The 115,528-nt window shown below is 48.1% G+C and overlaps 2 protein-coding genes, 4 long non-coding RNA genes, 1 other non-coding gene and 1 pseudogene across 13 annotated transcripts; 5 read left to right on the forward strand and 3 right to left on the reverse strand.

Annotated features, from left to right (window-relative positions):
• The first annotated feature begins 24,581 nt into the window (after positions 1-24,581).
• TRNAQ-UUG lies at positions 24,582-24,653 on the forward strand. Its single transcript has one exon. It is a non-coding gene; the product is annotated as a tRNA-Gln (tRNA).
• Positions 24,654-32,390: 7,737 nt separating this feature from the next.
• On the forward strand, positions 32,391-44,597 carry LOC113884979. Its single transcript, XR_003509080.1, has 4 exons — positions 32,391-32,650; positions 41,245-41,337; positions 42,139-42,258; positions 42,902-44,597. It is a non-coding gene; the product is annotated as an uncharacterized LOC113884979 (long non-coding RNA).
• Positions 37,259-52,209, reverse strand: LOC113884981. 2 transcript variants are annotated; one of them, XR_003509082.1, is made up of 3 exons: positions 51,728-52,209; positions 43,724-43,967; positions 37,259-38,676 (listed from the first exon to the last, which is right to left on the reverse strand). It is a non-coding gene; the product is annotated as an uncharacterized LOC113884981 (long non-coding RNA). The 2 variants fall into 2 exon arrangements; XR_003509081.1 differs by lacking the exon at positions 51,728-52,209 and adding an exon at positions 45,638-45,754.
• A 184-nt stretch (positions 52,210-52,393) lies between these two features.
• On the forward strand, positions 52,394-56,709 carry ZNF703 (zinc finger protein 703). The gene is made up of 2 exons (XM_027529992.1): positions 52,394-52,853; positions 53,849-56,709. The coding sequence occupies exons 1-2, from the start codon at positions 52,620-52,622 to the stop codon at positions 55,376-55,378; spliced, it is 1,764 nt and encodes a 587-aa protein (XP_027385793.1). The 5' UTR covers positions 52,394-52,619; the 3' UTR covers positions 55,379-56,709.
• A 109-nt stretch (positions 56,710-56,818) lies between these two features.
• On the reverse strand, positions 56,819-62,882 carry LOC113884900. The gene is made up of 2 exons (XR_003509042.1): positions 61,376-62,882; positions 56,819-58,074 (listed from the first exon to the last, which is right to left on the reverse strand). It is a non-coding gene; the product is annotated as an uncharacterized LOC113884900 (long non-coding RNA).
• Positions 62,883-74,120: 11,238 nt separating this feature from the next.
• LOC113884946 lies at positions 74,121-81,038 on the forward strand (annotated as a pseudogene).
• Positions 81,039-82,096: 1,058 nt separating this feature from the next.
• On the reverse strand, positions 82,097-84,078 carry LOC113885051. The gene is made up of 2 exons (XR_003509117.1): positions 84,037-84,078; positions 82,097-82,273 (listed from the first exon to the last, which is right to left on the reverse strand). It is a non-coding gene; the product is annotated as an uncharacterized LOC113885051 (long non-coding RNA).
• A 6,458-nt stretch (positions 84,079-90,536) lies between these two features.
• Positions 90,537-108,436, forward strand: ERLIN2 (ER lipid raft associated 2). Of its 6 annotated transcripts, none has more exons than XM_027530254.1 (12): positions 90,537-90,650; positions 92,067-92,188; positions 93,887-93,968; positions 95,071-95,117; positions 96,772-96,833; positions 97,024-97,149; positions 100,533-100,606; positions 100,774-100,832; positions 101,479-101,570; positions 102,414-102,503; positions 104,161-104,240; positions 105,023-108,436. In XM_027530254.1, the coding sequence occupies exons 2-12, from the start codon at positions 92,082-92,084 to the stop codon at positions 105,218-105,220; spliced, it is 1,017 nt and encodes a 338-aa protein (XP_027386055.1). In that variant the 5' UTR covers positions 90,537-90,650; positions 92,067-92,081; the 3' UTR covers positions 105,221-108,436. The 6 variants fall into 6 exon arrangements, 4 of the variants coding, with proteins under 4 accessions (XP_027386055.1, XP_027386054.1, XP_027386057.1 ...); XM_027530253.1 differs by having other exon boundaries at positions 90,574-91,184; XM_027530256.1 differs by having other exon boundaries at positions 90,574-90,690.
• The last annotated feature ends 7,092 nt before the right edge of the window (positions 108,437-115,528 follow it).

A 115,528-nucleotide genomic window follows, 5' to 3' on the forward strand; every position in this document is an offset into this window, starting at 1 on the left:
TGCAGAAACCACTGCACTGTTAGCAACTAAATAACCTTTTATAAGGTTTTAAATGTGTTGCTACAGTCTCAATGCACTTGCTGTATTGATCCAGAAGATCTTGGGGAGGGGGGAGAAAAAGGGAGTGGGAGGAATGGAGGAAGATGATCTATAACCAGATCGATAAAGGCATATAGATTGTTGAAAGATGCGTCTAATGATTTTTGCCAGCCATCATCTTTCAGCACGCCACGCCCTATCTCTTAGGCTTTGGTCTTGGCTAGAATTGATTGACCTTGCTTTTTCCTCCCTCCCTCACTCCAGCTGAGCAACCAGACAAGGGAGAAGCAGAATGCATTGGCCACCACAGGCTATTTGCAGGAGAGCTCTGAGAATCGCAGGGCTGGAAGGGGGTCATCAAGGCTATCTCAGGGCCCAAATGAGGAAACTGAGGCCAGCCAAGCAGCCGTGACGCGCACAAGCTCACATGGTGATGGAGGAGCAGAGCTTTGAGGTGGATTCCTGGTTTTCTGTGCACCTTTACTAACCAAACCTTCCATCCGCTGGCGGTCTCCTGTTTGCCCCCGAGGAAGAGGTTGTGCCTAGAACAGGTGAACGCATTTCTGTTGAGCTCTGCAGAGCCAATAAATCTGCCTGACAGTGAGGTGGAGTGCAAAGACTACGAGCTTGGGAATCAGACAGAACCGAGCTGAATCCGGACCCCGACTCTCACTCCCATGGGCAGCCACCAGCCTATCTAGGTCGCTGCTACGCCTGCTGCAAGATGGCAACATAATCCACCTAAAGGTGGTGGGAAAGATTGGATCTGATGTCTGGACAACACTGAGCTGAAAGCCTGTAAGTGACAAGGGAATGGTGAAAGTGACTGATTCCCTGTCCTGCCCTGTTCAGCCCTCCTCCCATCACCAGGATTTTCGTGGTTCTCCTCCCGCCTTCTTTGCCCCACCTTATTCTCCAGGACAACGGCAATGGAAACCCTCCTGATAGAGCCAGCTAAAAGAGAAAGTTGGATGCCCTTTTCAACTGCAAAATCTGTGGTGTAGAGGCATTACCTTAATTGTCAACGATGAAAGCAGCGGAGGTGAAAATGATTACTTTCCCCTCCTGAATACAAGTGGAGCCAGGCTCCTAGAGCTCTGAGACCACGCCTGGTCAGTTCCCTCTAGAGTGACCAGCAGGAGGCCATTGGTAATAGAGCTTTTCACACTATATTCTTGGTAGGGAACATTTGCTGGGGAAAAAAAAGTCCTTGTGAAGCAATCAGACTGTGGTGCAGTAGATGTATCTCAGGGGACCCTCTTTCCAGACAGCCCTGCATTCTCAAAAGCAATGCTTACAGCTCCAGGAACACACTGCTTGGGAGCAGAAGTGGACAAATGACCTGCAGGACAAATCCGGCCACAGCCTGTGTCTGTAAATAAATTCCATTAGAACACAGCCACACCCATGCGATTATGTGTTGTCAAAGGCTGCCGTCAGCTACAACTGCAGACATGAGTACAATGGTCCCTCAGGGTCCAACGGGCGTTGGCTCCAGGGTCCCCACTCAGGTCCCTTATATAAAATGATGTAGCATTTGCATGGAACCTACACACATCCTCTCATAGACTTTAAATCATCTCTGCTGCTGCTGCTGCTGCTAAGTCGCTTTAGTCGTGTCCGACTCTGTGAGACCCCATAGATGGCAGCCCACCAGGCTCCCCCATCCCTGGGATTCTCCAGGCAAGAACACTGGAGTGGGTTGCCATTTCCTTCTCCAATGCATGAAAGTGAAAAGTGAAAGTGAAGTCACTCAGTCATGTCTGCCCCTCAGCAACCCCACGGACTGCAGCCCACCAGGCTCCTCTGTCCATGAGATTTTCCAGGCGAGAGTACTGGAGTGGGGTGCCACTGCCTTCTCCAAATCATCTCTAGATTACTTATAATACTTGATGTGATGTAAATGCTATGTAAATAGATGCCTGTGTGTGGCAAATTCAAGTTTTGCTTTTTAGAACTCTCTGGAACATTTTTTCCCCAAGTATTTTCCATCTCCAAAGATGCTGAACCCAATGGATAAGGAGGGTCAACTGTAGTTTCTACAGAAACCAGAAGACCCGCCAAGTCTAAGACAGTTACCAGGGGAACTTGCCTGGTGGTTCAGCAGTTAAGCCTCCAGGCTTCCACTGCAAGGGATGTGGGTTCCATCCCTGGTCAGGGAACTAGGATCCCGCAAACCTCGTGGCAAGGCCAAAAAAAGAAAGAACTTTTACAAAATAAAACAGCTGCTAGCTCTTTTCCCCAAAAAATTTGCAAACCCCTGCTCTGAAGTTCTCCCAGCTGTGCCACAAGCCAGAGGGGCGTCCCAGCAGCAGGCGGTCTATAAGTATGTGTGTGGTGATTTATAGTTTACAAAGTGCTCTCAGGAACGTGATTTTAAGTGAACCTCCCAGCAAGGAGATGGAGATGCTGATTATTCCTGTGTTACAGAGACCTGCACTGAGACCCAGAGTCCAAGCACTTGCACCCCCCACCCCGATAGTCCAAGGCGGAGCTAAGTGCTGAATGCAGGCAGAGTGTCCTGAGAGGCCCAGCCTCCCCACCACCCCATCCAAAGCAGGAAACCTCATACCCTTTGTGTGCCCCTCCCACACCCCTCTGGTGCCCCAGCCAACCAGCTGGCGACCTGGGATGTCACTTGGCTGCTCTGGCTCTTAGTTTCCTTGCATCCAAAATGAAGCCACGAAAACACTCTCTTTGAAGAATGCTTTTCCCCTGGAGAAGGAAATGGCAACCCACTGCAGTATTCTTGCCTGGAGAATCCCATGGACAGAGGAGCCTGGTGGGCTACATTCCATGGGGTCGCAAAGAGTCAGACATGACTGAAGTGACTTAGCACAAAGGGCTCTTCCATGATGCAAGTACCTTACGAAGCATTTCCTGGAGGAGGGGGGATTGACCTCCTTGGCCCAGTCTGAACCACCCGTGGACAGGCCATAGGAGAAGCTAGTGAGGCAGACCCGAGGATGGGAAGGAGGGGAAGAAGCCTCCCTCTGTGGACTGGCCACCCTAAAACCCATGTGGGCCCCTGGACCCCACAGGCCATGTCAGAGGCTGGAGACAGTACGAGTGGGCCCAGAGAGGCTGCCCAAACACACAGGACTCCACCCTGGCTCTGGACAGAGCTCATCCCCAAGGCTGGAAAAGCCCAGGCTGCCCTTCTGTGGAGGAAGGGTGAGTCAGGGTGGGGAATAACAGGGATAAGAGAGGTCACCCCTTTGTCACAGGCCCTGCCGTCCCTCTGTGGCCAAGTCTCTCTCTCTCTCTTCCTGCTTTCTCCCAGAGCACCTCCCCCAAATCATTATTAACATTGTAAATAAAAAGCGAGAGGCAAGTTATTAAATGTAAAATACGCGGAGTTCCTCCCAGAACTCTCCGGGCAGTTCATAAACGTGACGGCTTAATTTTGCTGCCGATCCAGGCAGCTGATGAAGCATCGCCGGCTTCTGGGCTAATTGAAGCTGTTAACGAAGCGGAGGAGAGATGATCGCCGGCAACCCCGTCCTGCCCGCGGGGAGCAGCGGGGCGGCCCGGGGCCGAATCCGCATCTCCACCCTGTCTCAGCGGCCACTGCGCCGGGCCCCCACCCCCAGAATCCCCCTGAGCAAACTCGCTCCCTGTATCCACAGCTCTGCAGCTCAGCCGAGCTCCCGGAACCTGCATCTGGAGTCACTTTAAAAGCCACAAGAGGTCCCCAAGTCTCCCCACGGAGAAAAGTGGTTTCAAACACAGATTGGGGTAGAGTCTGCACAGGGTTAGTCTTCCCATAATCTGAAGAATTCTGGCCCTCAGAGCCCCTGGCCCTCAAACCTCAGGCGGAGTGGAAGCAACCCAGATGTCCATCAACGGAAGAACGGACAAACGAGCGCTGGCATGTTTATACAAAGGAATATCATTCGGGCACAGAAAACAAAATAAAGCACTGACACCTGCCACAGCGGGGATAATCCTTGAACATATTATGCAGAGTGAAATAAGCCAGGCACACAGGTCACTTATGGTATGACCATTTCTATGACATATCCAGAATAGGTAAATTCAGAGAGACAGAAAGTAGATGAGTGAGCAGGGCCTGGGGAAGGGGAAGATGGGAAGTGGCTGCTTATTGGGGCAGGTTTTATTTGGGGTGATAGAAACGTTTGGGAGTAGATAGGAGTGGTAGTCACACAACACTATCAATTATTAAATGCTACAGAATCGTTCACTTTATATGTATGTGTGTGTGCCTGCTCAGTCATGTCCGACTCTTTGCAACCCCATAGGCTGTAGCCTACCAGGCTCCTCTGTCCATGGGATTCTCCAGGCAAGAAGACTGGAGTGGATTGCCATTTCCTTCTCCAGGGGCTCTTCCCAACCTAGGGATTGAACTTGCATTTCCCGCACTGGCAGGCAGCTTCTTTACCCCTGACCCACCTGGGAATCCCTGTGTTTATCTGTATTTTACCTCAGCGAGGCCGATTTTAACTTCACACTCATCCAACTGGCTCCTCTTCAAGGGCTTTTGACTCTTTGATCTGGGCACTTGGTCAAGCCCTAACTCCATGTTCCTGGCTCCTGTATGACAAGGGGTGACCATAGGCCTCCAGCCTCGTCTTCAACCAACGCAAGTATCAAAAACAACTGCTCACCTTTTGCCCCTGTTGAGGTTTGTGGGCCAGAACAAGAGAGCCTGTGGTAGGGACAGCTCGGTATAGCAGAGATAACTAAGCCTTTGAAGTTAGGAGAACTTTATTGCAGTCCTGATTCCGCCATGGTATAGCTGTGAGATCTTGGATGGACTCCCTTAAATTCTCAGATCCTCAGTTTCCTCATCTGTCACACAGGGATGGCCACATCAGCCTTGCCTTCTTTACAGATTTGTTATAAGCCTCAAAGGAGACACTTTGTATTATTATTGTTATTATTATTATTGGTACCTGTTTAAAAACTCACTGACTCGATGAACATGAGTTTGAGTGAGCTCTGGGAGTTGATGATGGACAGGGAAGCCTGGCGTGCTGCAGTCCATGGGGTTGCAAAGAGTAGGACACAACTGAGTGACTGAACTGATCTGAACTTTAAAAACTAGTGTATTGCACTCAACATCACTAGTCAACAGAAATGCAAGTCAAAACCACAATGAAATATCACTTCACACCTGTCAGAATGGCTATCATTAAAAAGAATACAAATAACAATTGTTGGTAAGGATCTCAAGAAAAAGAAACCTTTGTACCCTGATGTTGGGAATGTAAATTGGTGCAGTCACTATGGAAAACAGTATGGAGGTTCCTCAAAAAATGAGAATTAGAACTACCAAATGATCCAGCAATCCCACTTCTGGATATATATTTGAAGAAAAGAAAATTCCCATTTGAAAAGATACATGCTCCCAGTGTTCGTAGCAGCATTATTTACAGTAGTCACAATATGGAAGCAACTTGTGTCCACCAATGAATGAACGATAAAGAAGCTATGGTATTGGGAACTCCCTGGATATCCAGTGGTTAGGATTCAGTGCTTTCACTTCTGGGGCCCAGCATTGATCCTTGGTCAGGAAACTAAGATCCTGCAAGCCGTGAGGCCAAAAAAAAAAAAAAGATATAGTGTGTGTGTATACACATACAATGGAATATTACTCAGCCATAAAAATGAATGAGATTTTGCATCTGCAATGTAGATGGACCTAGAATGTACTGCTTAGTGAAATAAGCCAGACAGAGAAAGACAAATACTGTATGTTATCACATACATGCGAAATCTAAAAAAATAAATGAATGAATATAACAAAACAGAAACAGATTCACGGATACAAAGAACAAACTAGTGGTTACCAGTGGAGAGAAGAATGAGGGGAGGGGCATGGTAAGGGTATGAGATTAAGAGGTAAAAACCACTATGTATAAAATAAATAAGCTACAAGGATACACTGTAACAGCATAGGAAAATATAGCCAATATTTTATAATAACTTTACTTCGGGTATAATCTATAAATATTGAATCACTATGGCATACACTTGAAACTAATACAATATTGTAAATCAGCTATATCTCAATAAAAAAATAAAGTGTATTAACCAACAAGTATTTATTAAGCAACTGCTCCATTCCTAACCGTGTGCTAAGCTGTGCGCAGGAAGCGGGGGAAGGGAATCAGATGGAGACCAGACATAAGAGACCATCCCTGCCCTCCAGGTTAGAAAGGCCAAACCAATACAAAGGAAGCCACTGGACAGCAAAGAGCAGCTCTGTGCAGTCAGTACTGATGTGTTGCTGGAGGAAACACTGTGAGTTCCTGACACCGAGAGCCCAGGGTCCCCGGTTCTAGGCATGAGCGGTGGCCAAGTCAGTGAGCCATTTGAAAGGCACATAAAAATTTTATTTTTAATATTTTGACTTTAGTTTTCTTGCTTTCCTTTTCTTGGTCGCACGACTCAGCTTATGGGATCTTATTTCCCCAACCAGGGATGAAACCCACATCCCCAGCAGTGGAAGCCCAGAGTCTTAACCACTGAACTGCCAGGGAGGTCCCTAGTTCTCTGACTTAAGTTCCTCAGAGGTCCTTCCTGGGTTTAAAAATCTGATACTAAGCAAAATTAAAACACAAACCAGGAAAATTATTTGTCGTAGATATGTCAGAAGATGGATATTCTTAACATGTAAAGGGGCTTTGAAAATTCAATAGGAAAAAGATGAATATCCCAAAGGGAAAAAAGTAGGTAAATAACACAGGTTTTTGTACAAAAACTTCACTACTAATTATAATAAAGAAAAATTGGAAATATTCTAAATCCAAAGCAAAGTAGAATATTTTTTATTTTCACCATGGCACAACCATATTATATAGTCATTGATAATCCATTTTTCATAATACTCAATGACAAAGTTTTTGTAATAAAAGAGGAAAAAAGAATGAAAACTTTCAGAATTCCTGTTTTATGTCTTGTTTGTCCAGAAAAAAAGACACTATATGCATTCAAAAGTTAACACTAGTTATCTCTGAGTATAGGTTAATAATTTTATTTCTCTTTTATTCTTTTATGTTTTTCTGAATTTCTATAATGAGCACATTATTTTCTAATTTAGAAAAAATATGTATAATCTATGATGCAACAGAACAGCAAATTCAGGGTTTTACATTCAGCTCCATTAAAATTTCATTCTAGCACCAAAGTGATAAAACCTTCACTAAAATAAATTTTCAAACGTTATTAAAAATGGCCTTTATTATTTTGCAACTGTTTCTCTACAACAGCATCTGTCTCACTCAGTGGTTGATTAGCCTACCTAAATTCTCAACTATTCATAAAATGTCTTGAGGACAGGAATCTAGTCAAATTTATTCCTGGCACCAAATACCATAATAGGTGTTCAGTAGATGTTGGTTGAAACAAAGGCAAGAATTGAGAGCTCATCGTTCTGAAAGAAATTGACCAAGGGGCAATAGAAGGTGAGATGGAGGGCCTTGAAGGATGGGTTGTTGTTGTCAGTTGCTAAGTCGTTTCTGACTCATGACTCCATGGACTGTAGGCCTCCAGGTTCCTCTGTTCATGGGATTTCCCAGGCAAGAATACCAGAGTGGACTGCCTTTGGCCATGAACTATCTTTAATTTCATTCATCTGCACAGTGAATGTGCCAGGTCCAGAGGGCTGTGCTGACACTGAAGATTCTGAGTTAGATGGGATCCAGAGCCTTACAGCTTAGGGATGGAGGAAGACATGCCAAAAGCTGGTGAGGACAGAATAATAGAGCTGAAACAAGAGCACAAAGGAAGAAGCTGTTCATCCTTCTGATGCTGGAGGGCAGGAAGAGAAGCCGGGAGAAGGTGCAGGACCAAGAGGACAGTCTTAGAGGGACGCAGAGAGGGAAGGCAGTGATCGGAACCAAGGCTGGGATTCAGGGGAGAGAGGTGGGCTTGGAAAACAACACTCTCAAGGACATCAAGGGACTCCGCATCCTCCCCCATCACCCACATGCACACAAAGCTCACACGTGGGGAGCCAGGGTACTTGGAATAGGCCCGCCTTCTCAGCAGGGCTCATCCTACACCTAGACCTGGGTGGGTGTCCCAGCAACTGAGCCATTGCCCTCTCCCTGTGACCAAGGTCTCGAGCCTCAACATCCAGCTCTGCAGGAATCCTGTTTCCCCATAAGTCAGCTCGGGTACCTGCCCAGCTCTATGCTGTTGTTCAGGTGCTCAGTCGTGTCTGACTCTTTGCCACCCCACATTGCAGCACGCCAAGCTTCCCTGTCCTTCACCATCTCCCAGTGCTTGCTCAAACTCATGTCCATTGAGTCCGTGACGCCTTCCAACCATCTTGTCCTCTGTCGCCTTCTTCTCCTCCTGCCTTCAATCCTTCCCAGCACCGGGGTCTTTTCCAATGGACTGTCTCTTCACATCAGGTGGCCAAAGTATTGGAGCTTCAGCTTCAGCATGAGTCCTTCCAGTGAATATTCAGGGTTGATTTCCTTTAGGATGGACTGGTTTGATCTCCTTGCAGTCCAAGGGACTCTCAAGAGTCTTCTATAGTACCACAGTTTGAAAGCATCAGTTCTTCGGCACTCAGTCTTCTTTATGGCCCAACTCTCACATCCATACATGACTACTGGAAAAACCATAGCTTTTTTACTATACAGCTCTATGTGGGATATTATTTTAACCTTGAGAAGAGGCAGTTTTGAAACTGGGGAGCCCATAACCATGCCATCTGCATCACAATTCCATCACCTCTTGGTGATAAAGTACAAGTCTCTTTTCCTGCATGACTGCCCGGAGTTTAATGGGATGACCCTCCCCAATAAGCTGGTGAACGTTTCCCAAGGAATGCCCAGAAAACACACACAGTCTACCGCATACAGGGAAGGGTTTGTTGTTTTTTATTTCCATCCAGGAAATGCCAGGATTTCCCTCGGGGTCGTCGTTGCCTGCTCTGATCTGGAATGCATTATTTGAACGCGGGCAAATGTAAATTAACGTCATCTTCAAGTTGAGTTTCTCAGCAAGGTAACAAAACGTTGACATCAGTCTGAAAGTCAAATTAGGCTCTGCGTGATGTGGTGTGACCTGAGGTGTTGACACCCTGGCCGGGTGCCTTTCGAGTTTCGGGAAAGCTCGTGATTGGGAACAGAGCTCATGACTTCAGCTGGTTCCCAGAACGCCCCTGGACAGCGAAGAACCCTTGGTGAGCAAATCCGTGATGTTGCTTCAGCCTTTTCCAGGAAATGTGCATGATGTATTCATCCTTCACACCATTACTGGGTCCCTACGACGCATCTGACGCTGTGATGGGTACTTGGGGGCAGCGGGTGACCTCCAGCAGATGTAGATCCAGCCAACAAAATCTTCTCTGGACCACCGCCTCTAGTTCCCACCCCAGAGCTCTCCTCCCTCTCCTGTCAGGTTGGTTTTACCTCGTGCTTTCCTTTCCTCACCTTCCAATTACCCCTCCGTCCACTGCAGGCCACCTCTGGCCCCACCGCTCCGTGGAAACCTCTTCTACTGAGGACACTAGAAGTTTCCTCACTATCCACCCAAGGATGGGGCTCATTCCTCCCATGCATGCGTGCAAGTGTGCTAACTCACTTCAGTCATGTCTGACTCTTTGCAACCCTATGGATGGTCTATGACCTTATCTGCCCATGGGATTCTCCAGGCAGGAATACTGGAGTGGATTGCATGCTCTGCTCCAAGGGATCTTCCCAACCCAGGGATTGAAGCCACATCTCTTAGGAATTGAACCCCATCCTGCATTTCAGGCAGGTTCTTTACCACGAGTGGCACCTGGGAAGCCACCTTTGTCCCAGCTTCCTTCCAATGTTCACACACAAGGTTGATGCATCACTTCTTTCTGAAATTCTCCTCCCTCTTGAATGTCACTATTTCCTTATGGGTACCAACATTTCTGACAGATAATTCTCCTTAGAGCCCTCAAAAATAGATAACTGATGAGGACCCACAGTACAGCACAGGGAACGCTACTCAGTTCTCTGTGGTGACCTTAGCAGAAAGGAAATCCAAAAAGAGGGGATATATGTGTACATATAGCTGTACACTTTGCTGTACAGCAGAAACTAGCAGAACATTGTAAAGCAACTGTGCTCTAATAAAAACTAAAAAAAAAAAAAAATCATGTCATCTGGAAAAAAGTGCTCCCAGCCCTCCCTATTTCCTACAACTATAGAATCCAAGCTTCTTGGCATGAAAGGTGTCTTGGGATTTAGGCCCTGACAGCCTCTCCAGATTCATCTCCCCACCACTCACTGCCTCTCCCCACACCTAATGCCACAGCAACTCAAAACCATGTGTGAGATCCCTTCAAGACCATGCTACCTCCCACGTGTGCTGTGTGAATGCTCCTCCCCGGAATACCTTTCTCCAGCCCACCTGGTCATCCACCTGGCGAACCTGGACGCTTCTTCAGAACCTGGCCTGGTCAGTTGTCACTCTCTTGGTGAGGTCTTCTCTGATCAGCTCATCCCTACTTATTCCAAAAAGAGCCATCTACCCCTCCTCTGGACTACCTTCACTATCTACCCTCAGCCCCACTGTCACACGGACCACACTGTCTTCTCAGGGTGCCCTAGGGCACAGTTCAGACCTTGGCAGAGCATCCCTTCTGAGCTGCTGGCAGCCATCTGGGAGGAGCTGGTCCACTTGCATCACTTTGCCCTGTTTTCAACTCAGGAATATCACAACCAGGAAAGAGATCTGATCGCTGGGCACTCAGGTGGCCTTTCCAGGCTCTGCATGGAGGCTGAATTAAGGACAGAGCAGAGGGCTGCACCAGAGCTCATCTAGAGGGGGCTCAGGGTCCTCTCAGTCCAGCCCCAGCCTCTTTGAGTAGCACAAAGAGGGGACCACAAGGTCCAGGAAAAAGACAAGAATGCCCAGGAAGTGAGTGAGTGAGTTGGCGTGGAGTAAGCCCCGGCCCTGCAATATCTGAGAGAGAGTGGTGAGTGTGGGTCACAAATTTCTCTGATGGGATGTCACCGGCCTGTCCATAAGACAGAAGGCTGAACCTCCTGTTGGTTGAGTTATATCGGAGGGCCTGTGGTTTTTGTCTTAGTGACGATTTTGGTTTTTTGTTTTGTTTTGTTTCACGCTGCCATGAGATAAAGAGAACAACTTGTTTCACAGTTTCACGGTAATATCATGTGCATTTGAGAGTCAGGCATGTGTCCTGCTGCTGTAATTTTTTTCCCATCTGGAAATATGGAGGGGCGGGTGTTCACTCTCCCTGCGACCGTGGCCTTCCCAATGTTGTGGTTTGGCCGCTTGCTCTCTCACGCACCTCCCAGCCCACTGAGGGCAATAAATCATTCCCTTGGGGTGGGTACCATTAAAAACAAAAAGCAGCTGTGCTCAAGGGCCCCTGGGTACAGAAGAATAGAGCCCCTTGCCTTGGCCCTGCTAACACATCTTCTTCCAAACCTCCTTGAGAAGGCAAAACCCTGAGTTCTGAGAAGAGGCTTGGCTGACTCAAGACACGAAGAAGGGCTTTCTGAAAATGTCACGAGAAGTGGGGATGGGTGGAAGAGAAACGCAGGAGTCCAGTGCATAATGGTGTGTTTTAAACCACATGCCTTTTACCAGACTGGGTTATTAAATTAATTCAGAACTTATGCTCACACTTAAAAGATTTCTGTCATATTTTATGAACACGATGATCTCAGAGTAATTTGCACTGGAAATGTGTCATATTAAATCAGGGACACTAATAAACTTTATGACTTAAACTCCACATGGATCAGACGTGGCAGATAAACCATCCTACTTTTGCACTCACGTTCATGGCATTGAAATATGGCTCCTCCTATGGGAAGCCATAAATAAACTTGATAACATTCCTTCTGCCCCACCGTAAACGTACCCATCGGTTGGAGGCATCACCTGTCTGTCCTGCTCCTCCACTCCAAAGCGTGTGATGCCAGTGGGACGGGTTGACCAGGCAGAGATATTTCTTTGGGATTTTAAAGCAATTTGACTCCCATGGCCTTATGACCTTCCATTCACACTGGCATGGCCTTTGTGCTGGACTGTGTATAACTGCTCAGGAGTGTTTTTCAGGTACAAGTGTTGTATAAAAAATCCTGGATGGTAAGTTATGATATCTGAGCACTTCTGGTTCTGCTTCTGGCTGGCTCTGTGATCTGAACACAAATCAGACAGGATGGTGTAACAGAAAGGGTCCAGGCATGTGAATCAAAGGTTTATTTCCACTTAACAGGTGTTTTGTTTTGTTTTGTTTTTTTGAAAACTTCATGTGATCCAGGCCCTGTGCAAGTCACTAGAAATAGAAGAGTGAATAAGATTCTATTAGAACCCCAACAAAATTATTTGGGAAGCTAAATTAAATTATTCGGGCTTCCCTGGTGGCTCAGAGTTAAAGAATCAGCCTGCCAATAGAGGAGATGTAAGAGATGCAGATGCCATGCCTGGGTCAGGAAGATCCCCTGGAGAAGGAAACGGCAACCCACTCCCATATTCTTGCCTGAGAAATCCCATGGACAGAGGAGCCTGGTGGGCTGCAGTCCATGGGGTGGCAAGAGTTAGACATGACATGACTTAGCAACTAAACAACAACAACAAATTATTATAGAATACATAAAGATCTGAACAAGTTTATAGAAATACTTTGCAATTTTGTTTTAAATTTTATTGAAATACAGTTAATAGTTCTAGGTGTACAGCAAAACAATTTGGTTATACATAATATATTCTTTTTTTAGATTCTTTTTCATGAGTTTTTAAACTCATATAAATAAGTGTCTGAGACTAGCCAAGAAAATTCAGAAGAGTGAGGAGGGACTCATCTCACTAGATATTTAAATACAAAATCAATATATTCAAAGTGGTGTGGTATTGCCAAGCTTTCACACAAACTTCCAGCCAACAAACCTGAGGATGTGGGAGTCAGGGTGAAAAGAAGGGAAATGACTGAAAGTCTGTATTGGGAACACATGGACTTCCCCGGACTCCTCACCAATGTGAATAGCCAAGCATCTGCCTTCCCTACTATTCAAGGAAGCTAGAAGTCTTTCTCTGAAAAAAATTAAGCCAAGGAGATTACAAATTCAGGGAGATAGATTCATCAAAGGACAAGAGCTAGACAAATGGTGAAAATAAGAGAATTCCATGAAAGTCTACTCTTTATATATGAAGGACTGTCTACCCATTCCTGCTCTATTTCAAAAGTGCAAGCAGCCAAGTACAACCTCACACACATCAACAGAATTCTGAGGCAGGAGACTGGATGGTACTTCTCTGGTAGGGAAAAAAAAAAGACTTCCACATACTTACAATAAAAGAATGCTGTAGAAAAGGTCACTTGGCAACCCAATCCTCCTCCCCCTCATCACAAACAACTCCAGTTAAACAGGGACAGAGAGCTAAGGATCATCAGACCCCTAAGGAAATCCTTTCAGCAAAGATACAACAGAAAGGAAAAGAATTTGGAAGGAAAATAGACAAGGCAATAATATTCTCAGAAAGAAAAGGTTATTTTTCATCCACAAAGCAGAAGCAAGATGTTATTAAAAAGGTATTAGTGCTGCTAATGCACAACTCAAAAGTAGGAAAGAGCTCTTAAAATTAAAACTGATCATCAAAATAACATTATTCAAAAGGATTAAAATTATAAGGGAAAGAAGTCGCCCATAAATTATAACTAAATGGCAATAAAGTAGAAAATAAAAGCAGAAAAGATACAAATACTTGTAAATCCAAAGAATAAGAATCCAAATAATAAGAATTTCATAGACTAGAAGGGAAAATTCACGGGAAAGAAATTATGAATGGAAAAATTAAATAAAATTTCCTAGAACTGGAGAACATGAGAATTCTCCAAGTGACTAGCATAGTGAATGAAAACAAATTCACATCTAAGAACACCACTGTGAAATTTCAAACATTAACGATAAAGAGATAATCCATAAAAAGTCCATTGGTCAAGGTGGGGTTGGATGGAGCAGGTGTATATAAAGAAATGGGAATCAGAATGGGTTGAATTTCTCAAAAGAAATCCTAGATGTCAAATGATAGTGGATCAATGTCTTAAAAGTTACGAAGGGAATACAAAAATCCATTGCATTAACATACACTATCAATAAACAATCTAAAAAAGAAATGAAAACAATTCCATTTACAATAACATTAAAAATAATAAAATACTTAGGAATAAGCTTAACCAGAAGGCAAAGTGCTTGTACACTAAACACTACAAAACATTACTAAAAACAATTAAAGAAGACACAGAATTGGGCAGATATGTCTCTTTGTGGATTAGAAGACAATATTGGTAAGACGTCAATACTACTCAGAGCCATCTACAGATTTAGGACAGTCTATTGAAATCCCAACAATGTTTCTGCAGAAATGGAAAACTTTATCTTATAGTCATGTAGAATCTTAGGGGAACTTGAAAAGCCAGAACAATCTTGTAAAAGAATAACAAAGCTGGAGGAGGTCTCACACATCCTGATTTCAAAACATACTACAAAGCTATGATAATGAAAACAGTGTGGCACTAACGTAAAGATAGACAAATAGACCAGTGGAATAGAACAGAGAGTGCAGAAATAAACCCTAGCATATGGGAAAATGATTTTCAACCAAGATGCCAAGACCACTCAACAGTTTTCAGCAAATATTGCTGGGAACATAGCCACGTGCAAGAGAATGAAGTTGGACCCTTACGTTACACCATAAAGCAAAATTAACTCAAATAGATGAAAGATCTACATGAAAGAACTAAAAATATAAAACTCTTAGAAGAAAACACAGAGGGAAAACTTCATGACACTGGATTTGGCAATGATTTCTTGGCTATGACATCAGAAACACAGCCAACAAAAGAAAAAATTGAGAAGTTGGATTTTATCAAAATTAAATTTTTGTGAATCAAAGAACACTATCAACAGAGTGAAAAGAAAACCTATGGAAATATTTGCAAGTCATACATCTGATAAAGGATTGATATTTAGAGTATATGAAGAATTTCTACAAGTCAACAAAAAAGAAACCAACACTCCAATTAAAAAGTTGGCAAAGGACTTGAATAGACACTTCTCCAAAGAAGATATACAAATGGCCAATAAGCATTTGAAAAGATGTTCAATATCATTAGAGAAATGCAAATCAAAACCACAATGAGAAACCACTTCACACTCATTAGGATGGCCTGTATAAAATAAATTTTGAAAAAGAAGAAAATAAAAAAGTGTTGGCAAGGACGTAGAGAAATTGGAGCCTTTGTGCATTGCTGATGGGAATGTAAAATGGTGCAGCTGCTATAAAAAAATTTTTTTTTAAAGGTGGCAATTTGGCAATTCCTCAAACAATTCAGTAGAATTACAATGTGATATAGTAATTCCACTTCTAGAGATACACTCCGATGGAGGAGCCTGGTGGGCCGCAGTCCATGGGGTCGCTAAGAGTCGGACACGACTAAGTGATTTCACTTTCACTTTTCACTTTCATGCATTGGAGAAGGAAATGGCAACCCACTCCAGGGTTCTTGCCTGGAGAATCCCAGGGATGGGGGAGCCTGTTGGGCTGCTGTCTGTGGGGTCGCACAGAGTCGGACACGACTGAAGAGACTTAGCAGTTAGCAGCAGAGATACACTCAAAAGAAGTGAAGGCAGGGACCCAAAGAGATACTTGTGCACCCATGTTCACAACAGCATTACTCGCTACAGCTAAAAGGTGGGAATGACCCAACTGTCTATCAACAGATGCACAGATAAACAAAATGTGGTATAGCCATAGAATAAAATCCTATCAATAAATTCTGCAATAAAAAGGAATGAAGTATTGTTACCTGCAACAATATGGATGAATCTCAAAAAAAATATGTTAAAGACCCCACAGAAAAGAATAAATATTATAAATTTTTAAGATAGTTCTAAAGAGGGTAAATCTCTGGAAACAGAAGGTAGTTGAGTGGTTGCCTGGGACTAAGGCCGGGAGTGGAGATGGGCTTTAAATGAGTGCCGAGAGACTCTGGGGTGTGTCACACAGTGTGATGCTGGGGTGACAGAAATGTTCTATAAATGGAGTGTAGTGAAGGCTGCATTATAAATTTACTAAACTCACCAAATAGTACACTTAACAATCGGTGAATTTTATGGTAGGTAAATTATACCTCAATAAATCTATTTTATATATTTATAAAAAAGAAAAACTGGTGTCATTACTCCTCCCCACACTTACTGTATTACCCAAAGAGCTTTGTTCTGAAATCCTGAAAGTGAACAGGTGACACCAGCAAAATGAAAATGATGAAACTGTCCACTGAAGTACTTTCTGACACCGGGAGAAAGACTTGCAGTCTTTACAAGCTGCTTGGTCACAGCCTAAGGAGACGGAGAGCCTGGGTGGGACCAGAGGTCCTCTTCCTGCAAAGAGAAAATCACAGGCAGCAATGCCCTGTGAAACTGACAGGCAGTGTGTCCCAACGTCCCACTGGAGCATCAGAACCCTGGAAAGAGGGACTGTGTTCTCTCCCCAATCTCCCAACGTGGAGAAGGAGGGAAGAGTTATTACCATCAGGTGTTTGGAGGAAAGGAGCAAGGCTGGATCACAGTTAAAGCCCTACACAGAAACAGACTCATTGTACATACAACATAAAATACAAAGTTTCATCATCAGAATCATATCACAATTATATTACACACTTTTGATTATAGGGAAATGATAAGAAGGCAGTACACTCAAATGCTACTCTTGGTTGGTTGCCCATTTTTAAGTAGGAAATGAAAAAGCTTTAAAAAAAAAATCTCTTTTTACACAGGTTGGTCCTCATACAAATTGGCAGGCAGAATTTGCAAAAAGAAAGTCTCTTTATCTGGAAAGGTAAATGTTTAATTCAAGCTTCTGTGTAGTGAAATTACTTCTAAACAAGATTTTAAAGGATAAAAGCAGTCTAGAGAGTTCTGTGGGGGTCTTTTGGCCACACCTTGCACAGCATGTGGGGGCTTAGTTCCCTGGCCAGGGAATGAACTCATGGCCCCTGTAATGGAAGCTTGGAGTCCTAACCACTGGACTACTGGGGAATTCCCAGATAAAATCAGTCTACAATGTTAATTTCAAAATGCACACTGCTCTTGAAAGAATGGACTAGAAAACAAGGAAACAAAAACAGTTGCACTGGGTTCAAACGAAAACCTTTGCTAGCTTCATTAGGTTGGGAGACAATGTCCTTTATCATCACCAGAGCCAGCCATATGGTCGTTACTGCCATTGTCACGGTCTCCAGTGTGTGAGAAGGTGAGGAAGACCACGAAGGCAGAAGGTAACTCTGGACAGAGGGAAAAAAACCTAAATAACACAGATATCCACAGATCATTCTTTTGCTTGAATTTCCAGAGTGGCTGGTTCTGCAATCAGATCAGCCAAACATTTATAGAATTTCTACTTTCCCATTAGCTTTATAGACATAACAAACAATGTGATTCCTTTGTGTGGAGAAGTTCATTGATGTCAAAGGTAGGAACTGCATTTGACTCTGCCACTTACAAGCTGTCCACTTATATGTGTGCCAGCTTACACATGTTTAAGGATCCTTACTATCCTCAGGATTGTCTTGAGAATTGAATGATGCAATGGCTGGTAAAGCAGTAGCCATCAAGAGCTCACCCAATCAGTGGTGGATCTTTTTCCATCCCATTCACAACCCTGCCCATGCACACACACACACACACACACACACACACAAAACAAGTTTACTCTGAGAAGCCTTGTTGACATTTCCCATGGAAAAATACAAAAGAAAACCATTTTCAAGAAGAAAAACTCAAACAGCACACAAGATGAAGATTGTAAAGGAATTCCTGCTCCCACGGAAGAAGGACTTGTGCCTGGAAACAGCAAAGAGATACCTACCCCTGCCTTCTCCTATACCTGACAGGAATAGGGCAAGAGGACTCCAGAGCACCCAAACCTGGCTAGGAATGCTCCGGGTGAAAGGCAGAGTGCGGTGGACCCGGCGGATTATGAGCTCAAGGCTGCATGTGCAAGCCCGGTAAGGAGATTGACCCTGGCAGCCATCTTCTTTTTGACCCTGACCTCACGGCGCTCGCGGCGCCCTCACCACAACTCAGGAACATGGAACAAGGCACCAGACAACTCATTGTCGAGTCCGACCGGCAGCTTCCTCTCAGAGCTCAGAAACAGAACTTCCTCACTCCAGATGTGGTGTTCCCACCACTGTGGCCAGCCCAGCGTGATTTGGAAGAAGAGGGGCCACCCGCTCCCACAGGGCGGCTACATGGGAGGATCTGCCTGCTCTTGAACGTCGTGAACTGCCCAGTCCTCTACCACAAATCTGACTAATCCCAGGATACATTTCACCCCACACTGGGCTCCTTTATTTTATAACCCGCATGGATTTCAAATCTGTTATTTCCTAAAGCATTCGTTTCAACACATAAGGTCTGTAGGACCCATTTCTTAGGCTGACCAACTCATCCTAGTTGGCCCGGGACCTCTGTGGCTTGGACACTGACACCCCTGTATCCCACAAAACCTCTCAATTTGGGGCAAACCAGGACAGTTGGTCAATGTTTAATGATAAGGTTCATCATCCTCTGCTGACATTTACGTGGTTAGACCAACATGAAAAGCACGGAAAAGAATGCCTAAGTAGCAATGGTAATTCTGGAAAGTTCTAGCAGGGTCCAAAGCCATACTGGGTAAGATGGACATAGGCATTGAATGTGACCAAACCAAGTCCCCCTGGCTTTCATGGCAACCTCAGTGTGGAAAGGGGTGGCTGTAAGTCAGCCCCCTCTTTCCTGAGCTCTTTGGAATAGTCTCTCCCATAAATATTTCAAATGATTTGCCAAAGGAGAAAACAGATTCAGGCAGTGGTTCTCAAATCACAGTGCACTTAAGAATAACGTGAAGGGACTTCTCTGGTGGTCCAGTGGTTAAGACTCCACACTTTCACTGCAGGGGACATGGGTTTGATCCCTGGTTGGGGAACTGCCACATAGTGGGGCCAAAATTTTAAAAAATAATACTAATAACAACCTGAAGAACACATTAAAAATATGCCTTTCTGGCTAGTAAAAAGAGTGAAAAAAAATCCATACATCAAAGAATGAGAGCTCAGACTGTTTTAATATGAAAATGAGAAAGAAAAATGATCCATGTTATATACCAAGTTTAAAAATCGCACATAATGTGAAGGAATAGTAGAAGACAGAGATATTCAAGTTAGTAAGCCTGAAAAAAAACTAGAAATAGGATACTGACTGCTTGAAGTTGGACAATTTGAAGGATGCCATTTTAGGGTGGATTACCTCACATTCTGTGACATTCAGTTCTTTTCAGTCCTGCTATGAAACAAGAAACACAGATTCTGGTTCCAGCTGGATTATGCTGCTTCAGAGAATTGTAAAGCAGCAAGAAAAGACTTTCTTCTATATTCTGTAATCTGCTGGGAGTCTTTGCTACCCTCTTCTAATGAAAGTAAAAGTTACTTAATAACAATCAAAAAATACTCCTTTGTCAGTCCTATTCCCTAGGCCCCTACCTAGAAAGTTTAGCTTGGGGGTGTCCAAAAATCAGTCTTTTTTAACAAGAACCCCAAGGGATTCTGATGCATGTAGAGTGTGGAGTACACTTTTCAAGGGTCTGGAGCAGAAGGGAAGCTGTGAGAATTACTTGCCCTCTCTTTATAAGTAAGGCCAAACCATGCAACAAGGATCTCTTGGCATCAGGACTGCTGTTATCCAAAAAGTGCTTTCTTATAAATCTTGAGGTTGTCAGAGTATCTAAAGCAAAGTACATCTGAGTCAACCCAGATAACTATGGTCTATGCACACACACGGTCATGTATGGACCCATATAGCTCTAATGTATATATAGTTAACACCATAAATCAGATCACAGCTGTTAAAGTGACACTAAGAAACAGGCACTCAATAAGCCTTTATTCCTGGGATGTTTTAATGTTGTTGTTGTTCAGTCGCCAGGTCGTGTTTGACTCTTTGAGACCCCATGAACTGCAGCATGCCAGCCTTCCCTCTCCCTCACCATCTCCTGGAGTTTGCCCAAGTTCATGTCCATTTCAGTGATGCCATCCAACCAGCTCATCCTCTTTTGCCCTCTTCTCCTTCTGTATTAACATGTATTAACACATTAGGATTCCAGTTCTGAACTCATTAAACCTGAGATGGCCATGACAGTGAAAGTGAAAGTCGCTCAGTTGTGTCCACCTCTTTTCGAACCCATAGACTATATCGTCCATGGAATTCTCCAGGCCAGAATACTGGAGTGGGTAGCCAGTTCCCTTCTCCAGGGGATCTTCCCAACCCAGGGATCGAACCCAGGTCTTCCGCATTGCACGCAGATTGTTTACCAGCTGAGCCACCAGGGAAGCCTGACAACCAAATAGAGGTGATAATGGGCAACTGAATACAAGCGCCCACCATTCTGGGATTTGGTCAGAAGTCAGATTGGGGGTAGAGATACAGATAATGGGCAGTGAGCCACCTAAAGCCTCCAGGTCTTCAGGAAAACACAAGCTACACAAGCTACAGAGGCTGAGGCTCAAATGCCAAGTCAAGGTCAGAAAGCCCACAGGCAGGAGCCAGGCTCCCTACCTGAAACTAGGAACTGGTAGAACCTGGGCTATCTATCCACCAACAGAAGCCAGACGGTCCATTCTTCAGCTCAGGCTACAGCTCAAAGGCCAAGTGTGGAAGTCCTTTGCCTCTTGAGGGTAAAAACTCTAATTAATTAGGGTATACAAACACATGGAGGAAAGCATAGGATTGTACCATGGGCGCTCCACAACCCAAGACACCAACAAGAAAAAAGATTCCCACAGACAACATTCCCAAGGGAAGACACACTGAGGCCAAAATCACAGGCTATACGAGGAAGGCTGAAAATAGCCAGGCAATTGACATTACCCCCATCCCTCCAACCCTCATCCAAGGAGAAGGAATAAATTATACCTGCAGAGCTAGAGATAATAAGACAATCTGAAAACGACTTTGAAATTGGTTCAGTGGGAAACAGAAAATCATTTCAGGGTTTTAAGAAAAAGCTGGGCTTGCTGAAGAGGGTATTTTAGAATGATTAGGGTGGCCATGGCAAACAGAATTAAATGGAGAAGGGTGAGATTGGAGGCAACAAGAACAGACCTCACGCTATCTACCTACAGGTGATGTCCTCTGTTTCTTCTGAACATTTCTAAAATTTAACCTGCACATTTTTAATAATTTCATTATAATTTCATTAATTTATTTTTCTTTATTTATGGCTGTGCTGGGTCTTCACTGCTGCACAGGCCTTTCTCTAGCTGCAGCTAGCAGGGGCTAACTCTCCAGCTGCTGTGTGCAGGCTTCTCACTGCAGTGGCTTCTCTTGTTGTGGAGAATGGGCTTTAGTGCAGTGGGCTCAGTAGCTGCAGTTCCCAGGTTCTAGAGTACAGGCTTAATAGTTGTAATACATAGGCTTAGCTGCTCCGTGGCATGTGAGATCTTCCAAGACCAAGGATCGAACCTGTGTCCCTACATTAGCAGGTGGATTCTTTATCACTGGGCCACCTGGAAAAGCTCATCTGTACTTCTTTTAGGACCTTATGACCTCATCACTGTATTCCATGTTTTATAGCTACTTTCCCATATATAAGCCATAGAAAGGAATTTGCCAAACTCAAGGCTCACTCTACATATATACACATATATATATTTCTGTATTCCCCACAGCACCTAACAGTGTGCTGGCCACATGGGAGAAGTTTCATAAAAATGCTTCATGAATAAATGATCCAACATGTGAAGAAGCATGACGTTAGAAAATGATTGATCAGAACCTTGCTCCGTGGACCCCTGCCATGAACCAGAGCAGAAAACCAAATTGAATTGGCACATCATTAGTTCATCTCCCTAGTACCAGGTAGGTTCCCTAAACTGGTTCTCTTCTTAGTCTATGTGGATATCAGCTGTCAATGTATTTAAAAACCAGCTGGATTCAGTGACAGGCTTAAGCCCAATCGCATGAAAATCTTCCGCCATGTGTGGATTTCCCCTGTACGAATGGTGGCATGACCTCTCTTCCTCTTCAACTTGATTGTCAGTTTGTAGACATTTGACTCTGTTATAGAAGGCTTTGGCCTAAATCTGATTTTCCCCATTCCTAATCAGTTAGAGCTCTTCTCCTTCCCTCTTTGTAAGGGACCAAGCCTTGGGAAAGAGTGGTGACTTAAGAAATTGCCCAGGACCACAAACTTACCAAATCGAATAGCAGGGCAGCGAAGATTGCCTGCCCCCTGAGAGGTCTTAGAACCTTGCTCAGGGCCAAAGCTTTCCTGCATAATAATGGTGACAGTAAGGATGAGTGACTGCAATGACACAGAGCTACCTTATTCAGTTCAGTTCAGTTCAGTCGCTCAGTCATGTCCGACTCTTTGCGACCCCATATACTGAACACCTAATATTGCCAGGCATGGGACTTCTCTGGTGGTCCAGTGGCTAAGACTTCATGTTCCCAATGAAGGGGGCCCAGGTTCAATCCTTGGTCAGAGAACTAGATCCCACTTGCTGAAACTAAGAGCTTGCATGCCACAGCTAAAGTGGTGCAATGAAGATGGAGGATCCCACATGCCACACCTAAGACCCAGCACAGCCAATAAGTAAATAAATATTTTTTAAAATTATTTCCAGGCATTACGCCGGTCATCTTTAATACGCGTGTGTGCTAAGTTGCTTCAGTTGTGTCTTTTTGAGCCCACGGATTGTACCCCACCAGGCTCCTCTGTCCATGGAATTGTCCAGGCAAGAATACTGGACTGGTTTGCCATTCCCTTCTCCAGGGGATCTTCCCAAACCAGGGATCAAACCCAAGTCTCCTGCAATGACAGGTGGCCTCTTTACCACTAGTACCACTTAGGAAATCCCTATCTTTAACATAATTTGGCATAAGATTCTCACAAGAATCCAGTTTAAAAGGTACCAGCATGCCCATTTTAGAGATGAGAGACTCAAAGAAGGAAGCTAAGTAAGTTATCGCTGTAAGCATCTGCTGCTGCTGCTGGTGCTGCTAAGTCGCTTTAGTCGTGTCCGACTCTGTGCGACCCCATAGAGGGCAGCCCACCAGGCTCCCCCGTCCCTGGGATTCTCCAGGCAAGAACACTGGAGTGGGTTGCCATTTCCTTCTCCAATGCATGAAAGTGAAAAGTGAAAGTGAAGTCACTCAGTTGTGTCCAACTCTTAGCGACCCCACGGACTGCAGCCCACCAGGCTCCTCCGTCCATGGGATTTTCCAAGCAAGAGTACTGGAGTGGGGTGCCATTGCCTTCTCCACTGTAAGCATCTAGTAGGGTTCAAACCCGGATCAGCCTGAAAATGCTCTGTGTTCTTTCCATCCCCCTCCCCGGCCTCCACACGGCCAGGTTCCAACAAAACACCCAGCGTCTCCCTCAGACACTTTGAAAAACTGTCTCGAGGACTTTAGATGATGTACATGAACTTTGGGGCTGGAATTGCTTCCCAGGAGACTAGAAGCATGCTCAGACACCAGCCTCCTGAGTTTTTATTCCAGTTTCGTTCATGGCCTCTTGAAGAGACTGACTAAATAAACCTGGTTCCATCAAGCGGCCTCCATCTCACCCCGCAGAGAATGAGCTGATCCTGCCCAGCTCCTGATTTCCGCGCCCTCAATGTGAAGCCAACTACCCGCCCACGTGGCCAATGCAACTGCAAATAAACAGTTCTGAAGTTTTACTGCGCTTATTTGGGGATACAGAGTAAGACCATAATGGAGAAATAGTATTCATAGCACATTCTGGTACTTACATCACTGAAAGGGTCCATGGCCAGCGTGGTCAAAACACACTGCACGCGCTGGCTCTCTAGCTCAAAATAACTGCAGAATTAATTATTTTAAAAGGCTTCAAGAAACTTAAAGTGAATGATTTTTTTAATGATTCTACAAACCAAATGACCTTCAATGAAACAGAAGAAACAAACTGTGATCCAGTCACACTGTGAACTATTAGAAATTAGTAAAGACAGATGAATTATATTACAGCTACTTGCAACAACACAGATGAATCTTAGAAACATAATAACCAGGCAAGACATAGGATCAAATGACTCAAAACCAAGAGGAAAAATAAATACATAAATAAATAGATAAACAGAAAAAACAATGGTGCAGATATTAGTTATCTAATGGGAAAATTGAAATAGTTATTATTTATGCATTCCACCAAAAAAAAAAAAAAAAGGAAGAGAAAGGATAGAGAATATTACCCAAGAACTGGAATCTGTTTAGAAAAGAGTCAAATGGAAACACATTTGAAATGAAAACAGGAAAATTACTGAAATTAAGAACTGAAAAGGGACTTCCCTGGCGGTCCAGTGGTTAAAACTTTGCCTTTCATTGCAGGGAGCACAGGTTCAACCCCTGGTTGAGGAGCTAAGATCTCACACGCCTCATGGCCAAAAAATAGACAGAGAGAGAAAATAACAAAACATAAAACAGAAGCGATATTGTAACAAATTGGGCCAAAAAATAAACAAGAAAGAAGAGTTGAATAGAGGGAATTCCCTGGTGGTCTAGTGGTTAGGACTCAGCACTTTGAGTGCCGGGACCCTGGTTCAATCCCTGGTCAGGGAACTAAGATCCCACATGCCTTGAGCTTTCCAGGTGGTGGTACTGAGAATGAACTCGCCTGCCAATGCAGGAGACGCAAGTGAAAGTGAAAATGAAGTCGCCCAGTCGTGTCCAGCTCTTTGCGACCTCATGGGCTGTAGCCTACCAGGCTCCTTGGTCCATGGGATTCTCCAGGCATGAATACTGGAGTGGGTTGCCATTTCCTTCTTCAGGGGATCTTCCCGACCCAGGGATCGAACCCAGGTCTCCCGCAAAGACGTAAGAAACGCTTTCAATCCCTGGGTCAGGAAGATCCCCTAGAGGCCACGGCAAAATCCACCCCAGTATTCTTGCCTGGAGAATCCCATGGACAGAGGAGCCTGGCTGGCTACAGTCCATAGGGTCGCACAGAGTCAGACATGACTGAAGCGACTTAGCACAAAGAGGGTATTATGCTAACTGAAGTATTGATAAGTCAGACTGAAAAAGACAGGTGCAGTGTGATTCCACTCGAATACTAAACTAACAAAATTATTAACATGAACAAATCAAGTATAAACACATATAAACAGAGAACAGAGTAGCGGTGACCAGAGGGGCAGGGGGAGGGAAGGGGAAATGAGTAAAGTGGATCACCTGAACGGTGACAGATGGAAACTGAATTTTTGGTGGTGAGCACACTGTTGCATATACAGAATTAGACATATAACACTGCGCACGTGAGACTTCTATAATATTATAAACCAATGCTACCTCAATTTTTAAAATTTAATTTAAAAATGCCCTGTTAATCAGCTATATCCCAATATAAAATAATAAAAAGTTTTTAATGTTTTAATCTGAAAAAAAAAAGGAAAAAAAGATTTTCTACAAACTCCAAGCAAGATAAATACAGAGACTGTTCCTAGATAATCACAGGAAAATTACTGAAAACCAAAGACAAAGAGAAAGATCTTAAAAGTAGCCAGAGGGAGGGGAAAATCCACATTTTTTTTTCTAAAGAGCAACAACAAAGCTGACAGCTAAAAGCAATAGAAAAAAACAGGAAGTAGAAGACAGTTAAAGGAAATTTTTAAAGTGGTCAAAGAAAGTAATTGCTAACCTAAAATTCTATGCTCAGTGAAAATAATCTTCAGAAGACATACTACAGATATATTCAAGCAATGAAAATCCGAGAGAATTTATTAGTAGTATATAGAACACTAAAAGGATTTTTCAGGCAGAAAGTAAATACTTCTAGATGGAAATGTAATAATGCACAAACGAATAAACAACACCAAAAATGTAAAATGGATGAGCAAATCTAAATTTATATTTATTTACCATATAAGACAATAATACTAGTGTTTTGGAGGGTTCAAAATATATAAACAGAATTAAATATATGTTAACAATAGAACAAAAGACAGAAAGAAGGTAATGGAGTTAAAGTGTTGTAAGATTCTTTTATTGTCCAGGATGTGAAACAAATACTCATTTAAGGTAGGTTATAATAAAATAATGGTACATGTTGCAATCTCTAGGGTAATCATTAGAGAATGATAAAAATAATGTACCAATAATAAGCTAATGGAACAGGGAAATTGAATAATTTTTTAATGCATGATTAATCCAAAGGAGGAAAGAAAGGAGAACAAGTTTAATAAAATACACATGCAGCAAATAGGAAGTAAACAGTAAGATCAGTTTAAACCTTAGTATCAATATTTACTTTAAATATACATGGACCAAAGTCTCCAATTAGAAAACAAAAATCGTGAGACTGGATAAAAATAAATAAAATCCAGCCATATGCAACACACAAGTAACACATCTTAAAATGTAGAAATACAGGAAGAAAAGTTGTGTGACAGTTTTAGAACCTAGTCACAAATCCTTTTGCACTCCTCTCATTAAGAAGTGGGGGTTTAACTCCCCTGCCTCGTCTGGACAGGCTTGTGACTCCTTCAATCAATAAATAATGGCAGCAATAACACTGTGATTTTTTCAAGGCTAGGTAATAAAAGTCTATGCAAATTTGGCTTTATTCAGTGAAATGCTCACTCTCGGAGCTCTGAGCCACTATATAAGCAGGCTGACGGCCCAGAGGCTTCCAGGATAGCCCAAGTTACATATAAAGTCCTCACTGAGCCCAGTCTCCAGTTATCCTGGTCTGAGTACCAGCCAGTAAGTGAAAAAGTCATCAGATAACTCCAGCCCACAATCATTCAGGTGTTCCCAGCCACAACTCCAGACATCGTAGAACAGATATGAGACATCCCTGCTATGCTCGATCCAAACTCCTGACCCAAAAACCTATGACAGAGACAAAAGAGGTGTTGGTTTGTCCACCAGGTTTTGAGGTGCTTTGTTAACAGAGCACTAGATAACTGGAAAATATTGAAACCAAAAGGATGGATGGAGAAAGATACTCACAGCAGAGATCAACTAAAGAAAGGTGGTGTATCCAGACAAGTATCAGACGAAGCAGAGTTTAAGGCAAGGAGTTTTACTGAATAATATTTCCTAATGAAAAAGGGGTTGATAAAACAGAAAAATATAGGAATTACAAATTTGTACACACATAATAAGATAGCTTCAAAATATATAAAGCAAGAACTGACAGAATCAAGGGAGAAAATACAATCCACAATTTAGAGATTTTTTCTTATACTTCTATGTGTGTACTTTAAAGGGTAAATGTCATTCAGATACACTCTCTGATGACAGTTAAACTGAGCAAGAGACTCAAAACAGAAACTTAAACAGGAAACCCCCAGATGTCCAGAAATTAAGAAATATACTTTTCTAAATAACCCATTGATCAAAGTAAAAAAAAAAAAAAAAGGTGCATTAAAATATCGTGTCTAACAAACAACAAAAACTACATCAATAAAAAGAAAAGGCAAACACAGATTGGGAGATATGTGCCATACATATGGAAATTAGAAAATATTTTGAACTGAACAGCAGTGAAGCACCAAAATTAATAGATACAACTGAAATACAGATTAAGAAAAACAGCCTACTCCACTCACCAAAATGACTAAAAAATTCTTGCTTAAATAACAATACCAAGTACTATCAAGGATGTACAGCAACTAGAAGTCAAACGGTGCCGGTGGTATGGCACATAAACTCTACAACCACTTGGGAAAGTTGTTTGGAAGTATCTATTATAATGTGTTCATACTTTATGACACAGTAATTACACTCCTCTTACACCTAACAGAAATGAGTACAGACGTGTGCCAGAAGACATATGCAGGAAAGTTCACGGCAGCCTTATTTATAACCACCAAAAAATGGACACAACACAAATGTCTATTAACAGTAGAAAGAATGAATAAACTGAGTGGTTTATTCACAAATGGAATATCACTCAACCTGTGAAGAAGAATGAACAACTAATACGTACGGATAGATGAACGTGGATGAATCTCGCAAATACAATGCTGACTGAAAGGAGGTAGACAGAAGGATAAAGTAAGTGGAAGTGTCTGTGGCTCAGTCATGGCCAGCTCTTTGCCACCCCATGGACTGTAGCCCGCCAGGCTCCTCTGTCCATGGGATTCTCCAGGCAGGAATACTGGAGTGGGTTACCATTCCCTTCTCCAGGGGATTTTCCCGACCCAGGGATCAAATCTGGGTCTCCCGCACTGCAGGCAGATTCTTTATTGTCTGAGCCACAAGGGAAACCCAGACATAAGGATATATACGTAATAATTCCAAAATTAATTTCCGGTGACATGATTCAGAACAGTGGTTACCTTATGGTGAAAGAGGGTGAGAAGGGATGTCAGAGAAGCTGTTAGAGTGTCAGTAATAGGTCATATCTTGATCTAGGTGTAGTTATATAAGTGCATACTTTCTAAAAAAAATAATAATTAGGCTATACACTGAAAGTTTGTGGGGTTTACTGTGATGTATGTTATACTTTGATTTTTTTTTTAGGTTTTTTTTTTTAAAGCAAAGGGGTAATAAACATGAGATTCAGGATAGTGGTCACTTCTGGAGGACAGACCAGAAAATCAGATAGGAAAGCACACAGATGCTTTAAATTTACATACCAGATGCAAACCTATACCCTTTTGTATGTATCATACATTACATTAAATGTGAACAAAAATCATTTTAGTTAAAAAAAAAAAAAACCTACTCAAATATTTAGAATGCATGTGCTGCACTCAGGAAGAATTTGTAAATTAAGTTCATATAAATGACCTTCAGAGATATTTAAATACAGGAAGACAGTTGCATTAATTGAATAAGTGCCCTCCGAGCATCACGCTGATTGTCCCTTCAAGAATCCACTTTGTATGAAGCTGAGCAATAATAATGACAGGCATTATTGAGTATACACGACTCTGTCTGTCGAGCATTGTTGTGAATGCTTTACATGCATTTAATTGTCGTATAACCCTATGAGGCCGGTACTGTGATCACCCCAATTTAACAGATGGGGAAACACACACAGGGAGTTCAAGTGATTTGCCCGTGGCCTCACAGCAGGCAAGCATGAGAGCCAGCCTCGGAAGGCAGGTTTTGAATTGCAGTCTGGTTTCAGAGCGCACTCACTTAACCTCTGCAGCACTCTGCCTCCTGCGAGAGGCACATCTCCAATTTCTGGGCGTTCTCAACCATACCCAACTTCCAACAAGGCCTGAAATGGAATTCCAGTGTTTTAACACCTGCCTCCTAGAGAAGGGTGTAATGATGTATCCTCAGTAACAATGACAATCAACCATGTTGTCATTACCTTCAATAACATCAGCAATAAATAATAAATAAAGCCCACACTGTACCATATTACAGAGAGGATTTGAAAGTTGCCATGATGGGACAGTTAACATGTGCCTGCATCCCAGACCCTCATTAAGAAAGGAGGAACCTAGATAAAATATCTTTTCTCTCTGAACTTTTTCCTGTCCTTTCTTGGCTTATAGCATCTAACACCTTAAACTATACACTCAATTTATTTGTGAGGTGTATCTTACCTCTCCTCTGGGAGGACAGAATTAGTTTCTGATTCTTCCTTGCCTTCCTGTGGTCCACATCACATAGACATAGTAGATGCTCAGCAAATACCTATGTGATGAGGGCATCAGTCAGTTCAGTCACTCAGTCATGTCCAACTCTTTGCAATCCCATGGACTGTAGCACATCGGGCTTCCCTGTCCATCAGCAGCTCCTGCAGCTTGCTCAGACTCATGTCCATCGAGGCAGTGATGCCATCCAACCATCTCACCCTCTTCCAGCCCCATGTCCTCCTGCCTTCAATCTTTCCCAGTGTCAGCATCTTTTCTAATGAGTCAGTTCTTTGCATCAGGTAGACAATATAAATAAAGATGAGTTCAAACACTCCAGTTCTTTAAAAAAGCATGCACATATCCCTTGACCTTGCCCATCAAATTCACTGCTATATTCCTGGGACTTAGAAAAGGACCTGTAAATTGGTAAATACATTTTGGTTGATTGAATGAAAATATGAAGGACAGACAATTCTCCCACACTGTAAAGTATCTATATCCAATTTCTCAACTGTGCAAATGGTCTGACTGACACTTACAATGGGTCAACATGTCTGTCAACTCAAAGGAATAAGGAATTTGCAGCTGTACTGCTGGGTCTTGATGACAGAAGGAAGAGTTTACGGTAGAGTGATGGGCAGCTGGCTTGAGAGAAACCCTGCCCACTGGCCCAAGCCTGTGGCTGCAGTGGTGGTGGCCTGCCTTTGGGGTATGCAGTGAGCACTTCCTGTCATGCAGTCTGGGGGAGGATGGGGTTGACTGTAAATGTCTTGAGTATCTTCAAGAATTTTCTTTTCCCCCGATCCAGCTTTATTGAGATGTAACTGACGTATGCGTGCTAAGTCATTTCAATCGTGTCTGACTCTTTGTGACCGTATGGACTGTAGCCTGGCTCCTCTGTCCATGGGGATTCTCCAGGCAAGAATACTGGAGTGAGTTGCCATGCCCTCCTCCAGGGGATCTTCCCCACTCAGGGATTGAACCCCCATCTCCTGCAGTTTCTTCATGGGAGGTGGATTCTTTACCACTGAGCCACTGGGTAAGCCCATATATCTTCTATATATTCCTATATATCTTATAGCTAATATACCTATATATTTTACAGATATAAATATATAGATATAGATATTGTATCTGCTTTATCCATTCATCCAGTAATGGACCCTTAGGTTGCTTCCCTGTCTCAACTATGGAGAAAAAGGCTGCAGCGAACATGGGAGTTCAGGTATCTGCTGAAGATCCTGTTTTCATTTCCTTTGAATATACACCCAGAAGTAGAATTGCTGGATCACATGGTAGTTCTATTTTTAACTTTTGAGGAACTTCCATGCTGTTTCCATTGTAGCTGCACCAACTGAATTCCGTGTGAGCATGCACAAGGGTTCTCTTTTCTCCACATCCTTGCCAGCATTTACCTCTTGTCTTTTTGATGACAGCCACTCTAAAAGATGACTTTTCCTTGTGGTTCTGGTTTATACTTCTCTGATGATTAGTGATACCGAGCACCTTTTCATGTACCTGTTGAATATTTGTTTTCTTTGGGAAAATGTCTACTCGATTTTGCTGCCCATTTTTTTTTAATAAGATTGTTTGAGCTTTTGCTATTGAGTTGTATGAATTCTTTTATGCTTTGGATATTAACTCCTTATCAGATATATGATTTGCAAGTCTTTTCTCCCATTCTGTGGGTTGTCTTTTCATTTTGTTGATGGTTGCCTTTGCGGTGCAGAAGCTTTTTAGTTTGTAGTTCCCAATTGCTTAGTTTTGCCTTTTTTGCCTTTGCCTTCCATGTCAAACCCAGAAAATCATCACCGAGACTGATGTCAAGGAGTTAACCACCTAGGATTTTTCTAGGAGTTTTTACAGCTTCAGGCCTTAAGTTTAAATTTTTTTTTAATTATTGAAGTATAGTTGACTTGCAAATTATGTTAGTTTCAGGTGAACAATGTAGTTATTCAATATTTTTATAGCTTACACTCCATTTAAAGTTATTATAAAATATTGCCTATATTCTCTGTGCTGTACAATATCTCCTTGCAGCTTATTTATTTTATACCTAGTAGTTTGTACCATGTTCAAATCCTTAGTCCAGTTTGAGTTGATTTTTGTGTAGGGGGTAAGACAGAGGTCCAGTTTCCTTCTTCAGGATTTTCTTTTTTTGTCCTGTAAGAAGTCATCACCATAAAGCAATTATCCTCCAATTAAAAGTAGATTAAAAAAAATTTTTTAAAGAAGTAACCAGCAACATCCAGCTTTGTGGTGGGGAGAGGGAAGGAAGTTCCCCTCCTCAGTCTCCCCTGCTCCACGCCCATCTCCCGTTTTCCTTGGGGCATTATTCCTCTAGCAGTGGGGAGGCACATGCTGGCCCTTTTCAGATAGGCAACATCACGAGGAAGGGTGAGGGACGCCTCGAGGCACCTTCTGGAACAGACGTCTGGGGAAAGACTGTTCTTGCCGTCCCTTACATAGCAGGCCTTGTTCCTCCACCCAGGACACTAACCCCCTTCCTCTCTCCTCCCCAGTCCTTCGCCTCCTACCCCGCGGCTCCTTCAAGCTCAAAACATAGCTGTCCTGTCCTCTCTTCCTCCCCGCCTCCTCCTTCGGGTCTGCCCCGGGGAAAGCCAGAGCCTGGTCTCAGGAGCAGAGAGAGTCTACAACACAGCCCACGGAGCCTGGAAGAAATGCCCTGGAACGACACTGGTTCTTGGGGGCCTGGCTCACCAGAGCATCAGAACTCGACACTCAGCCCAGCTTGTCTGTTCAGATCCTTTCATTGCACAAAGTCCACTTCTGGTCACTGTATATTGAGATGTCCCCTACAGGGCATCCATCCGTCAGCAAAGCACCCCGCTTCCCTTGGCTGAGCCACATTCGAGGGGGGCTGCCCTGGGGATGGGAGGAGCCTAATCCTGATCGCTCTCTGACACTGAGGCTCAGAACCCAGTGACTGAGAAGTTTCCTCTAGACGCCTCCTTGTCTTCTAGAAGCATCTATTCATTCTTAACGCTCTGGGTGAGTTTTTATGGCACCTATTTCAACCCCTCTGGGTGTCTTCCAGTGATGTCTGCCTGGGTCCGTTCTCTCGGGCGCTATCTCCATGTCTGTTTTTGGCTCCTTCTATTTCTTTTTGCCTCTCTCTGTTTGTCTCCCTCTGTCCGGCTCCAGGCCTCTGCACGTTGCCCCGTGTCCCTGCCTCCTTTTCTGTCCCTGGGTTCTCCTCTCTCCTCCATCCTCCAGGAGACCCTGGGAACGAAGCTCGTGGCGCCAGCGCTTTCATCCCGATCCAGGTGGCTACAATCCAGGACAGGATTTACGGTGCCCTGACCCTGAGCCGTCAAGAAGGAACAGCCAGATTAATGGGGTGGGCGGGCTGTGGTAATAATCGTTTGTTTGATGTGACAAGCCTGATAGGCGTTGATTTACTTACAGACTGATGGGCTTTTAATTGAGCACCTCCATCCCAGGCACTTCAAAGGCGGGGGAAGTTGACAAGGGGCCCCTTTCACGGAGGGCTCCCGGTGATTGACAAACCCCCTTCTGCCCGCGCTCCCCTCGCCCGAGGATTGGGCCCGGCAGCCCTGACCCGGCCCCGCTGGCAGAGTAACACGTCTTTCTGTGCAACTCAGAAATGGCCTTTTGTCTGCTGCCAAGGAAGGCAGGCCCTGCTCGGAAGGGCCGGCCGGTCTCCCAGGAGGATGAGGCGTGGAGGGGAGTCTGAGATGCTGAGAACCCGTCCACAGGACTAAGGCGGGGGCAGCGGGGCCTGCGAACCGGAACCGCTTCTTTGTTCTTCCGATTGTTGCTGGGCCCGCTGGCTTCCGCTCACCTCTTCCTCCTGTCCTCACTTCCTCTCTCTGTTTCAACTCTCCTTTGCTTGACTCCCCAGCTCATGGCCTCTGCCTTCTCCTCCACTTTCCCCTCGCACTTCTTCCTTCTGCGGGGAAAGGCCCCACGAGGTGGAGTTGGCATTTGCTGTCCCCCGGCCTGACCTGTTGACACCACCCCGCTCCCCCGGGACGGCCGCCCTTCCCTTCTCAGGCTGCAGGCGGCGAGACCTCAGCTGGGAGCACCCTGGGACCCCTCCTCGCTGCACTGGTGTAGATGGCCATACAGTGACCAGGGCCACAGAGGCCTAAGGGCAGGGACTCAGGTCCAGTGGGGTTTCCATCCCATTTCTGTTTGGGCTAGAAGAAGCTTTAATCATAGAGGTTTTATTGTGTTCAAGATTTTGAGTATTGAAGGCTAGGACTTCATCCCCACCCATGGGGAGAGCCCCTAGACTCCCGTAGGGTTTCCTCAGGCTTCCTCACTAAGTCAGGGGTCAGTGAGACACCCCCGCCCCCTCAGCCAGCTTCAAGTTCTAAGTCAAGCTTCTTTAGTGACTGTGGGAAGCTATGTTCCCTGTGTTTCTCTTCTTCCTCTGTAGTAACTGAACCAAGATCATTGGGCCAGGAAGTGAAAGAGTAGATACCTGGCTAGAAAGGCATCATAATAACTCACATTTGCATAGCATTGCAGAGTTTGGAAAGTAATTTCACATATATTATCTTAATTGGTCCTTTAACCACCATGTGAGGTAGTAAGTGGGATGTTGTTATGGCCATTAGAAGGTGTTAAAATTGAGACTCAAAGGATACCATGTTCCCAAGAGGCAGAATTGGCTCTCAAACTCAGGTATTTCCCTCCAAGTCTGCTCCTTCCTTTGCCACCCCCACTGTAGCTGGAGACTATTGAACTGTTCCTTTGTTGTTCTTTTAATTATTGTTAAATAATTAAAGGTCTTAGTTTTGGCACTCCGGATCTTTGACCTTTGTTGTGGTATACAGGGTCTTTAGTGGTGGTGTGCAAACTCCTGGTTGTGGCATGCGGCATCTGGTTCCCTGACTAGGGATCGAACCCCAGCCTCCTGCACTGGGGTTGGGAAGTCTTAGCCACTGGACCACCAGGGGAGTCCCTGTCCCGTTCCTTTGGAGGCTGCATTTTCTTATGCCAAGCAGATGGTTCCTTCCTATTTTTATTTTTTTGTTTTCCCCCTTTCCAGGCCCTGTCCCAGCTCCCCACCTTCCTGGTCTGGGTGTCCAGTGACACAGCCTCTGGTCCTAGCACCGAGGGGCCGAACCTCTGCCTCTGTCTCTGCCCCCAGAGTCTTGCCTGCTTCCGAACCTCGCCTGAGAATGTGGTGTTCCCTTAAGAGCTGCTGCATTTGGTTCTCTGGTATCGAAGCTTGTCACCTATCATTTGACGATCCACCCCACAGACTCCTCTCAGAGGCCAGAAAACACATGTCCCTTTCTGACCTGCTGCAGGGGCAGCTTCTTCTACAGAGCCAAGCCCCAGGGCAGAGGCTTTCAAGCAACTAACCATCTCTCCCTTTTCTGCCTCTCTGCTTTGGATGTGTTTCCTGGTTGTGCTTAGCGTCCCACATTATAGTGATCTGTTTCTATGTTGGTCTCCTCACTGGAGTCCATGGGCAAGTACACGTCTTTGCATCTTATAGTTCCAGTGTACAAAGTGAAATTTTAAAATATTTATTTATTTGGCTGCACCAGGTCTTCGTTGTGGCAGGCAGGATTTTCCATCTTAGTTGCAGCATGTGGGATCTAGTTCCCTGACCAGGGATCGAACCCAAGCCTCCTGCATTGGGAGCATAGAGTCTTAGCCCTTGGACCACCAGGGAAGTCCCTGAAAATAATGTTTTACCATCGCTGATTCATAATATTATACTACTTTCAGATGTTAAACATAGTGATTCAATATTTTTATAATTATATTCCACTTAGTTATTATAAAGTATTAGCTATAGTCCTCCTCCTGCTGTACAATATATCCTTGTAGCTTGTATATTTTATACACAGTAGTTTGTACCTGTGGTCCCTACCCCTGTCTTGCCCCTCCTCCCTTCCCTCTCCCCACTGGTAACCATTAGTTTGTTCACTATATATGTGAGTCTGTTGCTGTTTTGTTATATACATTCATTTTATTTTTTTAGATTTCACATATACATGACAATATACAGTATTTATCTTTGTCTGATTTACTTCACTAAGGATAATACCCTCTAGGTCCATCCATGTTGTTACAAATGGAAACATTTCATTCTTTTTTATGTCTGAATAATAGTCCACTGTGTATATGTATCACATATCATCCTTTATCCATTCATCTGTTGATGAATACTTAGGTTGCTTCCATATCTTGACTGCTGTGAATGATGCTTCAAGAAGCATTGGGTTGCATGTATATTTTCAAGTAAGTGCTTTCATTTCCATCAGATATACATCCAGGAATGGAATTACTGGATCATACTGTAATTCCATGGTTTTTCCAGTAGTCATGTATGGATGTGAGAGTTGGACTGTGAAGAAAGCTGAGTTCCGAAGAATTGATGCTTTTGAACTGTGGTGCTGGAGAAGACTCTTGAGAGTCCCTTGGACTGCAAGGAGATCCAACCAGTCCATTCTAAAGGAGATCAGCCCTGGGATTTCTTTGGAAGGAATGATGCTTAAAGCTGAAACTCCAGTACTTTGGCCACCTCATGCGAAGAGTTGACTCATTGGAAAAGACTCTGATGCTGGGAGGGATTGGGGGCAGGAGGAGAAGGGGATGAGAGAGGATGAGATGGCTGGATGGCATCACCAACTTGATGGACATGAGTGTGAGTGAACTCCAGGAGTTGGTGATGGACAGGGAGGCCTGGCGTGCTGCAGTTCATGCGGTTGCAAAGAGTCAGACACAACTGAGCGACTGAACCGAACCGAACTGAACTGTAATCCTATTAACAGTAAAAAAAATATTTTCACGAATGAATCATTTTACTCTATGATTGCAGAGTGGAGATCTTTCTAAAGCATAAAAATCAGAGCCCAGAAGTCATAAGAGAAATGATGGATAAATTTGTCTACATAATTTATCTTTACATATTTTACAAGCAAAGTCAGATGACAATAAACAGGTGTGTAAGAAACATTTGTACAAATAAATGTGTAAGAATAGTATCAGCATTACTTCATATAATAATAGAACATTCAGAAAACACAGCCATTAAGAGGGACCAGGTAAGTACATTCTGGTACATAACGGTGAAATTTTTGTTGAAATGATTCTTGCTGAACTATTTGATGAAAGGCCACAGTATGTTGTGGCAGTAGAGTCAAACAGCCTAGGATATATTCCTAGTTGCACTGCTTGCCCTCGGACAAATCATTTAAATCTTACATTGCCTCAGCTTCCTCATCTGTAAAATGGGACAAAAACACCACCTACCTCATAAAGTTATTATAAGGACTGAATGAGTTAACAACACATTTCATCTAATCATCTACATTACACCCTTATTTCACGTCCAACAACGAAAGAAAAATGCTGCAAAATAATCTGTGATACAATGCTCTTTTTAAGAAATCAATGTCAGAGACATTAAAATGCAAAAAAAAAAAAAAAAACTTAGAATTGATTAAATTTTTCTGTGCAAAACACTTAGAAGAGAGGCTGCACAGTCCACGCTAAGGGAGCTACTGTCCTCATCACTGAATTGCATTCTCTCAAGACTTCTGTCTGAAGAAGGCAATGGCACCCCACTCCAGTACTCTTGCCTGGATAATCCCATGGATGGAGGGGCCTGGCAGGCCACAGTCCATGGAGTCACAAAGAGTCGGACACGACTGAAGTGACTTCACTTTCCTTTCCTTTAAGACCCCTATCATGGGCAAGTGAATCTTCATTTTATAGGTGAGGAAGCAGAGACTTCAAGAGATGCAATAGCTTGACCAGTTCACAGAGCACTGAGCCCCCAGCAGGCATTTCAACCTGCCCTTAGGGTGCACTCATCCAGTGATTACAAGAGCTGACCACTGCCCACCAAGGTGCCAGGGAGTTGGGAGCTGAGTGTTGTTCTCTATTGCATTTGCTTTCCTAAATTGAAGCTTTCCCTCTCTGGTGCTATTACTCTGCTTCTTCCTCCTCCTTCCTCCTTTGTCCTTGACCCTGATCTTGTTACTTTGTTTATGGCTTTGGGTCATACTGTATCTGTGTTTTGGATAGTAAGGGACCTCAAATCTTTTATGGAGGCAAGAGAGGTACAAATAAGTATAAAGGTAAAACTTAGCTTTTAAGGATGACATGTAGCAAGAAAAAAGGAGAGAGAAACATGTCCACGATCACGCACAAGGATACGTAGGCTCAGCACCAACACATCAAGAAAGTGCTTACAGACCACCCTCCAATCCTACCACCGAGGGATTGTGATGCCAGATGTCCTCAGAGCTCAGCTCACCCCCTCAAGCTAGGTTGTCTGCCACAACAGGCTCTTTTTTCCCATGACTCAGTGAGACACTAGGAGGTTGAGGGAGTAGAGGGGAATTTTGAGAGGGAATGGGAGGGCAGCTAACTTTAAGATCTTCTCTGGCTCTGCTTGGCACACCCCCTCCCCGCCTCAAAAAAAGGAACATACACCTGGAAGAGTGTGAGTTTATAGGTAACTATTGCATTGAGTCTGAGGCAACCAGAGCATCCCATGAGCTCCAAAGGGAACCAATGTCTGTCGGTGTTTTCAAGGAGGCCTATCAGTGTTTTTAAGATCAGAAAGAGAGACTTCAGGACCCATTTCCTCTGGAGTTTTGCAGGGCCTCCCCACAGCCCTAGTGGCAGCTCAGGACCCATGAATCTTAAGATCACAGACAGATGCCATTTGCCACATCTGCGTCATCATCCCAAGTGAGGAATCCCAATATTCTACCTCTTCTACTAAGCTTGTAATGTTCATGTTAAAAGATAATGAACAGGGACTTATGGTGATCCAGTGGTAAAGAATCTGCCTGCCAAGGCAGGGGACATGAGTTTGATCCCTGGTCCAGGAAAATTCCACATGCCACAGAGCAACTAGCCTCTTTGCCACAACCATTAAGCCTGAGCTCTAGAGCCCATGAGCCATGACTACTGAAGCCCTCTCACCTTACAGCCAGTGCTCCACAACAAGAGAAGCCATCCCACTGAGGAGCTCACACACAACCAGGAAAAGTCCATGCACAGCAACAAAGACCCTGCACAGGCATAAATAAAACAAAAAATTTTAAATGATGATGAATACCCAGGTTCCCAAGGACTGACATAATCAAACTGAATGTAACTCAGTTTAATGTTGAAATTGTTAACCACCTTGAGCTACTAGTTAGTGTGATATCCAAGAAGTGTATTTCCTTTAAATTTTAGAGTATCTGGTGGAGCTCCTGTGAGTTCTGGGCACCTTGGTGCAAGGGAAGCTAACTGGTATCTCAAGATGGTTAACAGATAAAGAAAAAAAGAAAATGAATAAAACAGGGCATAGGATTGCACTGGGCTCTTCGCTCCCACGTAGAGAAGCCACCAGTTGATTAGGGCATTTCATTCTTGAATTTTCTTGGGGTTTTCAGGATGGAGAGGGTTTTTCTAGAACTTCTGTTCACTGTCCCACATGCCCTGAGATCCACAGAACACTGAGTAAAGAGTGGAGGTGAAAGAAAGCTGGGTGAAGTAGTGAGATTAACAAGGTTAATTGCATTAGGGAGCTTCGCCATTCTCCAGGTTAGATAAAAAAAAAATGTACTCTAGGCTCCGATCCACCAGAGAAAGAAAGGTATATCAGCAAAGGAGGGGAAAGAGGAAGATGGGTGTTTGGCTATTTATTCAAATACATGCAGTTCATCTCTGTTTAGGGGCCTCCCTGGTGACTCAGATGGTTAAGAATCTGCCTGCAGTGCAGGAGACAGGTTCAATCCCTGGATCAGGAAGATCCCTTGGAAAAGGGCATGGCAACCCACACCAGTATTCTTGCCTGGAGAATTCCATGGACAGAGGAGCCTGGAGGGCTACAGTCCATGGGGTCACTTCTCAAAAAGCAGGTTTGCACCAAATCCCTTCCGATGTCATCTGTATCCAAGCCTCCTGTGAGATAATCCTCTTAATGGAATATTTAAGAAATCAGATATAAATCACCAACCTTTTATCTCACCAGAAGACTCATGTGCCATAGGACGTCTGGTGTATACATCTATCTACACGCAGATGGTTGCAGGTGTCTTTCTGAGCAGATGTCACCGTATTTTTAGGCTCTATATGTTTTCCAATATCTAAATCTATTTTTTTTCTGGGTGCAAAAATTTTAGCAATTTTAGAAATCAGAGCCCAGAAAATAGAGGCACCTGGAGACATTTCCAAATTAAAACACACATCCCTCAGAGAAACCTTTTGTGTCATTTGCAACCAACAAAAGTGCCTATTGTTATGACGTGCTCATAAATAACTTGATTTTGGCATACACTTTGGTACCAAACAGAAGATGAATAAATTAAATGTGATTTACAACCTTTTTCATTTTTATTAGCACTGCTCTGAAGAGTTTATGTAAGGGACGTGCCAGAGCAGTTATGCCAAATGTTTTAAGGCGTTGGTATTGATATTATATAAATTAAGGTGTTTTAATTTGCATTCTTTAATTAACTAAATACTGGCAGAAAAATAAAGCACAAGGGCAGCCCTGACTTATTGCCTCTATTAAACTGCTGACGTCTCCGAAAAGATGCTTTAAGTAATCCAATTCATTCGGAGAAGGGGAGGGAGGCGTATTAACACTCTCTTATTTGGCAAAATATATTGGGGTTTAAGAAACCAATGTTCAGCATTGTTTGCAGGGTGGTTTAGGGGGTGGTGTTTTAAGAAGGTCTGAATTTATGTCCCTAAAGAAGGAGCTGACCCGATGCTTTAACCATCCATCCTATGCAAGTCTGAGCTAAAGAAGTGGAGGCAGCCCGGCCCCACCACTGGGCACGGGCAGGCTCCTGGATGTAGGGCCCTGCAGACCTGGATTGCCTGCCTTTGTTGCCCAGAGCTGTATCACTGCCAGTCTCAGAAAGAAAAGCTGGTTGAGTTAACCCAGTGGTCCGATGGATCCCATATCAACACTGTTGTTGTTCAGTCGCTGTAAGTCATGTCTGACTCTGCAACCCTATGGACTGCAGCACGCCAGACTTCCCTGTCCTTCACTGTCTCCCAGAGTTTGCCCAAACTCATGTCCATATCATGTCCATATCAACTTAATCATGTCCAGAAATCAAGGAGAGAAATAGCTAACAATCCTTCAGTGGAATTAGCTGCTTCTGGTCAACCCTTCCCTTCCCACACAGAACCCCCCAACCACACACACATACACACACACACACACATACATTCTAATAAGATATGCCAGGAGTACTCTAATTCCTTTCCATAAGCCCTGGATCTGATCACTATCTCCAGTGACTTTGTGTTTTCTTTTCCATTATGGTTTATTACAAGACACTGACTATTGTTTCCTGTGCTATACAGTAGGATCTTGTTGTTTACTTATATCACAAGAGTAGTTTGTATCTGCTAATCCCAACCTCCTAATTTGCTCCTCCCCCATCCTCTTTCCCCTTTGGTAGCCATAAAACTGTTTTCTATGGGAGACTTTTTTAAAAGTTACTCTTACTGTGGAGTCATTAACTTCTTTCTCATCCAAGTTCTTCCTTTCTCTTCACTTTCTAGATCATTCTTGATTTTTGCTGTTTCTCCTCTCCTGGTCAGGCTTCATCTTTTATCATTTTCCCCTCCAGACTTTTAGGGGGGAACAGTTCTAAACAGCTCTAAGGAAAAGATTACAACTCCCAGTGGTTGGCCAGAGGAAAGAGCCAGCTCCTCAAACACAGGTGAGAGCATTGTATTTCCCTTCCCTAAACCCGAGGGGAAAGGAGCCATCTGTACAAACTTCCCTGTTCTCCCGCGATTCCCAGGGCCTCTGGCTTCACTTCTCTGCCTGGACTGGGAGTCAGCACGTCAAGGGCAGACCTCTAGGGGCTCATGGATGCTTGTTGAGCTGACCGGAGACATCACCCAGGGAGAGGTGGGCTGGAGAGCGGAATTCACCTTTCTCCTCTGTCCACACTCTCTCTGCACCTTCATACACATGGTCCCTTCTGACACCGCCCAATCAGAGGCAGTTCAAAGGCCACCCAAGTCCCCTCGTCCAGACCTCAGAGGACTGTTGTTATGTCACGGCCCCACCCCAGCGTTCTTCCTGGACGCCTTTCCTCACTTGCTCCACAGGATGGATTCCAGCTTTTTAATCAAGAAAATGCCATTCTCCTTCACCAGCCTCCTGCCCGCCTCCCCCAGCCCCACCCGCCCACCCCCCCCAATCGCACTTTCTTGTCGTTCCCCATCTCGCAGCTCTGTCAGTTGTTTTAAAACAAAAACATGTCTCCTGTCATAAATGAGATTGTCATTATGCATGTCGACTGCAGTGGGGGAAAGATTCACCCGGGGCCTGATGTGGAGCAGGCATAAACATCATAAGGAAAAGGACACGGTCTCCTCAGCGTTTGCAGCTACTGTACTATTCTGGTTTGGATTATTTGGGTTGTGTGTGTGTGTGTGTGTGTGTGTGTGTGTGTGTTTTGGTTGTTGCTGTTGTTTTTATCATTTGTGCATTGATTTATTATTTATTTCAGGAAATGAATGAGAAAAACAAAGACACCTGGCAGAAAGCAGTTGTGTTCGATGTATCAAGATGGACGTTGGGAAATGTGGAAGGGGTACCTTCAGGATGCCTGAGAAAGGTCTTCAAGATGGTACAATTCTTTTTTTATATCTAAGTATTTATTTTGGCTGTGCCACACATGGGCTCTTTAGTCTCAGCATGTGGGATCTAGTTCCCTGACTGGGGACTGAGTCCGGTCCCCTGCAATGGGAGCATGGAGTCTTAGCCACTGGACCACCAGGGATACCCCTAGAATTCTACTTTAGACGGTCTGGAATGAACGTTTATCCTGATTCTATGGCCCATCAATACTCCATGCAGTCCTGATTCCTCCCAGTGTCACAGGGTCAAGGTCACTCACAAAAAGTGAGCTTGGACTCAGCGGACCAAGGAGGCCCAGCCCTGGGCCTGAACTAGAGGAGACAGAGGCTTTCCTGTGCATCTTTGCAGCAAGAAACTAAGGTGTCCAAACACCTGCAGAACAGCATCATCTGCTGCTCTTTTTTTAGTTTTTTTTTTTTTTTCTTGGCAAATGGTCGATAAAGCAGAAAACTCTTATCATCTCAATCCTTGTTGAGAAGTTACATACCCGTGCCCTTGGTACCTTTGAATTCTGCAGGCAATACCTATCCAAAAATACAATATTCAAATAAGAACAAAGTGAAGACTGCTCAGCCGCTTTGGCAAGCACTCTGCTAATAGTAATTACTGATGTCATGATTTGATGTCTTCAGACACATCACAAGCCTCATGCTGGAAATTCACAGTGAGAACCAGATACAAACCTCCATGGATACAATAGCAGTTTACGGATTATCTTTGGCACGAACTTCTGCCTTCTTGTGAGCGTGAACGAAAAAAGGTGCAGACAATCCAGCGTTTCTGTTGGGGTTCACTGATTGGAAAGTTGGCAATATTAAAATGTGTATTTATCAAAATCATGGATTCCTTGAGGCTGGACGTAATTTTTCCTCTCCTCTTCCTTCTGCTAAATGAGGGAGAAGGTGGGACGAGAAGGAAGAGGAAAGCTAGAGAAGCATGCACATTCTCTTAAATCCAGAGATGGAAATGGAACCCTTCTTCCTGACCCTTCTCCAGATGAACGGCCCAGAAGTTCCTGGAGGCGTTGCCCTGGCTTTCTTCCCTGAGTCCCTCGGCTGAACTTCTCACTCCAAGGGTGTGTTGGGTCCTACCTACTTTCTTGAAAGGGGCTTGTTTTGAACGCATATAGCTTTCAGCCCTGCAATTCTATTCCTAGGAACTTACCCTAGAGTTTTATTAGCACACATGGAGAATGATATATATTATGTATATGGTAAGACCCCTACATACGAACAAGTTCTGTTCCAAGAGCGCTTTTGTAAGTCCAACTTGTTCATAAGTCCAACAAAGTTAGTCTAGGTACCCAGCTAACACAATCAGATATATAGGTTTATAATACTGTAACAGTATTAATACTGTTAATACTGTACTATAATAGGTTTATAGTAGTTTTCACACAAGAGATACATATGAAACAAACACACAAAGAGATTTTTAACCTTATAGTACAGTACCTTGAAAAGTACAGTAAGACAGTACAATGATGGGCATCCAGGGGTGGCATCGAGTGAAGAGGGGAGAAGAGTCACTGGAGGAGAGAGAGGAGGTGGGAGATGGCAGAGCTGAAGGATCGCCACCAGCAATAGGAGACGGAGGGCAAGCTGCGATTTCACTCACGCCTGATGTTGATGGAACGGATGTTTGCATCTTTGAAAGTTCCAAACTTGATGGTTCATTTGTAGGGTACTTACTGTATGTCTAAATACACATATAAACATATGTATGGTTATTCACCGCGGGAACAAACACTGGAAACCATCTAAATGTCCACCCGCAGTGGAATGGCCAAGTAAACTCATCACACATCCATGTAACAGTGCAGTGAAACTAAAAAAGTAAATAAATAAAATGCAGAAGCCCATGATGCAATCTCCAAACTATATTAGCTTTTAAAAAAAGCAAGTGCAGAACATTGTGTGCAGTGTGTTGCCCTTCGTGTATAAAAAGGAGGAAGAATACATATGTATTTGCTAATGTATGTACAGAATACCTCTGAAGGATGGACAATACACTCACAGCACTGATGCATGGGGGAGAAGAACTGGATGGAGGGAGGTCTTTTTCAATGCTCATTCTCATCGTTTGGGAATTTGGCGCCATGGGAATGCACTTAATCATAAATAAATAAGTGCATGTTTCCAAAAAAAGTAATCGCTTAAATCATTTTTAAAGGGGGCTTATTATGTAAATCTCCACTCTGAATGGACTACTATATACTTGGATACTTGCAGCCAGCGGCTTGGTTGGGACCCCGCCTCTTGGATTTCCATCTCCCAGCAGAGGCTGGCAGAGGGCCATGGAAATAAACACTCCTCGAAATTGTTCTGACATCTTGGAATTTGGTTTTATCAAATACAAGCAGCGGTAATTGAGCCACTGCCTGAGCAGCTCTTCCCTTTTCTCTAATCGTGTTTGTTGAAATGAATTTGAAGCTGCACATCCCTGCTAATTGGGAGGCCAGCCTAGCAAAGGGCCTGCTTTGGGCAAGTTGAGAGGCTTATCCACCAGAAGGGGGGGTGGGCATCAGAGAACTATCATCACCTTCATGGCTGAAGCCCACGGGTGTCAGAAGCAGGTGTGACATCTGCCCTGTGCAACTGAAATAGTTGGTTTGCTACCAGGATCTCTGGGGCCCCAGTGGTTCCGGCTGGGAGGGTGTGCTTAGAGCACGGGGGCAGGACATCTGAGGAACCCTGGTCCCTGCTTCCCTTCCTGGGGCCTCCACCCTGCTCTTGGACTCCCCTTATACACAAATGAGAGATGATGCATGAACACACCTGAAATGATGCATACTAGCACCCAGAGGTGCTCAGTAAATGTGGTAGAATCTGAACTGAACATGAAGCAAATGCTTTTTAGAACAGTGGGCAACTGGAATCAACTCCTATGTCTAAAATACATTAGCCACAAGGATATACGGTACAGCACAGGCAATACAACCAACGTTTTATCACAGCTTTGAATAGAGTATAATCTATAAAAAATTGTGAATCACTGCTGTACACCTGAAACTAATATAATCTTGTAAGTCAACTGTACCTCAATTTAAAAAACAATATATAAATAAATTTAAAAAAAAAAAGAATAATGGGCAACTAAAGTACAAGGTAATGAGCACGATTTCAGTTAAAGCCTCCTGACTTTTTCTTTTAATCTACAAAAGAAGCCCACAGGTGCCCAAAGGAGAAGATTTCCCTGCCTTTTAGGAGCCAGAAATGTGCATGTCTTGGAGGTGACCAGGACTGGCCGGCCTGCCGTGGTCCTTATCTCCCCTGGGATCACCTCAGGCCTGCACCTACCAAGTAGCCAATAAACAGTACTTGAATGAATTCATTCAATCCAGTTCAATTAATGAAATGAAAGTTCACCTTATTCCCTTCTCTGTGTCAGCTTCCTTTCTACCATATTCTCAGTCCTGGTGCGAGTGCTCAGCCGCTTCAGTCATGTCTGACTCTTTGTGACCCCATGGACCATAGCCCGCCAGGCTCCTCTGTCCATGGGATTCTCCAGGCAAGAATACTGGAGTGGGTTGCCATGCCCTCCTCCAGGGGATCTTCCCAATCCGGGGGTCAAACCTGTGTCTCTTAGTCTCCAGCACTGGGAGGTGGGTTCTTTACCACTAGCTGGAAATAAAAATAAAAACCTGGTTGTGAAGAGCAGTATTCTGGAAGATGGTTGAAGTCATTTGCTATTTTTTAGACAGCATTTTAAAAACCTTTGCCAACAAAGGTCCATCTAGTCAAGGCGATGGTTTTTCCAGTAGTCATGTATGGATGTGAGAGTTGGACTATAAACAAAGCTGAGTGCCAAAGAATTGATGCCTTTGAACTGTAGTGTTGGAGAAGACTCTTAAAAGTCCCTTGGACTGCAAGGAGATCCAACCAGTCCATTCTAAAGGAAATCAGTCCTGAATATTCATTGGAAGGACTGAGGCTAAACTGAAGCTCCAATACTTTGGCCACCTGATGCGAAGAACTGACTAATTGGAAAAGACCCTGATGCTGGGAAAGATTGAAGGCAGAAGGAGAAGGGGATGACAGAGGATGAGATGGTTGGATGGCATCACTGTCTCAATGGACATGAGCTTCAGTAAACTCTGGGAGTTGGTGATGGACAGGGAGGCCTGGCATGCTGCAGTCCATGGGGTCGCAAAGAGTCGGACACAACTGAACGACTGAACTGATATTGATAATGAGACTGTGCCATGCAGCAGGTGGGATCTTAGTCCCCCATGCAGGGTTCAAACCCACGCCCCTGCGCAGGGAGCACTGAGTCAACCACTGGACCTTCAGCGAAGTCCCTGAAGTCTTTAGCTTTCCTGCTGCTCTCTCAGGCCTGCATTCAGATTAGCTCAGAAACAGATATTGCATTTGAATCCTGGTTCTACCACTTTTGAGCTGTGTAATTTGGGTGAGTTACTTAACCTCTCTGAGCCTCAGGGGATCACCTATAAAAACAAGCACACTCCCTACCTCATCGGTTTGTAGTGAAAGGTGAATGAGTTCTTACAGGTAAGGAGCTCAGACAGGCCGGCATACCGTAAGGCTCCATAAATGTTATTACTACCCAGGGTCAAACACTCTCTGCTAATCACAGCCAAGGTGTTGGCAGATTACTAAAGGATGATTCCTCCCAGCAGTATCTGCAACTTAAAAGGGGAATCTGGAAGAAACCTGAAGGCCCAAAGGAACAAAGTCGTCAAGGGTGACTGCCCAGGGCTAAGGTTGATGCATGGGGTGGGGCTGGTGCAGGGAGGGAACTTCAAAAGCACACCTCCTGGCACCCCCCTCCTTCGCTGCCCCCATCCCCACCCCCTAGCCACCCTGCCTATCTCCCTGAGGGCTGATAGGAGATAAACGAAACCACTTCTTCAAAGCACCCAGCTCAAGGACCATGATCAAACACGGGGCTGGAAGATAAGCTTCAGTCTACATTTCCTTTGTCCGCTCCTTCCCACCACTTCTCCAAAGGAAACTCAAGGTGGGGGAGGGAAAGGAGGTAATTCCTCCTTCTTTCATCAAAGGGAGTCACCTCCCCATCCCCGTGGTGGTGGGGCTGTGAGAGGAGATCCAGGAGGCCCTGTTCTGCCAGGACTACCACGTGACTTCAGGCTCCCCCAGAAGCTCTGGAGGCCCCGACTTTATCTGTCAAAGCAGGGGGGAAAAAACACCTGCCCAAAATAACTCAGAAAATTGCTGCGAGATGATGAATGCAAACAGGTATTTGGGGAAAGATCCTTTAATGGGCTCATACAGTTGACATTTTGAAAAATACTAAGTCATCCACCTTTTTGTTTACACGGAGAGGGGAGACAGAGCTAAATAACCCTCCTCCGTAAAGTTCTTATTCATTCATCAACAAACTAGCACTGGACATGGATGGCATTCAGACTGCGTGGATTCAAGCCCCCATCCCCTACCAGCTCAAATTGGCGGCGGGGGTACTTAACCTCTCTGTGCCTCCACATCCTCCTGGGTGAAATGGGGTAACCACACGACCTACCTCCTAGGGCTCCAGTGGGGACTAAAGAAGAGAAATCGTGCAAAGCACTTACACATGCTTGGCTCTCGTGTTAGCTGCAGTGACCACAATGGTTAGACATCCCTCTAGGCAACAGAATACAAAGAGGATGAGAGCTATACAGAAGCATCTGCGGTCCAGCGGGAGGATGGATCAATAAATACTGGCAGGTGCCAGGTGATGAGTGTAATAACAGAACAGAATCGGAGCTGTGAGAACAGAGAAGAAAGGGCAACCAGAGTGGGCTCCCCAGTAAGGCCGGTCCTTCTAGCTTTGCCCGCTTGCTCTCACAGTGCCCCAGGCTCTTCTGGCCTCCCGGTGCCCGGGGCTGTGTCTGAAGCTAGGCAGACGCAGGTAGTGCTGAATCAGGGCTCCTGGCCAAGGCAGTAATTGCCAGCCGCTGAAAGATATTAAGTGCCAGGGAGGAAAACCAAGTCCTCTGTGAGGCAGACTTTTCAGAGTTCTTACAGCTTGTAAAAAAAAAAAAAATGTAAATAGTTACCCAGTGAGATATTATTTCCTGTTGTTGCCATTAGGGCTTGAGTGTCATGTAGAGAGAACCCATCATTCAGGCAATTCAGCCTCCTTGACGATGGAAAACTCCGCATTAACACTACACAACGCACCTCCCACCGCTCCTCCCAGCCTGACTCAGGCGGGTTTCTTTACGTAAATTGAAATTTTGAAAAAAAAAAAAAAATCTATAAATATTCAGAATTTCCTAAAGGATTTTCGTGATGGCTTCTTAGAGGTTATGTTTTTTTTTTTTCCAAAGACTTGTTTGAGTGGAGACCGGGGAATGGGGTATTCTCACTTGGGTAGGGGGCTGGGCTGGAGCCTCGGATCCTCCAGGCCTGGGGGCTACTGCTCTGAGCAATCGCCCCACAGATGCTGAGGACACCACTGGTCACAGCTATCACTGGCCTTCCTTTGTGCCGAGAACTAGAAGTGTGACATGCATTGTCTGGTTTGGCCTGCCGACCCTGAGGCGGTCACTGCTAGGTTTTTGTTTTTGTTTTTGTTTTTTTTTGCTTAGTTTTAAATATTTATTTCTATGTCTTTATTTGGCTGCATCCAGTCTCAGTTGTGGCACGTGGGATGTTTAGCGGCGTAATGGGTGATCTTTTTTTATTAAGTTGTGGCATGCAGGTTCTAGTTCCCTGACCCGGGATTGAACTTGGGTCCCCTACCCTTAGAAGCATGGAGTCTCAGCCACTGTACCACCAGGAAAGTCCCACACTCTTAGGTTTTATAACTGAGGAAATCAAAGCTCAGCGGGGTTTCCTTGTCCAGGATCACTGCAGGATTGTGACACAGAGGCCTAGTTCCCAGAGACCTACCTCCATGAGAGGACTTTGTCACCCACTGCTCACAGACCTTTGGGTGAGTGACTAACCTCTCCATGCTATGCATGGGAATGACAAAGGTACCTGAAGCGTATCGAGAGCCTGAAGCACAGAATGTGACTCTTCCCCACGTGGGCAGGGGTACGCTCAAGCAGCCCCACCCTGCCCTACTGTCATGGTGCCCTCCCTCGAAGGGCAGTCTGGGAAGGGCCTCTTAGCTACGCAAGAGCCACTTTTCTGCAAGGGAAGCACTTGGGCCCTGAACAACACAGTGTCTCACATGGCCTTTTCAGCCACACCCCATCAACCCCAGGAAACACAGCCCAGCTTCTTTTAACCTTATTCTCTCCCAGGTGACAAGTCATTCCTTTGAAAATGGCCTTGCAATAGGCTACTAGGACCCCATTTAGGACTCTGTAGAAGTTAGCATTTCAGCTAAATGAGTATCAATTACCGATTGTAATAATCCTCTAGCATCCAGTGGCAAAGAATCCACCTGCAATGCAGGAGATGCGAGTTCAATCCTTGGGTTGGGAAGATCCCCTGGAGACGGGCATGGCAGCCCACTCAAGAATTCTTGCCTGGAGAATTCCATGGGCAGAGGACCCTGGTGGGCAACAGTCCACGGGGTGGCAAAGAGTCAGACACGACTTAGTAACTAAACAACAATCTTTTCATTAGGCCTCTGGCCTGGCTGAGTATGATTTTCCATTTTCCCAACTAAGGTGATTAGATGGATCCAGCCAAAGGGGCCCCACTTTGCTCATCAGCATCCCAAAGGGAAGCATGGCCCTATTCCCTTGCTAGCATTTTCCAGGAGAGGGGAAACAGGGTTGGTCTCCACCGAAGTGCTGTCTGGCACCCCCAGTTCCTAGTGATGAGCTGTGAACTAAGGGAGCAGGGTTTTTTTAAGACAATATGTGATTCCCTAGGCAAACTCCCCACCCTTCACCCCAAGACTGGTCACCTTGTCCTCACCTCCTCCTCTCCCCTCACCACTTTCATTCATTCCTTACCTTCTTCTTCGCCTTCCCTCCCCAAATAGACAGTAAATATCTTATCATCCTGCATTCTTCTCCCCTCTTTCTGTTGCCTCCTGCCCCTCTATTCCTTCCAAATTCCTACATGCCTTTGTCTCTCTCTCCCCTCCCCTTTGCTCCTAACTAATTCCCCATTAATCATCCAGAACACACATCTGCCCGGTCAGAGCAGGAGTCCTTGGCTGGTGTTCACAGCTGGGCTGGTTGTGATCATCAAGAAGGGGTCTTTCATCTTTTCCTGTCTCCTAGGGCTCCCCTCTTCCCAGATCCTCCTCCTCCAAAGTGGCCTACCAAGGCCCACCGTCTTCATTCTGGAAGGTTCTGCTCGCTCTCTCTGCAGAGAAGTCTCCCAAAGGCCAAATCATCTGGTAGATTGAAGCAGCCTTGCAGTGGTCATTTAAACTTGACACTGGCAGTGGCAAGGATGTCAGAGTGCTCAGAGGCTGGCAGGAGGAGGAGGAGTGGGCAGGGGATAGGGAGCACCACAACAAAATAAATGGGGTCTCCCCCCTCCTTCTTGTACCCTCCTTCCTGCGGTATGGAATACATCACCCAGTCAGGACATCCCTTGGCATTCATTGTAACCTAATTTTATCAGGATTAAAATCGGGGTAGGGAACGCCTGTGTAATTTCTTAGAGGTCTAGATATCCTGTCCAAAAACCAGACCGATCCAAGGAGTACATTCAGTTTAGTGTTTGATTGACGTGGCCTGGGAGTGGTGCCTGGTGCCTTCTCTACTGAGCATCGTAAAGACTGCCATTTGTTATTTCTGTGATACTCGTTTCTGTTGGAAGAACGCCTTTGAAATCGTCTCTGCCCTTCTGGGGATCTCAGGGCGTTGATCAACAAGCAGCAGAGTCAGGGACCGGCAGTCCGGGAACAATATGCCCCGAGTGACAGGCCCGACAATCCGAGTGACAGATGCGGGCTGGAAAAGGGGTGCTCAGAGCGGGGCAGTGACACCAGCGCGCCTCCACTGGCCGCCTAGAGAACCGGGAAAGGGGTCTCCCCAAAGGCCTGCGTACAAAGGGCCAACTTCACCCTCCGATCGGCGGACGGGGGACTCCAACGTCAGGACAGGGACTATGTGAAATCTCTGTCGGGTGCGAAGCTCGCAATGCATACTTTATCCCAAAGGCACGGGAGGAAGGAGACAGGGTGGAGGGGGGGTACTGTTATTTTCATTTAAAAGTTTTTAATTCCGAAATTCCCCTGGGAAAACCTAGGGCATCTTCCCCCTCGAGAAGAAAAGTGGGGCGGGGCGTGGAGGAGCCGCTTCTTTGGCGCTTGCATCGACGTGCAGCGTTTACAGAGACCCCGCCTCTTGTAGGATGCAAACCCCTCCACGTCCCTTCCCACCCGCTACCCCTGAAACAGCAGTCAGGCGCGGTGCCGTGAGAGAATTGTGTGCCCCTAAGCAGCACGCTGTAAGAAACCCGGGACACACCCAAGCATCGAACCTATAAATCGGTGCGCAGGCACCGCGCGCCAGGCGCGTCCCGGCGGCGCGCACCACAAGCGGGGATCGCGCCTTATCGAGACCATCTCACCCCGGAAGGGGAGTCCTCAAACTTGCAGGCTGCGGACAGGGCTGGCTCAAAGTTGCTGGAGCGGTTTTCGCCGCGTCGCGAGAACTGTGGCTGCCTCCGAGGTTCGGGCGCTTCCTAGTGAGCACACCCGGGAGGAAGCCAAGTCAGGGGGGAAAGAGCTGAAAACCCGAGCAGGACCCGAGCCGAGCTGGGGTTCTGGAGGCGCGGCCCGCCCCCAGGCGGCCTCCGGGAGCGGCTGGGACTTGGCAGTCCCGGAGCCGGCCGCCAGGGGCTCCTACCCCATCCCCCAGCCCACCCAGTTCACCCCACCCCAGAGACACACGGACTGCGGGTGACCTGTCCCCCTTCCCCGGCCAGCACCACCCCACCCAACCCCAGCCGTGCGAAGGGAGAAAGCGCAGAGCGACAGGAAAGGGCAGGGCGCAGAGCGACAGGGTCCCCGGAGAAGCCCTGATCTCGCCGGGACCCCGGGGCCCGGGGCGGCCCGGTTGGGGGCAGGGGAGGAGGCCGGCGGTGGGGCCAGGCCGCGGCGCCGCGGCTCGCGGGCGCGGCCCCTTTAAGGCTCTCCCCGCCCACCGGCGGCGCCGGGCGCTCTCCCCGCCCCGGGGTCCCGGCGAGATCGGCGATTGGGCGGGCGCGGCGATCCCTTTGAAGTGTGGCTGCCGATCGCGGCTATTTGACGTGCGGCTCGCGGAAGGCGAAGGTTTTTGTGTTGCTCGCCCGGGCCAGCGGTGGCGGCGGCGGCGGCAGCGAAGGAGGAGGAGGAGGGGTGGAGACGCGGCGACCGCTGCACCGCGCTCAGAGCTACGGAGCGAGCCCACCCGCCCCGGGAGCTCGCCTCCCCGGTGCGCCCCCGCCCTCCCCGCCCCCCCAGCGGCACTGCCTCCTCCAAATGAGCGATTCGCCCGCTGGATCTAACCCAAGGACACCCGAGAGCAGCGGTAGCGGCAGCGGCGGCGGCGGGAAGAGGCCGGCGGCGGTGTCCCTCTTGCCCCCGGCGGACCCCCTGCGCCAGGCGAACCGGCTCCCCATCCGGGTACTGAAGATGCTGAGCGCTCACACCGGCCACCTCCTGCACCCGGAGTACCTGCAGCCGCTGTCCTCCACGCCCGTGAGCCCCATCGAGGTCAGTCCCCTGGTCGCTGCCCGCCGAGCGCCCGCCCCATTCCGCCCACCACTGCCCGGCTCCCTGCGCCCCGCGGCTCGGTGCGACCCTCGGGTCCGGCCCCACTGGCCGACGGAGTGAGAGGAGGGACGGAGATACAGAGGGATCGGAGCCCACTGGGTTCTCCCCCCCCCGGGCTTCTCCCCGGGGGAGAAGGTTCCCCTTCCACGCTCGCCCTTCGGAGCTTCGCGTTTCCTTTCTCGGATTGGATTTGCTTTTGGAGTGTCCACTGGGCCCTTTACTTTTCCTCGGCACCCAGTCCCCAGGCCAGAGAGTCTATCTCCTGGGCTTTTTTCGGCCCCCCACCCCCACCTCTCCACCCGGGTTTGTTCTCTTTGAAGCCCGATCGCCACCTCCCTCCCCCGTCCCACTCCGCTTCTGCCCCATCCGGTTGGAGCGCACGACGCCCCGGCACTCCCGACCCCGGCTCCTTCTTCCTCCCGCTCCCCTGGGGGCCCTCCCCAGGAGGGAAGGGGGCTCCGAAGAAAGCGCCCGCGGCGGCCCAGGCTCAAGATCCAGCTTCTTCCCTGCTCCTACCCCGCGGCGTCACTGCCAGAAACCCGTCCTAAGCGAAGTTCCCCAAACTGAAGGCATAAGTTTTTAACCCGGGCCTAGAGAGGACGAGATGAGAGAGTAGGGGGGAGTCACGGCCCCTCCCCCAGCCCCGACTCCAGAGAAGTCACCTTCCACCGGGGTGGCCTTCGGTGGACGCCTTCCTCGGCCCGTTCCCCAGGGCCTGCGGCGCCCTCCGGGACCCGGGGCAGCGAGGGATCCCACCACTACCGATGCGCAGTGTAAGCGCAGTTGCGCTCAGCCCCCGCGCTCGCAGCCGGTCTCCCCGAGGCCCTCCTTTCCCATCTCACCCACCCTGCCCCCCAGGTAACGCCCCCCCCCGGCCGCTCCGTGGGTCCCTGGTCTCACCCCCTTCTCCCTCCCCTTGCCGCTGTCTCCCACAGCTGGACGCCAAGAAGAGTCCTTTGGCGTTGCTGGCCCAGACTTGCTCGCAGATCGGCAAGCCGGACCCGCCGCCCTCATCCAAGCTCAACTCGGTAGCGGCGGCCAACGGGCTGGGAGCGGAGAAGGACCCCGGCCGCTCGGCCTCGGGCGCCGCCTCGGCCTCTGCGGCGCTCAAGCAGCTGGGGGACTCCCCGGCCGAGGACAAGTCCAGCTTCAAGCCCTACTCCAAGGGTTCCGGGGGCGGCGACTCCCGCAAGGACAGCGGCTCCTCCTCCGTGTCCTCCAGCTCCTCCAGCTCCTCCTCCTTGTCCCCGGGAGACAAGGCGGGCTTCAGGGTGCCCAGCGCCGCCTGCACGCCCTTCCCCCCGCATGGAGCGCCGGTCTCCGCTTCGTCGTCCTCGTCCTCCCCTGGCGGTTCCCGGGGCGGCTCCCCACACCACTCTGACTGCAAGACCGGGGCCAGCGGGGAGCTGGATAAGAAAGACCAGGAGTCCAAGCCCAGCCCGGAGCCGGCGGCCGTGAGCCGCAGCAGCAGCGGGGACCCCGGCCCTCACGGCGGTGGCGGCGGCGGCGAGCCCGGGGCCTCTGGGCGCAAGTCGGAGCCGCCCTCCGCGCTGGTGGGGGCCGGCCACGTGGCGCCGGTGTCGCCCTACAAGCCGGGTCACTCGGTGTTCCCTCTGCCTCCCTCCAGCATCGGCTACCACGGCTCCATCGTGGGCGCCTACGCCGGCTACCCGTCTCAGTTCGTGCCTGGCCTGGATCCCAGCAAGTCTGGCCTCGTGGGAGGCCAGCTGTCGGGGGGCCTGGGCCTGCCGCCGGGCAAGCCCCCCAGCTCCAGCCCGCTCACCGGGGCCTCCCCACCGTCCTTCCTGCAGGGATTATGCCGAGACCCCTACTGCCTGGGAGGTTACCACGGCGCCTCGCACCTCGGCGGCTCGGGCTGCTCCACGTGCAGCGCGCACGACCCGGCCGGGCCCGGCCTGAAGGCGGGGGGCTACCCGCTGGTGTACCCGGGGCACCCGCTGCAGCCGGCTGCGCTCTCGTCCAGCGCCGCCCAGGCGGCGCTCCCGGGCCACCCGCTCTACACCTACGGCTTCATGCTGCAGAACGAACCGCTGCCGCACAGCTGCAACTGGGTGGCGGCCAGCGGGCCGTGCGACAAGCGCTTCGCCACCTCGGAGGAGCTGCTCAGCCACCTGCGGACTCACACAGCCCTGCCCGGCGCCGAGAAACTTCTGGCCACCTACCCGGGGGCCTCAGGCCTGGGCAGCGCCGCCGCGGCCGCTGCGGCCGCCGCCTCCTGCCACCTGCACCTGCCCCCGCCCGCCGCCCCCGGCAGCCCGGGGTCGCTGTCCTTGAGGAGTCCACACACTTTGGGGCTAAACCGGTACCACCCGTACGGCAAGAGCCACTTGTCCACAGCCGGGGGCCTGGCCGTGCCGTCGCTGCCCACAGCCGGACCCTACTACTCACCGTACGCGCTGTACGGACAGAGACTGGCCTCCGCCTCGGCACTCGGGTACCAGTAACCACAGCCCTGCCTCCTCCCGCGCCCTCCCGCCCCACCCGCCGCCGCTGCAGCCCCCCGCCGCCTGCCCCCGCCTCCGGAACCCCCCCCCCACCTCCCAGATCCCTCCCCTCCCCACCGGACTGTGTATTTATTTACTATAATGTTAGCTTACAAGCTGGGAATATAAGTGCATTAACGACCCACACGAGTCAATGGTATGCAAAGAGTCTGTTCGCCCCTCCCCTCCCCGAATAATAATATTAATCACAGCAGTAACTACATGCCCCCCCCCCCGCCCCCCTGCCTTTCTTTTCTGTTTTATTTTTCTTAGATGTAAGTTTGCCACTTTTTTTTTTTTTTTGGATTGGTTTGGTTTTACCTGGAGGAGGGGGCAGCGTGGGAGCTTCTTTTTGTTTTCTCTCGGGGGGACTTGCTTGCATGCTTCCTAACGTTCAAACTACGTTTCCTCCTCCCTGCCCCGCCCCTCTGCCCTTCATTCCTTCTTGTTTCCGTCCATTCGAGGTTCTGGTTTGTTGTTGGATTTTTTTTTTTCTTTGTACAAGTAACAGAGAGGAGGTATTTTTTTGTAACGCGTTCGGGGGTGTTGGGAGCGACCTTGGGGGCTGGAGGTCTTGAGCTCTGTGGCCCCGGGACTCTGCCCTGTGACCACTCCCCTGCCACTCTCTTCCCCTCTGGGCTCCTTGGTCTGCTCCCTGGTCCCCCAAATTAGAGCCTTTCTCCCCTATCTTGCTCTGAACAGGAGTCAGTGGCTGGAGAGTCTTCCAATAGCCTTTCCCCTTTCCAGACTCTGAAAGGCCCCAAACACCCCGGGGTGGTCCCACCGCCTGCTGGTGAGGGGGCCGGCAGGGCTCATCTCATTCAAGTAAAAATCCTAGAAGGCCCTGCTGGCATGAAACTTTGCTCTTTATAGTTTGCGAAGTGCATTAATAGTCATTGTTTTTTTCTGATAATTGCGGCAGGGGTCCCTGTCCTGGCGATGGGGGCTGGGTCGGTGATTCTTGCTAGATCCTTCCAAAGCAGACCAGTGGCAGTATCAGCTGGCAATACAACCCTTTTAGCACCTTTGGGGGTGTGGGAGGGGAGTCAGGGAGCACACGGATCACAGCAGAGCCCGTCACCCCTTCCCAGGCCTGACCCAAGAGTCCCCAGAGTTGGCCGTGGGCTCCCTCAGTTACTGGGATCGAAGACTCGGCCCAGGGTCTTCTCCCGATCCCCTCCCTCCCACCCTCTGGGCCTGATGCAGGGGGCTGCGGGGCCCGTTTGAGATGAATAGAGCTCTCCCTTGGTAAGACTTATTTTGTTAATAAATGGAGTACTTGGCTATATTCACACCGTGGTGTGTTTCTGTCTTGCCTCACCCACCGGCCCACTTCCAGACACCTAAGCAGATGCCCTTCTTTTATTCTCATTGAAAACACCTTATGGTTTCCTTCTCGGGTTTCCGTTCAAGGACGAGTTTAATGGGTTTTCTCAAGAAAGTGGGGGAGGAAGGGGAATGCGGGAGGTGAGGGAGAAAATCAAACTGCCAGCGCACTACAAATAATAAAATGCCCCCCCCCGCCCATTTTTTTTTCCAACTCGGTTATTTAGCTCCCAAGCTCACTTCAAAGGCCTTGACATCACCTGGGGACGGGGCGGAGAGAGTGTGTGCAAGAGGACTTTTCCTCTAGATAAGGGCCTAGATTCGAGACTCAAGGGGCGGAGAAGGGACCCAAGATCCGGGGCTCAGAGACTCCGCAGCACCGTCCCTGGGCCCCGCGGGCCGGCGAAGACGACGTGCCTCTGGCGCCACCTGGTGGCAGAGAGGCGAGCGACTGGCGCCCGCCGCAAACTCGCCTTTCCGCGCTTCGCACTCAAAAAATGAGGATTTCCTCTCCCTGGCAGTGCCTTTCATGCACCTTGAAGTCCAAGGACGGGTACACGCACCTGCCGCGAAGGGCGCTGCTCACAGCTTGGGGACTCCCTAAGCCTAGCGCTGGATTGTGGGCCCCAGCCGTCTGCGCCCCCAGTTTGGGATTTGCGGAGAAGGCGCGGCAATGACTCGGCATGTAGAAGCCACCCTCGGTTTCCCCGTTTTCTTGAGCTGGCACGATAGATACTGGCTTCTGTATCCTTGAGCAGGCGACAGCGAGGGTGCTGTTTTTCAGGATGATAAGGAAAGGGCCGGAGCACCCCTCTACTGCGCTGGGAGTCTCCGGGGTCCGGAGGAGGGGACCAAGGGGCCTCGGGGCCTGCGCGTCTTCCCTGGTGCTTTCTCGTTCCCACCCCACCCTCCCCGGGGCAGGGGGCGCCCCTTGAGGCTGGCCCCTCGCAAGTTCCCGATGCAGGACGCCTGGCGCCCAGCTCTCGGGGTGCAGCGGGCCACGGGGCTTGGATGCTCGGCCTTATGCGCCTGAGGCGTGGAGCCACCTGTTGGGCGCGCTGAAAAATGCCCCCCTTGTCCCCTCCGAGCCGCGCTCCTCTGCGTCAGGCGCCTCGCAGCTTTAGGAGCTGCTGTTGTTGCCATTCGTGTTGTTTTGCTTGACGTTCTCGGTGAAGAATGCGGCTTTAGGGCAATTCCTGCTCCACAAACTGTGTGCTTGAGAAATGTCCGGAGACCCAGAGGTCACGGGGGTCTCTGCTTGCGCTGATTCATCCCACAAATGGCCCCAAACTCCTCACAGGGTGGGTCTTGGATTCATCGGGCGTCATTCCCTAGGGATTTGACAGAACTTCAGCGTAAGATGTTTTGTGGGGTTTGGGACTTGAGGGGTTGCCCCTATAGCTTTGTTTCTGGGCAAAATTCCTTCCCTAGTCAAGAGAACCTCAGTCATCTTCTGCAGAAAATAGTACTCCTGGAGTAAGATCCTGTATGTGTCCCCAGGGAAGGAAGCTGGTCTGCTGGCATCCTTGCCCACAGTGATAAACAGGGTAAGGGAGAGGCTGGAGGCCCTGAAGAAGTCGCCCCTGAGGGGAGCTCAGAGTCTTCCTGAGGGATCATCCTTACCGGACTTCTCAGAGTTCAAACTGGCCCCAAGCTTCAAAAGAACTGAACTGTAGCTACTTGCTTTATTTTTTTCTTTATCTCTGTTATTTTGTTTGCTCTTGGTTAATCTTCCCTTCCTCTCAAATCTCCCTCTTTCTTTCAGGTACCTTTGTTTGTTTCTAATGCCTGCTAAAACTGCTGGAAATTGCTCCTTCCGCAGGGGGAGTTAAACTTTTCTCTTAAACTATGGTCAGGGGCTTCCCTGGTGGCTCAGACAGTAAAGCATCTGCCTACAATTCAAGAGACCTGGGTTCGATCACTGGGTGGCGAAGATTCCCCTGGAGAAGGAAATGGCAACCCACTCCAGTGTTCTTGCCTGGAGAAGTCCATGGACAGAGGAGCCTGATGGGCTATAGTCCATGGGGTCGCAAAGAGTCGGACACAACTGAGCGACTAACACTATGGTCTTCAGACCTTCCTAAGGACCACAGGCTCCCCTTGTTGGGACAGGAGAAAGGAAGAGACTTGGTATCTCCCCATATAATGAAAGAAAGTTGTCTCCAGGTACTTGGCTTCAGGAAAGGTGTGAGAATGCACATTAGAAACTCCTCAGAGGAGGAGGTTTCCCCCAGAAAATGTATCATTGGCTTTTGCAGACCAGGAAGGATGCCTTTGGCCTGATTGGAAAGGCTGGTTCCAGCTCCCGCTGTGACTCAAAGGGCAGGCAGGCACTGTAGCCTGGAGTGGCCCAGGTTTCACCCTCCGCCGCCAGCTCTCCCCACCATAAAAGGGTGAGGGTCCCAAGACATGTGGCTGTTTTCATTCACTGGGGCTGGGGGTGGGGGGGTGGGGGGCAGTGTGTTACTTGCAGGGGCTACAGAAACAAAGTTGCTGTTTTCAGAGCCATAATGCTGCCCACCAGCTGCTCATTTGCATAAATAATTCATCCAGCAACTCTGTGCTCCAGCATCACCTCCACCTTCCATGGCTCCACCTCCTCCTCCTTTCTCTAGCCCTCCTCCCGCCCCTCCTCCTAATCTCTTCCAGGCGCCAGAACCGGGGGCCTGTGTTCCCCAGGCACTGGGAAGGGTGACAGCCACACAGCTGGACCTTTAGACACTGGACGTTCCTGGCTCGGGGTCATAATTTCACACCTCCTGCCTGGTTATTTTTGTGGCCTCATGGACAGCAGGGAGAGGAAGAGAAGGGTGGGGAGGCCTCACTCACCCTCAGATATTGCTCAACAGAATTGCAGGGGGTTGTTTTTAACTTCCCAGTCACCCTTCAAACCCATCCTCAGAGAATCTGCAGCCCACGGGGGAGGTGTGGGGTGCAGGGGCCTCCATCCTTTGCAGCCCTAGCTGCCCTAGCCTCTCCAGCATCTTGGGATGTGTCTCTCAGCATATGAACTAACCCCTTCCTGATGGATGTCTGGGTTTCCGTGGAATCCGTCTTCCAATAATGCTGTGACTCTGTCCTATATTAATCATTCTGCAGGGGAAGCTGCACTCCAGTTTTCTGTTTGACTTGATTTCATTCATCCTGTCTTTTTGCAAAATAGATGGTTGAGTGCATCCGATAATGTATGGTTTAATTTGGAGCACTATGGGTTTGAATTACCATTTTCATAATGCGCTGTGCATTAATGTGTTACATCATTTATAAAGAGGAATGTCCCGGGTTTCAAACTTTCCTCCTGAAAGCCAAAGTCACCTCACGGAAACAAAGCCAGATCACATGGGCCCAGCTCCTCGCCTGGCTGCCTCCTCCCCAAGCCAGGTGAAACCTGCCAACCCCTCCCCGCCAAAACCCCACCCTGAGGCTTTTGTGTCCACAGAATGCAGGTGGGTGTCAAAGTTTGGGGAGGAACTTGCACATGGCTGCCCAGGAGCCATCAATGACAGCACAAAAGCTCCCCCTCATTATCGCATGGCAGCCCGGCCCCTACGAGGAGACCTCCAGTGGTCGGCTCCCCCTCGACCCTAAACCCCACACCCCCTCCCTGATGGCCCGTAATAACACCAGCTGTCTGTTACTCAAACTCTGACTGAGGAGGAAAAAGCACTGATTATCCAAATACAGTCATTAAAGGGGAAATGTGTTTTTAGGACTGTCAGAGTGATTAATGAGAGCTAGCCGTCTTTGCAAATGCACTTGTTTAGTCTAACTGGCAGCTTCTATTTTCCTATTGATTTATTGCAGCCGTTGCCGGGCCTCGGTGTATGCAGTCAGGGCACTTCACAACTGTGCCCTGTTTAAACAGGAAAAGCATGCACCGTTTTTTTGTCCGGGAGGGAGGGAGCAGCCGAAAGTCTCTCCCCTCAGCGCAGTCTCCAGGGCCCCAAACCAACAAAGAAGACATTAAAAACCTGCAGGCCAGAGAGAGCAGGAAACTGCCTCCCCTCGGTCGTCCCGGTTCCAAGGTCAGCGGAGGCGCACCCTGGCCCCTGGACAAAGCCCCCCCTACTGTCACACTCAGCATGCCCTCATCCTCTCCTCCGGTCCCCCCAAACCAGCTGTCAGCCCCTGAGTCCAAGGACGGGAAAGGCACCCAGCAGAGCGGGGAGGTCGGGGAGGGGTCGATGGGCTCGGCCAAGCTAAAAACAGAATCGAAGCCACCCTGCCACACAGGGGTGGGAACAAGGTCGGGGGGTTGCGGGAAATTGATGGAGCCCCATGGTTCATTTGGGGGCTTCCCTGGTGGCTCGGTAAAGAATCCACCTGCCAATGCAGGAGACTCAGGTTCAACCCCTGGGACGGGAAGATCCCACGGAGAAGGAAATGGCAACACATTCCAGAATTCCTACCTGGGAAATCCCATGGACAGAGGAGCCTGGCAGGCTACATCCAGGGGGTCACAAAAGAGTCGGACACGACTGAGCAACCAAACCACAACATGGTTGATTTCAACTTTTAAAAAGTGGGCGGCGGACACAAGAGTGCTATTGACTTCGTTCCACTTGCACAGTTTGTTTTGACAAATGGTGTACCTAATGACCAGCACGGAAATGGCTGCTTGAAAATACAGACCTGGTGTTGGAGAGTCAGACTTCCAGGAGGTGGATCACCAAGGCAGAAGTTACAGGATTCCTGTTATGTGACCAGCGCAACACCGGATGCCAGGAAACACAGAAGAAAACTCAGACCAGATTCCTGCCCAATTTAGTTGGGGGAGACAAGACACACCCATGAGATGGAGAATGAGAGAGTATTCTCTACCACTGCATTTATGCAGATCTAGTAAGCATTCAGTTGTGCAGTGCAGACAGTGGGGAACTTGACCAATTATAATAAGGGGCTAATTGTGCAGATCAGTGGTTGGGCTGCAGCAGCTGGAGGGAGAGCTCGCTGGGGCTACCTTCCCACGGGAGCCCTGATCTGTTGGGAGGCTCCCCAGTTCCCCTCAGGCCCGTCTTCTTCTGAAAGCTGGAAGATGGATGAGACCTTCATTCCATGGTGATGAGCAGGCTGAGCCAGAGCTCCAAGCCAGCAGATCAAAGAACAGGCTCCCCAGAGTTCCCTGGGGGCCTAGTGGTTAGGATTTGGTGCTTTCCCTGCAGAGGCCTGGGTTCAATCCCTGGTCCGGGAACCACCCCTTGGAATACAAGAACAGGCTTCTCTTAACCCATTTGTACCTTCCAGACCTGGAAATGGTTTATGCTTCTTCCTAGATGAAGTGCCTTTACAAGTTTTTCCCAGGGGCAGTGGCCTATCGCCAGCTTTATTAATACTTCCCAAGACAGGAAAAGCTGTCGGTGGGTTTGGATCACAGAGGTGCTGGGAAACTTCTTAAGAGAAAAGAAACGGAAACTGCCGGCTGAGTGGAAATGAAGTGACTGTATGATTCAACACGGAGACCCAGGGTGTGAGTGTCCTTTGGTGGCTTGAGGGAGCAGCCGAAAGTCTCTCCCCTCAGCGCAGTCTCCAGGGCCCCAAACAAACAAAGAAGACATTAAAAACCTGCAGCCCAGAGAGAGAAGGAAACTGCCTCCCCTCGGTCGTCCCCAGATCCAAGGTCAGTGGAGGCGCACCCTGGCCCCTGATAAGTCCAGAAAGTTGTAGTCATCATACGTAGAGTTAGAAAGAGCACTGAAGCAGGGGCCAGAAAAACCTGGATTTTTCTCTGGTTCTGAAGATTATTGCTGTGCGACCTTGGAGAAGTCACTTAATCTCTCTGAGTCTCTTTTTTCCCATTTCTGAAGTGCAACTGTTAGTCCTTATCATCTTTAAGCATTTTTTTATCATGAAGTATTTTATTTATTTGTAGTTGAAGTATAGTTGATTTATAATATTATATTAGTTTTGGGTATACAACATAGCGATTCAATGTTTTTATAGATTGTGCTCCATTTAAAGTTATTGTAAAATAATAGCTATATTTCCCTGGGCCGTAAAATATATCCTCATACCTTATCTGTTTTATACATAGCAGTTTGTACCTCCTACTCCATTACCCCTCTCTTGCCCTTCCTTCTCTCTCCCCACTAATTTGTTCTCTGCGTGTCTGTTTTGTTACACATTCATTCATTTTTTTAGACTCCACATATAAGTGATAATAGACAGCATTTGTCTTTCTCTGGCTTCTTTCATTAAGCATAATACTCTCCAGGTCCATTCACATTGTTGCAAGTGGCAGGATTTTGTTCTTTTTCATGGCTGAGTAGTATTCCACCGTGTGTGTGTGTGTGTGTGTGTGTGTGTACACGCACCACATCTTTATCCACTCTTCATCTGTTGATGGACACTTAGGTTGTTCCCATATCTTGACTATAGTAAATAGAGCTGCTACAAACATTGGGATGCATGTATCTTTTTGAATTTGTGTTTTCATTTTCTTTGGATATATACCCAGGCGTGGAATTGCTGGATCATACGGTAGTTCTATTTTTAGGTTTTTGAGGAACGACCATAATCTTTTGCATGGTGGCTGCACCCATTTAATTCCCACTAAGGGTGCACAAGAGTTCCCTTTCCTCCACATTTAAGCCCTTTCTAATCGAAATAGTCTATGAGTTTTTAAATGTTTCAAGGGTGATGCACTATGCTGGTTGGAGTTGGCTCTGACAGTGGTCCTCAGTCTAATGCAATTCTGAAGTTCCCATCAGGACAGTAAATGTGGAAGATCCAGAAAAAGATTCCTTGTGACTTCACCTCCGTGATGCAGGGCGGGCGGAGGGTCCACGAGAATACGGTAATGTGAACTTTCCATCCAGGGAAAGAAGGAGCATGAAAATACTTGGTTCATTCGACAAAATGCTGAGGGTACGGTGATGCCCGTGTTTTGGAGGCTGCTTGGATGCTTAAGTGGGTCAAGCATTATTATTTTAAATAGTGTTGAGAATCCTGGGAGGTTAAACCAAGGTCTACATAAAGAATCTTATTTTTCACAGCCTACAGCCAATTGCTTTTGGAAAATGGAACTGGCGAGGGAAGAAATGAAAGGCAGAGGAAAATCAAACCACAGTGGGGGACCGTTGCTCTGAGTGGGCAGTGGGGATCTCCATCGATCTTTGGAACAGAAAATAAAATGATCCTCCTGGAGTTTAAATCGGAGGCCAGATTTTAGAATGGAAACAGTCATTTGGAAGATGTCCCTGCACGTTCCCTGTGTCCTGTTTGTTCTCCTGGGTAGGTGGAGGTGTGAATTTGTGTGTGTGTGTGTGTGGTGAGTTATATACGGGCTTGCACCCAGTCCATAAAGGGAATAGTATGACTACACAGTCACACTTATCCTTCTCACTTTTGACAACTTCAAATACAGGCAGCACCAAACAAATACACAATAAGCCAGGCACACCCTAGAGCAGGGGTCCCCAACCTCCGGGATCCAATGCCTGATGATCTGAGGCAGAGCTGATGTCATAGTAATAGAAATAGTGCACAATAAGTGTAACGCACTTGAATCATCCTGAAACCATCCCCCCGACTTGGTCCATGGAAAAATTGTTTTCCATGAAAATGGTCCCTACTGCCAAAAAGGTTGGGGACCGCTGCCTTATGGCATCTCTGTAAGCATCATTTTGTGTATGCCATGGCACAGTTAAATATTTAATATTTACAACAAACCTGCAGTTCACTCTCATGAAAAAACGATTTGGAGAGGTTAAGGAAATTGCTCACGATTTCACAGTGAAAGAGCTGTGGAATCAGGATACAAATGCAGTCCTGACTATAAAACTCTGCACTGAGCCAGTAGCTTCAGACTTTGTACCCAGGTGGGTTTAGATGCTGCGGATGGATAGAATAAGGGGAACTATCCCATCAGAATGTCTTGGCCAGTGTGTCTACATGTGCTGGGACCCTGCTGGACACTGTGCAATTGAAAGTACATGGGTCCTTCCAAGAGCTGAGACACTGCTGAGTGCAGGAGTTTGACTCACTTGTTAAACATTACAGAGTGCCCACTGCGTATGAGGTACTATGGTCTCCTCTGGGCACTAAAAAGATGAGACACACCCTGGCCCTAGCCTCAAGGAGCTTCAGTTTAGTAGGAGATAGATAAATAAGCTAATTAAGATATGATGGACTCAGGATTTATTAATGCTATTGCAAAAGTCGGTTTAGGCTAGATACTGCAATGGCACCCTACTCTAGTACTCTGGCCTGGAAAATCCCATGGATGGAGGAGCCTGGAAGGCTGCAGTCCATGGGGTCACTGAGGGTCAGACATGACTGAGCAACTTCACTTGCACTTTACACTTTCATGCATTGGAGAAGGAAATGGCAACCCACTCCAGTGTTCTTGCCTGGAGAATCCCAGGGACGGGGGAGCCTGGTGGGCTGCGGTCTATGGGGTCACACACAGTCGGACACGACTGAAGTGACTTAGCAGTAGCAGCATGCTGCAGTAACAAATTAACACAGAAATCTTGGGGGCTTAACACAACAAAAGCTTATTTTTCAGCTATACTACATCTCCATCATGGGTTGACAGGGATCTCATATAAATTAGAATTTGACCAGAGAAGCAGAACCAGTAATATATTAATAGCAAGGCATTTATTGTAAGGTGTTGACAACACAATCATGGTGGCTAGCTAAGCAAGTTAGAAATTCTTAAGGCAGGCAGGTAGTCAAGATCACAAATAGGCTGAAACTCTACCAGCATGAGCCCTACAGAGTCTCTGAGCTCAGAGAAGCATCTTTTAATGGGCTCAACTGATTAGGTCAGGCTCACCCTGGGTCATCTCCCTTTTGAGCTACTTAAAGTCATCTGATTAGGGACTTCAATCACATCCACAGAATTCTTTTGGAAGCAGAGTTTGGTTAAATAACTAGGACTCTGGTTCAGTCTAACCAAGGTGAAACTCAGAAGCATCATAGTGTTGCACATAATTAACTAGGCCCCCTGACGTCCTTGCCAGTCTCAGCAGGGGGAGAGCTGGCATGAATAGTCACACAGCTCAGGCCAAAAATGGCACATATAACCTCTGCTCATAATCCTCTGGCCCCTCCTAACTGCGAGGGCAAGTCACTGACCCTCCCTTGTGCCCACAAGGAGAGGGGAGCAGGAGGGGAACCCCCCCAAAGGTGCTTTCTGAGCATTCTGACTGGCTTTCACCCTGCCCTTCCCATAATCAGGGCAAAACTAACTCTCTGGCGAGATGAGGGCATGCAGAGACTGCCATGGGCCACAAAAGTGTGTCAGGGGGAAGCCAGGACAGAACTCACCTCCCCCTCACTCCCTCACCTCCACCCGCTTCCCCAGACCTTCCCCAACAGAAGCCCTTCCAAGCTCACACAGCCCTGTTCACCTGGAGAGAGTTTACGTCTGAAATTACAGGAAAGGCACTGGGATGGAATGCTTTAGCCGGACATGGCTGACCTCGCTCCGGTAGGACAGACATCCCAGGGCTAGGAGATCCTGAAGTTCAAAGAGGTTCATGACCTTCCACATACCATGTAATCTTGAAGCAGCATCTTTTTTTTTAATATCTATGTATTTATGTGGCTACACTGGGTCTCAGTTGTGGCATATGGAATCTTCGTTGTAGCACAGGGTCTCTCTGGTTGCGGTATGCTGGCTTAGTTGCTCCAAGGCACGTGAGATCTCAGGTCCCTGACCAGGGATCGAACCCACCTCGCCGGCATTGAAAGGCAGATTCTTAACCACTGGACCACGAGGGACGTACCCTGAGGCAGCATCTTAACATCCACTCCTGACAAGAGGGGTAGATGTGCACTGCACTTCCATGCACTGCACTTCTGGGCACTGCATTCTGGCAAAGCTTCCATCTGTGAAACTTACAAAAAACTAAGGATCAATTCAGAGTGATAAGAATCGATGGTCACTAACAAACACGTGCCATTAACAGCATGTCCTTGAAGTTCAAAGGAAAAAGGTCTGGACAACCGGACCAGACCCGGCCTTCTTCCTTCTCGAACATTAATTGAGTGCTTGCCGTATGCCAGGCACTGTGCTAAGTACTTCCCACACAAGGTTTTACTTAATCTTAGCACCTCTTCTCTGCAGTAAATCTACTCTTAAACACATTTGCCCAACGTCACCAAGTCAGTGAGCAGAAAAGGCAAGACCCCCTACCAGGTCTATCCAATTTCAGAAATCTATGTTCCTGCCACCAGAGCTGTCCAGACACAGGAGCCTGAGGGGGCTCCAGGGGCCACCCATGACCACCAGCCTGGGCTGCATCAGCCTGGAAGGGAGCGTCTAAGTCCTCCAAAGGCGCCAGGTGGGCGGGGTCAGCATACAGAGAGCATTGCTGACCTCTGACCCTCTCCTCTGAAGACCAGAGGTCAGACAGGAACCTTGAACCCCCTGATCCCAGGCTGGCTTCCTGATGTCACCACTGAGCCTTGTGGAGTCTCCTGTGAGAATATTCCTTGAAAACCTGCTAAGTGTGCTAAATGCTATCAGAGGAGAGAAGACACGTCAGACACACACCCCCAACCCTCGCACCAAACTGCTTGTGGTCTGGTAGGAGAACCTGGACAAACACACACTAGTAGGGCTTCCCTGGTGGCCCAGTGGTTAAGAATCTGCCTTCCAGTGCATGGAACGTGGGTTCAATCCCTGGTCAGGGAACGAAGAGCCCACATGCCTCGGGGCAGCTAAGCCCAGAGGGCCACAACTGAGGGAAGCCCCCACACACCACAGCCAAGAGCCTGTGCATGCATGCTGAGTCCTTTCAGTCCTGTCTGACTCTTTGCATCCTCTGTGGACTGTGGCCCTCCTCTGTCCATGGGATCCTCCAGACAAGAACACTGGAGTGGGTTGCTGTGCCCTCCTCCAGGGGCTCTTCCTGACCCAGGGATCGAACCCATGTCTCCCGCATCTCCTGCGTGGACAGGTGGTTTCTTTGCCACTAGCGTCACCTGGGAAGCGCCCCGTTGAAGAGCCTGTACAGCCAAAATTTAAAAATTAAATTAAAATAAAATTAATTGAAAATAAATACATGCTAACAACATGACATAAAGTCTGACATTAACAAGCGAAGGGGAGCCATGAAGACTGCAAGGCGTTTGGAGCACTCTGGGGGGTCTGGGAGGACTCCCTTGTTCACTAAACCCCCCGGAAGGAGCAAGAAGGGGTCTTTCCAGGCCAGTGGGGCAGCCTGAACAAAGCCAAAGCCGGACTGTGCCAGGGGTACGGGGACGTCCTCCAGCCCATGCCAACCAGCTGCCATCTGCAAGGAACACGGACACCTATGGATGTAACCCTCAGGAAGTCAGTGCTGGGGGCCACCCGCAAGCCTCAGCTCGGGGCCCGGAGCTGAGACCCACCTCCCACGAGCTGGCCCACATCCCGGCATCACAGCCAGTCACCCCGGACTCTCCTGCTCCAGGGCCAGCTTCCTGGCTCCAATTACAGCCTTGGGGCCCGGAGCCCCCCACCAGGGGCTGGGGAGCCCCTCAGTGTGACCCTGACAGGTGGGTCTCCATTGACAGTGCCCTTTTCTTGAAACTCACCTGTCTCCCCCTGACCCCGCCCCCTTCTCCAGGGGTGTTGCAGGAGAGACTGCTCTTGGCAGCATCCTCCTTGGCACCCCCTTGCCCCTATAGCCATGGCCCTCCGCCACCGCCTCCCCAGGGCCATCCGTCCCCCCAGCACCACACACACTTGCCCCCTCTCCCTCCCACCTCCTGTTCCTCCCCCCCACCTTCCCCTCCATTTGTTTCAATGAACAGCCCCTTTTATCTATTCTGTAGGTACAAATGAAGCTGTCAAATTTGATCAGGCGCTTGATATGACAGGCTGTGGGAGTCAGGACCCCTGCAACAGAGTGTGCCTTGTCCGTCACAGCCCGCCCGACACTTTCCATAATGCCCAGACTGATGGGATTCTGAGTAGGGCCCAGCACATTTTCAACTCTATTTTGGGTGAAAACCCTTCTTGAAAGATCTTGAAAGGAGCTGGCAGTTCAGCCGCCCGGATGATTAATGAGGGTTGGCTCCGCTGGATGGATTTCTCCGGGTGCCAACGGCGTCCTCCCAACAGGCCAGAGGCTGGCCATCCACTTCCCCAAGCCCCGCCCCCTTCCCAGCAACACAGCCCCCCCAAAAAAAGCCTCTCCCCAAACCCTCCGACACACACGCCCCCACCACCACCTCACCTCCGCCCACACCCACTTCTAGCTCTCCAGGCCGTTTCCCCTTTCTCTGATACTGGAGCAGCCCCGCATATGGAAAAAGTTACAAGTCACACGGCACAGCCGTGAGGCCTGGGGCGGGGTGCGCAGGGCCTGCTGGGGAGCCCTGCGGGCCTGCAGGGTGCAGAGGGGATGAAGAGGGGGGATGAGGAGGCGGCGACCCAGGCTGTCCTTGAGCGCCGTGTCACACGCCCCCGTGGTCAGGGGTGGGCCTGTCCACTCTCCCCACCCCGAGGATCTCAGGAGCTCTGGGGATGGAAACCACGGGCATCCTACACCCCCAAGAGTGAAGCATCAGAGTCCTTATCTTTCTCTCATGTCAGTGTTTCTCAGATGGGACCCTGGGAACAAGACAACTCCCACTTGGGAAGGCATCTCCCATGTAGGGCAGAAAGATGAGCATCCTCGGTCTCAAGACACTACCTGTCAGATTGGGAAAGTAGCATTTATATATACACACATATTAATACCACCACATGTAAAATAGATAGCTGGTGGGAAGCTGGTGAGAAGTTGCAGTGTGGAAAAGGAAATGGCAACCCACTCCAGTATTCTCGCCTGGGAAATCCCATGGACAGAGGAGCCTGGTGGGCTACAGTCCATGGGGTCGCAAAAGCATCGGACATGACTTAGTCACTCAATAACAACAACAAAAACCTGTTGCATAGTGCAGGGAGCTCAGCTCAGGCTCTGTGATGACCTAGCAGGGTGGGGGGTGTGGGAAGGAGGCTCAAGAGAGAAGGGATTTACGTGTACTTATAGCTGATTCATGGGAGAAAGCAATGGCACCCCACTCCAGTAGTCTTGCCTGGAAAATCCCATGGGCGGAGGAGCCTGGTAGGCTACAGTCCATGGGGTTGCGAAGAGTTGGACACGACTGAGCGACTTCACTTTCACTTTTCACTTTCATGCCTTGGAGAAGGAAATGGCAACCCACTCCAGTGTTCTTGCCTGGAGAATCCCAGGGACGGGGGAGCCTGGTGGCCTGCCATCTCTGGGGTCGCACAGAGTCGGACACGACTGAGGCGACTTAGCAGCAGCAGCAGCAGCATAGCTGATTCATGCTGCAGTGCAGCAGAAACTAACACAACATTGTAAAGCAACCACACTCCAATCAAAACCAAATTTAAAAAATTGACACTACTGGCTGGTATTCCCCACCCCACGCCCACCAATCGTAGAGACAAAGTACAATCCCAGCACCCCCAGGGTGGTACCAGCCCTGGCTGAGGACCACCTTTGGAGTCAAGGGTCTCCTCCCCATCCCTCATGCCTTGAGGGCTTCACCCTCTGCCCTGCCTCCCTCAGCTCTCATACCCTCAAGCCCGCTCAGCAGGGAGACCCCTGGAAAGTGGGGAAAGAGGAAGTGGGTGCACTCCCACCGACCCCCAACACTAACACCCCCCTCCCGCTGCTCCCTCGGGCCAGCCCTGCTCTGAGCTGTTTTCTTCCCTCCTCTTCTCCTCTCCCATCTCCCCAGCACACTGTGGCTCGTCCACGAGTACGGCAAAAGAATGGTCCCCAAAACTTTTTGGGGTTTCCAAGCTCAGAAGCCATTAAGAACAGGCTGGTGGAGGGTGGTTGGGATCAGGAACGGGCTGTTTGGTTCTTTCTGGAACTTGCATAGCTGTCTTTTTCAAGCCAGGCTCCCAGGTCTGGGGACTCCATCTAAGGAGAAGTTGGTCTCTGAAACCAGGGCCATCTCCCAGTGTCTCTTATTGGAGAAGCTAAGCATCCTCCATGGGGCCAGATCATGAGCAGGGTGAGGGGGGTGGGGGGAAGGCCCCAAGAATGCCAAGTCATGCTTACCCTCTTCATGCCTCATTTCTTTATTAAAATATAGCTGATTTACAATGTGGTGTTAGTTTCAAGTATGGAGCAAACTGACTCAGTTATATATACATACTCCTTTTCAGATTCTTTTTCATTATAGGTTATTCAATTCAGTTCAGTTGCTCAGTCATGTCCGACTCTGCAACCCCATGGACTGCAGCACACCAGGCCTCCCTGTCCATCACAACTCCTGGAGTTTACCCAAACTCATGACAATTGAGACGGTGATGCCATCCAACCATCTCATCCTCTGTCGTCCCCTTCTGCTCCTGCCTTCAATCTTTCCCAGCACCAGGGTCTTTCCCAATGAGTCAGTTTTTCACATCAGGTGGCCAAAGTACTGGGGTTTCAGCTTCAGCATCAGTCCTTCCAAGATACTAAATATAGTTCCCCGTGCTATACAGTAGGGCCTTGTTGTTTAGCTATTTTATATCTGCTGCTGCTAAGTCACCAGTCGTGTCCGACTCTGTTCGACCCCATAGACGGAAGCCCACCAGGCTCCCCCGTCCCTGGGATTCTCCAGGCAAGAATACTGGAGTGGGTTGCCATTGCCTTCTCCAATGTGTGAAAGTGAAAAGTGAAAGGGAAGTCGCTCAGTCATGTCCGACTCTTAGCGACCCCATGGACTGCAGCCTACCAGGCTCCGCTGTCCATGGGATTTTCCAGGCAAGAGTACTGGAGTGGGGTGCCATCGCCTTCTCCGATTTTATATATAGTGGTGTGTATATGTTAATCCCAAATTTCTAACTTATCCTTCCTCCACTTCCCCTTAGTAACCATAAGTTTGTTTTCTACGTCTGCGAGTCCATTTCTATTTTGTAAATAAGTTGACTTGTATGTTGTTTTTTAGATGCCACATACGTGATGTCATGTGGTATCTGTCTTTCTCTGACTTACTTCACTTAGTATGATCACCTCCAGATCTACCCATGTTGCTGCAAATGGTGCTATTTCATTCATTTTCATGGCTGCTCACTTCCCATTTTCTGCTCTCTCTTTCCTTCTGAAAAAGACAGAGAAATCCCTCAGTTTCCCTACCCCTAGGCCACTGTGTGGAGAAGGAAATGGCAACCCACTCCAGTACTCTTGCCTGGAGAATCCCACGGACAGAAGAGCCTGGTGGGCTACAGTCCATGGGGTCACAGAGAGCCAGACACAAATGAAGTGACTTAACAGCAGCAGCAGCAGGCCACTGGGTAAATGCCCAACCAGCTCTGAGATCATCCAGCCACAAGACGGACCCAAGGCATTCAGTCCACATCACCTCCTGAGTACCCAAGTCACACCTGGCACAGGGCTGTACACTTGTGAGCAAAACGACACTCAGCGCCTGCCTTCATGGCGGTTACAGACTAATGCAGGGGAAAAACGAAACAGATCAATATATAATTACAAACTGAGGGGCTTCCTTCGTGGTCCAGTGGTTAAGAATCCACCTTGCAATGCAAGGGATACCGGTTCGATCTCTGGTCCTGGAGGATTCCACATGCCAGCGGCTCTAGGGCCCAGGCACCATGACTCCCGAAGCCTGCACACTCTAGAGTCTGCAACGAGAAGCCCCCGCAGGCAGAAGCCTGAGCACCACACCTAGAGAGTAGCCCCCCGCTCTCCACAACTAAAGAAAGCCAGAGTGCAGCGACAAAGACCCACTACAGCCAAACAAACAAAGCTCTGAAAAAACAATTGTAAACTGTGGTGGCAGCAACGACAAACTGTTTCGCGGTGCGTACAAAGAGCGGGTAACAAGGAGTCCTCGTTTAGAACAAGGTGGCCAGGGAGAGTCTCTGGGAACGTGACCTTGCGGCTGAGCCGTGAAGGCTGAGTGCAGTCAGGCAGGTGAGGCAGGGAGAGTGTCTCGGGCTCAGAAGTCCACACCCCATCAGCAGCCAGGTTTTCCCCTGCCGTGCAGACACTATCCCCTGTAGCTGTGCCCCCACGAAGGACAAAAATGCAGGCTGGGCCCTGGAAGAACCAGGAGGGGATGAATTGGGAGAAGAAGGGATGCTGGGACTAAGACACCAGACCAGTCAGCCCGCGCCCAGGGCCACCAGCCACAGGAGCGAGGCAGAGCTGGGAACCCACGCAAGCCAGAGGGAGACGGAGGTAGAACTGGCATTGCCAGGACCTCTCAGAGTCACGGGGACACCCCAGGACAGAGCTCCCAGAGCTGTGGCACGGATGGCTGCTGATAGAGACCAAAGTTCAGCTGATGATCACTCAAATCAACCTATAATTACATGGTTCTGGCCTGGAATGTAAAGCTTGAGAGGGAACTCAGCCGTCCCTCGTTCTGAAAGATATATTTTTGATGAAATAGGCAAGGGTGTGTTTCTTACTCCTGGAAACCCATGGGCCTTATCTACCTAAGGCCAAACCTTTAATCCAGCTTTCAAGTCCGCCACAAACTGACCCATACAGACCAGTCCATCCAGATGTTCCTTCTTTCCTTCCCCACGAGTTCAATGGTCCTTTGACCCCAGCCACTTGTCGGTTTCCCTCGCTCTGAACCCCTTAAGCCCCTTATTTTATCCTCTTTCTAGTTCTTCTCTATAAGAGGACACCTCATCACCCTCCATACGTGCTAAGTCGTGCTAAGTTACTTCAGTCATGTCCAACTCTTTGCAACTCCCACCAGGCTCCTCTGTCCATGGGATTCTCCAGGCAAGAATACTGTAGTGGGTTGCCATGCCCTCCTCCAGCGGATCTTCCTGACCCAGAGATCCAACCTGCGTGTCTTAGGTCTCCTGAATTGGCAGGTGGTTCTTTACCACTAGCACCACCTGGAAAGCCCTCTGCCAGCCCATAAATTCCTTAAAGGCAAGAAGGATCTTTTATTCATCTTGTGTTCCCTGCGTGCTTGGGACAGCTCCAGGTATGTGGTGGACAGTCAGTGAAAGTTTGCTGAATTCTATTTAATTGGAAAACAGCGAAAGGGTGTAGGTATTGGTAAGTATCTATGAACTGAAGTCCTTAGTTGGCTGAGAGAGGAGACCCAGGGGTGAAACTCAGAGGACGGACCACAGACAGAGCCACCAGGGAAGAGAGCAAGAAAGCACACCCTGCACTGATACCTGAAGTTTTTCCTTCTCGTCAGCACAGAGGTGGTCCTGGGGACAAGGCGGTCACCCTGGGGAATCCTGGTTGGAGTGGCAAACCCTCAAGGCAGGCAGAGGAGACCCACATGGGGACGAGGCCGTCGTTGACCTGCTTCTTCTACCACCTCGCCACAGTGGCTGAAATAGCCCCCACTCAACTCATTCCTTGGAGTTAAGGAACAAAATCCTGAAAAGATATCATTAGATGTGTTTGTGAAAGGGGTCCAGGGAGAAGGCGACATGTCTGAAGACATCAGTGCTCACCTGTTGGGGAGCAGCCCCACCTGGGTAGGCAGAGAGCGGGGGGCTGCTGGGAACGAGACGTCAGCTGGGAAAGCTCTGGAACCTGACCATTTTCCCAGATGCTTGTGTCCGAGGAGGAGCCAGCAGGCTCACAGCACACGCACCAAGAATGCAGAGGAAGAGACTCCCCAACAGAGAGCAAGCCTGGGGCCACACAGACTCTGTCTCTGAGCCCCATCTCACCCACTCACAGCCGCCACCCCAAGGGAGGGACCCGGGTCCGTGTTCAGCGCTGCTACCCCAGGGTCCAGCCCATACCTGGCTCATCCCAGGCACTCAGTGGATATTTCTGGAACAAACGAATGGGTAAGGCTGTAGAGAGGTGTTGAGATTAGACCCCAAGGAGAAACAGTCCTCGGTCTCAATTCTGCAAAGGGACCCAGAAGACCCGTGGAAATTCAGACCCATGTGGCTGAAAGTGATCCCCCAAATTCGTCAGGTTCCCCCCACCCATCTACCAGACACGGGTTCACACCTGAGGACGCACTTGACGAACTGACCCCACCAGCTTTTGGAACAGAACTGAGCTCCCTGCTGTCTTTCAGAATTTCTTCAGGGAGAAAAAGAATTTTCCTGGCCGTGGGGCTAAAATAGAAAAACAAGGCTACGTAAAACAGGCCTAAGAGGGAAAGGGTAGGCCAAAAACAATATGCTCCTCTCTCCCCTGTTTTTTTAGGACCTGGGCTCCTTTCCGCAGCTGGAGGAGGACAAGGAGGGGAAGGGGAGGGGGAAGAGGGGGAGAAGAGGGGCTCAGCCTAAGGACCCCCGCCCCCTCGCCAGGACAGGGGCCCTCACAGGCAGAGAGTCAAAGAAAAGTTTTCCGAGACTGATTACTGAGAGGGTAACTGGGTCCACGGAGCACATGTGAACAGACTCCTCGTTTCCAATTCAGGACTGTCAGATGGTGATTAATGACTAACAGCCACAGAGCAGCCTTGATTGCCAAGTGCCGTATTGTTAATGCTGACATTTAATGATGCCGGACACGACTCAGGCACAATTCCACACCATCATCCGCAAATAGCGCCCGACGGACTTAATTGGTTAAGTGCTTGTGAGTGAGTGTGTGTGTGTATGTGTGTGTGCGTGTGTATGAAAATGAGAGGGAGGTATAAAAGGCAGAAGAAAGAGGTGAGACGTCTATTGTGAATTCGCCCTACACTCACGTATGTTTTCCTAGGCGTCACCAAGTTGTCGCAGGAGTCAGAGTCCAAACGACTGTATCTGCAGACCCACAACATCACCTCAGCCCTGACCACGGAAAGGTCTCGAATACAGCAAGGCGCCCCCAGCCCGACTTCCCCACCGGCCCCTCCTGACCCCTGCTGTGGTCACCGCCACCACCATCACCGTCTCTCAGGGACAGCTGGGAACGGGCGTGTTTGTGCAGTTAAAACACAGGAAAACGCGTTGAAAGAAGAAGCTGTCTGGAAGTGGGCCTGGATCCAGGGCTCCTGAGAAGCCACTTTTTCACTGGACTCAGATCAATGGTCCCTTGGCCGCCTGGCTGGGCCGGCCCAGCTCTGCCAAGAGGGAGCTCTTACCCCCATTCCGGAACTCAGCCCTCTCTTAGGAGAGGAACACACTCCATCCAATTGTTCTAGAAACAGAGTCCTGGGCAACAGGGACAGAGAGATGGCGCCCACCAAGGATTCTTGGGGCCACTGAGCAAGGTGACAAAGGGCACAGGAGAGAAGTTCCAGGCTCCAAGAGGGCAGATCAAGTCAGGGCTTCGTTACTCATGGAATCCTGGCTCCACCGAGACAGAGGAAGGGAGGGGGAGACCCAGGTAGCTGCAGTCGAGTTGGGGAAATAACAAGTATAGGACAACTGTGGCCCACGGATGCTGAAGCCAAAGGAGCAGCGCAGATGCTCAGGGCCACCAGCCTTCAGAGGAGAGGTCGGTTCAGAGGAAGGGCTGGAAATGTCTAGAAAAGGCGGAGAATATGCAAAGTACTCGTACTCTGAAAGATGGCAGCCCTCAGGTAGAAAGAGCTGGGAAGCCCGTTCTCCAGGAGAGGGTTTTAAAAAGTTGGACTCACATGGATTCCCTTTGAAAGGCTTGCTCCTCAGAATGTGGGCCCTGGGACTGCCCTGGTGGTCCAGTGGTTAAGATTCCACCTTCCACTCAGGGACTGCAGGTTCGATTCCTGGTCGGGAAGCTACGATCCCATGTGCCTCGGGGCCAGAAAACCCAAACATAGAGTATGTGCCTAGTAGTGGGATTGCAGAAGACACATGTATCCCAGTGTTCCTTGTAGCACTGTTTACAATAACAAGGACACAGAAGCAGCCTAGATGTCCATCATGACCGATGAATGGATAAAGAAGCTGTGGTACGTGTATGCAATGGAATATTACTCAGCCATAAAAAGGAATGCATTTGGGTCAGTTCTAATGAGGTGGATGAACCTAGAGCGTATTAGAGTGAAGTAAGTCGGAAAGAGGATAATAAAGATTTTTTGTATATTAATTAAACATTATTTATTAACTAATAAGTATTAATTAATACATTAATTGTATATTAATGTATACATATGGAATCTAGAAAGACAGTATTGATTAAACTATTTTCAGGGCAGCAGCAACAACTCCCCTGGCAGGGCTGTTCACAGGGCTACTCATCGTAAAAAACCCAGATTCCCACCTCACCCTCGTCTCACCCGCCGCGGCCCAGTGAACCACGGCCAGAACACTGCAGAGAATCACCAGCATAAGTCCTGCTGCTTTTTTTCCATTTGAAGCAGGGACCTGAAATGGACAGCCAGACAGACTCGGTTTTCAGGCTATGCTACAATGGGAAGGTCCCAGCTGGATGGCTTTGCAAGGCTCACCCCCATCTGATCCCCGCTGTGAGCTGAAGTGTGTGGGTCACAGGAGTAGGTGAATCTCTCCCTTGGGTGTCCCTGGTCTGGGGTCTTTGTTCCAGCTCAGTGGTTGGGACCGAAACACCCCAGCTGAAAAATCCCATGTATCACTGAGGCCTGTGCCGTGTCATTACCGCCTGGCTGGCCTTCGTTCCGTCTGGCACTCCTGACCTCTCCAACCACCTCCTCAGCTGTGGAAGGGTCAGCCTCAGCAAATAATAATCAAGAGCTAATGTTCTTGTGACTCTGAACCGAGGGGTCCCCCTGCTGTGAACCCCTTCCCCTTCCACATCCCTCAGATGAACCAGTACATCTTCCCCGCCTGGACCCCTCCTCTGTGAAATGACAAACCGTTATGCACTTTTCTCCCTAGCTGCCTGTTCTTTCTCCTTCTGCCAAATCAAGCTTTTCTCCCAGCTTCATCAAGCTTCCTCTCATTCTGAACTTTAGGAAAGGCTGAGAGTCCAGAGACCTGGTTCCAGCCCCTCCTGCTGCCTGGGTGACCAAGGGTGACTCATTCCACATCCCTGGGCCTCGGGTTTCCCGCTCCCAGAGGGAGAGGTCTGGGTGAGATGGGTTCTTAGCAGGGTTCTTTCCAGCTGGGACACCGTGATCTTGTTTCAGAGGATCATTACGGGGATAACGAACACCGTGTTATTGAGGGATTTACAATGATACACGCACATTTGGCAATAAGGAGTCTCCTTCCTGGAATCGCCCACCAGCGTGTCTTTGTAAATGTCCTTATTGCGTGCATGGTTCCTGGTTTCCTTGGCAGATTGGGAGCAACACAAGGACAAAGTTGACGGTTTCTATTTCTTTGGTATCCTTTCTTGGTGACTAATACTCAGAGAAACCACTCAACAATGTTGCTGACTGGATGACAGACTGATTACCCCCCTGGCTGCATGTTCATTTAAATGGACTTGTAAGAAACTGAACAGAAAATGGTCACCTTGGCTTCTCGTTGGTGGGTGGGAGGGGAGGGCAGGGAAGGCGGGGTGGAGGTAAAGAACTTCTTTTAAATATGCAGGTCTCACTTCTCTTTAAGGGGGAAAAAAAAAAGACGTTGCCCCGTTGAAACTAGCTGGATTTGGAAATTCAAATGGAATTTTTAATACTGCCTTGCAAATGAGCACATACCAGCATGCCCAAGGCTTAATTCCATTCCCCAAGTGCTCACTGAGTGTACTGCGCGCTGAGTGCCAAGCCCCTGCTCAGTAAAAGGGGGGAGTGCAGAGGAAGAAATACTGTAACAGAATTTTTTTAAAACAGTTTTAACAGGGCTTAGACATCAAAATACTGTCCCACTCAAAATGGATACTTTGGAATGACATACATTTTATTCTATTCTCTTACCTTGCTTGAAATGCCATGAACCTCTTTTAAAATCATCTTTAAAGCCCATCACATACCTTACGGGCAATAACAAAGTTGTGTGTGTTGATTAGGGGAGACAAATGTCTGTTTTGTGGATAGAGGCGCTGCGCTGTGCAGCATGTGGGATCTTAGTTCCCAACCAGGAATCGAACCTGTGCCCCCTGCAGGGGAAGCTCAGTCTTAACACTGGACTGCCAGGCAATTCCAAGGGAGAGAACTGTCTCTTAAAGCCAAGCTGGATGGTCAGGCTTATTCAGTTTGGTCAAGAATATAAATAACGTTGTTGTGAGAGTCTCTCAGCTGTGTCCAACTCTTTATGATCCTGTGGATTGGAGCCCACCAGGCTCTTCCGTCCACAGGATTCTCCAGGCAAGAATACTGGAGTGGGTTCCCATGCCCTTCTCCAGGGGATTTTCCCAACCCAGGGATCGAACCCAGGTCTCCTGCACTGCAGGCGGATTCTTTACCGTTTGAGCTACCCTGGAAGCCCAGTCGAAATAGTGGGCATCTTCTAATGATGCTCTTCTTCACACATACGATAATGCACAGCCTTCCCATGTGAATGCTTTGAAGGTCCTCTTTCACTCACTTGCGTGGGCTCAGCCAAGCCTGGAAACACTGATCTCATGATGGACTTCCTGGCTTATACCTTTGCCGACGCTCTATTCCCAACCCCCATTGTCTATTTCAATCCAGCAGCCCAAGACGGCTTTTAAAAACACCACTCAGATCATGTCACTCATCTGCCTGAAACCCACAAGGGCCAAAGCCCACAGGGTGGCTTCTGAGACCCAACATGGTCCAGATCTCTATTGTCTCTCTGGCCTCCTCTCCCATCACTGCCTCCTCCAACGCTGGGCCTCATCCATATGGCCTCTGTGCTTCTCCTCAAGAGGCCAGGCCTGCTGCAACACAGAAATCTTTTTGCTGTCTAGGGCTCTTTTTCTCCCTGAGATCCACTTGGACACGCCCCTCATTTCCTTCAAGTCTTTGGTCAGTAGTTACCTTCTCAATGAGGCTTTGTCAGACCTTGCACTTAACACCTTTCATTTAATAACTTGACACACAAACACACACATGCACACATTCACCTGCTCGCTCCTGATTCCTCTTACCCTGTTCTTTTCCTTTGTTCCCTGGTACTTATACTTTTCACGAGACTATGTAATTTACCTATATATATTATTTATAGTGTTTATTGTTATCTGTATCACCCCTGCCTAGAATCTCGGCTCAAAAGAGGTAGATCTTCTGTTTGGGATTAGTTGAATCCCAAAAGCCTAGAACTGGCACTTAATATGTAATATGTTGAACTGAACTGAAGTCCCAACTTAAATATGGTCCAGTTTCCTGTTGCTCACAGATCTGTTGGAGGGGGCTAGAGACACACACATGAAACTGACAAAACGTCCTTTTTCTTCTTAGCACTTGGCACCGAGCTCCTCTCTTCCTCTGCTGCTGCCCAGGCCCCCGTCAGCCCACACCTTGGGTTGTGGAAACCTGAGACCCCCCATCGGCCTCCAGGTGCTCAATGACTTACACGGCAGACAAAATCTACATCAAGAGACATATACCATCACAAGCCAATGCGGCAGTATCTGAAGCCGTCTTGGGCCCATCACCTGTCACCTTGTGCCGTGACCTATGGTGGTAGGTCACAATCACATCAAATCTTACGAAAAGGAAAAGGTCAGCCTGCCAGGAGTGAAGAAAGCTTTGGGCAAGTATGGCCCTGCTAGTGCGGAAGACACCACAGACAGCAGAGCTACAGATAGTAAAGATGGTGATGACAGTGATCTCTTTGGGTCTGATGAAGAAGGGGAAAGCGAAGAAGCCAGGAGGCTAAGAGAAGAATGCCTTGCATAACACGAGTCAAAGAAAGCCAAGATCCCTTGTTGCCAAGCCTTCCCTCTTACTAGACGTGAGACCTCGGAGTGATGACACGGACACGGCAAAACTAGAGGAGTGCGTCAGAAGCATGCACGCAGATGGCCTGGTCTGAGGCTCTTCGAAACTAGTTCTGGTGGGGTATGGAATTTAAAAAACTTCAAATACAGTGTGCAGTTGAAGACGACAAAGTTGGAAGAGATATACTGGGGGAGTAGATCCCTGCTTTTGACAAGTATGGGCTGTCTATGGACGTGGCTGCGTCCAACACGATCTAAAATCCATCGTGGATCAGTGCCCTTAAATAAAAGCCTGAAAGACAGTAAAGGAAGAAAGAGAAAATGACCAGACAGTACAAAACAACTCCCGATGAAGTGGAATCCACTGTGACGCTCCAGGAAGCCTGGTGGGGATGATTGCAAGGCTGAAGGAGGGGGAAGGGCTGAACTTTCTATCTAGTCAAGCAAATCTTCTCCTTGTCCCCAGCACGTGCCCAGATCATTTCAGCCTCTACTCATTCGCTCATGTCATCCCTTTGCCTGAAGTCCTCTATCCTGCTTGCCTCCTTCCCCAAACCCCAACACCCACGGGCGCTCAGTTCAGCCCCTTCCTCTACACAAATTTCTGTGGCTGCTCCAGCCCTCCCTGACTTCTCCCTCCTCTGAGCTCTGACTGCACCTACTTCTTGTATTAGACCATTTATCTTCACATAGAAACATTATGTGCGACTGACGTGTATTATTTCCCCAGCTTAGGACCACATCTTTTGCTGCTTTCCTCTCTCGAATAAGACTGTGCTTCACAGTAGAAGCAGCTGACTTGAGTGGCACAGCTGGCTGGTCAGCAGGCAGACAGAAAAGAGGAGGGTGTTCCAGGCAGAGGAAACTCAAAAGCAAAGACCTCACGGTGGGAATTGACATGATGAGTGTAAAGCTGTTACACCCACAGTTCTCAGCCCAACTGGAGATTTTAATCACCTGAAGGTATTTCCATGGGGGCACCCCATCCCAGACCAATGTTATCAATAAGAATATCAGAGAGGACTTCCCTGGTGGTGCAGTGGTTAAGAATCCACCTGCCAATGCAGGGGACACGGGTTTGATCCCTGGTCTGGGAAGAACCCACATGCCGCGGGGCAACTAAGCCCGTGTGCACAGCAATGACTGAGCCCACATGCCACAGCTACTGAAGTCTCAGCACTGAGAGCCTCTGCTCTACAGCAAGAGAAGCCACCGCAATGAGAAGCCCTCACACCACAGCGAAGAGCAGCCCCACCTGTCACAACCAGAGAAAGCCTGCAAGCGGCAACAAAGAGGACGCAGTGCAGCCAAAAACAAACAGGCAAAAAAAGTTTAATGTCACTTGTTTAGGGGGAAAAAAGTATCAGGCAATGTGGCTTAGGCATCACTACTTTTTAAAGGCTCCCCAGTGATTCTAATATGTTCAGTTCAGTTCAGTCGCTCAGTCATGTCCGACTATTTGTGACCCCATGAATCGCAGCACGCCAGGCCTCCCTGTCCATCACCATCTCCCGGAGTTCACTCAAACCCACGTCCATCAAGTCAGTGATGCCATCCAGCCATCTCATCCTCTGTCGTCCCCTTCTCCTCCTGCCCCCAATCCCTCCCAGCAGCAGAGTCTTTTCCAATGAGTCAACTCTTCACATGAGGTGGCCAAAGTAATGGAGTTTAGGTAGAATTAAAAACAACCATATTATTAGGGGGAAAAAAAGAAGGAAATAAAAGAAAGAGGAATGTAAAGAAAATTATGAAACAGACCTTAAAAACTGATCTTTTCCACTTTGTTCCATTTGGTAGTAGGCCATGGGAATTCATCTCTGTCACAGTAGTCTGGATGGATCAGCTGGGGACAGACGCTGCTATTCTCTGCTGTGGGCAGCACAGACGGTACCAGCTAACTGTGGGCCAGGCCAGGTCAATCTTTGCCCATGGGAGTCTGAAAAGTATGAGGAAACTAGAGGATCAATTCAGATCACTTGCAATCTTATGTTATAATTTCTCCCCATCCTGGGTTTTAGCATTCAGTTTCCTCTCTCTCCTGCCTGCCCATCCTAACAGCCAAAAGAAGTATTCAAAAAGTCAAGCTATCATTTCAGAAAGTCCTAGCTAATTCTTCACACCCTTCTCCTGTTGTTGTTCCATTGCCAAGTCACTGGGGGGCGGGCGCGGGGCAGGGGCGGGGCAGGGACTCTTTGCCACCCCCTGGACTACAGCCCACCAGGCTCCTCTGCCCATGGGACTTCCCAAGCAAGAATATCAGCGTGGGTGGCCATTTCCTGCTCCAGAGGATCTTCCCCACCAAGGGATCGAACCTGCGTCTCCTGCTTGGCAGGGGGAATTCATTACCACTGAGCTACCAGGGAAGCCCTCCTCTTCCTCTAGGTCCTTTGAAATGGAGTCAAAGTTGCACCGCCTGGCTCTAAAATGTCACGTGGCTCAAGCGTATTGAGGAGCAGGCCAGGAACTTTGCAGAGCTGGCGAGTCCTCACCTGGCCTGGCCCGTCACCTATCCCACCCAACTGGTCACTCCCGGTCCACTCCGCCGACCAGGCGACTCAGCTGCAATTCCCGCAAGCTGCCTTCAGGGGGCGCCGGGACAGACCCGCCCGGTCCTCCCACGCACAAACCATCACTGTCAACCAAGTCGCCTGTCGCCAAATGCCACGGTTCAGGACGAGGCTTGACCATACATGTGACTCTGGGAAAGGACACGGGGCTAACATTTAGAGCAGGGCGTAAAGGATTGAGATGAAAGCTTTTCCCGAGCGGAGATCTGCCTGGGGCGGGGGGAGGGGTGGATCGGAGGGTAAGGGGTGGGAAGACTAGAAAAGGAAGAGAAGGGGAAATAATGTTGGCACCTGGTGGCTGCAGGAGGGAGAGAAGGGGGGGGGGGTGCCAGGGAGAGCGAGGGGGTGTGGAAAGACGAGGCTGGAGCGCTGATGACAAGCTTTCCCCAACCCCACGCTCCTGCTGGCCAAGTTCCAGCCTGGATCCCAGGGGGCCGACCTGGGAGGGGTGGGGGGCGCCTCCCTACACCTCCTCGCTTCCTGGTCCCCGGGCAGGAATCTGCTCTGGCCGACCTGTGGCCTGTCCACGCGGAACCCGGCCCCTGGAAAAGTGGAGGGGGATGGACCAGCCCCCAGCAGCGAACCCCATATATACCGAGAGGTAACCTGAAACCCCAGAGCTGGGCCAGGGTGGGAGGAGGATGGAGGGGGGGCGGGATGAGGTTTTTCCACTTCCATTCGCAACTGTCAGGCGGGTGATTAATGACCAACAGGTTTGGAATCGCCTTTATTGCCAGATCAGTATTGTTGCCCGTGACAGCTAATGAGGTTGGACAGGCTTCTCCACACTGAGCTTTATGGGGCCCGGCTCCCTCCCCTGCAGAGCTCACAAGCCCTGCCAGCTTTTGTGCTCTGGAATGTTCCAGCCCCACCACCCCCACTTCATTCTTCCAACACCACCTCCCCCCCACCTACCCCCTGCAAGTGTCCTGGAACCACCATCTCACCCAGAATCTGCCCCAGCCACAAAATGGGTACCAGGGGGTTCCCATCCCAGCCTGATCAGAGAGACCCAGCTGTTACACCCACCCCACTCCACCCCAGGAGCCCTCTCCCCACCCCTGCTGGAGCTGGAGCCCTGGGTGCTGGGGGAACTCAAGAAAGAAAGGAAGGGAAAGGAACAAAAGCAAACCTTTACTGAGCCGGGGAGATCCCCTGGAGGAGGGCATGGCAACCCACTCCAGTATTCTTGCCTGGAGAATCCCACGGACAGAGGAGCCTGGCAGGCTGCAGTCCACAGGGTCGCAAACGGTCGGACAGGACTGAGCGACTAAGTGCAGCACCACAGGGCCCTTAGGTTGGAGACAAAAAGAGGCTTCTATACGCCTGCTATACAGACAGTCTGACCAGCGACCTTCACAAGGCATTCCCTGGACAGCTGTAAAACCCAAGAAGGGTGTTACATACTTAGCACTTGAGTCCAACAAATGTGCTGGGTGAGTCCAGCAAATGTGTTGGGGTGAGGATGGAGGAGTTAGAGAACTTAGGAAGTTTAATAACAGTTACTAATGATTTTTAGCCAACCACCATAAGCCTAGATACACAAAGCCTGTTTCGGTGCAGAAAGCAGCTTGGTCTGAGGTCCCCAGATCAGGAAATACTGGCTTTGTTTTCTGCTCTCCTTCAAATAATCTTTACCTTTGTGCTGGTTCACATCTTGATACGGTTAAGCACGTGTTTGCCTGGGGTTTAATATTTGAAGGAGTTGGAGCAATGTAATAAGCAAACAGCTTAAAAGGCCCAGAAAGACCCCCTCAGCTTAAAAATCTATTACTTTTCAATGTGATATAAATGTATTTTGCTTCTGCTCAGAGCAATTTCCGAGTTTACTCTTATTAAACCAGGAGACGGCTTAGCAGAGTTCCTGATTTATGAAACACATACTAGATTCATTAAAACCTTAAAAGATTTAATACATTTTATCAGGACATTAAATCTGGGCAGGCTTTTTAAATCAAATACCTGCCATATTTCATCCCCCACACCCTGCGCACTTACTCAAGAACACTAAAATGTGAACTGACAAACATCATGGGTGTTTCAGGCCTGACTTCTAAGTGGCATTAAAGTCCTCCCCTCCAAGATTTACAGCCCAGCCTCTCCCCATGTCTCATCTTCTGAAGAACAAGTGATCTCCCTCTTTGGAATTCATTTCAGTAAGATGAGCTGAGATCTACATTCCAAGCATATACACCAGTAGTTCTGTGGGCTTCCCTGGTGGCTCAGTGGTAAAGAATCCGCATGCCAATGCAAGAGACACGGGTTCGATTCCTGGGTGGGGAAGATCCCCTAGAGAAGGAAATGGCACCCCACTCCAGTATTCTTGCCTGGGAAATCCCATGGACAGAGAAGCCTGGTCGGCTACGGTCCGTGGGTCTCAAAAGAGTCAGACACAACTTAGTGACTGAACACATGGATAAATATATGCAGAACAAATGCTATACAGTCTTTTTAAAAATTCCTAATATTATTATGGATTCAAAGATTCAAATGAAGGCGCACCCCAGGCAAACCAAGCCAAGCCACACTTCAGGCCATCAGGCCTCCAGCATAGTTTCCCAGGTGGCTGACTCCTTTCTCAGCATTCCATCACTCCCAAAGCACTGTGGACATTGATCAAGCCGCCTCTCTGAAGACATCCTCCCCTTTGCCCTTTGTTTTTCCAGGAGTGAAATTAAAAGGCTGGATTAAAATCACAGGCAACAGTATATATGTCCATCAACAGCTGAGTGGCTAAAACAAACTGCTGTACAACTGTGCTGTGGAATATTATACAGCAATGAAAAGGGAATGACCTCTTGATCTAGTTAACAACCTAGATGACTCTCCAAGTAATTATTCTGGGTTTAAAAAAAAAAGCTAGACATCCCCCTCCCTCCAAAAGGAGTACATACAGCACGATTCCATACATACATAATTCTACAAACTAAGCTAGAATAACAAGGAGATGAGTTGGCTTGGGAATCAGGGGTCATGGAGAGGGCTGGGAGAGAAAGATTGCACAGGGCATGAGGAAACTGAGGGTGTGATGCATGCGTTCATTATCTTAACTGTCGTCATGGTTTTGCAAGTATGTATGGATGTCAGAACATCAAACTACATGTTTTATGTGCATTTTATTGTATGTCAATTATACCTCAATAACGCTGTAAAAACACAGTCACAAAATGATCTCTAGGGGACTTCCAACTCAATTTTGTTTTCGTGATTTCTCTTTGATCCTTTTACAGAACTCCCTTGAAGAAATGTCATTAGCCCCAAGCAAATATCCTTTTGTTGTCCCAAGACACCAGCCCTAGGTTTGCCAGCTGGAAAAGTTCTGAGTAGCCCTCTTAATAACTAAGGTTGCAGTTCTTCACTCCTTTTCCCCAACCAAAATCTTACTGGGATCAAATGTCCTAAAAGATGACCTCTATTCTCTGTTTAGAGCATTAGCTAAAGAAGAAAAATCAAAATTTAAAAAAAAAAAACTTTTTCCAGCAAGTTCCACTCTTGTGATATAGATGAACTGAAGCCAAAGATTTTAAGAGCTGCCTGGTTGCTCCAGGGCTAACCCAGTTATTGATGAAAAGGGTTCTAATATGGAAAGAAGGCGTCTCTTCCATTGTTGGAGTGGCACCTTCATCAACAATTAACTTGTTGGAGGACTAAACAGCTATCCAGAGATTGGGGGATGTGGATAGTTGAGGTGAGCATGTTTTTTCAAAATCCTGCTTCAACTTCCAAAATGAACCAGCCCAACTTAAAGTTCCACAATATTTGACCACTGATCTACATTCCTGCAAAGTTACATCTGAAATAAACGTGGTAAGTGTGTATGTATGTGTTTTAAGTTGCATCATTATTTTCTAATTCATCTGCTCTAATGAAGAAATAGACTTGGGGTCGTTTGAATTTATGGGCTTCACTGGTGGCTCTGAAGGTAAAGAATCCACCTGCAATGAAGTAGACCCAGGTTGGATCCCTGGATCAGGAAGATCTCCTGAATGGCAACTGAAGGGAATGGCAACCGACTCCAGTATTCTTGCCAAGAGAATTCCATGGACAGAGGAGCCTGGAGGGCTATAGTCCATGGGGTCGCCAAGAATCAGACACGACTGAGTGACTAACACTTTCACTTCATTTGAATCTGGCCTTGGCAACTTAAAAGCTTTGTGATTTGGACACTCCTTTAACTTCTCCAAGCTTCAACATCCTTCTCTAAAATAGAGTTGAACTCAAAGGGCTAAGCTGAAGACTATAAAATAGGAAAGGCACAGGGCCTGGTATGTGGAAAACATTCAGTCATGCTTCATGAAAACTGTATTGTAAACATTTATGGAGGTATCAGTTTGGAATCCCTTATCACTTCCTCTGTTAAGCCTTCATCTAGTTACAATTCAAAACCATAGACCTTAGAGCTCATCCTTCTCTCACTTTCCGTCATATTAATAATCTGAATCCAGGACTTCTCTGGTGGTCCAGTGGTTTAGAATCCACGCTTCCAATGCAGGGGATGCTAGTTCAATCCCTGGTGAGGGAAGTAAGATCCCATGTGCCTCGGGACAACTGAGCCCTCACTCCGAAACTACTGAGCTGCCAGCTGAAATGAAGGTCCCACATGCGGCTGCAACTAAGACCCAATGCAGGCAAATTAAAAATGTTTTAATTATAATAATAATCTGAATTCACAGACAAGAATGCATTAAGGAAAATTCTTATTTAAACCAGCAAGAGCTAATGCTTATTGGACACTTAAAATGGGGCAAGGGTGGTTGTACATGCTTTTCTCGGTTTGTCATTTAATCCTCACAATAGTCCTGTAAAGCTAACCCCCATTTTACAGATGAAGAAACTGAGGCACAGATGAAGTCATTTTCCCAAGGTCCCAAAGCTAATAGGAGGCCGGGGAGAGGAGGGGGCGCAGGATTTAAATACACACAGTTTCACCATGGAGTATCTGCACTTTGCCACTCCTCGATACTGCAAGTTTTTTTTTTTTTTTTAATGGATTTTTAAACACAGACCTACCTGTGGTTATGTTGGGTATAGAGTCATAAAAATCACAGGCCTCTTAAGGAGTTTTTGGAAATATTATGTCCCTCTCAGTCATGACTGACTCTTTGCAACCCCGTGGATGTAGCCCACCAGGCTCCCTTGTCCGTGGGATTCTCCAGACAAGATACCGGAGTGGGTTTCCATGCCCTTCTCAGCAATATTAGGTCATCATTTAGTTACGGTTGTAGGCAGGGCCGTAAGTAAATAACCCAGACCTGGTAAAAGTCTCCTGAGAAAGAAACCCCACCGCTTCCGTTCATAGATCATTCCAAAGTTTAGTCAGGAAATTCTTAAATGATAACTAATTTAACTCTCTTATCTGCAAGCTAAGTCCCATTCCTCCGGCTGATAAACCCCAGCATTTCCATTTCTCTTATTCATTCACTTAACTGTTAAGGAAACATTTGTTACATGTGAACTATTAACAAAACTTCCATTAAGTATGTGGGGCCCAGTTCTATCACTGAACTTGGAGAGGAAACGCTTTTAAGTTCTGATAGGATCAATCAGGAAACTGGCCAAGCCTGTGTCCACCTGTGTGTGTTGGAGGTGCGGTTGCAGTGACAGGGTCGACAGGAGACCCTCACTTACGAGGTGGGCACGAGGATCCAGGCAGCCCACTTGTGGACTTAACATACAATGAAACCTCTCAACACAAACTCACCCAGTGCAATCCCCCAGGAGATGGTGAGAGAGGAGGTTGGAAATGGGCCAGTCCCCAGCAGCCATGTCTGGAAAACCTACACTTTCCTTTTCCTGCGTCCTAAATCTGTCCAGCACCCCCAGCTTGCCATCTTCCCTGTGTAAAATGCTTTCCAAGTACAGAAGACTGTAATTACGTGGACTCTCTCTTCCACGAACACAATAACTTCAGTGGCTAAATTAGAAAGGTCCCGGTGTGATGCTGTCGACCAGTGAAGGCTGCAGACTGGGAGACACGAGGTCTGGATGTTGGCTCTGGATCCACTGTGCTGCTGTCTGTTTTTACTCAGCACCGAAGTGACTGGGATGCTGAAGGAAGACCCTGTCTCCACCCTCAGGGAACTTATAATCTAGCTGGAAGATACAAGTACAAGACCCTGTGAGGAGCCAAGATCCCCTGGAGAAGGAAATGGCAACCCACTCCAATATTCTTGCCTGGAGAATCCCATGGACGGAGGAGCCTGGTGGGCTACAGTCCATGAGGTGGCTAAGAGTCGGACACGACTGAGCGACTTCACTTTCACTTTCTTTCACTTTCAAAGAAGAGTTAGCAGATGACACCACCCTTATGGCAGAAAGTGAAGAGGAACTAAAAAGCCTCTTGATGAAAGTGAAAGAGGAGAGTGAAAAAGTTGGCTTAAAGCTCAACATTCAGAAAACTAAGATCATGGCATCTGGTCCCATCTCTTCATGGCAAATAGATGAGGAAACAGTGTCAGACTTTATTTTGGGGGGCTCCAAAATCACTGCAGATGGTGATTGCAGCCATGAAATTAAAAGACGCTTACTCCTTGGAAGGAAAGTTATGACCAACCTGGACAGCATATTAAAAAGCAGAGATATTACTTTGCCAACAAAGGTCCGTCTAGTCAAGGCTATGGTTTTTCTAGTGGTCATGTATCGATGTGAGAGTTGGACTGTGAAGAAAGCTGAGTGCCGAAGAATTGATGCTTTTAAACTGTGGTGCTGGAGAAGACTCTTGAGAGTCCCTTGGACTGCAAGGAGATCTAACCAGTCCATCCTAAAGGAGACCAGTCCTGGGTGTTCATTGGAAGGACTGATGCTGAAGCTGAAACTCCAATACTTTGGCCACCTGATGCAAAGAACTGGCTCATTTGAAAAGACCTGATGCTGGGAAAGATTGAGGGCAGGAGGAGAAGGGGACGACAGAGGATGAGATGGTTAGATGGCATCACCGACTAAATGGACATGAGTTTGAGTAAACTCTGGGAATTAGCGATGAACAGGGAGGCCTGGCGTGCTGCAGTCCATGGGGTCGCAAAGAGGTGGACACGACTGAGGACTGAACTGAACTGAACTGAAAGCCAGTCGACTATGATTCAGTTACCCTCGCACTTCATTCAACGTAGATTTTGTTCATAAAAAAATTGAGATAATTCCTGCTTAATCTACTTTACGGTGCTGTAGGGACCTCAGAAGCGAAAGCTCCTAGAAAAGCATAAAGGGCAGTTCACAGTAGGGACTGTTGATTAGCGACGTAATGGTGCTAATCTGCACATTTAAAGGATGTTTCATTCAGCGGTGCTACAGGTTAAGTGGAGCTGAGAGCTAGAACGGTTGCAATACTCTGGTAACCTGCTCCGGCGTTAAAAAAAAAAAAAAAACAGGTTTGATCTAATGTGGAGGGGAGTCCGGAGCAGACTCCAAACTCAAATCCTTTGAAACTGACGTCTCTGTCTGAGCACCCACGGCCACTCCGCTGGTTCCCGGGGGTCACCCGAAAGTCTCACATCGGGGTCCCGAGAACCCGGACCGAGCCGCGGGCGCCCCCTGGAGGCTATCCTCGGACACTGCCCGCTCGGGGCGCGGGGGCGGGGTCGGCCATCGCGGGGGGTGGGGTGGGGGTGTGGTCTTCTCGCGTGAACAAATAGCGTCATCGAAGCGACGGGCCCGGAAGGAAGTAGCGTGCGGAGGGGTGTGGTGGTTTCTGCGGTCGCATTGGGGGTTTCGGCAGAGTACGGAGCGCCTGGAGGGACAGACAGCGTGGTACGCGGCCCGCGCCCCTTTGCGCGCGCGCTGGGCCTCGGTGAGGCCCCCGGGCCGGAGCTGACTGACGAGAGGCCCTCCCGGATCGCCTGCACAGCGTCCTGTGTCCCTCGGGAAAGGGCGAGCAAGCCCTTCCCGTCTCGTTCCTGCCCCGCTGTAGCCTCTCGGCGGGGCCGAGCGGGGTCCCCGGGAGGGCTTCGACCCCGCGGCTCCTGAGGGGCCGCGCGACCCTCTCTCTCGGAAGAGGGCGGGGAAGGGGCGCGCGGGGGGGCGGACGGGAGAGGGAAAGGCTTTTTTCCGCCGCTGCCGATCGGTAGCTGGAGGCTGCGAGGGGAACGTCGAAAAGCCTCGCAGACCGACGTCCGCGCCCGAGTTCAGTCAGACCCGGGGGGCAGAGTCCACGCCTCGCGCCTGCGGGCCTCGGGGCGCTCAGAGTCGGGAGCTTCGCTGTCAGTGTGGAGAAGGAGACGGCACCCCCACTCCTGCCTTCTTGCCTGGAGAAATCCCATGGACAGAGGAGCCCGGCGGGCCACGGTCCGTGGGGTCGCAGAGAGTCGGACATGACTGAAGCGACTGAGCACGCAGCGCGCTCTCAGTTACTGTCGTTTCTTCCAGATCATTCGGGGTTCAGGAAATGAGCCTCTGGATGCTCATTCTTTCGCGTCCCGGTGCCTGAATGCTGTCGACCCAGGAGCCCCAGTCTTTGCAGCTTGGGGGACCCCCTAACCGCCCCCCCCCCCTCAAAGTGGGCTGGGAGAACCTGCCAAGTGCAAAGTGCCAGTCAAGCATATGGGCCGGAGCGTGGCTTCATCCTTGCCCAGAGCCCTGTATCTGGCTAGGGCCAAAGGAATAACGGAGAAGGTGGAGGAAAGGCCAGAGAATCCCGCCCTTCTGAACTCTGCTCGCAGGCTGTCTCTGTGGCTCCAGCACCCGAAAGGAGTCAATAATGGTTTCCTTTGAAATGGCAGGCAATTAGGACTGGGAGGCTCTGACCAGAATTACACAGCCGCAACTGCCTGTCACTTGACATCCTCTGTAATTTGGGGCCAACGTAAATGCAGCTGCCTCTTTCCCTGCTGCTAACATGAGTGGCTCCGGTGACAGCCCGTTGGTGTTCACAGGAAGAGAGGGCTGTGTTCTGAACACTGCCCGCCTGGCACTGATTCTTCCCTGGGCCACGGGCTGTGTCTGGAGCCACTGCCTCTTGCAGAAGGTGGAGAGTGTAAATTCCACAGCTGAGGCTCTGGGGTGTCGACTGAGCAAGGAGGAAGAGGTGTAGATCTAGCCTGGTGTTCACACTACTACAGGTTGGACGTGAGCCATTTTCAGGAGCTCAGCTTGGGGAGCTACTCTGGCTGCCAGAGCTCTCCTCCCACAAGTCAGGGCACACACATTTTCCTGTATCTTTTCCCCCAGGGTAAGCGTTCGCCGATGGCTCAGTTGGGAGCGGTTGTGGCTGTGGCTGCCAGTTTCTTTTGTGCATCTCTCTTCTCGGCAGTGCACAAGATAGAAGAGGGACATATTGGGGTGTATTACAGGTAAGGCAGTGACAGGGAGAGCCTGCAACTTCCTGTTCGGTGACTCTCTCCTAGTCAATGTGTAACAGATTGTGCTGGCCGGTTGCATTTATATTGTGTTCAATAGGGAAGTCTTCAGACTGAGCTTTGTGCCAGGGACTATGGAAGGGGAATACACTCATGCACGTAAATATATAGAGAAATGTAAATATGAAACTTACTAGTCTGATGCCATGGATGGTAACTGATACACGTGTTAGGTTTAGAGACAAACGTAAAGGCAACCATGCTCCTTGAAGATCATCTCTGAAACAGTTTTCTCCTACTTCCCTGTGGGCATCTTGGTACCACAAGCTCACCTCTGAGGAGTGCCAGTTCTTCATGGCAACTTGAGATATAATTTGGACCTAGGCCTTAAAATTAACATTTCAGGGAAAATGAAAGGGCCTGCAGGTTGATTTGTACCCATCGAGGCAAGCTCTAGGATAGTGGTTCTTAAATAACCTATTCCATCACTTTATTTTGACTGCTCTTTAAAAAAAAAATGTATCTGTGACTTAAATAACATGAAGCAAAGAAACACTTATAAATCTTGGGTTGCTTTCCTTTGAGTAACCTCCATAACCAAGTTTTTGCTTTAAATCTATGTGAACTCCTTCTTATATGCCTCTATGAACTCCTTATTAAAGCCCTTTGATGCTTTTTCTCAGGCTGCCAATAGCAAGTTCTGGAAGTCTGATTGGCTTCCACTCTCCCTTTTAATTGTGTCTTCCCACCATCTGCTTCTATGTCTTCCAAAGTGAGAGTCACTCAGTTGTGTCCGACTCTTTTAGACCCCATGGACTATACAGTCCATTAAATTCTCCAGGCCAGAATACTGGAGTGGGTAGCCTTTCCCTTCTCCAGGGATCTTCCCAACCTAGAATCAAACCCAGGTCTCCCACATTGCAGGTGGACTCTTTACCAGCTGAGCCACCAAGGAAGCATGTCTCCCAAAATGACTTTTAATTCTATTACCATTCACATATAGCATGACTACAAAGGTAACTCCACTGCCCCCCAAAAAATATTTAGATGGTTTATAAAGTTTCCTTAAAAGTATTCTTTTGGTTGTTTGTGTCACTGAACTCCAACATTAGTATCGTTAATTGGTCACTGTATTAGTGAACTTAACTGACCTTGTGGATTGTCACAAGCTCAACAGATGTGACAAAACACACCTCCTCTCTTAGCTAAGAATCTGCCTGCCAAAGCAGGAGTTGTAAGAGACATGGGTTTGAATCCCTGGTCAGGAAGATACCCTGGAGAAGGAAATAGCACCCCACTCCAGTATTCTTGCCTGGAAAATTCCATGGACAGAGGACTCTGGTGGGCTACAGCCCGTGGGGTTGCAAAGAATCAGGCACAACTAAAGTGACTGAGCATACACACCTCTCTTATCTCAAGTATAGCCGGGGATTCTACTGTCTTTATTCCACTTTGTCTGTGTGCCGTTTTTCTCTCTGCAAAAGCGTGAATAATGGTTTTAGGTTTTACCATCAGGCTTCTTAGACTATTAGGGTCGAGCTGAGAGGAAGAAAAGGATCCGTGGACGGCTCTGGCACCTGTCCCTCTTTCTTAAATGCTTATGGGGCTGCAGAGAAAGTGGGCCCAACCCATATTGATGTAACAGACATGTCTTTGCTAAACTGAGCCTGCCTCTCTCTTCCTCCACTGCAGAGGTGGTGCCCTGCTGACTTCCACCAGCGGCCCTGGCTTCCATCTCATGCTTCCTTTCATCACATCATATAAGTCTGTGCAGGTATACTGGGCTTGGGGGTGCAGGGTTGGATGACTGCAGATTTGGGGTGGTGATTAATGCATGATTTAGAATGATGTAGCCCTTGGATGAGTGGATAAGTATGATGCCTTTTCAAGGAATTCATTTAGTAGATCATATATATAATACAGATTAAAAAGTCTGAGGCTCCATGAACCATCTACTCTGGAGTTTTACTTAATTGTTGAAATAGCTGAATGGGGTCATTGCCTTGGCCCATTGGTCCCAGGTGGGAATTATGTCTCCACTTCAAGACAGCCAGAGAAGAATCTGTTCTGAACGCATAGAAGGAAAAGTAGGGGGTGTGTGTGTGTGTGTGTGTGTGTGTGTGTGTGTGTGTGTGATAAACCACAGGCTCCCAAGATAGATGGAAATAAAACATGATAATTTTGTTGGTTCTTATTTGAACATGAGCGATGTGAACATAACTTGTGGGGGGTGCGGGTTGTTGAACTTAATGAAGGGAAATGACATCTAAAATAGGGATAGGATTAGCCATGACAGATCTAAAGCCAGGCCGAATTAGACTAGTCATCTTTGAAGTATGTCCAACAAGAGGAATAAGAAGATTTAGAGAATGACTTTTAAACTAACCCAGGAAAGTGTCCTGGGTTACCTCATCAGCATTTGCCCTGTAGGTTTCTTCTGCCATTTGCTATGCTTTATGGTTTTCAAAGTTTGTTCATGCATATTATCTCGTTTGAGTCTCCCAGTAATCCTGAGAATGGGCTGAACAGGTTTTACAGGCTGAGGGGTTAAATAATCTGCTGTTTCCAGACTGGTAAATGGAAGAGGTGAATGTAAACAGGGTCGTGGGACTCCTAGTCCAGGGTCCTTTGCACTAAACCATCATTACTCAGTTTGTTTGTATGGTGGTGCATTTACAGCGAAGCTGGGGTGGCACTTTTGCCTGGTTTGGTCTCACACACTGCAAATAAGGAGGATTCAGGGGGGTATTCACGTTTAACAGAGGCAAAGCTTAACCCAGATAAGTATTCAAGACCAAGGCCAAGGGATTCCCTAAAGAAGTCACTTTCTTGGTCACTTCTCACCTTACAGCATCTTCTGTCTCTCCTATTTCCAGACCACACTCCAGACAGATGAGGTGAAGAATGTGCCTTGTGGGACAAGGTAAGGTGCCCAGAATCAAGCTGTGAAGACAAATAAGAGGCAGGACCATCTGACTGGCTGCAGTAAGAGACAGTGGAAAGGGACACCCCCCTGGGTGGTTTCACCGAGTTCTCTGCCCCCAAGCTCCCTGTGTTCTGAGTTGAGTAGGTGGTGGAGACAGGTTTGGAAGGGCCTTGAAGGCCATGATGAAGGCTTTTAGCAGGTAAATAACTTGATAGAGGAAGATAAATGTAACAGAACTAAATGTGGAGAATGTTGGATAGGTGGTAGGAGAAGACTGCAGGGCAGGGAATTGAAAGAGAACCGCTGCAGTGGTCTGATTGAAAAGTCAAGGTGGTCAGAACAGGGACAGAGCAACAAAGTAAACCACACGCTCGGACAGATACAGAATCGGAATTTCCCACAGGATAGCTGGCCTGATCTCATCACAAAGGCTTTGTATTTGGAGGGCTTGGGTCGAAAAAGAGACATAAAGACATAAGCAATGCAGTGGTGAACCTTGATTAGAGCCTGGTTCCAAAAGAACAGCTCTAAAAGATGTTATGGAAACTGTTAGTCATCTTGGACTGCCATAGTGGAATACCATCGCCTGGGTGGCTGAAACAATAGACATTTATTTTTCTCATGGTTGCAGAAGCTCAAAGTTCAAGATCAGGGTGCCAGCAAGGTTGGTTCCTGGCCTGCAGGTGACTGCTTTTCTGTGTCCTCACACGGCCTTTCCGCTGTGCATGTGTGAGGAGAGAGAGATCTCTGGTGCCTTTGTCTTCTTCCCTTTACCAGTCCGGTCAGTTTAGGGCCCCATCGTTACAACCTCATTCAACCTTAATCACCTTTGTAAAGGCCCTGTCTCCAAATGCACTCACTTTGGGGGCTCCAGTTTCAGCATGTGGATTTTGGGGCTCACACAAATTCAGTCCATGATGGGAACTTGTGGGAAAAATTAGAGAAGGGCCCGTTAGGTGAAGAGGAATTATCGCTAATTTCCCAGCTTTAGGAATGGTATTTTGACTCTGCAGGGGACTGTCATCGTTCTTAGGTGATTGGTGCTTGCCAAGTGTTAGGGGGAAAGTATCCTGACTGCAGCTTGCTTTGAAATGTTCAGCAAAAAAAAAAGAAAAAGTAGATCAATCAATAGGTAATTGTTCATGATTGTTAAAGTCAGGTGTTGGTATATGAGTGTTGTACTGTTCTTTTCTGTATGTTTGAAAGTGTTTTCTAATGAATATTGAAGGTAGGTGGGGAGGGAGCTGAACTAAAATGATGGTGAAAACAGTGAGAAACACTGACCAAAACATTCCACGTTTTAAAGTTCTGAGAACTCCGTGACCTTCCTTAGTCTTTTCCCTGCAATTGGTAGCTTTATTCAAAAGTCATTGCAGAGTCAAAACATATGAACTACTCTTCTTGTATCCCAAAAGTTTCACTTTTGTCCTTGTGGAGATGTTTTTAGGAGGTATGATTTCTCAGGAGATTATGATAGAAACTCAGAAGGTCTCCTGCCTTGAGATCCACACACCTGTGACCCCCATGAACCCTCCTCCTTTCCTGCCGAGTCCCACACACGCACACACGTACATATACCACCACCACCCCGGGAGAGGCCCAGTATCCCCAAGCTCAGCACTGACCGCGCTGTCCGCGCTTCCTCCGACAGCGGTGGCGTGATGATCTACTTCGACAGGATCGAGGTGGTGAACTTCCTGGTCCCACACGCAGGTACCTGCTTGCAGTGCACCTCCCCTACCCCTCTTCACCCCCTCCCCGCAGCCCACTCTCCTGGCATCATCCCCGAGTCTCCCCCCACCCAGCCCCCGTGTCTGTCGCAGCATCTCGGGAAGGGACGGCCCGTGTGTCTGAGAGCGTGGCGGGTCCGCCCTCCTCACTCTGAACGTCTCCTCCCCCTCAGTGTATGACATAGTGAAGAACTACACAGCCGATTACGACAAGGCCCTCATCTTCAACAAGATCCACCATGAGCTGAACCAATTCTGCAGTGTCCACACGCTTCAGGAGGTCTACATCGAGCTCTTTGGTAAGAAAATCTCTTCAGATGATCACCTGCTGCCTGATTCAGCTGCCCACGGGGCAGGGTGGGTACCGAGGGACCAGAGTGTTGAAGATCCAGTGCCTGGGAAGCAGGCAGTCACACGGGGCACTGCCGGGAAACACGGGTGCCGATGGAAGAAGATGGTGAGAGTGGCTGAGTGTTGGACATGGGAGTCATAGTGAACGAGAGACTCGCTCCTGCCCTGCATCAGACCTGGGATGGAAATATGTGCCCATGTCCCTAAACTTCCTTCTGTAATGAAGAGGGGTCAGTTCCAGAAGAACCTTAGAGAATACCCAGCCCAGCATCCTCCTTTCAAGATAAGGATACCAAGGTCCCGAGGGAGAAAGTCCCAGAGCTGGCTGGGAGCAGAGGTGAAGTCCAGACCTCCCTCCTCTGGCTTCTGGCTCCATCCACCTCACCCTGGATGAAGGGCGCCAGGACAGGGTGATGAGAACCACGGGGTTACATTTTTGTTATTGTTTGCTTTAGTGTGTTTGTATTTCCGCCGCACCGCAAGGCATGTGGGATCTTAGTTCCCCAGCCAGGGATCGAACGCACACCTCCCGCACTGGAAACATGCAGTCTCAACCGCCGGGCCTCCAGGGAAGGCCCACGGGGTCACATTTAATTCTAAAAGTGGGACAAGGACTGGAACTACTTGGAGTCCCTGGAGCCTGGGTGGGTTTCAGTTGTTAGTGATGGCTTTTACCCTGTGCCCATAGAGAGGAGTAGGAAAACAGGTAAAACAGGAAGGACCCACTTTGGTCTTAAATTGACACTTTCTTTCCTTTTTTCCTGTTCAAGGAAAACATAGCCTGACTTCAGCAACAATGAAAAGAAGCATTTCAGTAATTGTTACAGCTCATTTGGGGTAAAGCGTTGTGTTAAATTCACTGCTAGGAGTGTTCTAGAAGCCAGGGCTAAAAGCAAATGCACTTTGCAACCAGTGGTACCACTGTTCTTAATGCCAGGACCAGACAGTGGTTTTCCCCAGGAATCTTAATTTAAAGGGCCTGGAGTGAGAATATCCTGTAGACAGAGGTGGAGTCGTTGGCCACACCGGTGATCTTAACTAGGCAAACAGCCTTTTGCCCTGTGTTTCAAATTTGGAAAGTCATCAGAAGCCATTTTAACTTTTCTGCAGAAGAAAATGGGTTTAAATTCACTTTATAGACTTTGAAGTTTCTTCCCACATTTGGATTTGGTGTGCTGTTTAGAAAAATTCTGTAACTTTGCCTTTTTTTTTTACCTCAACCCGATAGAATTTCATAAAATATCATTAGTTTTCTCTCTAGCCATCGTTTTAGCACTAGTGCCAGTAAATGAACATTACAAAGCATTTGCAACAACGAAAGATCTCTAATTTCTATGAAGAGAGAATTAAGATGTAAAATTGTTCTGCATTAGAAAACTTCTCACTGTCTTGTCTTGCAGATGAACTTGGCAGCACAGTAAAGTAAAGCTTTGTGTACAGAGGAGCTAGGGATTTATGTTTGCGTTGGAATATTTTCCTTTTTGAAGTTCATTCTTGCCAGCAAGCACTGTTTTGCTTAGCGTCCATTTGCATCTGCAAAGGAGAAACTCGCGTCTCTAATCCTGGGTCCTGATAATGGAAAGGTTTTCTCTGCTCCCCTCCTCCCAGTACTCTAGCCCTAACTCAGCTTGATGCAGTGTTTATCACCGCCTACACCGAGGCATCCGTGTTTCCCGTTTGATGAAAGTGTTATCCAGGACTTTGTGTTTACTTAGTTCAGTTCAGTCACTCAGTCGTGTCCAACTCTTTGCGACCCCAGGGACTGCAGCACGCCAGGGCTGCCCCGTCCATCACCAACTCCCAGAGTTTACTCACAGTCATGTCCATCGAGTCGGTGATACCATCCAACCATCTTATCCTGTCTTCCCCTTCTCCCACCTTCAATCTTTCCCAGCATCAGGGTCTTTTCCAGTGAGTCAGTTCTTCGCTTAACTTAATCAGTTCTTAACTTAATCAGTGTCTGTCAGCATAACCATCACCCATAAACAACTTGGTCCTGGTGTAAATTTGTTAGTAAGGTATCTTGTAAAATATTTCCTCTAGATTTTCCTGGAAAGTTACTAGCCCAGGGCCATGGGTATCTTCCTTGACTCAGATAGAATTTAATCTGAGAAACAACCATGTTATTAGCTTATGGAGGGTATGAGCTATTTCCCTTAAAGTTTGGCCAGTCTCTTATTTAAAATAGAAAATATGGAATGTTATGTTCATCTCTAGCCGTCAAATTGTTACACCCATGTCAAGTGTGAGGTGCTGCCCTTACGGGCATTTCTGCCTCAGTGCTGAGAGGCTGGTGGGAGTTAGACTTGCTGTTCCTCAAAGGCTCCTGGACCAAGGATGGCCACGTAAAGCAGCTGGCCGCTGACAATAAAGGAGATGGTTTCATGTAGGTGTCCCAGGCTGGTTTCAGGGCGTCCTTTTCTCAGGGCCCTTCGAGGAGCTTATTGAGGATCTTGTGGGTGGGGGCAGGGAAGGGAAGGCCCAGGCCAACGCTGACAGCCTGTTCTGGGTCACAGCTAGAGCGGCGATCAGTTACAGGTCTTCTGACACTTAGCCATAAAATGACTCACAGACAGAAGAATCAGAACCAAGGCAAACAACACATCAAAAGACTCAGGCTCAGGACTTCCCTGGCAGTCCAGTGGTTAAGACTGTGCTTTCAGGGCAGGAGGCGTGGGTTTGATCCCTGGTCAGGGAACTAAGATCCCACAAGCTGAGTGGCTCAGCCAAAAAAAAAAAAATTTTTTTTTTTTTTAATGTTTAAAAAAGACTCAGACTCCTTTCCAGAACTGTAATGGTCCTTTTCCCCTTGACTGATGGAGTTCCTGATGGAATTAGTCTTCCTTGGGGCCTCTTTTGATGTCAGAGTCTGTTTTTGTTTTAGAAATTTATTAATAGATGTAGTGTGTTTGACTCCTTTCAAAATACCTGACGTGACCGTCCCACCTTCCTTCTTTGTGAAAGATGGGCGGCCACCTTCTCTGGCTGCTGTCTGTAGGGAAGGGCCGCTTCCTGACTCAAGAAATGTGCTGGAGTTGTTGTTTGTTCTTTTAAAGCTCGGTTCCCTTCTGGGCGAGGTTGATGTTTTCTTGAGGCCGCAGGGAAAGGACACTCCCATCTGGCCACATAGCGGGCCCAGTGGGTGTCCGCCGTGAGAGTCTTCCAGGGAGTCTTCAGACGTTCGAGCTCTGATGAGCGCTCTGCCTCGGGAAGAGCTTTGGCCCGTTGGGTACATTCCTGAGCTGGTGTCTTGCCTTGCTCTCTACCCCATGCGTCCCTCCCCCTGCCTAGAAAGCATCTCAGCTCCGTGTTCTGTCTGTCTTGATTCCAGATCAGATTGATGAAAATCTCAAACTGGCTCTGCAACAAGACCTGACCTCCATGGCCCCTGGGCTCGTCATCCAAGTGAGCACCACCCTGGTGGGACACCCCCCACCCCGCCCCCGCCCCCAGGAAGGCACAGCCCCTCTTCCAGAGGATGTCCTGTCTGTGCAGGAAGACCAAGGACCCGTGGGAGCTGGTCCTTCCGCACCCCCATGCCCCCATCAGATGCTGTATTTCTCTCTCTCCAGGCTGTGCGGGTGACAAAGCCCAACATCCCAGAAGCCATCCGCAGGAACTATGAGCTGATGTGAGTGGGCCCCGCGCCTAGGCAGAAGCACTGCCCTGCCCACCTCCTGCTCATCCCATCCCAGGGCTGACCAAGCCGTGGCGTGCGTGTGGTCCTCTCTGGAGTATCTGTGCAGCCGTCGCCCTGAAGACAGGGCAGGCGTGTCAGGCCGCTCACCTGGGCTCCGTGACCAGAGGGCACGGACGCTCTTTAGAGGGTCAGGGAGTCTTGTGCTCCCTTCACGGCTCACGCCAGAGAGGACGGGAAGGCGACTGAGTGGGCAGGCGGGTGCCTGTCACTCAAGTCAGTTATGCTTTATTGCTCACAAGTGGGTTTTGAAGGAGAAGGCTAGCCGTGTTACTGTCTGCAGCATATTCGCCTTCACCTGGGACCTAAGGAGCCTTCCAGGGCCTTCTCTGGCCGTCAGTGGTTAAGACTGCACTTCCAGGGCAGGGGCTGTGGGTTCAATCCCTGGTCAGGGGACTAAGATTCCATATGCCGTTCGGCACAGGCAGATTTACAAACAAGACCAGACCTCCCGAGGGTGGAAGGAATGACAGCTTACCTCTCACAACAGGGCAGGGGGCTTGGCTTCCCGGGGGCCAGGAAAGTTCCGAGGAAGCTCGTCCCCAGTGGCCTCACAGCTGCACACTTTTCTCCCCTTCAGGGAAAGCGAGAAGACTAAGCTCCTGATCGCAGCCCAGAAGCAGAAGGTGGTAGAGAAGGAAGCCGAGACAGAGCGGAAGAAGGCCCTCATTGGTCTGACTGTGCTTTTGCGGTCCAGGCGACAGAGGGGCTGGCGGGGTGGGGAGGGCAATTCAGGAAGCCTGGGACACGGTCCCCCGAAGCCTTGCCTCACACAGGAGCAGCCTTCGTCCCCCGGGAGCAGAGCTGAAATTGTCAGATCGTGGCCGAGGGTTGAGCTTTGTGTTTCCACAAGCCTCTTAAATGAAAAGAGCCCTTCTGCTAACCCTTCATGCACAAAGACAGTAGCACTGATGACCCCTTACAATGAGCCTCGGACTTTTCTAAACACTTGTGTGCAATTCATCCCGCTCCTCACCCCCCCTCCCCTTCCCTGGGTGAGGAAGCCACCGTCTGTAACCTACTCTCACTGAGCCGAAGCTCAGAGAGGCTGAACTACTGCCCAGGGTCCCATGGCAGGGGAGCGAGGGAAATGGGGTTCAAATCCAGGGGCTCACCTCCCAGCCCTGGCTTCTCCACCACTGCTCCAGACTGCCAGCCACGGCCCTGGCCACTTCCGAAAGTGCAGTGGCAGGAGGGAACTCGCACCTTAACCCGTAAAATATCCCTTTGGAAGGAACACCCTGTGACTTACAAGAGAGGTCGGGGCCAGCTCCTCACTTACGTCAGAGAAGTAACTCCCCCCTGGGGCCGGGCACCCCCACTCACTGTCTTGCACTGATACGAGGGCCTGTGCTCCTTAGGGTGTCCCACCCCTGCCCGGGGGACCTGCATGACTGCCCTCTGGGCCAGTGGCCCTTCACCTGGGCCCACCCACTGCCCTGCCTCAGGGCCTCAGGTCGGGTGAAAGGTGCACGCTTTTGAAATATCAGAACTCTGAGGCTTTTCTCCACACAGAGGCAGAGAAGGTGGCGCAGGTGGCCGAAATCACCTTTGGGCAGAAGGTGATGGAGAAGGAGACAGAGAAGAGGATCTCAGAGATCGAAGGTGAGCAAGCCCGAAATCCCTGCCCCCTCCTTCCTCAGACCCCGCCGTGCGGCCGGCCCGGGAGGCCTTTCCTTTGCCCTGCCTTCTCTATTCTCAGACGTCACGGGTTCTTTGGAACATCCCTCGTTCTCTGTGCTCTGATTCAAGTTTTGGGGAGATGCAGGCCAGTGTGGGATTAATTTTCCACTTCAGTCATTCATCAGATTTGAGTTGGATGCCTTCAGGACTCTTCCGCTGGGCTGGGCTTCGGAAAAAGGGGAAGCACGTGGTCCTGGCTGTCCTGGGCCCGCAGTCTGGCCCCGGAAGTAAACCAGGAAGCCAGGGCGGAGCAGCAGCCCACTCCCCTCCCTCCCCTGCCTCCCCCGCCTGCCCCGCCGCCTCGTCCCAGAGGCCTGTGAACCCTCTCGCTTTGGCCTCTCCGGTCCCTGTGAATGTTAAGCCAGGTGTGAAGAAGACACCTGTCAACACCAGTATCACAAGCTGGAAAAAGGTGTTTCCTTGCTGGCTTTTCTGGTGTCACTCACCTTCAGGCCCCTGCCCTCAGCCCTCCCCTCATCCTACAACCCACCTCCTCCTCGAGCAAACTGTAGGCCAAAAACGACCTCAGGGCCCAGCCCCAGGCTCCACAGCTCGGTGCCCAGTTACACTCCTGACCTGCCCTGTTGGGCTTAGCGGGGCCCACGGAGGAGCCAGTGAGGATTTTATGGATCAGTGCTTCCTCACGGGGAGCTTTTAGCCGAGCGGCACATTTTTGTTTCTCATAAACACAAGTCACCAGGTGCTAAGGCAGTTGAGTTGGCCGCTTGCTCCCAGGCCGCCCTGCAGGCCCCCGCCACCCGGGGCCCTGCTGAGGCTGCACAGTGAGAACCCACCTTGCTTCCCGGGTTGTGGTCCAGGTGTTGCTCACATGAGGTTGGCCTCACCCCCAAGGACAGGGAGGAAATATCAACAACTTTGTATCAGTTCTTGACCAAAAGCTGGTCTCAGCAGATTAAGGAAGGGGATTGTTTACCTAGTAGAAGCTTAAATCATTCTTAGTCCAAATAGGTGTTAGTCTGGACCATGGCCTGTAATTGGTTTTGAATCGGGCCAGCTTAACCAGTGCTAACGAGAGCCTTTCTGAAATGACTGATGGAAATAGAGAGATGAAGTTGGAAACAAGCTGTGCTGTTTTGTTTACGCCAGTCGGTTTTAGGGCAGCTCCACCTCAGGCCACATCCAGAACCTTCTGGCTTCTCTGGCTCTTGCTGTGTGGCACAGGGGGAGAGGGCCAGGGCAGAGACCTCAGAGACAGGAGGCTGAGGCCATGTCCCAGCCCTCTCCTCCCCGGCCCCAGAAGGGGTAAGCAGGTGGAAAGAGGATGTGTGTTTCTGTGACGCCATCAGAGAAGCCGCTGCCAGGCACAGCGACAGGCTTGCACGTGGTCAGCCAGTCCCTGCCACCGGGAGACGCTGGCACAGCACTTTTGCATCCTGGTCAATTTTCACAACTTGCGAAATAGGAGAAAATGCCTTTTCCCCAGTTTCGTAAATAAGAGGATCAGAGCCCAGAGAAACCAGAGCAGTGTGCCCAGGATCACGGGGCCAGCCGGGCGAAGTTGCGGGGACCTGCTTTCTGATGGCCTCTGTGCCCTGATTCTCTGCGTTCTCTCCTTAAGATGCTGCGTTTCTGGCCCGGGAGAAGGCCAAGGCAGACGCCGAGTGCTACACTGCCATGAAAATAGCCGAAGCAAATAAGGTAAAGGGCCAGTGCTGCCTGGCGAAGAGAAAGTGTACACTGTTTGCGGGAGACCGCTGACTCCCCAGCCTGGCCGTGATCGAGGGCTCCTGTGCCCTGTGGGCAGGGCCTTCCCTTTCCCTTGGACCCTGACATAAGTTTAATTGTGGTGATTTTTAAAAAATATTCATTTATTTGACTGCATCAGGCCTAAGTTGCAGCGCTCAGGCTCGGTTGTTGCCATGCGTGGGCTTTGTTGCCCCGCAGTGTGTGGGATCTTAGTTCCCTGACGGATTGAACCCCATGCCCCCTCATCCCCATTGGAAGGCAGATTCTTAACCACTGGACCATCAGGGAACTCCTTAATTTTGCTGTTAAACACAGAAATTGCTAAAATTCTCACAGTTCTTACCTTGAATACCTGAGATTCACGCTCTCCCAGAGTAGTGGTTATACAATAGTTGTTCAGTCACTCAGTCATATCCAACTCTTTGCAACCCCAAGGACTCCAGCACACCAGGCTTCCCTGTCCCATTATCTCCCAGAGTTTGTTCAGACTCATGTCCACTGAATCAGTGATTCCATCCAACCATCTCATCCTCTGTCGCCCCCTTCTCCTCCTGCCCTCAATCTTTCCCAGCATCAGGGTCTTTACGTGGTTACTAATGTAACAGGGAGACCAGGGAGAGGAGACGGGGTGTGGTTCTCACGGAGACACTCTCCCTGAGAAAAGTCAAGGGATGGCCCAAGGCTTTTCCCTCATCTGGCCTCACCACCGTCGTCTTTGCTGTTTTTGCTTCCAGCTGAAGCTGACCCCTGAGTATCTGCAGCTGATGAAGTACAAGGCCATTGCTTCCAACAGCAAGATTTACTTTGGCAAAGACATCCCTAACATGTTCATGGACTCTGCGGGCGGCGTGGGCAAGCAGTTTGAAGGACTGGCTGACAAGCTGAGCTTTGTCTTGGAAGATGAGCCCATGGAGGCAGACTCCGAGAACTGAGTGTTTCCGTCCACAGCCTCCAGTGGCACTCCGAGAGATCTTTATTTTTTAACGAGGAGCCAGGATGTCCCCTCCCTTCCACGCTACCTTCTTTGACTCTCTTCCACATACCATGGTGAAAAAAAGAAGAAACGGACCTAAATCTATTTTCCTTCCTGGGAAGGGCAGGGCAGGGACTGATGAACTGGGGTTTTATTCAGGTAAGTAGGTTACGTGACTTAGGTTAATCGACTTAGGTTAAGCTTTGGAAAAGGTGGGTTAGAGCTCTGACCTCCAGGCACTGATTTTTGTCCTTCTGAGGCTGGCTTAATTAGGGATGCTATCAACAAGAAGTGGGAGAAGTGCAGGAGGTCACCTCCAGGTCTTCCCTGGAGTGGGAAAAGGCAGCAAAGCTGTCGCGAGCCGCCTCCACAGTGAGAGATGCCCATGGGTGAGGCCCAGCTCCTGAGCAAACACGTGCTTGTGAGTTTGCCAGCAGAGAGTAGAGAGGCGGCCTTGAAGGATGTTGGCTCTCCTGGCGTTTCTGGCCAAGTGTCCGTGAGTCACCACCCAGGGGCACTTCCTCAGGCTCTGGTGAGGGTGATCTGGTGCTAGCTTTGCAAGCTTTTCTACACACCACCCTCTCTGCCCCAGAGCATGGTGGCTTCTGACCTCATTTCTGAGTCAAGATTTGGCCACCACCCCCAGTTCTTTTTAAAACTTTTCACCTATTCCGTGATTTGGTTTTGTTTTTTTTCTCTACATGTTCATTGGTTCCACTCAGTATCAAGAAGGCAGGAACAAAGAACTCGCCAGTGTCTTAAAAGCTACTGAAGTGGGACCACAATACCCGTTCGCCTCTGTGGTCCCTGCTTGGCAAACAGTATCTGTTCCTTGAGATCAAGTGTCTTTTTATTGTTGTGGAGATTCTGCGTTGAAGAGCTCCTCTGGGTGAGAAGGATGGGTTGTCCAAAAGCTGTCCCAGCCTCAGCGTCTATGACTTGTGCTGAGAGTTCATCTGATACGGTGATAAGAGGGAGCCTGTTCTCTGAGCAACTCGTGTCTTTAGACCAAGGGTTCAGGGGTCACAGAGAGATAGCTGTTTGGGTTCGAGTCAAGAGTTCCTGCCCGAGTCCCTGTGTCAGAAGGGCCACATCAGAATCCACTCAAATGTGTTTTCATTACTAATTTGGGGATTTGGTTGAGGGAGCACAAACCAGAAACAGAGGTTTCCTCGAGTTCTGGAGTTGGAGTTGGGCGGGGTCGTGCACCGGTTCACCAAGTGGAGGGCAGCTGCTGGACTGAGCTTGCAAGCCTGTTGATTTCGTCCAGGACAAGCCCTGGCTTAGGATTTGTTACTAGCTGCCCCCACCCCCACACCAAGAGAAGCTCCCACTGTGCCCCCCTCCTCTTGGTGGAACATGGTGATGATATCTGGGACAGATTTCTATGTCATTGTTGACCCCACACCCAGACTTCTGATTTATTGGATGGTCCCAAAAGCCGGGAATTGGGGGAGCATTCGGCCGGCCTAAGAAGACACAAAGGGTTAACTTGTCTTAATTTAAATGTTGCCCTTCTCTGTTCTAATTTCTGGAACTTTGAATTCTCAAACCACCAGTCCTGGTCGCACTTTGAGAGGGGATCCAAAATGTCCGAGGAGTGATGGATGTTAATGTGTTCAGGCGTCTTTGCAGAAGGCAGTTAGTCCCCTAAGACCAACACAAAACATCCATCATTAAGATACACTCACCCTCACTTCAATGCCATGAATCACCTGTCAGGAGCACCGTGTCACATCCAGCATCCCTGACTTACATATTTTTCTGCTCTGAGACTGGCTGCCTGAGCTCAGAGAACACTTATTTCCAATGGGATACGCAGCATGGACATCTCAGCCTGTCCGAAAGCACGCTTGCTGGGGTGGTTAGACAGAACACCGCTCTAACACTAGCGTCCCGTGATGGCCTGTCCCTTGCACTACACAGGAGCGCTTCAGTGAAGTCCTGCTACCCCTGCCCCCCCAATGTCAATGTCCTTCTTCTGTAAGCAAAAATACAAGTATTGTAGTTCCCATTCGCTTAATTCCAGTGGTTGTCTATACCTGCCTGAATAGGAAAATCATGGGAATGGGCTGTTGCCTTGGCTTGGGACAACTAACCAGTCTGTCTGTGTGATTTCGTTTTGGTAATGCTTACTAGAGAACCTGATGTGAAAACATTTGAATTCTAAACATGTAAAATATGACAGCCTGCCATTTGGCAGGCAGTAAACTCATGGCTGCTATTGATAAATGGAACCTCTATCAAAATAAGGAACTGTTTCTAAAATTCAGCTTTTGTAGGATTTTCCAAGGAAAAGTCACCTTGGTTGAATGTTTCTCACTCATTAAACTTTGCAGAAATGATCCATATTCAGTACCTGTTTTTAATCACTTTTTAAATATCAGGACAGAATGAAAGGAAGCCACAGTTTGTTAATTTTCATCTGACTAAATCTGGAGGGATCTGTGATCATAATAAATTGAGGAGAGGGCAGAAATTACTGGAAGAACTTTGGCAATATAGTCATTCCTCTGTATCCATAGGGGACTGGGAGCCCCGAGGATACCAAAATCTGTGGGTGCTCAAATCCCTTATATAAAACGGTGTCGTACAACCATCCTCCGTACCCATGAATCCACAGCTACAAAGGGCTGACTGTATTGATCCAAAAAAAAAAGAAAGTGGATTTTTTAAAATGATCTGTTGCAGTTTGTGGGTCTCTGTATCTTTCAACACATAACTTCACCATTTATAGAGTAAATGGTGGAAGTGAGATCGGCGTATTTACTGACTTACCCAGGTTTGAGGATAAGTGAATCCTGACTAGTGGCTTGTCCACCAACCACTGATGCTTTAGTTCTGTTCAACAGGTTCTAGTCACGGCTTCTGTTGTTGCCTTTTAAAAGAAGTGATAGCCAATCACTTTGTATTTTCATTCCTCTCTATTTCTGCTTTTGAGCAAGCTGATAATTGAATGGTCAAAACCAATTCTACTGGCAGAGAGCCCTGAGGACTGAATGACCCTCTTTGTAACTGAGAAATGATTCCTGTTATATTAATCATTCTACAAACAATATGCTGGATTCATTTGCCCTGGGTTGATAGATGGAGGAACTCTTTTGGACAACCCTAAAGCTGTGATTTTATGTGTTAGTTTTATTTTCAGTCTTGCTAAATAAAATGAGTCTTTGTATTTATTTTTCTTTTATTACAGTGAAATTTAGCAGTAGCAGGTATTAGGCTAGGAGATACAAAGAGATAAAGCATCTCTGCCTAGTGAGTTAAGTCATGACCCCAAAATATATTCTGATGAATATCTATTCCCATTATCAATGTAGAAATAATAAACACAGCTCATTTATGAAAATGGCGTCATTGTACAACACAGGAGAACAACCAGTATTTTTAAATGAATGTGAATGGAGCATAGCCTTTGAAAATTGTGAATCACTTACCCTACACACCTGTGACAAGTAACGCTGTCCAACAGCTACAAGTTGCAGCGGTAACTTCCCTGGTGGTCCAGGGGTGAAAACGCCCCAAGTTTCCACTGCAGGGGGCCTGGGCTGAATTCCTGGTCAGGGAACTAAGATCCCACATGACGTGCTGAGAGTCCAAAAAAAAAAAGGTTGCATCATGGTCAGTTGGTATTCTCTAGCTCCTCAGAGACCAAAGAGGAAATTGGCTCACAGAATAGAGCATTTTAAAAGATTTTACTGAAGACTGGCTAAAATTGGAAAGTGTCAGACACACAGCTTAGCAACTGAACAACAAAATGTGAAACGGAGAAGCAGTCATCTGCACATAGGAATCAAGTCCAGAGATTAACATGGACAGCGTTGTCTTCTCTGATGGCCTGAGAAACTGGGGCCATTCTCTGCTGTTTGGGATGGATTAAATGTCCACCTCGCCATAGGAAAGACCACATGGTCTCTCAAGGTCCTCCCCACGCCTCGGGTTCTAGAGTCTGTATTGCCATTTCAAAAGCCAAGTGTGACAACGTGTTTGCTGAGGGGTTGCTGTCACGGCTTCTCTCACTGAATTCATTTAAACTGGAACACGGGCATTATTTGTCCATTTCTCTTCAGTGTCAAGTAACCAGGCAACAACTTTTTTTATTATGTTATCTTTTTTTTTAAATCCTCCCAAAAGAACCACAGTAAACTCAAAGGGAAACAATTTAAAAATCCATAAGTGTTTTTTCCCCCACAATTCAGGGCCTTAGACTACAGAGGTGAATGTTTTAAAAGCTTGATGGCATTTATGGTGAGAACGTGTACTAGATTTTTAGAAAGTTGTTTATAAAACCTGTTTCTCTGGGTATTTGATTTTCTAATCTCTTTTCCTCTTTGTCCTTGCAAACCGCTGGAGTGATTTAAAGACAGTTACTGGTGATGAGGTGACTTTCAAGGATCACATAGTAGGGAAAGATGAAAGGTTAAATTAGATGGTCGATGTCCCAAAAAGAGGAAGAGAAGAAATGGAAAAAAAAAAGGAGGAAAAGTTGGAATAAAATTCACTCAAAAGTACAGCTGTTTTTTTTTTTTTTTTTAAAGGAAACGATAATGAGACTGGAATCCTCGTTTGTCTTTACAATCTTTTTTTGTCTTTACTTCTGTTTTTATAAGGTCACAAAATGTTAGAGATGAAAAGTCCCTTAGAAATGAATCTGCAAGAAATCCTGCCCTACTCACCTTGGTCTCCTCCAGTTTCTCTACAGAGAACATGTCTCAGTAAAGGTTGTCTAATGGATAAGGTGTAGGGGCGAGACGCGTGTTCATTGAGCACTCGCTTGGAGGGGCACTCTGCTAAGCTTGTGTCATGGGTCACCTTGACTGGTCCTGACAGCAGCTCTGAAGATGAGACGGACTCTGTTTTATCCACAAAAAAACTGAGAAGTTCAGTTGCTTACCCAAGATCACAGTTTAGTGATGAAACCAAGATTCAACTTGGGTCAGCCTTGTGCCGCTGCCACCCAGTCTCGCCACCACTCTCCTCATTAACTCCAAAGTTTAAATCACTCTTCTGATACTTTTGGGGGAGCCACATTCACATACATCATTGAGGTGGGGAGGCTGACCTTGCAGTTCAAAGACCCGACCTATTAACTGAAGATTCTTCTACTTATTGTCATAATGACCTCTCACCCGGTCTGTTGAGTATTTATGGTTTTTAAAATGTTTTCTAAAAAGCATATCTTCAACTTCCATGGTGGTGCAGTGGTTAAGAATCCACTTTGCTACGCAAGGTGGTTCAATCCCCGGTCAGGGAACAAAGATCCCACATGGTGCATGCCAACTAAGCTCACAGACCACCATGAAGACCCAGAACATCCCCCCAAAATTTTGTAATAAAAAGCATATCCATTTTAGTGTGTTATGCTCACCCAATCCTTCCTCCATACAACCCTTCACCATAACCCTCATCACTGTTTAATCTTGCTCCTCCCACCACTGACTGCTGGCTAGCACCTTCCAACTTTGCATCTCTACAACAAGCATCTATGAGTATATTCACACCGTGAAGGGCTAGTCATGTTTTAATTTTTATCACTCTGGCAGGAGGAGAAATTATTAAGTCCAGAGACATGTTACTTGAACAAAATTACTGCAACCTCAGTTTACAGAAAACCCAGTTTTGTGTACCTGGTAAATGGAAACTTCCCCAAAAGAAGTCCTTGATGACAAGGACCCTGGGTTTTGTTCAAAGTAATTTTCCCAGAGCAGACGTGAAACTATCTTAGTCTCCCAGGGTCCAGGAAGACAGTGAGAGAAGAATGAACGTTGCCCTTTCTTTCCAGAAGGCTCAAAGTAAGCCCAGTCACAAGACAACCTGGAGAGCAAATTTTAGACCCTTCTCCAACAAAATAGCATCTCATTCATTAAGCTGAATTAACGTTTGAGAATCTTTCAACAGTCCAGCCATACAGCCAAGAGTATTTTCCTTAACAAAATCCATCTCTTTCTACTTGCCCAAAGCACCTAGCGTTTCATCATCCAACTACTAAACTTAGTATTTTATGGAGTTAACTTCTGTGTTACTCGGCGCCTCATCCTGTCTGTGACTTTCATATGGCCCAGATGTGGACACACAGACCTAAGAAACAGGCTGAATGTGTGTGGGGCCCAGGCTGGACTGTCTGAAGCTGTCTGGGCCCTCCTCCCAGAAGCTGGCTCCTGCCACTGGGGAGACTGCCGTGTGGACAGTCAGATCTGAGCCATAAAGTCCTAACTACACACTGGGATTTGTAAATCAAGTACAGTAAGAAAGAATACAAACATCTCATTTTCTATTGATTACATATTGAAACCTTACTTCGGATTTACTGGACTATGTAAAATGTATCGACTTAAAAAGACGCACAGAGTGAGAGTTGCCAGTTAAGTTTTGTTTGGGGCAAAATGGGAGGCATTATCTCAGCTCTGCGAGACTGCTCTAGAGAGGTATCTGAAGTGCTGCCTCCCGGACTACAGTCCACATTTTGCCCCAAACAAAACTTAACTCGAAACTCTCACGTTGTGCATCTTTTTTTAAGTCAACAGTTAAGGCAACCGACAAAGCGACCCAGAGTGGACTTCCTTCCTTGGCCTGGACTCCACGAGGAACTGGAGCTTTGGTTCCAGCAGCGGCCCCTTGCGCCCATCCGCCTCCTCAGGGAATCCGTACAAATTTGGGGAAGTCTCTCCTGGTTCTCAAATCTCACATATCGGTTGAGATGCTGAGTTTCATTTGGCAGTGAAGCAGGTTACCGCCCCCTCCCAGTTGGAAAGATATGGGGGAGCGGGGAGCCGGTGAAACATCCGGGGCTTACCCACTCATGGTCTAGACTTGAGTGTGGCTCGGTTGAAAGATACCGAGAAATTCCCACCCAGTGGAAAGGTACTGCGTGGGAGGTGGCTGAAAGATGCCAGGTGAATTACCCACCCAGTGGAAAAGTACTGGGTGTGTGTATGGGGGAGGGGGTTGCTCGACTGAAAAAAAAACTGAGGAATACCCAGGGCTCAGCTGAAAGATGCTGAGGTCACTCCTTTGTAGGGGACTAACTGGTCTTGGCTGAGTAGTGAGATAAGAAGCTGATCTGACTACCTCAATTCGACTGCCTTTATAGAATCTGTCGGGATACAAATGAGAATGTATGAGAGCTTTGCTGTGAAAAAAAGGAACAAGGCTCCTCTTGGCTGGTTGCGCTTTTCTCAGGAGACTGAGAAATTTATGGGGATGATGGAGGCCTAGTCCTCATATCATGCAGTGGTCCCATAAGGAAACCCACTCACTAAACTACTTGCTCGTCCAGGGGTGACACATAAGAACTGACCATCCAGCCATCTGAGCAGCCACAGTGGTCTTAGACTGCTGGAGGCAGAATCGAGACATGTAAGACGGCAGAAACGACTCTGGAGTGACTCCTGGGGGAGTTAAGCTCACAAGAAGCACACGGGCCCACTACACAATTTCATTAGTGACTTTTATCCCTGATCAACTTAAAATGGGAAACAGGATCTCTCAAAAACAGAAACGAGGGGCATCAGAAAACCAACCACTGACTAACACTCCAACCAGATTCACATGCAATACATATGGTGTGCATACTTGCAAGTACCTAGTTAACCAGGGAAATTATACCTAAAAGAGATCTCAACCTAAAATGGCTAAATTGGGGCTCTTTTGATATCTCAAAATTGATACTTTAGCGCACACAATTAGAAACGGCTGGCCCTGCTTACCTTAACTGATATCTAGAAGTTGCTAAAAGAGGAAATGATAGAGTAACATTTTTGAAGGAAACCAACTTCCCCTGTAGCTCAGCAGAAAAGGATTGGCCTGCAATGCAGGAGATCCAGAAGTCATGGGTTCGATCCCCACATCAAGAAGATCCCCTGGAGGAGGTTATTGACAAAAAAAATGATGTACAACTTGAGAGTTACAAGTTGAGTTTTATTTGGGGCAAAATGAGGACTGCAGCCCGAGAAGCAGCAGCTCAGATAGCTCTGAGAGCCTGCTCCAAAGCGGCAATGGGGGAAAGTCAATATATAAGGTTTTGGTGAAGGGGGAGTTTAATACCATGAAGCACTCATTTTACAAAAGGTTTTTTTTTTTTTAGTCATGAGGGTCTGATGTCACTATGAAGGAATTCAGTGCTTCTCTAGATATGAGACGATGAAAGGATTGAGATCATAAAATCTGTTACGAAAAACAGGCAACTATTTAAAGACCTGTCCCACCAGATTCCCTGGAGCACAGAGTGCCTAAACTCCACCCTGAACTCCCTCCAGGGTTGTTGAAGGTCAACAGCTGTAGCAGCATGAGGTTCAATCTCCTTAGAGGCAGATGGCAAACACCTTTTTTCACTCTTTGGCAATGCTCTTGCTGCTGCTGCTGCTGCTAAGTCACTTCAGTCGTGTCCAACTCTGTGCGACCCCTAAGATGGCAGCCCACCAGGCTCCTCTGTCCCTGGGATTCTCCAGGCAAGAACACTGGAGTGGGTTGCCATTTCCTTCACCAATGCATGAAAGTGCAAAGTGAAAGTGAAGTTGCCCAATCATGTCTGACTCTTAGCGACCCCATGGACTGCAGCCTACCAGGCTCCTCCGTCCATGGGATTTTCCAGGCAAGAGTACTGGAGTGGGGTGCCATTGCCTTCTCCGGCAGTGCTCTTGGTAAGTGCCAATTTGTAGTTGACAGGGGCATGGCAACCCACTCCAATATTCTTGCCTGGAGAATTCCATGGACAAGAGGAGCCCAGTGGGCTACAGTCCATAGGATCACAGAGTCAGACATGACTGAGAATGCACGAACCACAAGAAATTGCTTGAAACTGTATCAGAACTAAAAATTAGGGCTGCTGGCACTGACTCTGCCAGGTCGCAGGTCTAGTGAGACTGGAAAGTCACGTTCGGCATTTATGCCATTTAACTTCTGATTTCTGGTCATCACTTTACCATCTTTTGGGAACACTCTTGTCACTTGGCTTTTGATTTCTGGGCATCTCTTTGCCTTTTGTTTTATTTAGAGTGTGATCCCTGGCAGGTGAGGTTCTGGTTTGGTTTGGTTTGAGCGTGCAACACAAACTTCTCAAGCTAATGTGGGAAGCACTTCCTCTAAGGTTCCACGCTCCACCTGGGAACCCCTTGGGAAAAAAATTTTTAATGAGTGGTCACCCTAGCTATGATTCAATGACAAGAAAACTGGCCTAAAAATATTAGCTCTTTATTGACACAGGCTAGGAAAATGGACCCAAGTTCCCTTATCTCCAGAGTTTTCTCCTATAATCAAAAGCCTGGGGCTGATCAAACTAAGAACCCCACTTCCCGAGAAGGACAATCCCTGCTGGGACCAATCTGCCCTTGTTATCAGAGCCAATTTGAGCACTCTCTGGTCTAAATTTTGGCTATAAAACTATGACCACAGAGTAGGGAGCTTGCTCAAACTCATGTCCATTGAGTCAGTGATGCCATCCAACCATCTCATCCTCTGTCGTCCCCTTCTCCTGCCTTCAATCTTTCCCAGCATCAGGGTCTTGTCCAATGAGTCATCAGGTGACTCTTCGCATCAGGTGGCCAAAAAAAAGATGATTTTTGACAGTGTGGTCACAATATTCTTTAGACTCCAGAGAAAGCCTAGTGTGCTGCAGTCCATAGGGTGGCAAAGAGTCGGATACTTAAGGACTTAACGACTGAACGGCAACAATGAGCTGTTAGATAAACTCTATTAAGAATAATTATGCTTTAGGAATGTCTGTCTAATACAGTCACTCCAGATTAGGGTAACTTGACTTTCTAAGGGTTGTGATTGTCAACTAAAAGACATGCACAACTTTAGAGCTACAAGTTGAGTTTTATTTGGGGCAAATTGAGGACTGCAGCCTGGGAGGGAGTACTCCCGATAGCTCTGAGAGACTGCTCCCAAGAGGCAGTGGGGGAAGCTCAATATATAAGATTTTGTCGAAGGTGGAGTTCAATACAATTAAGCGCTCATTTTACAAAATATATTCAGCCAGTATCTGTTGTCATCATGAAGGGATTTAGTGCTCTTCTAGATATGATGAGATGCAAGCAGCTGTTGACCTTCAGCACCCCCTGAGTGAGTTCAGGGTGGAGTGAGGTACTCTGTGCTCCAGGGAATCTGATGGCACAGGTCTTTATATAGGTGGATATTTCAGGAACAGGTTTTATGATCCTGATCCTTGCATCTAGGAAAGCACAAAATTTCTTTGGCATCAGATCCTCCCGACTAGGGGGAAAAACTCTTACAAAGTGATTGCATTGAATTTCCCCTGCACCAAAAT

The sequence above is a fragment of the Bos indicus x Bos taurus genome, chromosome 27 (genome assembly GCF_003369695.1).
Source record: "Bos indicus x Bos taurus breed Angus x Brahman F1 hybrid chromosome 27, Bos_hybrid_MaternalHap_v2.0, whole genome shotgun sequence".
NCBI lineage: Eukaryota > Metazoa > Chordata > Mammalia > Artiodactyla > Bovidae > Bos > Bos indicus x Bos taurus.

Bases quoted from the DNA above. Each gene is read 5' to 3' on its own strand.
- ERLIN2 (XM_027530253.1), top strand. From the start codon at position 91,158: ATGGACAGAGGAGCCCGGCGGGCCACG. The intron at 95,118-96,771 runs GTAAGGTGCCCA...TTCCTCCGACAG, and splicing joins AATGTGCCTTGTGGGACAAG to CGGTGGCGTGATGATCTACT. The intron at 102,504-104,160 runs GTGAGCAAGCCC...TCTCTCCTTAAG, and splicing joins GAGGATCTCAGAGATCGAAG to ATGCTGCGTTTCTGGCCCGG.
- ZNF703 (XM_027529992.1), top strand. From the start codon at position 52,620: ATGAGCGATTCGCCCGCTGGATCTAACCCAAGGACACCCGAGAGCAGC. The intron at 52,854-53,848 runs GTCAGTCCCCTG...TGTCTCCCACAG, and splicing joins CGCCCGTGAGCCCCATCGAG to CTGGACGCCAAGAAGAGTCC.